Here is a 144,179-nt window from a genome sequence, read left to right as displayed (position 1 = left end):
CGGAACCAATCTCTGAAAGTGGCTAAACTACATTTAAGTTCACTCCAAAGCTGCTCATCAACACTAATTTCTCCATTGAAGTACTTACCTAAGATCATTTCACACACTTTCAGCCACTGAAACCCTTAAGCAACAAAAATTGCCATGATATATTTTTGAAAGGAAGTCTGGCAATAATTTCTTGAGTTAGATTTGGCTCTTATTGTATTCACTGCCCTGTCGCTACTGCTGCCTCATAGTGAACACCTGAGATGTCTGTGAGTTCTGTGAGATCTAGATGTCTCTGAGCTGCCCAAATGAATTAATCTGGTTTGCCATTGTTCCAGTGTTACCTAAAGGCCCAGGAATATCTACCTCCCAGCAGCCACGCTAACTGCATCTGCAATACGGACAACAAGAGAACTATGGTACACTGATCTAGACACTCAATTCCCTGACAATTCCTGAGATAGTTCTTTCATTCAGACATGATTCCATTTGTGATGGTCCCTTGATTAAGGGTACATTTTGTCACAATAAACATCTCACAACCAATTCTGATGCACTCCACACCAGATTAGTTGTCGACATTGCTGGTGAAAGTCTGTCCACCAAGCTATCCAATATGGCAGAAAAAGAGTCCAAACCACATTCTAAATGCTCAAAGGCTAACCCACCCTCTCCAGACTCGCCGATAAACAAATCAGATATTAATAGAAGAATGGCCATGATTCTGAAAAAACTAGCAGAGATCCATGATCTGGCTAAATCCACCAAACAAATATGGACTCTATGCAATTAGAAATGGCAGTGATAAGGGCAGACGTCAACACTATAAACAAAAAGATAATAGATGCAGAACAGAGAATCAGGGATTTGGAAAACATGAACAACTGAGCATCCAAAGATCTACAAACTCTCCAGACCGCTATGAGATTGATGAAAAAAGATATTTCAGAAATTAAAGACTGTAATAGATAAGGGAACCTGAGAATTGTCGGTATTCCAGAGGGCTCTGAGGACTCATGAACCTCCTGCCTCTCTTACTTCGAAATCTGGCTCCTACATCACTGGACTCAAATTCGACAAGGGCTTTGAATTGTAGAGGGCCCATCGAGATCTTCATGCAAACCACTAGACAGGAACTTAATGAGGCCAATTGTCTGCAAGCAACTACGATGCCAAAACGCTTAAGCAATACTGTTATTTATTCGCAAGAACAACCAGATCAACTGGAACGGCTGCAAGATTCACATTGTGCAAGACTACTCCATAACAATAGTTGAAATCAGGAAGGGATTCTTAGATTTATGAGACAGGTTGAAAGAGATGAGGCTTCTGTTCTCTTTTGCAGGTCTGGCAAGATTGAAATCATGGTGAAAGGCAAGATCCACACTTTTAAAGATCCCAAAGACTTGTCAATCTATTTGGATGAGATCTAAGATCATGAAATGGAATTTTCTAAATTGGCCTCCAACAAAAGAAAATTATGACATGCCTCTGGCCTACTGGATGACTTTGATGCCTTTCTGCCCTTGAACGTTCTCTGTCACACCAAGTACATATCCTGGATGAGTATCTTCCAAATTCACTGTTCTGTATTTGTTTAGGCACATAACTTTGCCTGATAGTATTGTATAATTGTTTCACCTGATTAAATTAAAAAAAATACTAGACTTTGTCTAAATCTCACTGCTATTACTGAAAGGTATATTACTGACAAAAAACTAAAGATCCATTTCATTAACACATTGGGACTGTAAGCTCTATGCGAAAATACTTGCTAGGCATCTAAATGTTTATTCATCATGACTGATTAGAAATACAAAAGTAGGATTCCTAAAAACACAGAATGTCTAATGATAATACCCGCCTCTTATACCATGTCCTAGAAAGGGCGAAAAAATCCACTTTGGCTTCCATGGCGGTAGCACTAGACTTAAGAAAGCATTTGATAGGGTTTCATGGACCTTTCTTGAAGCATCGCTGAGAGCCTTCAATCTTGGAGAGGGATTTATACAATGATTATGTCCTTCTATTGTAACCCAAGGGCCCAAATCTCTACTAGTGGCTTCCTGTCCCAAAAAGTCAAACTAGAAAAAGGAACCAGACAGGGTTATCCACTTTCACCCTCCCTCTTCCTGCTAGCCCTTAAGCCTCTCCTCCTAGACATTGAAAGTATCTCTAATATAGCGGGTATCATTGCAAGGGAACATAGTGAAATTATCTGTCTATGCACATGACATCCTAATTGTTACGGACAATCCCAACCCACCTATACAAGCTCTCTTGGAAACAATTGAGCAGTATTTTAGGGTCTCGGGCTGCAAAGTAAATAGTGACAATTCACAAATTAAATCCCTTAACTCACAAGGAAAAAAGGACCTGCTAGGTGATGCAAGCCTAACTTGGCAACCTAATTACATCATGTACTTGGGCATTGAAACTGACTCTGATCTAATTGATGCTTTAAAACACAATGAGCAAATAACTTTTTTAAAGATCAAAGAACTACTAGTCAGTTGGGCACCACAATTAATCACCTGGTGGGGCAGCATTGCAACCATAAACATTACGGCCACCCTGATAAATAATAACTTAATTAATATGCTCCCACTACTGCTATCCAAATACTTCCACCGGAAGTTAGATGAACTGATCACAAGCTTTATCTTACAAGGTAAAAGGGCTAGAATAGCCCTAATGAAACGATGCCTCTCTAACTCACTAGGAAGAGTTAATCTTGCCAATTTCAGAAATTACCTGGCAGCTTTCTTGGCCAAACAGGGCACCAATTGGTTCGTTACACCTGAAAATTACCCTCCCATGTTCCAGAAATTTGAAAGGTTCCTCCGGGATGACCTTGACCCTGCAACCCTACTCACTATCTCCTCCAAATATCTTACCAGGTCTAAATATATATTTAAGAATACCAGAAATGCTTTCAAAGATGAGGTTCTGCCATCTAGCCTCTCTTTGGCACAATCCATACATTACATATTGAGTTCAGACCGTCTATTGGAGCCCATGGATCAAAAAAGGGGTATACTTCCCAAGAAGCTAGGTTTCAAATCCTCCCCCTAACCTTCTCGAACCTTCAGACATAATATCATTTAGATGATCAAGAATTTTACAATTTCCTCAAAATCAAAACATTCATCTCTAGGTCCAAGATGCACCACAGATACCCATCCTTCCCAACTTTATTTACGAAACGCAATAAAATAGATTAACAGGTCTCCAAGCTTACCAATTGCTCCAACCTAAGCATGTCGAAAGCAAAAAAGAAAATAATGGAAAACTGGGACACCTACTCCTCCACCCCCACATCATCATCCAAGTGGAATGCCTTTGGAAATTGATTACCTTACATAAAGTAAAGCATGTTCTTGCCTAAACAAAATATTGGCTAAGACAAAAAGTCTATTGGACTCCTTCCTGCCTACACGCCCTGAAATTCTAGAATGCTCCTTTCTTCTCAAATCTTTCCTTGACCCTAAAATAAAATTCCCAGTTCATCGTCTACTACTTGTTCTCTTTTTATGGCTGCAATTAAGTTGCTTACCTCTAATTGGAAAGCCACTCATAAAAGGCCACATGTATCACCATTGGTTTTGCGATTTTTTGTGACTCCCTAAACGGAATGTACTAATGTGCCTTAGACACATTTAGCGATTCCCTATGGGTTAGGAAATTACCTATCTCATCAATATTCATGAGGCAGGTGGCAATTTGCGACCCATTGGAAATGGGCAAGAACACATGGATGGTGGCCTGCTGGCAACTTTTTATTTTAAATGCAGCACATTTTCCTTAAAGCAAAACAGGATGTGTTTAAAAGAAAATAATGAAAATGTTTCTTTTCATTATCTAAGGGCAGGCAGTGGCCCATGGGACCACTGCCAGCTCTTAAAAAATATTGTCACATACATTGGGACCCCTTCCCGTTTGCGACTGACTTATCAACTACTTGAAGTAGGTGGTAACTGCGATTGTTTTGCAATCACATTTGCAGTCGCAAAACAATTTTCCATAGCAGTGCGACTGACTATTAGGAAGGGATGCACTTGGCATGCCCCTTCCTATATAGCTACTCGCAAACCCTATTTTGCAAGCCAATAATAGGTTACCTATTTGCAAAATAGGGTTTGTACATACTACAACCCTTTTTAGTGATCACAAATTGTCCGGCTTTCCATTTGCAACCGCTAAAAACAGTTGTTCATCTGGCCCAATGCCTCTTTTGCATCTGGTTAAACTTGGTTTCACACATCAGAGGGGCTGGGTAACATTGCTCTACAACACTTGTCCTGGAAATCACAAATGTATCCCATTTGGAAATCCTTAGATGACTTATTTGCAGTCACCAAACCCCCTTGAACTGATGCTCCTTACTATAACTTAGGATCTGACATGACTGAATTTATTACCGTTAGAAACATGAATACCACGTGCAGTTTGTGTGAGAAGCTCTGCTCATTTGCCTTTAATGCTTAATAACACTGCACTTTTTCCTCCCAATGACTTGTTTTTTGCTTACCTACTATGACAAGTATAAATTCTCTCTTCATTTTCGTACAACTCAATAAAGATTATTTTGAACAAGAAAAAAAGCTTTGAAAGCTATTCTATACTTAAAGAAATTAGACAGAAATATTATTACATTAATAATAACATATGATAGTTAAATGACTAAAATTCATCAAATAAACAGAAAAATGATATTGTGTACAAATATAGTATAGAAAACAATATCATATACAAATATGTGTTTTAAAAAAACCTAATTAAAACCCCAAAAATATGTTTCATTTTTATTCTGGGCATGTAGTTTTACATTTTAAATGTGCTGGTAGTGAAAAACTCCTACCTTTGTTTTTCACTACTGACAGGCCAACCCCTGCCATAGGATAACTTTGGGTATTTCTTGATATTATATTTATATTTAATACACTGTAATTTTCAATGAGAAGCAGGTAGCTATGTCATGTTTGATATCTTTGGAATTGTACAGATAAATCCTCGTTAATGATAAAGTCAGATTTTACATTACAATTTTGAAAACATAACTTTTAGTAAGCTAGCATTTCCTGCCCTTAGCTCTTTTGTGACCACAGCCTGTCCTGGGTCACAGGACTGGGTGTAGCTGACAGTTAGACTTTGTAAAAATCCTCCTAGACAGTCACACAATAGGGGGAGTAGTTGTGCTTCAATGTGCCATCTGCTGTTAGGATGGGGGACAGAGCTGAGCACAGCTCCACTTTCAACTGAATAGGGTATGCTATGCCTACACACAAAGGATGCAACACTTCGACTTTGTTACTGCAGCCAGCTTGGAGCCAGAGCAGGAGAGGCACAAAATTCTATACATTTCAATGAGCATTTCTAGAACCTTCTCCCGCTTTCCAGACTAAGAGCATCAGGGTATAAAAGAAGACCTTTAGACCCACTGTTCAGTTCACTCCTGGACCCGCAGAAGGACTCTCAGAGGACTGCTTGCTGCTGAAACCTGCTGTGTACTGTGCAGGACTGCTTAGCTGTACCTGCAAGGACTGTTTTGATGTTTGGAGCCTGCCTTGAATCCTCCGGGGCCAGCCCTGCTGTTGAGCCCTATATCCTCACCTGAACCCAGGACTACCAGAGTGACTCCAAGGGCTAGTTTGCTGGCCTCTTGTTCAGAGTCACAGAGACACAAAAGGCTCCCAGTATCTTAAAACCACCAATGGACCCAGCCTGAGTGAGTACTGAACCCCCAAGAGGTGTCCAACAAGTCCTGGACCCTTGGTAGTGGTGTTAACTATACCCAGATGGTCAAATCCCAAAACGGAGGACTTAAAAACATTCGGGCCAAAAGCTGATCTGAGAACCAGGAGGAGACCGGAACCAATCTGCTCGTACATCTGCCTGAGGTGCATCGCCAAACAGATTGATTTTGCTGCTTCTCCCACTATGTTCTCCACCGCAGCAAATCCTGTTCAGCAGTCTTTTGCTAAAGGGGTATCTGGCTTTAAGAAACTGTCTTCAGCTATAGCCCCTCTGCCTCATCCCATTGGAGATTTCTGACTTCCATTTCAGATACTTAGGGGCTTACTACGAGTTTGGCGTCCCCGTGGAATGCCATGTAGGTGGTGGTAGTCCGACCTTGGTGAGCTCGGCGGTCGGACCAGCGTATTGCGAGTTGGGCAGATTGGCTTTCCGAAGACCTCTGCTTAACCACTGACATCGCCAGCCAACTCTGAGTGCGGCGGCCGCGGTGCAGGCCTATGAAGATGTGGGAGACTCGGATCATCTGTGAAACTGCCCACACAATTGCAAGTTGATTTACAGCGGGTGTGCCCATGGCGGTCCAAGCACCACATCTGAAACGGTGGAAAGGGAGGGATATAATGCCAACACTCACCTCTATTTACCTCTACTCTTCTTCTATTATCATGGAGCCCATCATGCACATCCTGACACTGCTCTACCTCCTCTACCACCTTCAAAAACCAGTCCATTGCGGTCAAACTTTGCTCTAAGTCGTACAACTACCTGTTGCCATGGACTCCTCTGCAAAATAATGCACTGCCATGGACCAGGCAAGGGAGGTGGGGTCCTCAAATAATTGACACATATTCAGGGACCCTGTCTGGGATTGTTTCTTATGTTCATCAAAAATACATATGTGGGATGCCATCCTAGGCCAAAACACTGGTACTGCATAGGCTCACTGTACACAAATGGACATGAATTTGTAAATTATATACACTGATAGCGATGTGTGCATTATTTTGTGTTCCACAACACCACCTCCTCAACAATATCACACCTATTAATCTATGTGACACGTAACCTTTGCCCTTTCTCACTTGTCTGGTATGTTTCTACTGATCTTTACTAGTCACACAGCCTACTATTTCTCAACTGTTGCTAAAGTGACTACAAATTAACCCTGGGCGTAGTTCGCGAAGTAGCACTACGCGAGCTACGCGTGGCACTTCGTGAACTGCGTAGTACCCTGTTCCCACTGTGCAAGATGCCGTTTTCAATGATTGCACAGTGCGGACAAGCATCCGGCACTGTGCAATCATTGAAAACGGCATCTTGCACAGTGCGAGCTGTAGTTTTCTGCCGCTCGAGTAGATTTTTACTCGAGCGGCAGCTTTCCCAACGCGGACTGGTAGTTTCTCATAGCGAGCGGTCGCAAGCATACGTGACCACTCGCAATGAGAAACCTGACCTCCTCGCGTTGAGAATCTCGCCGGGATGATTATTTTCAACTTGATGTTGCTGATCGCGAACAAGGTAAAAGTCTCGCCGGGATGTCATTTTGCTTGCTCGCGGTTGCCATCTTGATATTGAGGACCGCGAGCAAGCAAAAAATTACCGCTGCACTACGCAACGCTACGCTACGCATGTTTGCACTGTGCTACGTGCAATTCGCGTAGTGCGAAGTAGCGCAAACTTTGCAAACTACGCGAGCGTAGCGTAGTGCTTTGCCCAGGGTTACTACAAATACCATGAGGCCTTGTGACTGCAACTCTAATCAAGATGCTACACTTCTTTAGCCTCTTTTCACATGTCTCCCATATCACTACTAATCTTCACTTATATTGCAGGTTACCAGTTACCATTTTTCAAGTGCTGCTAAATTTACATTGAAATGCTTGCAAAAATCACGAGGCCTTGTCATTGTTAACTCTAACCAAGATACTACACTTCTTTTGCCTCTTCTCGCTTGTCTCCCATGTCACTACTGATTTTTACTTTTCATGCAGGTTACATTTTTCAAGTGTTGCTAAATTGACAATGAAGTGACTACAACTACCATAAGACCTTGTCATTGTAACTTCAACCAAGATGCTATAGTGACTGTTATTGCACACATCCCAGATTATGTTTTGATATTAAAGAAACGTCTTAATGGATGTGTCAGTAAAGTCACACACACCTTCTCTGCTGCAACTCTGTATTAGACTGTCACACATCACACACATGAAAAGGCAATGTCAATCAATGGGAGTACTTAGAATCAGCGTTAAGGGCACAATGGAAACACTCTCTGGAGGATATCTATGCCTCTATGAGTAGGAACCCTGAAGGCTGGGGCCCTGGGGCACAGTACATTTTGCACATGCCTGACAAACTCCATGTGCACTGGACCTACGAACTGAAGTATATCAGGGCCAACAACATCAGAACCAAGTGCCATGCATGTGTAGGCAATGGGTAAGTACAATTTAGGAAAGCAAGCATAGAACTAACAACATGTGGAATGCATCTAGAGAACTAAAGGAAGAAGCATTAAGGTAGACACTGAAAAAATGGACACATGTCCATGCAGAACTACACAAAGGTGGGAAGCGTTGATACCCTCAATGTGTGGATTCACAAATATCTAACTTTAACACATCAAGCAGATACCCAACCTACATCATAGGGAGAAGTGCAACCTAAATGATGTTGACAGTGGCCAGGCCAAGCTGAAATACTTACCACATAACATTACACCTGATGTAATGTCTGCCCTTTTTGGATGTCATCCCACATAGACATTCATCCAACATTTCCCCTTGTATTATCTAACTCCAGCAATCACTCCAAGGGCATATCATACTAACTATAACAACTCGATCAGCAATCTGGGATTAATCAAAGACATCTGTAGTTACACATCTCTAACTATACAATAACATCAGATAGAAAAGTAATGGCAGGATCAATATCTTCTGAGAGAAGATAAGTTTTATTCAAACTCAAACAGACCATCAAGGGAATTAAAGGCCAATGGCCAGTCCATATAATCAAAATACGCCACATTGGGCACAGCAGGCACCTCAAAAATGCTACTTGGGAAGGGGGCAGAGATTTAGAAGGGTGGTCATGTTTTAGAAGGTTAAGGGTAAGGACAAACAAGAGAGATTCACTGAGAAAATGGATAGGGTGTTCTGGATGACCTTTGGACTGGGAGGAAGAGGGAGTGGAAGTTTGTGGTATATCTGCTGTGTGCACTGCGTGTTGTGATGGTCGCTGTTGTGTGGGTGACAGTGAGCATATATGTTTTTTGTTGGGAGTGTTGTGGATGTGCTGGGTGTTGGGGAGGGGTCTGTGGCAGTTACCGTGATGTATGTGGGTATGGCTGTGTCTGTGGAGGGGCATGTGACTATTGTTGTAATATTTGTGGCTATGGTTGTGTCTGTGGAGGGGTTAAAATGTGTTGCTGTAATGTCTGAGGGTACTGGTATGTCTGTGGGAGGGGTCTGTGGCTGTTGTGATATCTGTGGGTATGGTTGTGGCTGTGGAGTGGTCAGTGTGTTGGTGTGGTACCTGCAGGTATATATGCATCCTTGGAGGGGCCATTGTGTGTTGGTGTGGTGCCTGCTGGCATGGGTGTGTCACTGGAGGTATCAGTGTGTGTTGGTGTGGTGTCTGGTTGTATACTGGGGTGGTGAGGGAGGTGAGTGTCAGCTGTGTGCAAGCATGTCTGAGTTTCTTGGATGTCTTGGGTTTGTGTGTAGTGCTTGGGTTTGTTGATGTATGTGCATGCTTAGGTGTGTGTGTGCTTGGGGTAGAATTTGGAATAGGGAATGTGAATGGTGAAGGGGCAGGAGGTGTAGAAGGTTGAGCTAGGGTGACGTCTGCCATGAGGTAGGAGGTCAGAGCCTGAAAAGATCTCTGTAGGCCAGACATGTAAATGCCTTCCAGGAAGAAAACCATCTGGGTCATCTTGGTGATTAACCCCTGGGTGGCCTTCAGCACTGCAGTCTAACACATAGAGTTGCTCCTCAGGAGGTCAATAGCCTCCTCACTCAGGGCAGCATGGCTAATAGGGGCAGTGGCTGAGATGCCTGAAGCAAAGGATAGCATTCTCCTCTTAGGGGAGCAGCAACGGGCTACTTGTGGAGGGACAACCGAGAGGGTGGGGATGGAACTGGGAGTGTCGGACAAGGGTAAAGGTGGAACTGCTTCTGTTGGGTCCGCCACCACTTCAGAGTGTCCATTGGAGGATGACTCAGATGATGATAAGATGTGAATATTGTCCTCCTGGGCATTTCTCACACCCTCCTGGTCACTGGGTTCCTCTGTGTCTGACGACTGACATCCAGAACCGCTGTGACCAGCTGTGTCTTCACTAACATTGATCCCTTCTCCTCCTTTTGCCCTGGATGTATCTGAAATTACATGTAGCAAGGGTTTATTGCAACTGGAGTTCCACAATTGACCATCACAAGTCCACAGAAAACACTGACGAAGTCATCATATCACACCAGCTTCATGGTTCACTCCATAGCCTTCCAAGTTAGCATGAGCACGTGCATGCATGCTACATAACCTGCAAAAAGTTGGGTCCACTCATATCAGAACCCCAGACTGGCAAAAATGCATTGATGGAATTCTCTACACCTCATCCTCCTGTCCATACTCAGATAGTTGACTAACTTGCAAACATTGGCATTTGTTGTACACCATTGTAAAAAGATGCAACCAGATAGGATGGATACAATTTTGAGATTTTCACACTGCTCACATAAGGCCCAGAGTCCTACAGATCACCCTATCTCTCAAAACACATCTTGATGTCACATAGGTCAAGTTGAACACCAATGTGCCATCAATTACTGTTGTGTCAGACACATGTCACACCGATGACACTTTGAACTCCAAATTAAATCATTTTACCACTACCTGAAAAATCTATGGAAATGTTAACACATGTCGTTAAGCTATGTAACACATCAAACAGGTAAAGTTTCCAGAAAACAATGAGGTGCTAACATTTGGGAGATAGATACTCTGAATTCATGCAGTATAAAACTTCATATAGCCATGTGAGCATCTCCAATCCTACTTGGCACACCTGATGACCCAGTCAGAGATAGTCTATCCACAAGCCAATACATCTGTGAAGGTTTTGGGTGTCGCTGAACATCTATGATATGAAGATGTGGGATTGGTAGAGTCACAATGGGCAGGCCCATCGCTCCACTCGGTATTGCAAATTCAGATTACCTTGTGAGGATCAGTGTAGACACTCATATAGGATCCCCACAGTTCTAGATCTCACTCAATCATGCATGTCACTGGTCAGTGAATGAATATTTAGGAACGCTATTGCAGACGAACCATCAACAGCCAAATGCACACTGGCCAACATGTAGGCACTAATGATGATGGCATTAGTGATATCTGCACTCCCATTTCACTGTATAACCAGTACTTACCAATGGGAGCTGTTGCACAGTCACTGCATGTACTGTGAACTCCATGTCATGTCACATTCAATAGGGCCACCATCAAATGAGAGACAGTAGTAAGGAAATATCAATACTCACACAAACAAGACCAGTTTTCTGTGTGGTACAATTGTCACCCAGATTTACTGAGAACATGAGATGATTACTCTCTTAACTCAGCCAGGTGTCTGGTCAAAAGGAGAGGACTGGATGTGTACAGGACTCTGCTGTCTTACAGGTCAGTAAGACATGATCCACAGCACAGAAGCATGAACGTAATACCACACTTACAGTAACAATAACTCAACTTGTGTATGGCATATGGACAACCACTAAACCAAGTTTGGGCATGCCTGCCTGTAACACACACATTTGGGAGAGTAACATGTATGACAGTGCCCATGACTCACCCCTTTGTCACTGCTGTTGGGCCCTCAACTTCCCATCAAGGTCCAGGTAGGCCATGTCAGTATGCTGGCTATCGGGGGTAAGGGTCCGGCGTGCACCCCTTCCATGTTGGGAGAACTTCCTCAGCTGGGTCTCTGTAATCTTGCGGGTCCAGCGCTGCGATACTCCCACCTCTTCCTGCAGTGGGCACTACGCCAGTTGCAGACCCCCAGGGTCCACAACTTCGGGTGATGGCTTTCCAAATGGCCTTCTTCTGATGGGAGTTGACCTGTATGGATGCAATAGATCTGGAAACATATTGTAACTGGAAGTTTGAGGAGAGCTGTCAGCTCGATACACAACACGTTGACATGTAGCACAAGCTTTCAGTAATAGTGAACATATTACATGTGTCCATGTAACATGCTAAGCACAATCAAAGCATGGATACCCACTTTTGTGTTCATTTGATGACTAACCTTAACCCTGGTCATGACCTACACTGACTAAGCCACCACACAAACATCATGTAGGCCAGGCCCATCCTACATGGAAAGAGATGTGCGGTACCATGACACACAACACACCATTTGGACCTTCTGAAGGGTAAACTACCTGTGCATGACTGTCTAGACACCTTTCCTGCCAGGCCCATTTCATTGATGCATATGATCCTTAGAGGCAAGATCATAATTTACCCAACAGCCTAAGACTAAGTGGAGAAGTGTGGCTCACTGGTTAGAGTAGGCAGACCTGGAAGCAGAGGTCAGCCTGGGACCAGGGTTCAATTCCCGGCTCGGCTGGGTCTTGAGTCCATAAATTGTCCATGGACTCGATAATTCTCGCTCCAGTGCATACTCGATTCATGGGTTCACACTCTGCGACTCTGGGCAATAGCTTGCTTAATCTCCACAACGGCCCCTCGCGGCGGGATGCCTGGCTTTCACCTTGTGGATGCCCTGCTGGGTTATCTCACAGGGGAATACCAGGACGGGTTCCCTAAGCAAGCGCTTAGAGACCGGTTGGTGATTTGCGCTATATAAATATCTGCACATTCACATTCACATTCACATTCACATTCACTAAGGTCATAAGGTAAGGGCTAGTATATGTGACACTGAGAGCTACCTCTCTTGGGGCTTTGTGGACATATGGACTACTTATTTGACATTCATAGTAAGTAAACATATGTTTGTGTGGTATGCACTGCCATCGCAGGACACCCCTTTTGCTAAATGAGACACTGTAACAGTGACGAAAATGAACATATAATTGTACGTGTTGTGTTTTAGGGAATATTGTAGCCAAGCAGATGGATCACATTTTTAAATCTCTTCAAAAGTAACCCACTATTTACACTTTCCATATCTCAGATGTGCAATAGGCAAGTACAGCGGTAGTAACACTATTGGAAAAGTGTCAATATACCTGTGTTAGTGAAGGGGCAGTCATTATTGACAGACACACATTGACACTGTGTTTAAATGGAAAAAAGTATCAGGTCAGGGGATCACCTCAGTCACCATGCCTCATAATATCCACATAACAACTATCAGGGTGGCTAGTGGGACAGGTCACTCTTTCTGGGAACATCCATGGATCAGCATGTCTACGGGGACATTACTCTGTGTATCAGTTCTCCTGCCACAGTAACTCTGTCTCAGGCTGGGCCATGGCCCAGACTGTCTGCATATCAATGTCAGGTCTTGCCCTCTGCAGACTGAGGCACCTCATCCCATAAGAATCTCACATTTCTTTCCAATTCAGTACAGGAAAGTCAAACATCTGTCCATTCCATATGTGAACATATGGATGTTTGGTTCTCTGAAAGGGTTTGTCAGGTATAGCTACGTCCCAGTCAACTGTTTGACAAAGTCCGGTATGGACTGAGTGAAAGTGGGACCGCAAACTTGGTCAAAATCATCCACAAGTGTTTTTAACACGGACATGGCTCATGATGTGAACCCATACATAACAATTCACATACATCATGATGTTACTTCAGAACTCATTGTAGCTACTGTACTCAGAGCCACATTGTAGCCTGGGGGCACACACAGATATTGGTCCGCAACCATCACTATCCCCAACATTAGCCTATGGCTATGACTGCTGTGTATGCCACCACCCACCGCACTATTGACAACCACAAGCAGCCAACGTTTGACATGTCTTATTTGCGAGGTCAAGCAGCTGTCATGTTAGTGGTTGGGAAAACTGTACATAGACCACATGTACACTGCGCACTGTACACTGCGCTTGGCAGTATTTTCATATTACATGCTCCGCTACCCTCACTATAGTGGACATTTTCAAATTTTCTGATTTGATGATGTGCACAGTTCTGTTAAATACCAGTGAAGAACACCTCGGGATGACAGGTGAATGTTCAAGTTTTGACAATGATAATGTAAAATGTGTACTGCCTCATGAATCATTAATGTTCAGACACATGACTTTTGCCTTACTTTTCACATATGTTATTCTGCACACTGTGACCAAAATCCATTTTTGTGTTACTCCTTACACAGGTACCCTGGGACAGGGAGGAGATGCCAGCCACCTGTGCACCGCCCATTTCTAGACCTACACACCATGGAAGAACAACACATCATTACATAGTTCCGCTTAAATAGGCAAACAATCATGACCTATGTCATCAGTTGGAGCCTGACCTCTTACCTCGCCTAAAAAATCCGCCATCAAAACCACCACTAGTGAAACCCATGTCAGTTTTGCATTTTTGGGCCACAGGCTCATTTCAACTCACTGTTTCTATTTCTGGTGGAATGTCACTACTGATGTTCAATTGGGTCCCCACAGAGGTGCTTACAGCAATGTTGAGACATGTGGACAGGTACATCCAGTTCCCCAGATGTGAGGATTTAGCCACAGTGAAGGTACATTTCTATGGATTTGGACACATCCCACATGTGATTGAATCTATTAATGGCACCCACATTGACTTAGAACAACCACACGACAGGGAGCAAATCTACCAGAACAGGAAGCACTACCATTCTATCAATGTGTGAGTTTTATTCCTAGCGGGTTTGTACATCTCAAACATCTGTACCCTGTCCCCAGGATCTTCCCATGATGCCTACGTACTGCAGAACAGCACCATGCCCCTGCTGATGTCACAACTTCTACCGGAGAGGGCCTGGCTTGTAGGTAAGTGTGATCCATCCTAACTTTGTGTGGGAAGTGTCAGTTAGTATGATCTGAAAGTGTATATCTAAATGTCACCCATCTGTCTATCTGCCATCTAAGAGACTCCGCGTATCCCAACCAGCCATGGTTGGTATCACCGCTGAGGAATTCCAACTATGCCAGGAAGAATCCGGCGTCAGTGGTGCAGGCTTTTGGGCTCCTGCAAGCCAGATTCAGATGTCTGGACCAGACTGGGAGAGTCCTCCTCTACTCACATGAGAAGGTGTGTAAGATCAATGTGGTCTGCTGCATACTCCACAACATTATCCTACAACGGAACATCCATTACATCACAGAGGATGCAGACCATGAAGACCCAGTGGGTGGGGAGCCTGGAATATCAAATGAAGATGAAGATAGTGGTGAAGAGGATGGCGCTGGTTTGCATCAGGACCTTATCCACAACTACTTCTCTTGAGTTTAAGAATGGTGTGAGATGTGATGACTGACTATTCTAGCAACTATTGTAGTTATGTTGTGAGAAGGATGTAAATGCTACATACTAGGAATATCTGGGCCTGATAATAGCTTGTGAAAGGTGTTTGTTTCATAGGTTTAGGTTTGTTCAGCTGTAAATGCTAACTTGGACTGAGGTCTCTGGAAGTTGACAATGTGATGTATGTCATATGTATGTTTTCTTAGCTAATCCCTCTAAGTTGGTCTTTTTTAGGTACCTTCACCATGTCCTCTTCATTTGGACATTTCTAGGTTGTGACATTAGCAATTATATGATGCTGTTCAGACATACAAAGTGGTCATGGATTGGTCCCAGTTATATCTGTCACAGAGTTTGGGTGTACAAATCAGGTACCAAGACAGCTTGCATATTTATAGAATGGAAGTTATGTGACTTCCAGTGGACTTGTTCCTTGTGGTGCATTGGTCCTAATGCAATATGTCTGCACTCGTGATTCCACACAATGTTGTGCTGTGCCCAATTCATGCTATCCTGCTTTCACCTTGACTAATTCCTCATTGTCTGTGAACTGGATGTAGCTGTTTATTTGCCTCCTTATCGTAGGTCGAAGTGCTTTTAGCACATCACTGGCATTTGTTTGTGACATTCCACCAGATGCAAGCAACACTAGATTGAAATGACCTGTCGTCAGAAACTGTCATGTTTTTCTTTATTTGATGTAGGATTCCTTTTGTGAGGTAGGCAATGTGGCTTCAGCTGATGATGTAGACCTAATTGATTGTTGCCTATTGTGTAGTATATAGTGTTAGATATATCCCCTCCTTCCATGTTGTGAAAGTCTGTAAGTGATGATGTGATCACTGACCTAGAATAACTGAGTCATGTGTTATTTTCCATGTTTCTGACATATGTCAGCCTATGAAAAAACAATAGAATAAAGATGTGCTCAACCCAGACATTTGTATATATGTGGTTTCGGGAACTGGTAGTGATCCTGAGTTGAATATTATTTACATACAACATATCCATGCTTCCAGAAGTTACTAGCTTTGACATTGCAAAGTTCACCTAGTAGTACATTCCCATTGTTATAAGTGAGAATTACAACAGGAGATGCTTTGGTGACGTGTGTTTTTAATGAAGTAAACAAGGCCAAATAACCAAGATGACGAGTGAAGTCTTCAGGCATGGTGGATCACACCATTTTAGTAGAGTCTAAATGGTCATGAGTCCAAAGTCCAACATACTCCTCCCATCAAATATGGAAAAGTGGGCAGGAATAGCCCTACAAAGTGAATGTGTAGCACACACAGGAGGACATTAGGATTGAGGTTTCTTACTGGCGGTGGTGGGTTTCTTGCCATTCAGAGCTTCTTGGTTTTTGGATGGACGTCGCCTCTTCTTTTTGCTAGGTGGGGATCTGGAGCTGCTGAGACAGTTCATCCCAAACTGCCACGCCATGTCCTACCTGAACCAGAAACAAGCATCCTGGGACCGGTTCCAGGGTTTTATTCCTCATCAGCAAGGCTAGCTTGTATTCAGTGGCACAGCGAGCAAGGGACCCACGTCTCGGTTTGGACCCAGACATATGCAAATCAGTCTTGAACCGGTTCCTCATGGGAATAGTCCAGCCCGACTGTGAGCTAAAGAATGTTGATGGATTCAACCCAAATCTGTGACTAGGGGTGAGTGTCTGAAAAGTTTCATCACTCCGTCCATCATCTCCTTATGTTTGTTTTGTTCGCCCTAATTTGGCAGGGTATGCCCAGACATGGGTCCCTAGCTCACTTTGCCACTGGATTCAAGCTAGCCTGGCTGATGAGGGGGTTACCCTGAAACCGGTCCCAGGATGCTTATTTCTGGTCCAGGGAAGACCTGGCTTGGCAGTTTGGACTGGAGTGTTCGCATGAGGTTGAACTGGGGCTGCGAAGTGAGCAAAAGAACGATTATGAATTCAACCCATATCTGTGACTGGGGGTGAGTTTCTGAAAAGTTTCAACGCTCCGCCCATCATCTCCTTGTGTAGATTTCATCAGCTCATTAGCTGTGCAGAAATGTGGCATTCTGGCTTTAGGGATAGACATGACATCTCCAAAACTCTGCTACAAACACAAAATGGTTCTAACGTATATTTGTCCATTCCAAGGACTAGTTGTGTCAGTCAAAAAGTCTTTACAAGGAAACACCAAGCTTGGTTATGTATTTAGCATTGTTCATCATGCGAGAAGGGCAGATTCAGGGGCCACCTGGCACTGCTAATCAGCTGAGTTTGCTTCATGACTCACATATATTAGGGGTACACTACAGCTATGGTGTCACTGATGCAATCATTAGTTTGAGTTGATGGGTCCAGGACACCTTCAAGCCAAATATTCATACATATTTATGAGTGGAGCATTGTCTGTACCTTGGATAGTCCATAATGAGTGGAGATCAGTTGCAATATGGGAGACAAGTGAAAAGGGGCAAAAGGAGTGTAGCAGCTTGGTTAGAGTTGGAGTGACATGACCTCATGGTAGTTTTAGTCACTTCAGTCTCACTTTAGCAACACTTGACAAATTGTAACCTGAATGATAAGTTAACATCAGGTGTAACATGCGAGACAAGTGAGAAGGAGCAAAAGTAGTGCAGCATCTTGGTTAGAGTTCTAGTCACAGGGCCTCATGGTAGTAATGGTAGCTTCTCAATGTCACTTTAGCAACACTTGACAAATGGTAAACTGCACAAGTAGAGAACTTCAATAGTGGCATGGGAGACAAGTGAGAATGAGCAATAGGAGTATAGCATCTTGGTTAGATTTGAAGTGTGCAGGCCTCATGGTAGTTGTAGTCACTTCAATGTGACTTCAGCAACACTTGACAAATGGTAACCTGCATGAGTGGGAAGCTTCATGAGTGACATGGGAGACAAGTGAAAAGGGCCATTAAGAATGTAGCATAGTGGTTAGAGTTGGAGTGACAAGGTCTCATGGCAGTTGTAGTCACTTCAATGTCTCTTTAGAAACACTTGACAAATGATCAGTATACCATAGCTGTTGGCAACATGCATTTGGGATGGACCTTACATTTATATTTTAACAACAATCATGGATCCTGGATAGATATTTTGATGGAAATGCACCTACAGGCAGCATTGCAAATATGGCATGTCCTGGAGTTGGATACATGCGCTCTTATATGCAACAACACACATTGCCACAGACAAACCAACATCTCAGATACTTTGAGTATTGCATGTTAGTACAGTAGACAGAGAACAGAATAGGAAAAGCAGAGTTGAGAGCAAACAGGATATTGTGATATTGTGACAGTTATTGAAGTATAACTTACCAGACTCCACTCACCCCTCTATTCCTGAAAGCCCTCAGTATGCAGGATGGCAAAGACCTTCTCCTCCCTGGGTAAGAGCTGTAATGGTACACTGGGAGGGCCAATGCCAGTCCTCTAAGCCTCCAGGTAGTGGCTGTTGTACTTGGTACAGACCCTCACCTGAGATCGTTCCAACTCTACCTAAGATCTCCTTCTATAAGCGCATGGTGTTACCAACAGCATTCACTCAGTTGGCTATCCTGTCCTACATTTCTATTTTCATACTGAGTGGAGTATGCTGGACTTGGGACCCAAAAATGTGCGGCTCTACTCTAATAATTTCATCCACCATGACTGTCAACTCTTGCTCAGTGAAGCTAGGTTTTTTTTCGCAGGCATGATGAAAAACAAAAATGTGAGTGAGTATGTGAATGAAGAAGCACAAGTGATAGAGGTAAAAAGGTGCAAAAATATTACAGATTGTAAAGATTGCTAAATGGGAAGATGAAAAAGGGGTGCCTTATCTAAAAAGTGGAGTAAATGGCTGTCTGTCTTACTGTGCTGCAGTTTGGATTCAAAGGATGCTGGTCAGGGTTGAGGTGTGTTTTATAGTGTGATTTGCAGGCATGTTTACTTGCCAAAGCACATCAGGAGTGTCATTTTTAAATCCATTCAATGGCCACAGTTGTAGTTTTTTGGGTGTGTACTGCGGCGGTCTACCACTGGTGGGTAACTGCCATTTGTTGAGCACCGCTGTGAGACCACGAGTCCAACTGTGTAATCATAATACACTTGACAGGTGGACCGCAGACCTGGCAGCGTCATTGGACGCACTGCTGACATTTCAGAGTGCAGTCGGCATTTCAGATAGCAGAAATCGTAATTTGGCGGTCAGTAGATCCCCGGCGCAGTAGTTCAGTGAACAACGCAAAACTCGTAATAAGCCCCTTATTCTGAATGTAGAAATCTTTACAGTGGCTTTGACCTAAGGCTGTGTGACAATGACACTCCTTCCTCGGACACTTCCTGCAGCCGGGCCCCACTGAACTTTACCTCATCAGACATTTTTCCTCAGGTCTTGTCTTAAGTCCAAAGATAGGTGTTGTCTGTGTCCAATTTTCTTATAGGAATAAACCCGGGCGCCATTGTTTTCAGCCATATTTTTCGACTTTTACCCAGTCTCACGTGACTAGATGGCCTTGATTGTCACTTTGGTCTTTTAGGCGCTAGTTTTCACGAAATACGTTAAAGATTCATAAGGTGGTTCTATTGATTCGATTTTTGTTGTTTTGGTGTCAAATAAATTATAAAAATGTACTCTTTTTTAAATTGGTTTGGCATTTTTTTTGTATTGTGTTTTCACTTTATTATTTGTGTGCTGCATAAATATTTTGCACATTGCCTCAAGTTAAGCCAGACTGCTTTTTGTACCAAGCTACCCCGGGTAAAGTACAGGTTAATTTAGTGACTTTTTGTGGTTCACCCAGCAAGGGATTGTGGCTATTGCTTGACGAGGGCTCACACCAAAGTCAACCATCAACACAATTTCTCACACTATTGGACTGAGAATGTTTTATAACACTAATAGACTCATGACTCTTTTTGTTCTTCTATTGCTTTTATATCATTTGAAAATACCACATTCTTTTTTCAATCATTTGATGTATAGAAATGGTTATTTATGAACGTCATTGAGGGGCAAATACTAAGCTATAAGTGTAATCTGAATTCTCCTTTTGCTATCCAGGCTGTAAGGCTTGAGTTTGGATTGAATAGGACTTTTGTGCTGGGATTAGCAGCAGTTTTACGAAGGGCTATCGGCTCTTACATAGCAAAGAGAATCCCCTAGGGAACGAATGCACTTAGAAATATGTGAATAAAATAGAGTTGATAATATCTTTCATAGAAATATTTACGCTCTGAATGTATATAAGGTCATACAAAATGACTTTGAAGCTATGTAAATGTTGCACTTGAAATTTCTGCTAAAACACTCTTCTTGTAACAGATGCAGATTTTTGCTCTAAAAAGGGAAAATATACATCAATTCTGTCTTCCTGTGTTATGAAAAAAAACCCTAGCCATATTTAACATGTAACTTAGATCATGTATTACACAATTTGTAATCTTATTAAGAATTAGCATCTTACCTTTAAAGAATGCGACAAACGTTCAGCACATAGACCACCTAAGGATAGAAAATGTGATGTATGTGAAAACGAAGTCAAAGACCCAGATAACGTAATTTGTGTATGTCCCCCACTGCACTTTATGCCTCATTGAAATAATGTCTTTGTTTAATAAGATCTAATGTTGGTTCTGTTGATAACACCAGCCATCGTATACTATTTCCCAAAAATGAACTGACATGTTTTAATTTGAGAACGTTTTTGTATCTGTATTAAAATGAAATTAATGGTTTATATCTGTTTGTGGACTTCCTTGGAGATCCACATGTTCTAATAATATCTATATTCAATTGGGCAGTAGGGGTGGGACCCAAGTGTTGTTTTCTTTTATTTTAGGCAACTGCTGTTCCCATGATCAGGACACAAAACAATTCTCAGTTAATTGCCGCCAATCTATTGCTTTGAGGTTCTGAATCATGTACCTGCACCCTGGGAGAGAGATTGTATACTGTCTTTCCATTTGTAAGTCCATGCAATTTGCAATGACCTGGAGCCCTCAATTTCCTCTGGATTTAGGAGAGCTTTGAAGGAGTGTTTGAATACTTGGAGGTCGGGTACACAGTTCTGGTTGTTATTCTGTCTCTATGTAGCCCCAGAAGTTAAATGGTGCATCTTAGGTTTGGTTGTAGTTAGAAATCTACTTTAGCTCGTTGACTACATGTCCCTCTGCCCACCCCACTCATCGTAAGTCAAGTGTATATGTCAGGCTGCAAATTCATATTCACTTCATGAACTTGAATGTTTCATTTGTGTCCACGTTCTGTGCATTCAACCAAGTTCAGCAGGTAAGCATGTAGCCTGAGAGATGTGATACCTAAAGAAAGGACTGTGGACAAGATATGGCTACACTGATACACAATCGGTAGCGTACTATCCTGAGGTAGGCTAAAGTCCACTAAACACCCCTGATTCCAATGGCCTTGTTCCATTTCACAGCACTGTTGACATTATAGCGGGAATTATCGGACCGGCTGTTCATGGAGGAGGCTTATCACGGCCTTAGCTAAATTGAATATTATTCTGGCTAGAATTGCCTGGAGAGCCAGAAGAGGTTGACCGAATAATTAAAGATTAATATATATAACTAGATGTTTTTATGAGGTATCCTCAATCTGAATACATCTTACGCACTCTAATAGGAGTGAACCAAACCAAGGAGTGATCCAGTACTCAAGGATCACATTCAAATTCCTTATGTCAATCTGTGCCTACTTTGCATATTAATACCAGCTCAAATATTACATAAGCCTTGATAAAGTTACTCACAGTAACGAAACACGTGTCGGCTGTTTTGGGAGAAAAAACAACTTCATTATTTGGATTTCTACATCTGACTATGAGTTTGCCTCAGCAGGAACAGAGAATAGACAATGTTTATTAGATTCTGAAATGCTTTGTATGGACTTGGTTTGTAATCTTATCCTTTGTACTTTTAAGCATATTACACTAAATTCTCATGGCACATATGAGATTAAATTTAGCAAAAAATAATTGCTGTATGATGTTCTTTCTTCTGAAGAATATTTAATATGCTGTGGCTCTATTTTGGTGAGATAAGAATAACAATCATCGTCATAGTGTGCCTATGTAGCAACTGTTGAATGATTCTAGACAAATCTGTAACATACTTTTTCCACTGTCATCATAACTTTAGAGTGCCGGGGTATACCTATATGCTTTAACGTGTTAGAACAGACTTTCTCCTTGCAGGAGAAATCTCTGTTCATTTGACATCCTTGGTAGTGGGATGTTTGTTTACCCTGAGAGGCACCACAAACTAATATAATATTGTACGTTACCTATTATCGGATTTGGATGTGCGACTGTTAAAACCATCACTACCATTTCAGAGTCTTAACATTATAGGATGCCCGCCATCACCAAGGAAACCAAAATGGCAGTGCACCTTTGGGTAGCTCGTTGGCATGGACAATAAAATAGCTGCACGAGGTAGTTATAATTACTGGCTCCATCTAATTTATGTGGCCAGTTGGAGCGAACACCACTGCTACCATTTTGAGACAGGAGCCAGATCAGAAGCTATATTTTTACTTCAATAATCTCTTTGTACCTGTACAGAGGAAGCTCTACTGCCCTTTACTGTATACACTGAAAGAGTAAGACAAATACTCTCAGTCTTAAGAAAAGTCAATGGGCTTCTGTGAGTTCAAGAACGATGGGTGTAGATTTACTAACATGCTGAAAATGTGTCTTACTTACATTCAAGAGCTTCATGTCCAGCTACTGCATTTTCTTTTTTGCCGAATATATATAAATAAACTGCCCACATTTAAAATGTTGGAACTTTTACTTTAAAAGCATAATCTCATGTACTGTCTGTAAGTATGCATTCAAATTCAAATTGATTCAACACTAACTCAATATAAAAATAAGTATACTAAAAACAAATGAAAGCTTTGCACAACCAAAGTCGTATGCTTGAGAGTTTTTCCAAGTAGGCTTCCCTTCAAAAACTGTCCTTTGATCTTGTCAGAATAATATATCATGATGATGCATTAGGTGGGTTACATGGGATCATACTTGTATGCACCCTGCCTCAGAAATTCCAATCACATTTAATCACAATCGCATTCATACAACTCACAATCAACTTTTGTGCGTGCATGCACTTTAGGTTAAAGAGCCTATATAATAACAAATAGCTACTTTGCGCCGGATTACAGTTATCCAGTACATGGTCCTTGTCTGCTGCAGATGCACCCAATAAGGGTACAGCATACCAGGACTGTGTGTTAGATTGCAGTATAATGTGCAGTGTCCAGCAAAACCCTAAGCTCCTGAATTTTCAACTGTGCAGGGAGAGCACTGTCATTAAAGAAGGAATTGTGGTTCAAACTGTTAGTCCATCTTCCACTGCTGGCGGACTGTTTTGAAGTTGCAAAGCAGGGCACAGATCCCTCTTGGGAGAAATTAGGTTGTTGGTTGAGTGGGGCTACTCATGTTCAAGCAACAGCCACAATCCATGTCAGGGTGAACCACAACAGACACTAAATTAACCTATTCCTAACCCTCTGGTAGCTTGGAACAAAATCAGTCAGGCTTAATTTAGAAGCAATGTCTAAAGTATTTATGCAGCACACAAACAGTAATAAAATGAAAACACAAAACAAGCAAAAACACACACCAATTTAGAAAAATAGGGTACATTTTAATAAATGTTGTGAGCCTAAAACGATAAAAATCCAATCAACTCGTTTTATGAATTTTTAAAATTTAAGTTACAACTTTGTGCCTGAAAGATGAAAGCGCCAGCAGTGGGCATCTAGTAGCACAAGACTGTGTCAAAGTCAAAAAATATGGCTCACCATGATGGAGCATGGTTCAGATACACAGAGAGAACTGGGACTGGTTGGCACTTACCTTCTGGATTAGAAGAAATTTTAAGAAAATGTTCTCAGAAGGAAAAGTTCAGCGGGTCAAGGATGCAGGCAGTGTCCGAGGAGGGAGTGCCATCATCACGGAACTGTTGGATGAAGTCAAGGTTGACAATTTCTTCATTCAGACTTTGGGACTGATGGATCTTGGCGGATCTGGACCCATCACTGCTTTTTTTATGGCTTCTCAGCCTGCCTATTTGGCGGTCCACCCACTGTAATTCGATGTTGACTGGTCTATGGATGATAGACTGCTCGAGTCCTGCTGACTTCGCCAAGATTGTTCACCTGCATCGACTGCATCATAGGCAAAAGTGGCTGTCAGAGGGAGTTCACTCAGGATTACTGCCAAGCTAATTACGATGTGCCTTTCCGGCGAAGCAACTGTGGGGAGAACATCTCCTACCTTGAGTTGGCAGAATGAGGTACAAACTTATCTTTTTTACTGGTTCCCACTTCCGTTTACATCTCAAACATCATTCTCCATGTCCCTTCTTGGCTGCCACAACTTCAACTAAAATGTCAAACACCTCAGTTGTGGGTCAGCTAGCTCACATCTAAATACGGCAGGCAGAACTCAGTCAGTTCGACGGAGTACATGAAACCACAGCCACAAAAGGGACTGTGGTAGTCCCTCCAAGATCAAAATCAGGCCCTCTGTCTCTTTTGGGAAGTTGAAACTATCCAGTGGAAGGAGGCTGGAGACTGCAGCTGACATCAGTTTCCAGAGGTCACATATCCCTTTGTCGAAAAACCGCTGAACAGGATTTACTGCTGCAGTGAAGAACATAGCAGGAGATGCCATGATGTCAGACCGACTGGCGATGCACCTTGGGTGGGTAGACAAGCAGGTTGGTCCCTGTCTTCTCACTGTTCTTTAGCAGTTTTTAGTCAAAATTCTTAAAGTCCCAAGTTTATAATGTTGGGTCTCTGTGCACCTTTCACACCACAGCCAAGGGTCTAGGACTGGAGGGGCACCACTTGGGGGTTAGGACTCACTTATGCTTGGTGCAGGTGTGGGTTCAAGATTGTTGGAGCCTTTTCTGTTCCAGAGGCTTTGATCTGGAAGCCAGCAAACTAGCCCTTGGAGTCACTCCGGTAGTCCTGGGTTTGAGTGATGACTCAGGACTCAGGTGGCAGGGTAGGACTGTGAGGGCTCAAGACAGTCTCCAGGCAGCAAGGCAGTCCTTGCAGGTGTAGTAAAGCTATCTTGTAGAGTATGCAGCAGGCCACAGCAGCAGGCGGTCCTCTGAGAGTCCTTCTGCAGGTCCAGAAAGTGAACTGAAGAGTCTAAGGGTTCTATTTGTATACGTGGTGCCTCCTTTGGCGTAGGAGAGGTTTCTTGAAGTTTCTGTTTGAAGTGCTTGAAGTTTCCTGCTTTCCCTGTCCTGGCTGCATGCTGGCTGCATGAACAATACAGGGATGACAAGTCCTTTGTGTGATTTCAGAGCACAGTCTATTCAGTTGCAAATGGGACTATGTATGCCCAGCTCCACCCCTCATCCTGCCAGTTGAGGACCCATCCAGGCACATTTAGTCCCTCTATTGTGGGGCTGTCTCAAAGAAATAAACAAAGTCCAACTGCCAACTACACCCTGTTATGTGATCTAGGACAGGCTGTAGTCAGTAAATAGCTAGGGCATAAAAATGCTAACTTTATAAAAGTACCATTTTCAAATTGACTTTACCATTAAACAGGATTTTTAATTACCCTTTCTCAGACACCAAACAGGAGACCATCAGCTATATTGGCTCCCAATCAAAAGTTAGCACCTATTAAATGTAATGAGGCAACCCAATGTTATCTTATGGAAGAAGTAGGCCTCATGCTGGTGAAAAATGAATTTAGGAGTCTTTCGCTACCAGGACATGAAAAACTTAAAGGTACATGTCCAACCTTTAAATTAGAATGATTCCTGCACTATGGTTACCTAGGGCCTACCTTTGGGTTGACATATATGCAATAAAAGGGTAGTTTAAGGATGGGCGAGGGGTTTGTATTGGCCAGTCGAATTGGCAGTTTAAAACTGCATTCAGGTTGCAAAAGCAGGCATGGGACATGTTTTAAAGGGCTACTCAAGTGGATGGCACAATTGTGCTGCAGGCCCACCAGCTCCATATAATTTACAAACCCTGGCTATATGGTATACCACCTTACAAGGGACTTATAAATAAATTAAGGGAGTGAGCACAAGCAATGCAGCACTGGTTAGAAGTGCTAAAGTGCAGAGTAGTAAAGTGCAGAGTCCCAAGGCCAACAAAAACAAATTTCAGAAAAATGTGGAGAGCAAAAGCAAAATGTTTGGGGGAAGGCCACCGAAAGGTTGACAGGTCCAACACCTACTCAAGTGGTTCAGTTGTGTAAAGACACCTGTCTTTGGGGAGATACCACGGAGGTTGTTGTGATGCCTGTGCCTTTCCGAAGAAGGCACTGGTGGCAGGGGGGCACATTAACTAAGTTACTCTGCCTTAAGAGAGTTCAACCTTTCCAGTCCTCAAATCATGATACATCTTGGAAAAAGTGCAAAGTTGTTCCTTCTTTTGTTTTGCAACATGCCAAACCATCAGGACAACAAGAGAAAGCCACCGTGATATCTTTCAGACACAAAACATGCACTCACTAATTTGGTGTTATAGAAGGGGCTGCGGAAATGCCTGGATCATCTTCTGTTTTATGAAAGTGCCCTGCAAGACACTACATGATTTTAGAGAGTGTAATTTGTTATTTAGGGCCTCGTTTACGAGGCCCTAGCAGCACTTCTGCACCGATTTACAAGGCCATGCAAAGCCACTTTACATTACTTTTCATGGCCTTGTAAATATTTGAAAGTAGCGTTCCATTGGTGTTGCTGTGGGTGTTCCAACGCAACACCCGTGGGAACACAAGCATTCCCATATTTACAGGAATCCTGAACCTGGGAATGCATCAGAATCCTACGCCTCCCCAAGAGAGTCGTAGGAGTAGTCAATGAGGTGAAATAATTGCATTTCTCCTAGTTTTTTCCTCTTTCAATCGGCAGCACGCATAGAAAGAGGAAAATGACATCAATTATTTTTTTGGTGCATGAAGGTATCCCTTCCTGCACAAAAGCAATCATCCCTGCAATGCATCCACCCTTGCAACATGATGCAAGGGTGTCTGAATTGGGGGCGCGGCTGCTGTTTGTGCGCAGGAAAGAAGGACAGGAATGTGCCATATCTTGTAGATACGGTGCATTTCTGCTCTTTTCTTTTGATGTACGGCAGCGCAGCAGGAAGGACTGCTGCGCTGCCATGCGTCAAACGTTTGTAAATGAGGCCCTTCGTGTGGATTCTTTATGCCTAAACCTCTCAGTCGAATCTATCATACATTCTTTTGGTACAACTGCTGAGATCATAAAAATAAATCAGTCCGGGTGTACTGGATTATCAGTATGTAGATATTTGGTTAAATGTGTAAAAAAAAAAAAGCAGGAAAGAACAAAAGAATGGAAGAAAGAAAGACAGGAAGAAAGAAAAAGGAGGAAAGGAAGGAAGACCAGAAGAAAGAAAGAAAGAAAGAAAGAAAGAAAGAAAGAAAGAAAGAAAGAAAGAAAGAAAGAAAGAAAGAAAGAAAGAAACACAGTCAAAACAATACCTGCATAAGATTAAGAAAGAAAGGGAATTTGTGTATTTGTTTGACAAACGCCATATCCAGTATGCCTGTCAATCACTCATTAAAAGCAATCAACAGAATAAGGCACAGGTATTTCTTGAAATAGTTCCTCCTATAATGCATGTAATACAAGGTTTCAATGTTATGCCTGCTTGTGTAAATCAAGAAGGGACTTGATTGTGCCAGGCTTTAATTCAAAAGGAGACACAGAGAGAGTAACATTACACGTACCCAATGTCAGACAGGTCAAGCTGGCAGAGGCAGAGTAATTGAAAGCATCTCATAATAATGCCACTTTGTTGCAGTGAATTCAAATGGTGTTTGCCATCAGGAGCCTAAGAGTTTTTCCTTTTAAATGTTATAATTAGTTGTGAAACAAGAACATGTCCGCTTCATCTGGTCTTCTTTTATCTTGTCTGGTATCTGTTGCAGGGTGTTAAGAACAGGTCCGGCATTTTGTAATCAATATGCTGGTGTTAATGTCCATATCATGTGGCACTGTAAATATGTCCCCAGCACACACGATAAGCACTTGAAACCCAAACCCACACTGTATTATCTGGATTACCTCTTTCTAATACTTTGTAAACTGGAAAATGCTAAATGGCTTTTTTTAATTCGCTGTGTTTATTTTGTTGTCGAAACACCACCTGCTAAATAATTTCTTATGAATGGGAAACGAGCATCAGATGAAATAGACTTTAGCTGGAATTACTTCAGTTTAAAATGTTAAGCCTGATTTGTTTATGCAGAATTATTCTAGAAGGGTTATCGAGGCCTCGTGTGGCTAAACAAGGTAAACACACTGCAAACTTTGCGTTCTTTCACGGGGTGGCTCCATTAGACCTGTGGGCCTACAACATGGATGGTTTCATGGTATATACATTAATAGTTCCAGAGTTCCAAAGTCTATAAACAGCACAGACATTTCCAATCGGATTCTCAATGAACATTAAGAAAGCATATGTTTGATTTCCATTCAGTACTTATGCAGTTATGCCTATGAACAGTGAGTTTTACAGCTCAGCAGTTTAAATAACACTATGTTTCTTTACCAGATATTCAAGTACCAATATTCAGTAGTCTAAATTAGTCATAATATTGGTATATTGTTCCACACGTTTGAATGTTTGAAAAAAGGTTCACAGGGGGACATAGCAGCAAATCATCATGGTCAGGGTATATATGCATTAAATGCAGTGACCGTTCTTTCCGAATCGCACAAGAAGTTTGGGAGTGTAAGACACCTTTGCCTCATTATGTATGCTCATGGTCTTGACATATGTTTTTTTTTCACTGTGCATGATTATGCTGGCATCACATTTAATGTTTACCTGAAACAATGCCTTTATGGGAATGAAAGAGCATAAACATTAATCTTTGAGCATACCGCCCTTATGCAAAATAGTCAATTGTTCTCAGCTGTGTCAGTTTAGGTGTACAGTCATTTTGGATAGAAGGAAGGATAATTCCACACCAACATTGCAGCATAGAGCACATTTTAAGATACTTCAAGTATTTTTTCAATTTTTCTATGGTCTGTTGAATTGTACAGTATGGTAGAGTGGTCAGCCCAACAGTTATGTGTGACCTAAAGGGCTAGTTTTATAAAGGGACACCCGTTACCCAAAATGTTTGCCCTTGTACTGAACAGAAGAGATGAGGGAAAAAACCTACATGCGTGGGGTAAACAGTCAAGCCTTAACCTGTTTGTGAAAACTAAGGGGCATATTATCAAGAAACGACGTTACAATTATCGCCGCTTTAGCGGCAGAAAACTGCCGCTAAAGCGGCGGTAATGGGCTTGATAATATGTCACAGAGAATTCCCATAGAAGCCCATGTTCTGGTGTCAAGATGGTCTTCTATTCGAATTCTCCAGGGCATATTATCAAGCCCATTATCGCCACTTTAGCGGCAGTTTTCTGCCGCTAAAGCGGCGATAATTGTAACACAGTGCTTGATAATATGCCCCTTAGAAAGTCTTCATTTGCGAAGAGCAAAAGGTAAGGAATTCATATGCTTAGACGGTAGAAAGGAAAAAGATAGACGCCTAGTCGAACTGTCGGACTTTTGCAACTAACAAAAGAGAGTGAGAGGATGAGCACAGAGAACAGAAATGGCTTCAAGAGATTTATCTACTTAAAACAATTCAGTCACTTACTGAAAACAGTTTAAAATATAAGAGACAGTGTTTGAAAGATTTTTTTTTAGCAAGAACAAACCAATGTAGCTTGCCAAGATAGTCAAATTTGGAAGAACAACTCTAGATGCACAAAGTTAAACTGGCTGCAAGGTTTTCAATTACCTGTAGTCTAGTCAAAAGAAACTAAAATCCCAGAGGGAAGTGAAGACATTTTAAGAAGAGCTGGCACAATAACTTGGTGAATCACAGGTGTGAAAATGCCAATGCTAATGTTGCAAGAAGATGGCCGAGAGCCGGGTCTCAGATTCGCAGACCATCTTAGGATGTCTAACAGGTCTGCAGTGAAGATGAAAACAGATTTCAAAACCAAAACGATGGTAAGAACCACTGACATACTGTGCATATTATGAGCATTAAGATGTACAGAAGGTCCGGAGGAAGGCCACGAGCTGCCTGCAAGTGGACAAACCTGACATGTCAGCATTAGTCACAGCTGTTAAAGGTAAAGGAAGGTACTGAAGGGATAAAAGGACAGAACGTAGCCGACAATTATGATTAGCATATTCATTTACAATGCTAAAGATTTCTTATTTTCTCAGTGTTTATTGGGTGATTTGTAATACTAACAATGGGCAAGTCGAGTCACCATTTTGAAAGATGCACACAACGTGACATAATTGCTTGTAAGAGAGAGGTAATACATTTTTCATTAAAGTTTCTGTATTTATGCAGTTAGACTTCAAAATGGCGAGATCGGAATACAGCCAATGGTGATCAAGAGTAACATTTAAAAAGATAGCTTTGAGTGAAGAGTTTTTTAGGGGCAACAACATTCCAGGACGATTAGCATTATAGCAATATAAAAGATTGTCCAATGTAGAAGGCAAGAAGGATTAAGGTGTAAGAGAGAAATGATCACCATTGACGTTCAATCAAGTTCTACTCATCACTTGGCAAGAAGAAGGCAAAGATAGATAACTTGGGAGGGGAGTGGCAAATGACATGAGATGGGTAAGCATGACTGGTCATCAAACCAGATAAATCAAGAATGGAAATGTTAGCCAAGTGATATTAGGTCTCAGAGAGCTCAGCTTGGTATATACGGTTTTTATATTTATTTAGAATAAACATGCTAGCATTTTTAGAATACATTGGGAGCATATTTTTCAGAAAGAGTTTAGCAAACATGGAAGCCAAACCTTGATAATGCTTAACAAATATACTAGCACTTATACAGATGGTACAATGAACGATGTTGACATCAAAAAAATGTCGGATAGGTAGCCAAATAAATGGCCTGCAGAGAATTTAAGCCAGGGTAGGGTCTTGACCTACAAATGTTGCCAGTGGTTCTTCCAAGTCAAATTAACACATTTTATTTTCGTACAAAAGTAGACAGTCTCAGACTAGATCTATGTAAAATTTGGCAGCAGACCAGTAATAGAACAGAAAACAAAAACACCTCTATTCACAAAAGATAAATTGATGATACAAATGGCGAACTGGGTCTAAAATGATCCTCTTTTACATGCAGCGAATTGCACCCGTCTTTAAATGATTAGAGGGTGTCTTTCTTGATCAAATGAAAGTAAAAGTGCTACACTACACTTGTGGTTGCATAGGAAGTGATAACCAAGTGGAGGGAAAATCTAAAGCAAAATCTCTGCATAAACTGAAATATATCAGAGGCCCCTATAGTCTACTTATAGCTCTTCAAGCAAGCACAAGCGATGACACCAACCACAGCTTATAAATATTTAAAAATTAAAGAGAACATTACGTTTGAAGAAGGGTTTGACAATATTTCACATCTAACACTCAGCCCAAAAGTAAAATAAAGATGAAGGATTGTGTAGTGAGGTAAGGTAGCCTTTAGTTGGAGTGTGATGGCCTGTCAAAATATCACATTAAGGTCCTGGTGATAGTGACCCTTTAAACTGTGACCCTTTATGAAGAGAGTGAGGGTTACATTCTAAAGTACAAAACAGATGTGGAGATGGCATAATTATGACTTTGATAATGGGACCATTACGGACTCATGGGGTTCCCCAATAAACGTCAAAGGACCTGGGTATAGTGCAATAAGAACAACAAGTGGTCCCAATGTTCTTTGGCCCGGCCAAAGTGGTTGTGACTCTTCTAATTTAAATTGCTAAGTCACTCAAAACCCTTAATTTGCTAATTCACTCAAAACAGTTCCTGTCAGACGCCGACAGGAGAGGAGTGTTTGTTGCAACAGAGCCACACTTGTAAGATTTCCCTAATGATTTTGTCCCTTTTCAAAATCAACTTCCCTATTTGATGGATGCCACAGTGAGTGTCTAACCCTCTCCTCTCCAGATGGAGTCCTCTATCCAACGCACATAATCGCATTGGTAACCTCAGGCGATTTGGCCACCTGTGATGGCACCATACTGATTTAGATTCCCATTTGAATAACGCACTCCGCATTACTGTAGGGACTGCAGAGCCACGGGAGCTGTGACCTGGCCTGCCATAAATAGGCACCAGTTACCGGTTGTGTCTTTCGTACCTCTTTGTTCTGATGAAGACCCACAAGCAGAGGTTGTGAGTCAACCTCTACGCGTGCAGTCGGGTCGAAACATCAACACCCTTTAATTCAGGGCTTGTACTACGGTGAACCACCCCTCTCCAATATTGGATGATGCATTTTTTTAAATGCCGGCACCATCCTGTAAAATTGACACTAAAGAATGAAGAACTAAATTTGTCTTGTAGACAGACCCACCCACACTGGTGTACTTAACTCAGCATCATCTCAGCCAGTGTTGTGAGAAGCTGGCTTTCTGTTGCAGTACTCCCCCACACTTTTTGCCAGATTACTGATGCACTTTGACTAGATGTGCCCTGGATCCCTGCCAATCAGGTTCCCAGGGCCTGTGTTCTTTCCCCAAAACTAACCCAAACCCAATTGACATCTCAGGCCACAGGTCAGCCCCTGGTAAATGGAACCACAGGTACCCAGGGCACTGTGGCCAGGGAAGGCCTCTAAGGGTTGCAGCACTTATTGTGCACCCCGTGTGTGCCATGCCTACAACCCACTGCCCTGGCATAGATCAGTCACCCTTCTATCTGGGTTCACTATACCAGTGGTGAAGGTACAGGTGCATGAGCCCTGTACCCCTACAGTGTCTCAGACCATCCTTAGACATTGTAAGTGCAGTGCTGCAATTAAGAGTATATGGTGCTGGGAGCTAGTAATTAGGAATACCACAGCACCATAATGGCTACACTGAAAACTGAGAAGTTTGGTATCAAACTTCTCTGCACATTAAACCCACACCGATGCCAGTGTGGGATTTAATGAAAAATGCACACAGAGGGCAACTTAGAGATGCCCCCTGAAAAACGACCCACCACTAGTGACCAGGCTGAGAGACTGCTTTCAGCTGCCACCAACAAACATGTTTCTGGACCCCTGGGTCGAGAGCCTGACGCTCTCGGGGGCCTGAACCAATGCACATCCTGGGATGAGGTGCCAAGTCTCCTCCCCCAGGATGGGCAGGGTCCACGAAGGGGAAGCTTCAAAGGCTTACTGCCTTTGTGAGCTTCCCCAGGCAACTTGCTGCTTTCACCAACTGGTCCCCACTGGTTCTGACCTCCACTTTGGGTGGGTTAACCAGTGGGAAAAACAAGTGAGGAAGAGAGTATGACCACCTCTGCCAACTCCACCGCTCAGGTAGGGGAGGCGAGGTGAAGCACAACTCTCAGTCCCCACCAACTTGCAGATAGGGGGGCCCAGCCAATCAGGGAAAGCCGTATGCCTCCTCCCACTGGAGGGTGGCCTAATAGGGGCTGTACCCTCCCCATGGAAGGGACCCATGGGTCCCAACCTTTTTACCTACCTGTAACACCCCATAATCTAGAATTTAGGGGCACCCCAGAACCTTGCTTCCTCAGACAAGAACCTGCACGAAGAAAAAGAAGAAGGACGAAATAGCCGTGCCAAAGCTAACAAGAGGAGGACGCCCACTGACTTGGCTCCAGCTCTACCGGCCTGTCCCCACCTTGAACCTGCTCCAGCAAAATCCTGGTGTGTCCTGCAGCCAGCAACCTCAAGAAACCCAGAGGACCTGCCTGCCTTCAATTCCAAAGATTCTGTCTCCTGTGAACACCTGATTTGTTCAAACAACAGACTCCAGCTCCGCAAGGATCTGCGAGCTTGCACCACTCTGCACCCGACGCCCACGGCCCGAGCTCGAGTGGCTCACCACCAAGAGGAGGTCTCCCCAGAAATCCTGACCTGAGATCCGGCAACCCCTGACCTGCCTCAAGTCTCTAGCCGACACCTGCAGCCTCAAACCGGAAGGTCTCCCCAACCGTGACCAGTAGCTGGTAAGAAGATACGACCCTAAAAGGCACCCCTGCACCCAACACCCCACAGCCTTGGGTGGCCCAACCGATGGCGAATAACCAACCCACAAGATCCCAACTTACCTCTCCAAGTGGTGGTTGCACCCAGAAGACCTTCGTCCCCGAGCCTGCAGTGCATTTGCAAACCGGAGACTCCCCATTGAAAGCTACAGGGCTTCCGACGCCAAAAGAGCACTGTTAGACCTGGCACATTGGCGTGGGTCTCCCTTCCATTTTTCGCTGTGGCCTCATATATTTTTGCTGGTGTTAGTTGCTCAGGGCACTCTGCCACTGCTGTCCAGGGCCACAGTGCAAGTGCTCCCTATTGTAAATTAATGTATAATTTGTGATTCCATGATTGGTTGGTATGGTTTACTTGTCAAACCCTAGTACAGTGCACCAGGAGTGCCCAGGGCTTGTAATCCAAATACTGCTGGTGAGCTTGCAGCAGTGGTTGTGCCACCCACAGAAGCAGAGAGTAAACATGTGTCTAAGGTCTGCCATTGCAGAGCCTGCCTGCAGTCTGGTACTGTCATGCTGACTGGGCAAGTGCACCCACTTGCCAGTCCCTAAACCTTCCCTTTTCTTCATATCAGACACCCCTATGTTAGGCCCAAGGGCAGGGTGCATTTTAAGGATAAGGTAGAACATGCCCTGGTGTGTGTGGCATGTTCTAATACTGAATTACAGCCATTTTCGTTTTTCACTATTGCAAGGCTACCTGTTCTCCATAGGCCAGAATGGGCAGTTTGATTATTACATCTTATAATCCTAACTGACTCAGGGAACATGGTAGAAATTCAAATTTAGAATGCCTGAACTCAGAATGATAAAATACATCTTTTAGTGAAGTTGGTTTTAACATTCTGTGTTTGAAAATGCCACTTTTAGAAAGTAGGCATTTTCTTGTCTAACCATGCAAACCTGCCTCTGCTAGGCTGTGTATTCCTTTGTCTGGAGTTTGAGTGACAGGGCTGGGGAATTCCAGGAGACAGGGTGAGGTGCCCCAGTGATGAATAGAGAGATCTGCATCTAGATGGGTGGGAGGAGTTGCACCTGGGACCTGAATAGGACTGTGCCTGCCTTCCACAATGCTGGCTCCACCTCCTGGGGAGCGGCTGATGTCTCTGCCCTGCACAGTGAATGAAGAGAAGGAATCCTGTCAACAAAGTGCTCCAGGGCTGTACTTGCCTTCCACAATACTGGCTCCACCTCCTGTGGGGCGTCTAATGTTTCTGCCCTACACTGTGAAAGGAAAGGAGAAGTCTGATGAACAGAGTGCTCAGGAACTGGTTTGGACTTGGCAAAGGCCCCTCTGCCTTCAGAGGACAAAGGATTTCTGGGTATAAATATTGGGACCCTGATCCCAAGAATTTAGATCGCTTTGGGAAAAGAAGAAGAACCTCTGCTGAGGGAGGAGCCAGAAGAAGCTGAGGAGGAAACTGTCCCTGAACCTGGGGGATTGGCCTGCAGTGGTTGCCTCACTGCCAAAGAGAGGAGAAAGGAACTTTGTGTGTACTTTTGCTCAACTTGTGAAGGATCTCCAAGGGCTTGGAAAAGAGCTTGCCTCCTGCTGAAGTCTCAGGAACAACAGACTTCACCCCCCCAGCTCCCCAGAGTTCTTTGGAAGTGCCTGCTGCTGTTGTTGGGCCTTCTGAGGGACTGCGTGTCGCAAGGAGCTGGAAGTGCGACTCAAGAAGGAGAAGCGTGCCGCCGTCGGAGCTGTTGTCGTCGTATCTCGTAAAGTGAGTCGCCGCTGCAGCATCGCATCGAGCGGAAGCGTCTTGCATCATCCAGGAAGTGTCTCGCAACGCCGAAGAAACGTGTCGCCATCGCAGCCATCGTAGCTGACGCATTGCACAGCATCAAGAGAAGAGTCTCGCATTGAGGAAGAAGCATGTCACCATCGCAGCCATCATAGTTGCCGCATTGCACCGCATCAAGAAAAGCGCCTCGCATCTACGAAGAAGCGTGCCGCCGTTGGAGCTGCTGTCGTCACATTGCGTAAAGGGGTGTCGCCGCTGCAACATCGCATCGAGCGGAAGCATCTCGCAAACATCGGAGAAGAGTGCCGCTGCCAAGGCCGCTGTTGTCGCATCACATAAAGTGTGTTGCCACTGCAGCTGAAGCATCGAGTTGAGACTTCTCGCAACATCAAAGAAGCGTGCCGCATCTGGAAGATCTTCACGTCTTTATTTTTTTGCACCAAAATCTCCATCGCATCAACATCGTTGCGACACTTTCGTTGCCCTGCGTGTCGCATCTAAAAGGTACATTGACTTAAAGTGTCGCATTTAAGAACTAAAGAGAACTAAGCAAAATTCTACCATATAAAGTAACAGTATTGTGTAATTTTGTCGTTTAATGGTCTTGTGGTAAATCTATATAAAGAATACTTATTTTTGACATAAAACCTGTGTGGTGTCCATCTGTAGTGTTGTCACTTGGTTACTGTATGTGTTCACAAATGCTTTACACACTGCATCTGAGATAAGCCTGTCTGCTCGTGCCAAGCTACCAAAGGGGTGAGCAGGGGTTATTTTAGGACTGTACCCCCTTACCCTGACTAGAGGCGAGGGTCCCTATTTGTCACAAGTGCATACCTGTGCCAACTAGAGACCCCCAAGTCTAACATTGGTGGTCAGCGGTGAGGATTCTGGACTTGCATTTGTGACTCATGTACAGTGATTGGTGAACACTACTTAGTGAGTGCAGACCATAACGCAACCAATACTTGTTGGTAGATTTCTTTTTGGGACTTTCTATTTTTGAGTACTGCCAAGCTTAACCATGGTGGAGAAAGCTGCATCCATAGTCTCTGTTGATAATGAATGGGAATGGGAAGAAGAGAAACTGGAAAGCTACAAAGTACAACAGCTGAAATTCTTTTGCAAAAAAATTCATGTTTGTACTACTGGATACAAAAACAAGGCAGAGTTCTACAAGGCGCTGAGGGTCTGGGTAGAAGCAAGGAATGCCACTGATGATGATAATGCAGAGGAGCAGCTGGATGGGCCAGTGGGTCCAAGAGGAAGGAGAACCCCTTCCCCTGCCGGTAGCAGTGTTTCTGGTAAAAGTCTATCTCCAGAGGAGTTGACAGATAGGAAAGAGTGTAGGATGCATGAAATTGAGCTGACCAAGCTCAAGTTAAGTGGGCAGTTAGAATTTGAAATGCAAAGTAGAAAGTTAGCCCTAGAAGAAAAGAAGCTACAGTTTGAACATGAACAGATTTTGAGGGAGTTGGAGTTGAAAGCCCAGAACTTAGGGAGTACTCCCTTTGGTGGCAGCACACCGTTAATGCCTGTGGAATCTAGAGTATACATCCCTAAAGATGTAGTGAAGGAATTTTAAAAAAAATGATGATATTGGGCAGTGGTTCAAGGCCTATGAGGTAGCCATGTCTTCCCACCGGGTCCCTGAGAAGGATTGGGGAGAGGGGTTGTGGGGGCAGTTCCTTAGTGAGGGGCGGGACACACTGCTGCACTTGCCTTCTCATGTCTATAATTCCTATCCCCACATGAAAGATGCATTGATGTCTAGCTATGGTTTGACCCCTGAGATGTACAGACAGAGGTTCAGGGGTTGCACAAAGATAGCAAACAGCACCTATGTTGAATATGTCACTTTTTTCTGCAGAGCATTGGATGGTTGGGTGAAGGGTAGCAAAGTCAATGATTTTCAGGGACTGCTTGATTTGATTACATGGGAGCACTTGTCAAGTAACTGTTTTCCTGAGCTACGCCAGCACCTGATTGATAGTAGGCTGACTAATCCTAGTAAGCTTGCTGAGGAGGCGGACCGCTGGGTCAGTACCAGGGTCCACAAGGGTCATGTGGGAGACTCAGCCAAGAGTGGGCAGGGTCCCCAGCAGAAGAGTGGGGGGGACAAGGGTAAACAGAGGGAGTTCCATAAGAGTCCCCAAAGTAATCCCCAAGGGAACCAAGGGAAAGGTTCTCAGCCTCCCCCCAGAAACCGTCAGGGGCCCCGACAGGTTCACCTGTTCAAAGAGGGCCCCTGAGATGCTACAAATGTGGAGAACCGGGTCATTTTGCCAATGATCCCAAGTGTCGCCTGTTTGGAAAACCAGCACCCACTGGTGCAGCCCCCCAACAGATGGCTAGTGTAGCCCTGGGTGAGGAGATGGGTGCCAAAGGTGGGTGGGGTCCCGCAGAGATGTCCCTTGTCTCATTAGGAGACTGTGAGGTGGTCCCCAGGACCCAGCTGCCTGATAACACTAAAAAATACAGGCAGTGGGTGACCATCAATGGCCATAGAGTGGAGGCTCTGAGAAACACAGGGGCCAGTGTGACAGCTGTCAAGTGTCACCTTGTGTCTCAAGAGCAAGTTGTCCCTGGTGCATTCTACCCAGTTGTTGCCGCTGACAACACAGAGAGTCACTGCAAGGGGGCTCAGGTTCCATTTGAGTGGGGGGGTCTCTGGCACTCTTCAGGTAGCTGTGAGGCTCGCCATGCCTGTTGACTGTTTGTTAGGGAATGACTTGGAGAGCTCACCTTGGGTGAAGGTGGAGCGGAATGCACATTTAGAAATGTTGGGTATGCCTGACTGGGCGTGTGTGACCACCCGTTCAATGTCAGCGAGTAAAGGTGCTCAAGAGGACCTGGAGCCTGAGAGGGAGGCCCAGGTACCTGCCGTCAAGAGTAGAGGCAGGGGGCACCATAAACCGGCACCGGAAATTCCCATGGTCCAGGAGGGAGCAGACCCTGAGGGGGATGCCCTGGAGCCTACAGGGGAACAGGTAGCCGAACTGGGGGACCTTCCTGAGCTGACTCATTGGCAGTAAGAAGGAGGCCCCTCCAGGGAGGAATTCTGCAAGGAGCAGAAAGAATGCCCTTCTCTTGTGGGTCTGTGGCAACAGACTGCAGACCAGGCAGCAGGTGATCAGTCTGGATCACATTGGATCTACTGGGAGAATGACCTCCTTTATACAGAGCCGAAGGTTGCTGAGCCTGGGTCAGCCCATTTGCTGGTGGTACCCCAGCGCTTCAGAGCCTTCCTACTGGGACTGGCTCATGATGTTCCATTGGCAGGACATTTGGGTCAGGACAAGACCTTTGAAAGGCTTGTCACCCATTTTTATTGGCCCCAAATGCGCAGGAGTTCAGACACTCACTGCAGGACATGTCAGACTTGCCAGGCAAATGGTAAGAGTGGGATGAAGCGCAAGGCTCCTCTCAAGCCCTTCCCTGTAGTCAGCACCCCCTTTGAACGGGTGGGTATTGACATTGTGGGGCCACTGGACCCCAAGACAGCCATGGGCAACAGGTTCATCCTGGTCTTGGTGGACCATACCACCCGGTACCCGGAAGCCATACCTCTGAGAACAGTGACGGCCCCCGGGTGGGACAAGCACTGATGGGAATTTTCTCCTGAGTGGGATTCCCTCGCGAGGTAGTGTCTGACCGGGGTACCAACTTCATATCCAAGTATATGAAGTCCCTGTGGCAGGAGTGTGGTGTAACCTATAAGTTCACCACTCCTTACCACCCCCAAGGAAACGGGTTGTTTGAGAGATTCAACCGAACCCTTAAAGGCATGGAACCTATGAGGCGTAAGTGGGACGTCCTCTTACCATGCCTGCTCTTTGCTTACCATGAGGTGCCACAGAAATCTCTAGGGTTCAGTCCTTTTGAGCTTCTCTATGGACACCCCGTAAGAGGACCTCTAAGTCTGGTCAAAAAAGGCTGGGAGCAATCTCCCAGGAAACCTCCCCAGGATGTATATAGCTACATGCTGGCCTTTAGGAACCAGACTAGGCGTTTCAGACAACTCGCTGAGGCAAATCTGGAAGCCAGCCAGGAGGAGATGAAGCGGTGGTACGACCAGAATGCCACTCTGGTTGAGCTTCAGCCTGGACAGAAGGTGTGGGTCATGGCCCCAGTGGAGCCCTGTGCGCTCCAGGATAAGTGGACCGGCCCCTTTGAGGTTGTGGAGTGCAAAAGTCCGGTTACCTACTAGGCGGACTTGCGGTCTCCCAGGAACCCCTTGAGGGTCCTGCATGTCAACCGCCTGAAGCCCCACTTGGAGAGGTCCCAAGTGGGCATGCTCTTGGCAACAGATGCTGGGATGGAGGAGGAGTCCGAGCCTCTTCCTGACCTCCTGTCAGCCCGAGAGCAAGATGGGTCAGTGGATGGTGTCAACCTCTCTTCCACCCTGACCCCTGAGCAACAGAATGACTGTCACCAGCTGCTGGGATAGTTTCCTGATCTGTTCTCCCTGGTTCCTGGTGTCACTGATTGGTGCGTCCATGAGGTGGACACGGAGGATAGTACCCCTGTGAAGCACAAGGACTACAGAGTGACTGACAGGGTGAGAGCTTGCATCAAGGAGGAGGTCTCCAAGATGCTTGCATTAGGCGTAATTGAGTCCTCTAGCAGTCCTTGGGCCAGCCCATTGGTCTTGGTCCCAAAGGCTGCCGCGCCGGGGGCCACACCCGAACTCCGGTTCTGTGTGGACTACTGAGGGCTCAATGCAGTCACTAGGACTGATGCACACCCCATCCCCAGAGCTGATGAGCTCATAGATTGGCTAGGGGCTGCACGGCACCTCAGCACGTTTGACTTAACGTCTGGGTACTGGCAGATTGCCTTGACTAATGGGGCAAAGGAGAGGTAAGCATTCTCCACACCAGATGGGCACTACCAGTTCCGGGTGATGCCCTTTGGGATGAAGAATGCCCCTGCCACCTTTCAGAGGTTGGTCAACCAGGTGTTGGCTGGACTGGACTTGTTCAGTGCCGCCTACCTGGATGACATCGCAGTGTTCAGCGCCAGTTGGGAAGAACATCTGCACCACCTCTGGGAATTGTTGATGGCGCTGCGGAGGGCAGGCCTCACGATCAAGGCGAGTAAGTGGCAGTTTTCTTTCTCTCTGGTGCGTACTGAAGAGTATTTATTTCTCTCCTGTGCAACATTTACGAAATGTATTTATTATTATTCATTTTTTTGTGTGACCTAGAAAATTAAATTAGAAGAGTCACAACCTCTTTGGCCGGTCCGAGGAGGAACGTTGGGACCACATGTTCTCATTTGATGATGGGACAGCAAGTGCTATCATTTTCTGCACACGAGTTCAACAGACATAGCACTAGGTAGGATTTAGAGGTGTTAGTGGTATGAATATCAATTGTAATATTTTAATAATAACATTTTCACCACTACCTTAGGGTTTGTCTCAATCGAGATGATATAAGAGTTAGATAGGCAAATATACTAGGATTGTAATGTACAGTTTGATACAGCACACCATGCTGTCATTTGGTAAGACTGTTCGCACCAAATGAGTACAAGAAATCATAGAATTTCTTTGTATTTAAAACAAAAAAATACTTTTTTCTGTTTAACAATTTTATTGCTATTTATAGAGAATAAATAAGACATAACATGAAGAGAAATGAGGAAGAGCTAAAATCACAAACATATGCACTGAATCATAAAAGGAAATCTCCATCCAGATGCAGATTTCCACTAGCGCCTGGACATATATCTCAATTTGGATGGTGTTCACCATTGCCAGGTGGGAATATTTATCCAGTAATAGAAATTATGAGCCTGCATCCCCTTACAAGAGGGCGTGGAGTCTTTCTATGCTGAAATTATGATCATAAAGTTACTTGTAGTACTTTTATGGCTGGCTTTCAGATGTTCATCTATACCTGGAGATCTTCACAGCAAAGGCAGAGATTTGTGCTGCTGTTATTGAGAACTCAAAATTGATAGCGTAGACAAGCAGCCAGCACATTAATACAACCTAAACCTTACAGTCTGCCCTTTTTCCCTTGGACTGTGTACCTTTGATCACTGCCAAAGACCTGCTAATGAACACATGATGCAGCCTACACCTCTCAACAGGATGGACTTTACTGAGGAGGAGAGACGGCACCTGTGAGAAGCTGGCCTGGTATATGCTGTCCACTAGTTAAAGTGGGCACCTTGCACCAGTCCAAACAACCCTTATGGTGATTTAAGAGGTCAAAGATAACCTGAGAAAGCTATCCAAGTGGTAGCTGTGGAGAGAAGCCTTCAGGCTTAGTCTTGAAGGAATGTTAAGCAGCTTGTTTAACCAGACTGCAACCTTATTGTATTGATTACATGAAAGGAGAACCACACCGTAGTTATAAAATATGTATTTATTATTATAACACACTATAAATACTCCACAATATCTCCTACACACTGATAAACACAAAGCACACAATATGGTAGCACAGAAACAATCGTAAGTAGCACCAATACACAGTGGGCTCCAGGGGGAGACCAAACCATATACTAAAATAGTGGTATAAGAACCACAACTCGAGTCAAGGCAGTGTCTAGAGGATGTAGAATCGCTGGGACCCCAAGGAACCACCCAAGGTGAGTAAGGAGGGACTCCACGGGGGACAGGTGCAGTGTGGGAACATGACCGCATGCGCCGTACAGTTCTATGGGAGAGTCGCGGTTGCAGTTTTAAAGTTTAAGGACCAATCTGAGTGGACTTTGAGGAAACCCCTTGGAACTTGGGAGGTTGGAGAGCCACCGCACCCGTGGATACCGTAGTACGAGAGTTACCTATTCCAGGGAAGCCGGGTGCATAGGTCTGAAGTGGCATCGGAAACCGCTGTCGATCTCTATGGAGGACTTTGAAGAAGAGCCACTGCTAGGAATAAGAAAAGTCTCAGTCGAAACCAAAGCTGGATTTCTGTTGCAGAGTACCTGAAAGCGGATGGGACAGAGTCTGGGTCAGTCAGGAGTGACCAGGGGCTCGGTAGATGAATTCCCACCGATGTCAGGTGTTTCTGGTGCAGTGAGGAGGTTCTTGACTTTGCAGCCACCGGGACTAGGAGATGTTGAGGACAACCAGGAGCTGGATTCAAGCTGTCCCACAAAGGATGTCAAGTGCTGAGGGGTCAGTGTCAGGCGGGAGTACCAATAAGCCTTGGCAGCAGCAACCCATGAAGATGAAATAGAAAGGTTATGGTTCAGACCAGCAAGGTCCAGGAGACTCACCAAACACAGGGGAGTCTGGACATGCCTGGAGCAACCAGGGGAGCCCAAGAAAAGCAGTGGTGACCCTCAAGAGGACCCACAGGCCGGAGGCACAGGAGTCGCGAGGGGACCTCAAGCAGAATTACAAAGCAACTGCCCCCAGAGCACTCAGTGTGAGGATGCCAAAGTTCTTTGGTGGAAATGGTGCCAGAGTTTGGGGCTACAAAGAGCCCAATGCAATTGTTTTGGGAATGCCAAAAAGTATATGCACTTGCAAAACTTGGCGGTGCACAGGAGTATGGGTTTTGCTGCCCCACAAGGGATCCTAGCCTCAAACTTGGTGAGAGGGCAGCTTGGACCTTGAGGGACTTAGAAACTCACCTCCTGGGTTGATGGAGCCTTCTGAGTCTGTAGGAGCTCAGGAGCAGCAGACCAGTCAATCACAATGTGGTGCCTGCAGTTGCAGGGGAGTGACTCCTTCACTCCAAGGGAGATATCTTTGGTTGTCCTTGATGCACCACAGGTCCTACATGGAGCCTGTATGGTGCACGGGCACAGAGGATGCTTTGGATGGAGAAGGAGGCTGCAGTTGTGCCTAAATGAAGTCCAGCAAAGTACAGAGTGTCCAGACGGTCAAAGTTCAGTGGTTTCTTGATCAGAATCTTATCCACATCGCATCTAGGGTCCTACAGCCAGGTAAGCCCTGTTTTACCCACGGAGAGGGTTGGACAGATTCAGGAGACCCCCCCAGGGGAGGGTCAGGACAGTGGGGAGGTTACTCCCATGCCCTTTGTCCAGTTTTGCCCAGAGCAGGGCTCCCAGGAATGGTTTGAACTGGACTATGCACAGGGACACCAAATGTGCCCCTCCTGCAGATTTCGGTTGATGGCAAGCGCGCAAACCCAGGCCTAATACAGTGAATCCTGTTTGGGAGGTGGTCCCACCTCCCTGTGACAGGATGCCTATTGATGTGCCTTCCCCTGCTCAAGCTTAGCTCAGCAGCAGGAGGGCAGAAATGTGTCTCTGGTCGGCAGCAACCATTTTGGGCAGCCCAGGACTAGAAGTCTGGTACCAGGAACACCAGGGACCTCACAAAACTCATTTCTGAGGGGTGGAATCATACCTCCCACACTGATTACCAGTGTGGGGGTATGATTCCACAATGTTTGATGCCAAACACGATAGGGTTACTTTCAGCCATTTTAGAGTTGGTCATCACGCGGTCGCAAAATGCCACTCTATATGTCGGAAATGGCTGCAACACTTACAACCAGGGAGAATGGACACTGTAAGCTGCAGGGGTGTCCTGCTCATGTAGTGGCACCCTCTCACTTAGAACCAAACACCCTGCCTTCAGGATTCTCAAGGCCTGCTATAGGGGTGATCTATAGGTTTTAAGTGTAGTGGCCCTCAGATATAGTAAACCTATATCTTAAGTAAGTGGTGCATGCACTAACTTACACAGGCTGCAATGGCAGGCCTGTAGAACCATGTTGCATAGCCTCTCATGGGTGGCATAACACATGTTTTGGCCCATGGGAGACCTCTGGGGTGCCTATGTCCTGGGTACATGGGTACCATATACTAGGGACTGACAAGAGTACCCCAGTATTAAATCTGGAGTGTACCAAAGTACATAACACAACCAATTTTGGGAGACAGCAGATCGACGGGGGTCCTGATTAGCAGGATCTCAGTCAGACTAGTCAAAAACCAGCAAAATACCAGGGAAAACGTGGGGATAACCTTGCAGTCAGATCCTACCTTCCTACAGCCCCACACTGTTCAATCTCTACATGGCACCTCCCGCCAAAATCATCCATGCTCACAGTATGAGCAGCACCTCATATGACATCCAGATCATCCTCTCCAATGACTCCCACAACACCTGGATAAATCATCACTTGTATGTCACCATCTAGATGAAGATCAAATGTTTAAAGCTCAACTCTTAAAGTGGTCCTCTTCAGCACTTCAACGTGGACCCCCAATGTGGTGGCCAGCTGAACTTGGGCCAACACGCAACAATTCTAACCTAGCCAAGAACCTCATCATAATGGTGGACAACCAACTCTCAAGCCGATTATATCAAGACAATTGCCTTCTCCTGTTTCCACTAGAGGTGCTTGGAAAATGTCATTCCACTCATGGAATTGGCAGAACTTTTGTCACTTTGTGTTATTCTTTAACATGGAGTTCCAGCCATATTCTGTCAATAGTCGTGTGTTGGAATTTTGTTCTCATTCGAGCAACGGGATGGCAATGGGAATAACGCAATGCTCCAGCAAGCGAACTGATGAGTGCAAGTGAGCACAAATGCCGGTCACTAGGAAGCTTGCGCCGCCATGTGTAGAGTGTTGTCATTTGCCCATGGAGATATATATATATATATATATTCACTGAAAAAACAAAAGGTTTTACAGATGTTATAGTTAGAAATTAGCATTTAAAAAAACCTTAGAAATTCATTGAAAAAACCATAGGTTTCAGGGACGTTATAGTTAGTTGGACATTTGACTCAAATAAAACCAGAGAAATTTGCCTGTTATAGTTAGTTGAGCTAACTATAACTCGCGCGCCCACAATGCACTGCTGATGATGACATCTCAAACGACATCACTCATGACATCACTCATGACATCATCCAGTGACTGTGTGTTTCTATAAAATGTAAATATGTTTTATATATATATGAAAAGGTGTATTGAAGAATAAATAGATTTACAAGCACCTCAAGGAATTATTTCGTATGTGTGTGACTGACTGTATAAGTGAGTGATTGAACGTGTCTTACTGAATGCATGGGTTAGTGACTAAACTGTGTAAAAGTCTGTATTACTCTCCATTGGTGTGTAAGCAACTGCATGGGTTGCTGAATACCTACATGAGTGTCTATATAGGTTATTGATTTGTTGTCTGAGTATCTGTATGGGTCTCTGAGTGTCTGTGTGGGTGGGTTGGTGTATGAGTCTGTGCATAGATGTCTGAGTGGGTGATTCAGTGGTTGTATGGATTAAAAAGTGCATCTGGAAAGGGCTGGATGGGTGAGTTAGTGTGTCTATGGGTGTGTTGGTGAGTGAATAAATGTCTCAGTGGTATATCTGTGACTAACTACATATGTTTTAAGCCACTATATGTGAGTGTTGGAGTATATAAATGAGTATACGTGAGACTAAGTTATTTCAAGAGTGGGTGTATAAATAAGTGTCTGCTTCTATCAGTGATTGTATAAGACAGTAAATATGTGTTAGTATCTGTATAAATAAGTGATGTGGTATGTCTAAAAATAATGAAGTTAGTGTGTATAACTGTATACATGATTAAATGGGTATATGATTCATTCTTTGCATTACTGACTAGGTGTGTGAGTAACTCTATGGATGGGTGGCAGCGTGTGACTGCATGTATAGATGTATGAGTGCATATTATAGTCCTCTATTGATGAGTAACTACATGTATACGTGACTGGATGTGTGTGTACACCTAGGAAATAATGAGTGCTATATAGAATATGGCATCTTTTGTGTATGGTTTCAAAAATAGTAGTCAGCATTTTACAATGGGTGAATCAAAGTTTATATTAGAGCATCAGTATATGCATCAGATTGTCACGTGGATGATGTCATGAGTGATGTCATCAGTTATGTCATTTGAGATGTCATCAGTGATGCCATCAGTGATGTCACTGACCATGTCATGAGTGATGTAATATGTGACATCATCAGCAGTGCATTGCGGGCGCGCGAGTTATAGTTAGCTCAACTAACTATAACAGGTGAATTTCTCTGGTTTTATATGAGTCAAATGTCCAACTAACTATAACGTCCCTGAAACCTATGGTTTTTTCAGTGAATTTCTAAGGTTTTTTAAATGCTAATTCCTAACTATAACGTCTGTAAAACGTATGGTTTTTTCAGTGAATTTCTAAGGTTTTTTAAATGCTAATTCCTAACTATAACGTCTGTAAAACCTATGGTTTTTTCAGTGAATTTCAAAGGTTTTTTAAATATCGAACTATTATTGTGTATTTGTCATTAATACTATTTTTTCTAACTTTTCAATTACACAAAATAAACTGCAAAAGTACTATGTATTATAATACATTTCACAAATTACAATGTATTTTTAAATAATACAAAACAATTTAACATTCAGATATCAATTTTTCTCCCTTTTTTTGCTGTCATCAGCTACTACTTAACTTCACTATTCACAGTGATGCCAGTGTAGTTTCATCATAAACAGCAGGGAAAAAACAACAATGAACTACATTGGGTAAAAAAACAAAAAACGAATTCTCTCAAATATAATACAAATACAACACAAATAACACATCCAATAGTACTTCAAATGTTCAAAGCTTAACTTTACTTCACAGATTGTCTGCAAATTTACCCAATACTCCAGATAATGTATCAAAAATTTCGCTTTGAAAGCATCCAGTATGAATTCCTTTTAGATCTTACGTAGTTTCTCTGCACATTTTCCCAATACGCCAGATAATATATCAAAAATTTCGCTTTGAAAGCATCCAGTATGAATTCCTTAAAGATCTTACGTAGTTTCTCTGCACAATTTTCCCAATACACCAGATGATGTATCAAAACTTTCACTTTGAAAGCATCCAGTATGAATTCCTTAAAGATCTTAGGTAGTCTCTCTGCACATTTTCCCAATACGCCAGATAATGTATCAAAAATGTTGCTTTGAAAGCATCCAGTATGAATTCCTTAAAGATCTATACACCTTCCCATTAAAGCAGAATAGTGTATCTAAAATCTTTGTTTCAGAAAAATGAAGTATGAGTTGCGTAATTCATAAGGCAATCTCGGTTTCATTTCCAAGTGTCTATCATTACAGTGACTCCAACCATTATTACACTTTAAATAAACTGTATAATGTCCACTTGTAGTAGTACTTCCAGCATGGAAAACAATAGCAACTGTTGCAAAAGTTCTTCCAGAAATAGATACTTGATTAGCAACAAAAAAAATAATTTTGGTTTCCACTTTTCTTCCATTTGGTCGACAGCGTTGCAGCATTATAATCAAATATTTTCCATATATTTGTAGGCATAATGCAGATAGCATTCTTGATTTACAACGAGAACACATCAACTCATGATCAGCTTCTTTTACTAATTTGGAAAATGGTACAGATTTGCAGTCAGGTATTGTTAAATATAAAAATCGTTCTCTGTCAACTATTGTCCTTGAAGATAATAAACACTCTTCACATTTATGTTCCCATTTGTAACTGAGTCCAAATAAACTCTCAATCTGAATTCCTTCATCTTCTAGTACTCCAAGCATAACCATCAGAAATTCTTGTGCATCTTGCTGTATATTAGCACCGAACGTTAAAGATTCCAGTACATGTATTTAACAGTTGGCGAATACCAGAAACAGAATGAATATTACTTCTATCAGTTCTAGAAATAAAGTGTAGAGTGCAGAACATAAAGTTTTTTCCTGACTTTCCATAATTTCACCACAAACATCTTAAAGATAAAATATAACATTTAGAATGACATTACCATAGCAGTTGACACCAGAAGCATTTTCTAATTGGTATCCAACAACATCATCACCAACCATAGTTAACTCTTCAACATATTTGCATTTTGAACACACAACACGTTTCTCATAAATAGGAAATTCACCTAAATGGAGAGCATAAAACCTTCTCAAACGATTATATTCTCTTACAAAATTAAATTCAGCACTAACCTTGTCCTCATTAAAATCAATTAAATACAAACCAGACAATGTTCTAACTCGAGATAATGCAACATATATCATTCCCTCATTAAACACAGTTTTTCCAACATTTACCAAAGCATTATCGACACTTAAACCCTGTGATTTGTGAATAGTTATTGCATATGCTAAACAGAAGGGACACTGTTTTCTACGAACATACAAGACTTTTACAAGCAAGAAACGTGCAACAGAATGTGCAATCTGTCTTACCTCTGCAATCTGATCAAATGTAACTTTCAAAAATTCAATTTGATTTCTATTTTGATATTTCACAAAATCAACAACTTTCCCCATTGCTCCATTCACTAAACCTTCTTCTACATTCAGATTATGCTTCAAAATTACCCGACAGTTTAATCATACATCTAAATTGTTTTCTAAGCCAGAAGTTTTTGATACAGACTTTTCCAAAGAATCCAATTCAGTCTTTAGCTTTTCTGAAAGAACAATTGTTATTCCTTGAGGCTCTATTTTATCAATAGCTTCAATGTGAACTATTTCTTGATTTTTCAATTTCATAAACTCTCTATTAAATGTATAACACTCTTCCACTGTAGGCATTAAGCAAACTATAGACTTTTTTCTTTCATTTTCTTGTACATTACTTCTGCTGGTGTGTTTTCATTTGTAAACAAGTTCTTTAGTAGACGACTTTGAAAAGCTTGTTTACCATGTTTGCTTAGAACACCAATTCTTACATCTTTTAGAACATTTGCATAATCTTCATCTCTTGCTTGTTGCATATTCTGAGTGCGTTCTTTATATTCAAAATGTAACCACAGATTCACATTTCCAATACTTCCCAAAGATTTCTTAGTGTCTTCATGTAGAAGAGTTTTAAACACTGGTTCTCCTTTTACAGAGGTTAGTTGTAGCAGATTTCCAAACACAATTAAATGTTTTCCCCCAAAGAGAACGTCGTAATCTGTTTTTAATACCTGTAGCATTCTTAAGTGTACAAAAGCAAGCATTAAGTTTGAGACCATGCTCACCTCATCAATAATTAAAAGTTTCATTTTCTTCAGCACTCTTGACACCTCATAAGAAGCTTCTCCAGACAACTTCTGATATTCTAATTTATTATCATGCTCCACTGGTAGCATCAATAATCTATGCAAAGTAACTCCTTTAACATTGTGTGCAGCTAATCCAGTTGGAGCTGTTACCGCACAACATAAATGTGAACCAGTAGTTTTTTTAAGATAACTGGTCAAAACTTTAATTAAAAAACTTTTACCGGTCCCAGCTTGACCACTGATGTACATCAGAAGAGGTTTAAAAGATGAACACAGACATTCTTTTTTTTCATGCAACAAACCATGTTCTATCCGTTCTCTCACTTGCACATTTATTTCTTGCTGTTAAACTTTTACTTGTTCTTCTAACTTTTCCAATGTTATATTCTCCTCGTGTGCTTGTTGGATTGCAATTTCGACTTCATGCACAGCAATCGCTGCTTCATTTTCAAGGATTGGTTTTCCAAGAGGATCTTGACTACATGGACCACTACTTTGACTATCTTGAGAACTTTCATGAGCGATTTCAGCTATAATAGTCTTTTTCTGTTCAACTTCATCAGTCAACATTTTTAAATATGTAGGAAAAATTGGACATCGAATGCTATCTTTACAAGCATTAAAAGAATCTTCGTAGCAGTTAAACTCTACAAGAAATTCACCTTCGCTACTCCATGGTTTAAACAGCTGCAGAAGTACTAAATAGTAAAATTCTCGCTTATCTGGAGTTTCACAACTAAGTTTCTTCTGGTTTATAAGATTACCCTTTGCATGTTTTACTAAACAACCATGACATCCAACTACTGCAAACTTTCCTTCTTTTAAATTCTCTTTAACATTTCTTTTGAAGCTGTAATGTTGAAGTACTTCATACAAAATGGTAATTTTAACTAGGTTACATCGGCCAATTATAGATAGTTTTTAGTTGTCCCATCGGCACATATAATTTTTTATTTTTCCAATTATAGGGGTAAGATTTATATCGATAATGTTGTCAACCTTTGCTTTTATACGTATCCCTAAATATGTGGCCTCATCAACCAGCCTACTATCAACAATAGTGGTATATCTATTGGCCAAGATCTGAGTCTTGGCTCTATTCAGCCGATAGCCTGAGAGTGAACCAAAACAGTCAGCCAATAGTTCAACTTCAGCCATAGTTCTATCGGGTTCTGATGTAATTATTGCTACATCGTCGGCATATGCCATTATTTTAAACTCCCAGCCATGCAGCGTGATTGGGGAGATATTACGAGAAGACTGCAGACAGCGCAAAAAAGGATCTATATATAACGCGAACAGCAAGGGGGAAGGACAACCCTGCCTTGTTCCTCTTTCTATTAAGAATGATTCAGACTCCCCTCCCATCATTTGTAAAGGAGCAGTAGGTTTTGCATATAATACCTGAATGGCTGCAATAAACTCTGACCTCAACCCATTGGCTTCCAAACACTTCCAAAGAAATTTCCATGACACGCGGTCGAAAGTCTTCTCGGCATCTAAAAAGGCAGCAGCCATAGGTTTCCTTAAAACATCTGTTGCATCAAATAAAGCAATGAGGCGCCTTATATGATCGTCCGTCCCTCTCCCTTGAATGAAGCCATGTTGCCAAGCTGTCACTAGTTGTGGCATGATCTTGTTAAGACGGGATGCGAATATTTTATAATATTACTTTGTGTCACTATTTAAAAGTGCGATAGGTCGATAAGAACCCAAATTCAAAGGAACCTTCCCCTTCTTTACAAAAATAATAATATTAGCGGTCCCCCAAGATGCTGGTGGTGCTGCCCCATTCCTAACTTCCTTAAATAACCCCAATACCTCAAGCCCCACCTCACTAAAAATGGTCTTATAGAATTCTAGTAGTAAACCATCCGTGCCAGTAGCCTTGCCTGATGGAAGATCTTGTACAGCTAAATCGAGCTCCTCCTGCGAGATTTCAGTGACCAAAAAAAGAGCTTCCTCCTGAGATATTTTTGTTTTAGGTAAAAATTCATATTCATATGACCTCCCTATTTCCTCTGGCGTATCAGTAACAGTATATAACTCCTCATAATACTTTTTGAAAGCTTGCCTAATTTCTATAGGGTCCGTAACTACATCTCCCAGAAGATTCCTGATCCATATGTCCTACAGCTGTTTGTTGTCTCACCTTAACAGCTAATATGCAACCAACTGTCTCGCTATATTCATAGCATTGCTGCTTTTTCACGAGGTACTTACCAGCTGTTTTATCCGAATAAAAATCATTCAGAGCAGCTTTGGTCACCATTATCAGATCAGTGACTGCGATGTGATCTCCACCTTTATTAACAGTCTCAATCAATTCTATCTCTAAAAAAGCTATTTTCTGATAATAGCCTTTAATTTGCTCTGAGCTCTGTTTTTGCTTAATCAAACTGTATCGCAACGTCTCCCCTCTCACAGAAGATTTACAAGCATCCCAGATCATTCCTGGGGCTGTGCAATCTTTATTAAAATTAAAAAACTCAACAATCCAGTGTTTCATATGACTCACATAATCTTGGTCAGTGAGTAATACTCTCTCAGAGGTCCACTTGTTCTGTCCTACTCTCGCTCCTAACACAGGAAATAAAAAAAACCAAAGGATTATGATCCGAAATTATCCTTGGAAATATTTCAATCCTAGCATCCTTCATGAGAGAGGGAGACACCAAAAAGTAGTCTAGTCTAGCAAATTTAAGATGAGGCGCAGAGAAGTAAGTGTATCCAGACTTCGAATTTCTCAAACTAGGCCACACATCCACTAGGCCTATGTCTTTGATAACATTTTTAAGTGCCTTAGATGATTGAGGTTTGCGATTCCTATTTACTCCCACTGCATGATCGATCATATATTTGGTTCCATTAATATTAAGATCACCACAAATTATATAAGGTTCAGGCAAGGACGGAAGCTCCATAGCTAGAAAATTTAACACCAAAGGGTCATCTAAAACAGGGGCATAGATTGAACACAAAGTAAACAAGCCAGTACCACTTCTAACTTCCGTAATTATCCGTCAGCCATGTTTATCCACAATTTTTCTTGCACCTGTAATATTTTTATTTTTTATCAAAATTGCCACCCCTTTAGTCCTAGCGTCTTGTGTTGTGTAAGCCATTAACTTAAAACCTAAATTATCTAATATTTTATAAACATTACAGGCTATATGAGTCTCTTGGAGACAGATCAAGTCTGCATGTAAAACTTTAAGATCTTCTTGGATTCTTCTTCTCTTGGCCCCATCATTGAGACCACAAATATTTACAGTTGCAATGCGCAATTCAGCCATAAATCATTAACGCACAGCTCCCCAAAATGATCATACAGTTCATATGCAAATTATTAGCCTCAATCAAAAATATGTATATAAACTCATCGTCAAGATTATATATCTTTTTCCCTTTTTCCCACTTAGTGCCTTTCAATTTTTTTTCAGATTGCTTTCTAGTAGCATGAACATACAAAAAAAACACATCAATTTGTTTATCTGTGGTTTGCTTTCAACACCAAAAGAAAAACCCAACCCCTCCCAACCACCCCTACTCCCCCTCCCTTGAGCCCTACAACCCTCCCCCCACCCCCTCCATGTGAGAGCAGCCAGACCTCACCGGTCTGTGTGATAGGGCGAACGCTGAGCGCTATGGAGCCCCCAGCTCCCCCCCACTTTGTTTTTTCTCTTTTTTCTTTTTCTTCCTTTTCCTCTAGCCAGACATACTACTCCCTGTGCTGCTCAGAGTCACCTATATCTATAAAACAAGAAAAATATTCCTCCTAAGTCTTTCTCTTCTCCCCCTGAGCTTGTCCAAATACTCTATAGCCTGGATTGCTGACGTAAAAAATCTAACAGCCCCTTTAACAATTGTTTTTAGCCTTGCTGGGGCCAACCAGAAAGCTTCAAACCCAGAATCTTGAAATGGCTTGATTAGTTGCCTTAAGCGCCATATACGCTCCACAGTTATGTGGCAGAAATCAGGACGTACGAAGAAGGAGGCCCCTTTAAACTGTTGTCTAGCCTCCGGACGGGCTTTCTCAAAGATGGCCTGTCTCAAAGAGAAGTTACCAAAAAATACCAAGATTGCCCTCGGTTGGCCGGAGTCTCTATTAGGTAAGTTATGGCGGACAAAGGGGAACCTATTTACTTTCTGGATCTCATGATCCCAATCCCAATCCCAGCCGATGAGCTCTGGGAAGGACTCCTTGAAGAGACCTAACATAAACCCCCGAATATCTTCCCCCTCCATGCCTTCCTTAATCCCCAGGACTCGAAGGTTGTTTTTATGCTGGCGGTTTTCTAAGTCCTCCAGTTTCCACATTACATCAGACAGTTGAGCTTCATGGGTCTTTGTTTGCTCTCTCACAGCAATCAGATATTTCTCAACAGCGATAGTTCTTAATTCTATAGAATCCAACCTTTCGCAGATTTCGCCACATGTACGTCATACTTTTCGGATTGCCCCTTCCAGTTTTTTTGTGCCTGTCTTGTCTTTTTCCCATCTGCTCTAGTCTCTGCCTGATGATCTTTGATAGTCTCTAAAATCAGGCTCGCTATTGATTTCCCCATTGTTACGGGTTCCCCTAGATGTTCAGAAAAAGAAGGAGTATCACCCAAGCCTGAAGCTTGTTCGAGAGGGCCGATAATCCCAGTGTCTGAATAATCCCATTTTAGGCCTGGAAGCACCATCCTTTTTCTTTTTTCGAGTCTCCTTAAGGCCCTTAGCCCCTTTTGTAGACCTCCGTGATTTTTTATGGCGTTTACGAGTCGTCTCGGGTGCTTCAACTGTACTAGACCCTGAGGTAGTGTCGATATGGTCTGAATCGCTGTATGCTACTTCTGATTCAGAGGTCCCTGATCGTGAATCCTCCATCACAAAATAAAATTAATCCATTCCATCTGAAGCAACCTCAGATATAGTATCAGTTACAATTGGCTTGTCAGGCACGATGCCGCTGCCCGAGTCTTCATGTGGAGTACCCCCAACCCTGTAGCCTTGAGCATGGGGGTCTTTTGCCACAACAGGTAGAGATGCCTGTATCGAAGCTGGAGTATTAAGTTCTACATCCTGGGTCTCCGTCCTCTGATCGCGGGGTGTATCTTTACTAAAATAATTAGCTACCAGTGACTCTCGTGACCCTGCTGCAGCAGAAGTATGATCAATACCCACTATGCTGTTATCATTATTTTCTGGATTCAAATTAGGTAACAGATTGCCCAAGTTCAAGTCTGTGCTTATCGCTCCATCCCAGGTTTTAAAAAATGCTGTTATAGCCAGTTGAGGTGTTGTTGGAGTATTGTTTTCAGTATTACTTTCCTGTGTCCCCTTTCCTTCTTCTGCAGCCATTAACATGCCACTTTTTTTGCCTGCAACTTGATTTCTATCATGGAGAGCCCTCCGCTTAGCAGCCCCCAAGTCTTGTTTTTTAACAGTTCGATTCTTCTGGGGCTTACCTGCTGGTGCTTCCATGTTTGCGGGGGACAACAGAGCAGGATTAATCCCAGCAATCTCTTTCTGCTCACGTAATTGCCGCGTCGATTTAGGTGGCATTACACAAAAAGTTGTGACTGAAAACCAACTTGTGAAAGCTCTCTGCGCTTTCAGAATAATTTTACTGCTCACCGCCACCAGGAGCTCATCCCAAACTCTAACGGAGCATCGTAGGGATCCCGCCAGCTGTGTGGGCGTACCCTCTAGTGCTCCGCGTCGCGTTGCTCGCGACTACGCCTCCGCGTAGCAGCCAGCCGCTCCGCTCCGTGAGGAAAGCGCGTCCAAAGCACTGAACCCAGAGACTCCACAGCTCGAGCGGGAACCGCAACGCTACAAGTAATCTTTCCCGAAGTCAGCAGCATTAGGTAAGTCCAACTAATCCATAGAGAAGATCTCCGTTTTTAGCCAGTGTGGGAGGGCAAGGCAGAGGCTCCTCAGCGAAGCTCTACGCCGCCGCCATCTTGCTCACCGCCGATGACAAACTATCTATAATTGGCCAGTGTAACCTAGTTAAAATGACCATTTTGCCAAAATTATTATATATTTTTCGTACAATCCCACTCGAAATATCCAACGATTGGTTTAAATTAATTGAGCGGGAGGTTTCTAGGTTTATATGGTCATATAAACGCACACGGAGATCGAATATTTACTTATCCCTTCCTAGAGATAGGGGAGGTCTTGGTTTCCCTAATTTTAAATTTTACTATTTAGCACCTGCTTTACAGTATTAATGGCCACTTTTTGGTGCAAAAAAAAAGGAAGTAGTAACAGATTCTAATTCTGTACCATCAGTCTTTCAATACTTAATTGCTTCATGCGCTAATGGTTGCCTTTTAAAAATCTATGAACCTAGCTATTACAAGAAGGCCCGTTTTAAGACTTTGCTAGTGGCATTCTGAAATTGGACTGGTATTAGGAAGAAAATGGGGATTGGCAGATATAGTAGATACACACCATTGATTGAAAATGAGCAGATACCTGAGGCCTTGTCAGATTGGCATTTGCAGAGATGGAATAAATTAGGGGTTCATAGGACAGGCGATCTTTTAAAAGGAGAACATATTGTATCCTTTGAGGAATTGAGGATTAAATTCAATATAGATCATCGATATTTTTTTAAGTTCTTACAAATAAGAGACTTTCTTCTTTATAAAGCTGGCGGTGCGATGGGATTTTCAGCTATACCACTGATGGAAGTCCTAAGTCATACATCTAAACTCTCAATTTCTTCTCTTTATAGTGTAATACTTGGAAATGCTACGGATGATCTTGAAAAGCATGCATTGAAATGGCAGGTTAGGATTGACGTCGTAGATTCATGCTTTTTAAAAAAGTCTTTAGAAATGGGCAATTTGGCTTTACGGTCTGCCAATCTGTGAGCACAACATTTTAAGACTTTGTTTGATTTGTACATTACGCCTGCGAAAATGGCTAAATGGGGTGCACAGAAGGAACCCACTGCTTTAGGTGTAAGGTTTATGATGCAGATATAACCCATATTTTTGCAACATGTCCCATTTTGGATTTATTAAGAAGAGAAATTTCAACTTTTTTGCTAATTGTGTTGAAAAAAGATACTCTGCTTTCCCCTCAGTTAATGATGCTTGGGGTAATGATACAAGATAGCCATAATAATGAGTTTTTATTTATAGCTATGGCAGTGTTTAGACTATGTATCGCTTCAGCTTGGCTTGATCCTTCCCACCAACTTTTTCGCAATGGAAAACATGGCTGGTTCATATATTTAATCTTGAAAGAGCACTTTACGTACAAAAGGGCAAAAAGAGTAGAGAATTAGGAATGAAGATTTGGAATCCATTAAAAGACTGGGTGGATGGACTAACCCAGGAATCTGGCTAGAGTATATTTTTAGGCATATTATAACCTGTTTTCTGCTCTTTTTTTCATTTTTTTCTTTTCTTGCCACTGATGTTGATATTTTCTTTCTTTTGATGATGATTATTGTTCAGACCAAAAATGTGGATGGAAAATATGTGTTTTGCTTTCTGTACATTTGAAAAATAAATAATTAAATTAAAAAAAACAAATGAAGTACTTCATATAGACGTAGCTGTTCCAGATGTTGATTCCTTTTCGGATAGTATGTGTCCAACATATTAGTTTTAAGAATGTCTGTACTATCTGGCTCATTTGCTGCTAATTGTTCAATTTCTTCCAGTGATTTCAACACTCTATTTCGTTTGCAGGCAAGACCAAAACTTACCCAAATGATTCCTGGTGACTTTGAATATAAACTTGAAGAAAACAAGCGGTCTGAACATTCATACAATCCAATTTTTCAGTGGGAAAGCATTTTCAAACTAAAGCTGCACAATATTTTGCTAAGACTATTCTCTTGTGCAATTTCTTCCCACATTTGTTTCTTCTCTGTTTTTTCAGATTTTGTCATGTACGATGTAACATAACGTGCAGCAGCAATTGAGTTATCCGCAACATACTGGATGTCCATGTTCGCTTTCCACATTTTTTAAATGACTGGATTGTAGTCATTGATATACTTTGACACTTCTGTTCTTTTTAAGTTGTAGGTATTCTTTGGAGATTTCCGAGTTATTGTGTGCCTCACAGAAGAAAAAAAAGAACTTACTCTTCCTTTACAAAAGACTGGACGGGGAAAACCAAACCGACATTTGGTGTAAAATGTTCCTTTAGATTTGTATTTTCTTCTGCAATACTTTCCACAACGGTGACTTTGGAAACGTAAAACTTGCTGTCTCAAGCTTCTATCTCCTCCTTCTCTTTGAATCTCACATGTCACATACTGTTCGATGAAAGACAATACTGTTTCATCAGAATCATTTCCAAATTTAGGTGCATCCTTGATCCATACTAGCATATGTATGTGAGGTGCACCTCTTGCTTGATACTCCTTTCTCCAAAAGAAATCGGTAACTTCTCCAAGAGGTGGATTCTTTTTATTACAGATAAAAGACATCATAGCTTGAAACTTATGATTAAAATATCTGCACACATTTACAGGATCCAATGAACACAGTTCACCAGGAGTCTTTATTTCAACATTTTTTATATTAGAATTTGCTTCTCTTAAAAACTCAAGCAAATCTTCCCATGCATACCCTGCACAGCTAAGTGTGACAGACCATGTTGGTGTACCTAAGTTCCGTAACATACACTTAAGTTCTCCATGACAATGATACCAATACTCATTTGTGCAACGTTGACATGCCATCAAATTGATTAACTCTGCTTCTAAATTTTCATCTGTTTCATGAACTTTCTCCATAAATTCTTTCGCAGAAATAAGTGATTCATGAACTCCAGTTTTAAGAATATGCTATTCACTGCATATGAGAGAGAAGACAGATCACTTTCAAACAAAAGGTGAAATATGTATGGAATGCACTGTCGAAATCTAGGATCTTCAGAAGATAATCTTGTTGACCGATATTCTGAAGCTGGAATCCGTACAGGTCGGTCATCATATTGTCCACCTTCTCCAGTAGGAAACAATTGTGGAAAACAACGAGCTTCCAAGCTTTTCTCCCATACACTCATTGGAGTTACCTGTGCTTTTTTCATTTGAAATAACTCAATGCTACTTCCCATCACTTCTTTTGAATGCAAAGGACATATTGTATAATGTTTGTAAATCTCTTCAGTCCTTGACTTGTCCACTTTCTCTATTTGACCACTTGAAATTTCAAAATCATCTTCTAAACGTATTACCTGTTCATCCACATTTCCATTTTTGTAATAAATATTGTTCTCTATAAGATATAAGGTAGCCTTTTCAACTTAACATCCACAAATTCTTGCCATATTTTCCGACTCTTTGTGGGTACACCATTTACTAAACTAACTACTGCCTCATCTTCCTCTTTCTCTCCAGCAATAGTTTCAATGTTTTTCTTAAAATCCAAAGGTAAGTACACCACTCTATCTTTCAGCGCTCTTTGCAAGTCTATTGGTGGCAGTTTACCTGTTTCAGGCTCCATCCGAATTATAGTTTGAAAAGGATGAACAGATTGAATTAGAACCGACTCATATGTATTCAATTTGGCCAGCTCCTGCGGAATAGCTACTAACTCCAACTTATGATGGACTGCTCTAGCAGGCATTTTGTTCTCTTCTAATTTGTTGTAACAATATTTACATATACGTTGATCACTACCTAACTCAAATCGACCTTCAACTAACAAGTAAGTTGCAAATTCTTCCCACTTACCATTGTTCTCCTTTTCACTTTTCAAATACAAATCAACATTCCTACTTTGACTTTTATAATGAGTACGTCGACAATAAACACAAACATAGTTTGCTATTTCAGAGCACACTACATTAAACTTTCCAATTTCTTCTTCAATCAGTGCTAATCACTTTCTCATCTCCTCCAACATCTGAAATTGTCAGACTTTCACTTGCTATGAACTGCTCTTCTGAACCAAAATATCGCATTTCAATATCATCACACTTTTTTTGAACATCTGATAAAGAACCATATAAAAGACTTCCATTCAGTTCACTTAAACTTAATGCAGGACTTTTTACATAGTACAGTTTCTTTACAAAGTTCCGCATTTCTGAATGGTGTACTGCTAACATCCTCAAATGATCAAAAACACTTTTACAAACTTTTCTTGAAAGACAAGCCAGAGAATGCCCATACTTCTCAGTATATTTTCTTACATTACATGAATCTAGTCCTTGTAACAACTTAATCTTCTGTTCTATACTTTTCTGAGTATATTCTCGTAGCAAATTTCGCATTATATCAATGGATTCCTGTTGAATACTACAAATGTTACTACAACTCCACTTATACACAGGAGCTCGTGGACGTTTCCCTTGCACTTCTTCAGCTAGTAACTCTTCTGCACTTTCCAGTATCAACTGCAAATGATAAACTATTTTCCTGAAAGTAACTTTCCTCATTAAAAAAAGGCTCAGTACTAGGAGTATGTCTCCAATGTCCACTAAAGATTTTACAAAAGTTGGTTCTGTTCACAAATCTTTTTTTCTACTTTTGTCTTTCAATACTTTGACTATTTTATCCAATATTTTCCTTCTCTTTAAAATAAAAATGAACAACTTCTGTTTCAAATTGAAAGCAGTATCCACTATACTTTCAACACGCTGCTTCTCTTTGAATTGGAACATCCTTCTTTTATATTTGCAGCATGTTTTCAATAAATTCTGAATTACTCTAGATCGAAAAAGTCTCTGACGAATTTCTTGAAATTGGTTTTGTCTCCAAGTACCAGATACTATTTCTTTATCATCTTTCCTTTTCCTCGAATTTGAAATTGAACTCTGCTTCACCTTACTTGAAACATTCTTATTTTTCCTTTGTGTGATGTTTTTCTCATTAAATGTTCGTAATTTGTTTTTCAAAAATTGTCTTTTGCTTTTACTTGAACAAACAGTTTTTCTACTACTTGCATTTTTTTCTACTTCAAGATCTTTCCTTTTCGTGAAATATATATTTTTCTTCTCTTTTCTTTTTTTTCACTTCTTCTAGGCATTTCCAAATTTCAATCCAAACGAAATAATTTTCTGAAAAACAAAAAATAGATTCAATTATTTTTCACATTTCTTCACTGTGTTAAAATAATAACATACAATTTCAAAACTCCCACTAACAACTTCCAGACTCAGTGCTGCAATGTGATGGAGCATGACAGATGACCACTAGGATGACAAATAGTGCCATAGAACATACAGCAAGCATTTATTTAATTATTTACATACTCCTTTACAATTTATATATAACTGCACTACCTCATACTTTTCACCTCTCCGCCACACCCCACCACCCCACACCACTTTCTCTGCAACCCACCGCAAACAACTTTATAAATAGTATTTTTTTAAATTTTAATCTATGTACTTAGAATGATATTATCAACCAAACAGCACACATACACATTTCCATTATTACCGAACAATTTTATCAACAACTTCGAAACATAAGACTGCACCCACTGCTTTAACTGGAGGGGGTGTCTGTGGGGATGTGACCACCAGCACTTTATTTTTGGGAGCCTCGAAATGGGTCTTTATAGGGCTCTATTTTCCGACCTCACAAACGTAATCCGTTTTTTTTTCTTTATTGCACTGCAGTGACACTGATAGAGCATGCACATTGCTCACTACTTAGAAGTGCAGACATCATGCCAAATGACTCGCATTGTAGGAGAAGGGAAATCCTTTAAAGTGAGCCATTTTCTCTCAGTATTTCCCTTCTCTTTTTGCAACGCGCCAGCAACATCATCGTGGGGTGTAATCAGTAGAATAACAAAATGACGGCCAGCACTTCCTCCTTCCATGAGACTCTAGACAATACCTCACATATTTTCCGTACCCAGGACTTTCACACCACTACGGGTCAGTAGTTCATCCTAGTAGGTATAAACACATGCTGACACTACTTCCACAACTGTACTGTAGCGGCCCGGGCACATGACTTCACAGCATAAGACACACAGTGTGGGCTCACGCTTTAATCCTCAGGTCGCGCACAGGCTCACCTTAGAAACATCACACACTAGCCAATACCTCACTTAATTTTCATAGCCTAGAACTTTCACACCGGTAGGTGTGATTAGTTCACTTCGCACCCCCTCTATAGCACACCCTAAACACCCCACAAAGGTTACAGTGCTCCTACCCTCCTCTTTCCTACATTTTTCGCCCTTTTTCCCCCTTACTCGCTTCAACTGAATCACAAAATGGTGGCCAACACATCCTAGTTGCAGCGCTCGCAGCCAATCAGCAGCAAGATCGTGCTCGTAACGCCTCAGCCAATCAGATGGCAGAATTCCCAAATATCGATATCTGTAAATTTCGATACTTCTCAAAAACTACTGAACGGATTTACACCAAATAAACAAAATGGAAATTAACATTGAAAAAACACGTTTTGGGACCCCACGTTTTTCTCGGCCCTCCTTGACAAATCACCCCCAAACTTTCAACATAGGAGCTGATCTCAACAAAGAATTAGTTTTCAAAATTTCACGAAGATTCATCAATCGGCGCCAAAGTTATTGCGAATAGAATGTTGCCATTTTCCTATAGTAACTAGGTCCTAACTATAAATACCTACTGACGACCGCCAGTAGGTAATATATATATATATATATATATATGTCACACCAAGGATTACACCACACTCCAGGACACAACGGGTTTAGTGAGTCTTATTTATTTAAGCATTTAATCGCTACCAAACACCACCACCAACGTTTCGAGCAAGAAATGCTCTTTATCACGGTTTTGTGAGTCCCTTTTCTATTTCACCCTTAAATAGTGTTCATTGCCTAACCAGGCATTGTGGGATTTGTAGTTTTCGAAATCAAGGTTTCTTTTGTTTCAGTTCAAAGATTTTTTGAGAATTTTTTGCGCAATTCTGAATGGCATTGTTCACGTCTCTAGTCTTCAATTTATATACTTTTTGGTGGAGTAGTTGGGAATTTTTATAGGTATAGTACCAATATTCATTGAAATATGGAGACAGATAGATGAATGATTTCTTGGGTATAGTACCCAGTGTTTTTCATGCCGTTCGAATTAGAGATGTACATGCAATTCTTCATCCCCATTAAGACCAAATGGGGTCTTCGTTCTGAAGCGAATGATGAGGCGCAATTCTAGTTGTCTAAATTTCAGTGTACGATTTCCTCCTCTTTCATTCACAGGCACTGTAGCAATACCAAAATACCGGATATTTTCCCAATTGGTTTTGTGTTGTATATGGAGATGTTTCGAGATTCCATATGCCAGGTCTTTATTATGGATAGCTCTTAAATGCTCCAATATTCTTTTTTTTAATGGACATATCGTGCTTCCAATGTATCTCATTCCACATATGCACTCGATCATGTATACCACATATGTAGTTTCACATGTGATTCTGTCCGTAATGTCAAACATCTTTCCCCTGAAGTATTCAATACTGGAAATTGATTTACCAATTTTACACGCCTTGCATTTACCACAGTGGATAAATCCCTTTTGTTTTGCGGCCAGCCATGTAGTATGCTTGGTAGTTGTGAAGTGGCTATTTACCAGTTTGTCCTTCAGAGATGTGGCTTTGCGAAAGGTTATGTTTGGTCCATCTCCAATTGAATTGCCAATATCCAGATCTTTTTGTAAAATATTCCAGTATTTTTGTAGAATTTTTCTGATCTTGAAGCTTTCTCTACTGTATGTTGTAATGAGTCTGATGGAATCGTCTGTTTGTTCTTTGTTTTTATTGATTAAAGTTTCTTCTCGAGAAGTATTTCTGACTTTATTCAGACCTTGTATCACTTCTCTATGTTTGTATCCTCTGTGCATGAATCGTTCATAACTGTCTTGATAATTGTTTTCAACAGTTTCGTTGGTAGAGCAATTTCTCCTTATTCTAATGAATTCACCATATGGAATACTTTTGATTAAGCTTGATGGATGAAAGCGTTTACCATGAAGGATGCTATTAGTGGCGGTTGATTTGCGATGAATTGTGGTTTGTATTTGTTCTTCTTTGATGAAAACTTGAACATCTAGATATTGGATTGATTTAGGGCTGATGTTATGCGTACATTTTAATCCAATTTCATTAGAGTTTAGAATGTCGATGTATCTTTCGAAATCCTTTTGACTTCCATTCCAGATTAGAAAGAGGTCGTCGATGTATCTCAACCATAATACAATTTTAGTTGTATATTCCTCATTTGTTTCGTTCCAAGCTATACATTTTTCCCACCAACCCATTGTCAGATTGGCGTAGCTGGGTGAAAAAGATATTCCCATGGCAGTACCACGTTTTTGATTGTAAATGTTATGGTTGAAAAGAAAAACATTGTTAGTTAAGCATAGTTCTACCATTTCTAAGAGCATTTCAGTGTGTTTCTTTTCTTGGATGTTTCTTTGTTTTAGAAAGTATTCCACTGCTGTCAGTCCAATTTTATGATCGATTGATGTGTAGAGAGATACTACGTCTATGGTTACCAATTGGAAACCTTTTTGCCATCCCATATGTGATAATATTCGTAGAAAGTCACCCGTATCCTTGATATAGGAACTTAGATTTGTGACTATTGGTGCTAAGTATTTGTCTACGTATATAGAGATGTTTTCATATAAGGATTGGCAGCTAGATACAATTGGTCTGCCTGGCGGATTAACAAGTGTTTTGTGTATTTTTGGGAGAAAGTATATTGTGAGTGTCACAGGGTTCTCATTGTATAGAAACTTTGCCTCTTCATCATTTAGGAGACCATTAGTTTGCCATGTATGAATTCTTTTTTCTAGATCTAAGGTTAGATCATTGATGGGATTTGATGTTAGATGGTAATAATTTGCTTCTTCTTCCAACTGTTTCATGGCTTCTTTGATGTAATTGGTTGTGTTGAGAATCACCACATTTCCCCCTTATCCGCCAATGCCTTGGGGCAACTCTGAGAAGTGGATTTTAGCGGTCTATTTCGAACTGCTCCCACGAGGGAAAGGTCATTTTGCTAACACTGAACTACGGGTCCCAGCATGCCTGAAACGATGGCTCACCTGTGAGGCCCATGTGGGTAGTTTCAGCATGCAGCAAAACGGCACCCGAGCGAGCTTGCCAGTTTGTACAGTGTCATCCTCTGCTGAAGGAGCCTCCGGCTCTGAAACGCGTAAGGACTTTGCATTGAGCAGAAAATACTGATTCTGTTAAATAAAGGCTTTTGTATGGAAGCACTCAGTAGCGTGGGAGTCCTTGCTTCAGGGCAACTTTTGGATGTATTTAACTCGGCAGCCTGGCCGAGGAGGATGCCCCACCATCAACCTTGCTACGGGGCCAAAGGGGTTTGGAATCTGCGGCCCTCGAGGCGCAGCTGAGGACAGTAAGCGGTATCTGGTGTTTTCAGTTCAGCCCACTTGGGCAGGTATTTTGTAAAATAAATAGACACTTTATTTTGAACTGCTCCAACGAGGGAAAAATTATTTCGCTAACACTAAACTACGGGTCCCAGCATGCCTAAACGATGACTCACCTGTGAGGCCCATGTGGGTAGTATTTCAGCATGCAGCAAAACGGCACCCGAGCGAGCTTGCCAGTTTGTACAGTGTCATCCTCTGATGAAGGAGCCTCCCGGCTCTGAAACGCGTAAGGACTTTGCATTCAGCAGAAAATACAGATTCTGTTAAAAAAAGGCTTTTGTATGGAAGCACTCAGCGTGGGCATCCTTGCTTCAGGGGAACTTTTGGATATATATATATATATATATATATTTTACCTACTGGGGGTCGCCAGTAGGTAGTTATAGTTAGGACCTATTATCCATAGGAAATCCCCAATATTCTATTTGGAATAACTTTGGCGCCGGTTGATGAATCTTCGCGAAATTTTTAAAACTGGTGGAGCGCTCCGGTCTGCTCCGATCCTGAAAGTCTCGGGTTGATTTGTCAAGCTGGGGCCGAGAACAAAGGGGGGTCCCAAAACATGTTTTCCCCATGCAATTTTCCATAGGAACCGTTAATCGCAGCTGCAGCCTGAACTGCTGAACAGAATTACACGAAATTTGGCAAAGAGGTAGCCCTTGGTTCACACTCGTGCCTTTTGGTTAAATGGTGTAAATCCGTTCAGTAGTTGCTGAGAAAATCAAAAGTAAACTCATAGATATATCTGGGTGGAGCCTAACTACACATCTCATCGTGAGATCTGATTGGCTGTCAGCACTTCATCCAAGAAGTGTTGGCAGCCATCTTGGGACCAATATACATGATAGCACCTCATTAAAAAGCATGGCAGTTAATAGACGGTTTTAAGACTTTAGTTACATTATAAATAATTTTTGATGGTACCATACTCATTTTAGGAATTGTGGTGTGTTCTAAGGTGATTTCACCATGTGAAAAGCCTTCTGCTGAGATATCATGAATCATGTTTGAGAGAAAACTATTTTCTCATGCTTTTCCCACAGAGGTTTGGAAGGTGATTTATAAGCTAAACTGAGAGCATATTTTCTGTAAATTCACATTATCTTTCTCAGTCATGTGAGAATGAAGTCTGACATTCTCAGTAAAACATGTACATTCAACAAGGGCAGAGACTGTCACTTGATTCCTTTGTATTCTACTGCAGCTTCCCAGAGTGTTCTAAAGAACAACTAGAGCGCTAACAGTCCAACTTATGACAAACGTATGGCACACCTGAAGCAATTTTGATTGGAATAAAGTGGTAACTCTTAAAACATTTAAGTTAAAAAGGAACAAAATGAGGGGGTTCATTTTGCCATAGAAAGAATGATTAGTGCTGCAGAAAGAAAAATGTGGGCACATTTTGAGTGATTTCTCAAATCCTCTTCTATTTCATTAAAAGATTAGGACATGCAGACTGAAACATGCACTTTGAATATCAGCAGCAGACTTCCCTGGTGAGCAGTAGCGTTACTACAGTGATCTAATGAGCAACGAGAGTGCTAACATTCAGAATTTAAGGCAAATGTGTGACACATCTGAATGCCTTCTTGATGGAACCAAAGTAAACAAGCATTGAAAATGTAATAGGGCTCGCCCTCGTTTAAGTTAAAGCAAAACTGTTTGTAATTAGGTGGCTTTTTAGCTTTGCTTGTATTAGTGTTTTTCAAACGTTCATGTACATAACATGCATATGTATGCATATATATATATGTATGCATGCATTTATATTTGTATTTATATAGATATGCAGATTATATATATGTGTATATATGTATGTATATATATATTCACTGAAAAAAACATAGGTTTCAGAGACGTTATAGTTAGAAATTAGCATTTAAAAAACCTTAGAAATTCACAGAAAAAAACATAGGTTTCATGGGTGTTATACTTAGCTGTCCATTTCACTCTTACAAAACCATAGAAATTCCTCCGTTATAGTTAGTTTTGCTAACTATAACTTGCGCGCCCGCAATGCACTACTGATGATGTCACATATTGCATCATTCATGACATGGTCAGTGACATCACTGATGACATCACTGATGACATCTCAAATGACATCACTGATGACATCATCCAGTGAATGTGGTTTAGTTTGAAATCTAAATATGTATTATATATATACCAATCTGTTTTGAAGATTGAGTGGATATATAACTGTCTGGATGGAGGATTTAGAAGCTGTCTGACTGTCTGTTTAAGTGAGTAATTAAAAGTGTCTCACTTAATACATGGATTAGTAACTGAAATATGTGACTGTGTGCATCACTGTCTCTGTTGTTGTATAACATGCTGCATCAGTTGGTCACTAACTACTTGAGTTTGTACATTAGTTATTGATTAGTTGGGTGAGTATTTGTATGGGACACTGAGTTTGTGTGTGGTTTGATGCGGTGTGTGCAACTCTGTGCATAGATGTGTGAATGGTTGATTGACTAGGTGTATAGGTTTAAGAGTGCATGTGGAAACCGTTGTTTGGTTGACTGAGTGTATTTATTTGTGTGTTGGTGAGCGAATATATGTTTTAGTTGTACATCTTCAACAAAGTAAAAACATAAAAGGCATTGTATGTGAGAGTTGGTGTATATAAATAAGTATGTGTAAGAGTCAGTGATTGTGAGAGTAACTATATGAATGAGTGTATAATTGTAATGGTGATTTTTTTAAATATTGACTATGAGTTACTATGTGTTTGAATAAATGAGGTGTTGTTGGATAATTGTGTAAGTGAGTAAATGTAAGTGTGATTCATTTTTTTCATGAGTGAGTAGGATGACTGCATAACCGACTAAGATGACTGCTGATGTGTCAATGTCTATATATGGCATTTGATAGTGTTCAATTAGTGACTGCATGTATAAGTTGTGTGTGTAGACTTTGGAATCAGTGAGTGGGTATGTAGTAACTGGTATTGGTGTGTCAATGGTTTCAAATATGGTACTCTGTATTTTACAGTGAGCAATGAAAGGTTATACTAGTGTATCATGAGGTGTATTAGATTGTCACGTGGATGATGTCATCAGTGATGTCATTTGAGATGTCATCAGTGATGTCACTGACCATGTCATGAATGATGCAATATGTGATATGTATATATTTTTCTAAAAATTGCAAAAAAAATGTTAAAAAAAATTTCACTGAAATATTGATTATTTTTCTTGTTTTCATTATTTATTTTAATATATTTATATTATTTTCTTTTAAATAATCCAATTTTTGAGTTGTGAACTCAAAGTGTACACATAATGGTGGGTGCGCACATTCTAGCCGCCATTTTAGAAAAGTCGTGAAGGATCCGCGTACGGTGTGCGACGGCGGCGTGTTTTTCAGTTACATCATATACATATAATATTATGTGATGTGCACGATTGGTATGCGACCAGTCCGCGACTCCTGCTCCTGCGCATTCGCGACACATGCACATTACGGTACGAGATGCTTGTGTGGTTGCGGGTCCCGCGTGATGTCATATACGTGCTGGGACGCGCTGGGTGCGCGACTCCCGCAAAAAAACTATGTTCAAAATGATATGTATGTGTCTTTAATATACATATTAGGGCAAGAGATTATCTAAGATATTCATGAAAATAATATATTTGTACTTATAATAAACTTATATTCTTTTTTGATATATTTTCGCGAAGTCGGGTGCGTGTATGGTGAGTGCAGAGAACCGGGTCAGCAGAGCTGCTGTAAAGCCAGAGAAACCAGGTCAGCAGAGACATTGTAGAGCCAGAGAACCAGGTCAGCAGAGCTGCTCTAGAGCCGAAGAAGAAGGTCAGCAGAGCTGGTCTAGAACCAGAGACCCAGATCAGCACAGCTGCTCTAGAGCCAGAGACCCAGGTCAGCAGAGCTGCTTTAGAGCCATAGAACCAGGTCAGCAGAGCTGCTCTAGAGGCAGGGAACCAGGTCAGCAGAACTGCTTTAGAGGGAGAGAACCAGGTCAGCAGAGCTCTTTAGAGGGAGAGAACCAGGTCAGCAGAGCTGCTTTAGAGCCAGAGAACCAGGTCAGCAGAGCTGCTCTAGAGCCAGAGAACCAGGTCAGCAGAGCTGCTTTAGAGCCATAGAACCAGGTCAGCAGAGTTGCTTTAGAGCCAGAGAACCAGGTCAGCAGAGCTGCTCTAGAGGCAGAGAACCAGGTCAGCAGAGCTGCTTTGGAGGGAGAAAACCAGGTCAGCAGAGCTGATTTAGAGCCATAGAACCAGGTCAGCAGAGCTGCTCTAGAGCCAGAGAAACCAGGTCAGCAGAGCTGCTTTAGAGGGAGAGAACCAGGTCAGCAGAGCTGCTTTAGAGCCAGAGAACCAGGTCAGCAGAGCTGCTCTAGAGTCAGAGAACCAGGTCAGCAGAGCTTCTTTAGAGCCATAGAACCAGGTCAGCAGAGCTGCTCTAGAGGCAGAGAACCAGGTCAGTAGAGCTGATTTAGAGGGAGAGAACCAGGTCAGCAGAGCTGCTTTAGAACCAGAGAATCAGGTCAGCAGAGCTGCTCTAGAGCCAGAAAAACAGGTCAGCAGAGCTGCTTTAAAACCATAGAACCAGGTCAGCAGAGCTGCTTTAGAGCCAGAGAACCAGGTCAGCAGAGCTGCTCTAGAGCCAGAGAACCAGGTCAGAAGAGCTGCTTTAGAGCGAGAGAACCAGGTCAGCAGAGCTGCTTTAGAGGGAGAGAACCAGGTCAGCAGAGCTGCTTTAGAGCCAAGTGACCAGGTCAGCAGAGCTGCTCTAGAGCCAGAGAACCAGGTCAGCAGAACTGCTTTAGAGCCATAGAACCGGGTCAGCAGAGCTGCTTTAGAGCTAGAGAACCAGGTCAGCAGAGCTGTTATAGAGCCAGAGAACCAGGTCAGCAGAGCTGCTTTAGAGGGAGAGAACCAGGTCAGCAGAGCTGCTTTAGAGGGAGAGAACCAGGTCAGCAGAGCTGCTTTAGAGCCAGAGAACCAGGCCAGCAGAGCTGCTTTAGAGCCAGAGAACCAGGTCAGCAGAGCTGCTCTAGAGACAGAGAACCAAGTCAGCAGAGCTGCTTTAGAGCCATAGAACCAGGTCAGCAGAGCTGCTTTAGAGCCAGAGAACCAGGTCAGCAGAGCTGTTGTAGAGCCAGAGAACCAGATCAGCAGAGCTGCTCTGTAGCCTAAGAACTAGGTCAGCAGAGCTGCTCTAGAGCCAGAGAACCAGGTCAGCAGACCTGCTGAAGAACCAGAGAAACCAGGTCAGCAGAGCTGCTTTAGAGCCAGAGATATAGGTCAGCAGAGCTGCTTTAGAGCCAGAGAACCAGGTCAGCAGAGCTGCTGTAGCTGACACTGACTGACTGACACTGACTGATTGACACTGACTGACACTGATTGACTGACACTGCCACTGACTGACACTGACTGACACTGATTGACTGAAACTGACTGACTGACAATGACTGACACTGATTGACTGACACTTACTGACTGACACTGACACTTACTGACTGTCACTGACTGACACTGACACTGATTGACTGACACTAGCAAAAAAGATTGTTTTTTCAAAAGCAACTGTTGGTGTTCTGGGTTTTGCAAGAAAGCTAGGTGCTAGACCAATGAGGGCCCTTATTCAAGTTTATCAAGCCAAGTGTCTCTCCTTGGCATTGTATGGAGCTGAGATTTGGGGCATCAAAAATGCTAAAAGCATCCAGATTGTGGAGGATAGGTTCTTAAAAAACCTCCTTTCAGTCCCGATCTCAACTGCTAACTATAATGTACATCAGGAACTTGGAATTGGTTTTTTAGAAGATAGTATCGCCCTGGCCCCATTATTGAAATGGATTAGCATTTGGCTTAACCCGCATCTACAGCTGAATCACACAATTCTGAATGATTGTATATTGCTAGATTATGGGTTGCGGATACCCTGGCTGAAATATATTCAGAACCTGGCTATTAAGCTAGGCAGACCTGAATTATATCAGTCTCCAGAGGCCCTGGTAAAAGGTGACATCAAATGGTGCAAAGAAACATTTATGCACATATCTACCATGGATAGGGAAGGGAATGAGCTGGTTACGGGCACCGTTAGGGCACACCAGCTCTGTAAAACAACATCGTCCATGGAACCATACTTAGGGTTTGTCACAAATGCAAATCACCGTTTCCTCCTGACTAGATTTAGATTAAATCAACTACATCTCCTGTTTGGAGATAAGAAAGGTTGGAAAAAGGCTGCGGATCTTGGCCCCTGTTCCTGTGATAATTTCTCCCTACAGGATATGACTCATTTTTTCTTCTTCTGTGAGCACTTTATTGATATTAGGAAACGCTTCTTATTCCCTATATTAAGAAACAAAGGCTTTGTTCAGGTGAGACCTGCCTTTCTATACCTTCAGATGTTAAATGATGTCTGGGAAACTTCTAATATTGCGAATTTTCTATCTGCGGTAATTCGTACCTTGAGGAAATGAACTGTACCCTTTTTTAATGTCTTAAATTGGATACGTTGCCCTGTTTAATCAATTTGTGTCAATGTGTTTTTTAGCTGTAGTGATTATTTATATTGAAACTTGTATTTTTAAGTCTATTTATTGTAGTATGCTTTTATGGTTTGCACTTAAACCGAATAAAGACTTTTGACTGACTGACTGACTGACACTGACTGACACTGATTGACTGACACTGACTGACACTGATTGACTGACACTGACACTGACTGACTGACACTGACTGACTACTCTCTACTACTCTACTACTCACTCACTACTATTCTCTCTCTACTACTCTCTCTCTACTACACTCTACTACTCACTCTCTACTACTCTACTACTCTCTACTACTCACTCTCTACTACTCACTGTCTACTACACTCTACTACTCACTCTCTACTAATCACTCTTTACTACTCACTCTCTACTACTCTCTACTATTCACTCTCTACTACTCACTCTCTACTACTCATTCTACTACTCTCTACTACTCTCTACCACTCAATCTCTACTACTCTGCTACTCACTCTCTACTACTCTACTACTCTGTACTACTCACTCTCTACTACTCACTCTCTACTACTCACTCTCTACTACTATCTCTCTACTACTCTCTACTACTCACTCTCTACTACTCTCTACTACTCTCTCTCTACTACTCTCTACTACTACTCTCTACTATTCACTCTCTACTACTCACTCTCTACTACTCTCTACTACTCACTCTACTACTCTCTACTACTCTCCATCACTCACTCTCTACTACTCTACTACTCACTCTCTACTACTCTCTCTCTACTACTCACTCTCTACTACTCTCTCTACTACTCACTCTCTACTATTCATTCTCTACTACTCACTCTCAACTACTCGCTCTCTACTACTCTCTACTACTCACTCTTTACTACTCACTCTCTACTGCTCTACTACTCTCTACTACTCTCTCTACTACTCACTCTCTACTACTCACTCTCTACTACTCTACTCTATATACTACTCACTCTCTATTCTCTACTACTCACTCTACTACTCTCTACTACTCCCTACCACTCACTCTCTACTACTCTACTACTCACTCTCTACTACTCTCTCTCTACTACTCACTCTCTACTACGCACTCTACTACTCTCTACTACTCTCTCTCTACTACTCTCTCTCTACTACTCACTCTCTACTACTCTCTACTACTCACTCTCTACTACTCTCTCTCTACTACTCACTCTACTACTCTCTACTACACTCTCTCTACTACTCTCTCTCTACTACTCACTCTACTACTCTCTACTACTCTCTCTCTACTACTCTCTCTCTACTACTCGCTCTCTACTAATCTCTAGTACTCACTCTACTACTCACTCTCTAGTACTCTTTACTACTCACTCTACTACTCACTGTCTACTACTTTCTACTACTCACTCTCTACTACTCCACTACTCTCTACTACTCACTCTCTCCAACTCTACTACTCTCTACTACTCTCTCTCTACTACTCACTCTCTACTACTCACTCTCTACTACTCTCTACTACTCTCTCTCTACTACTCACTCTCTACTACTCTCTCTCTACTACACTCTACTACTCACTCTCTACTACTCTACTACTCTCTACTACTCACTCTCTACTACTCACTGTCTACTACTCTCTACTACTCACTCTCTACTAATCACTCTTTACTACTCACTCTCTACTACTCTCTACTATTCACTCTCTACTACTCACTCTCTACTACTCTCTACTACTCATTCTACTACTCTCTACTACTCTCTACCACTCAATCTCTACTACTCTACTACTCACTCTCTACTACTCTACTACTCTGTACTACTCACTCTCTACTACTCACTCTCTACTACTCTCTCTCTACTACTCTCTACTACTCACTCTCTACTACTCTCTACTACTCATTCTACTACTCTCTACTACTCTCTACCACTCAATCTCTACTACTCTACTACTCACTCTCTACTACTCTACTACTCTGTACTACTCACTCTCTACTACTCACTCTCTACTACTCACTCTCTACTACTATCTCTCTACTACTCTCTACTACTCACTCTCTACTACTCTCTACTACTCTCTCTCTACTACTCTCTACTACTACTCTCTACTATTCACTCTCTACTACTCACTCTCTACTACTCTCTACTACTCACTCTACTACTCTCTACTACTCTCCATCACTCACTCTCTACTACTCTACTACTCACTCTCTACTACTCTCTCTCTACTACTCACTCTCTACTACTCTCTCTACTACTCACTCTCTACTATTCATTCTCTACTACTCACTCTCAACTACTCGCTCTCTACTACTCTCTACTACTCACTCTCTACTGCTCTACTACTCTCTACTACCCTCTCTACTACTCACTCTCTACTACTCACTCTCTACTACTCTACTCTATCTACTACTCACTCTCTATTCTCTACTACTCACTCTACTACTCTCTACTACTCCCTACCACTCACTCTCTACTACTCTACTACTCACTCTCTACTACTCTCTCTCTACTACTCACTCTCTACTACGCACTCTACTACTCTCTACTACTCTCTCTCTACTACTCTCTCTCTACTACTCACTCTCTACTACTCTCTACTACTCACTCTCTACTACTCTCTCTCTACTACTCACTCTACTACTCTCTACTACACTCTCTCTACTACTCTCTCTCTACTACTCACTCTACTACTCTCTACTACTCTCTCTCTACTACTCTCTCTCTACTACTCGCTCTCTACTAATCTCTAGTACTCACTCTACTACTCACTCTCTAGTACTCTTTACTACTCACTCTACTACTCACTCTCTACTACTTTCTACTACTCACTCTCTACTACTCCACTACTCTCTACTACTCACTCTCTCCTACCCTACTACTCTCTACTACTCTCTCTCTACTACTCACTCTCTACTACTCACTCTCTACTACTCTCTACTACTCTCTCTCTACTACTCACTCTCTACTACTCTCTCTCTACTACACTCTACTACTCACTCTCTACTACTCTACTACTCTCTACTACTCACTCTCTACTACTCACTGTCTACTACTCTCTACTACTCACTCTCTACTAATCACTCTTTACTACTCACTCTCTACTACTCTCTACTATTCACTCTCTACTACTCACTCTCTACTACTCTCTACTACTCATTCTACTACTCTCTACTACTCTCTACCACTCCATCTCTACTACTCTACTACTCACTCTCTACTACTCTACTACTCTGTACTACTCACTCTGTACTACTCACTCTCTACTACTCTCTCTCTACTACTCTCTACTACTCACTCTCTACTACTCTCTACTACACTCTCTCTACTACTCTCTACTACTACTCTCTACTATTCACTCTCTACTACTCACTCTCTACTACTCTCTACTACTCACTCTACTACTCTCTACTACTCTCTACCACTCACTCTCTACTACTCTACTACTCACTGTCTACTACTCTCTCTCTACTACTCACTCTCTACTACTCTCTCTATTACTCACTCTCTACTATTCATTCTCTACTACTCACTCTCTACTACTCACTCTCTACTACTCACTCTCTACTGCTCTACTACTCTCTACTACTCTCTCTACTACTCACTCTCTACTACTCACTCTCTACTACTCTACTCTATCTACTACTCACTCTCTATTTTCTACTACTAACTCTACTACTCTCAACTACTCTCTACCACTCACTCTCTACTACTCTACTACTCACTCTCTACTACTCTCTCTCTACTACTCACTCTCTACTACTCACTCTACTACTCTCTACTACTTTCTCTCTACTACTCTCTCTCTACTACTCACTCTCTACTACTCTCTACTACTCTCTACTACTCACTCTCTAGTACTCACTCTCTAATACTCACTCTCTACTACTCTCTACTACTCACTCCCTACTACTCACTCTACTACTTTCTACTACTCACTCTCTTCTACTCTCTCTACTACTCTCTACTACTCACTCTCTACTCTCTATTACTCACTCTCTACTCTCTACCTCTCTACCTCTCTATACCTCTCTCTCTACTACTCTCTACCTCTCTACCTCTAACTCTCTACCTCTACACCTCTACCTCTCTACCTCTCTACCTCTCTCTACACGCACACATATGCACATATATATATATATATATGCATATGCATTTATATATATGTATGTGTATGTATATATACATATATAAACATATATATAATCTGCATATCTATATAAATACAAATATGAATGCATGCATACATATACATATACATATATGCATACATATGAATGTTATGTACATGAAAGTTTGTAAAACACTAATCCAAGCAAAGCTAAAAAGCCACCTAATTACAAACAGAATTGCTTTAACTTAAACAAGGGCGAGACCTATTGCATTTTCAATGCATGTTTACTTTGGTTCCATCAAGAAGGCATTCAGATGTGTCACACATTTGCCATAAATTCTGAATGTTAGCACTCTAGTTGCTCGTTAGATCTCTGTAGTAAAGCTACTGCTCACCAGGGAAGTCTGCTGCTGGTATTCAAAGTGCATGTTTCAGTCTGCATGTCAGAATTTTTTAATGAAATAGAAGAGGATTTGAGAAGTCTAAATGTGCCCTCATTTTTTTTTCTGCAGCACTAATCATAATTTCTATGGCAAAATGAACCCCCTCATTTTGTTCCTTTGCAAATTAAATGAATGTTTTAAGTGTTACTACTTTATGCCAATCAAGATTGCTTCAGGTGTGACATACTTTTGTCATAAGTAAGACAGTTAGCGCTCTAGTTGTTCTTTAGAACACTCTGGGACATTCTGTCATTGGGCTATACTTGGGCTACATCTGGGTGATGTTTGTGTTACATTTGGGCTCTTTTGTCTCTGATGGACATTTTGGGAGACTTATTTGTTATGAAGTTTCCTAATTTCCTCATTTTCTACAGTCTCCTCAGTAGGAAATACTTTCAGGATTTTTACTTTGATTCCATCAAGAAGGCTTTCAGATGTGTCACACATTTGCCATAAATTCAGAATGTTAGCACTCTAGTTGCTTATTAGATCACTGTAGTAAAGCTACTACTCACCAGGGAAGTCTGCTGCTGGTATTAAAAGTGCATGTTTCAGTCTGCATGTCAGCATTTTTTATTGAAATCGAAGAGGATTTGAGAAGTCACTCAAAATATGCCCTAATTTGTCTTTCTGCATCACTAATCATACTTTCGATGGCAAAATGAACCCCCTCATTTTGTTCCTTTTTAAATTAAATGTTTTAAGAGTTACCACTTTATTCCAATCAAGATGGCTTCAGGTGGGCCATAAGTTTATCATCAGTAGGAATCAACTAACAGTCTCTGCCCTTGTTAGATGTACATGTTTTACTGAGAATGTCAGACTTCATTCTCACATGACTGAGAAAGATAATGTGAATTTACAGAAAATATGGTCTCAGTTTAGCTTATAGATCACCTTCCAAACCTCTGTGGGAAAAGCATGAGAAAAAAGTTTTCTCTAAAACACGATTCATTATATCCCAGCAGAAGGCTTTTTCACATGGTAAAATCACCTCAGAACATACCACAATTCCTAAAATGAGTATGGTACCATCAACAAATGCTTTATAATGTAACTAAAGTCTTAAAACCTTCTATTAACTGCAATGCTTTTTAATGAGGTGCTTTCATGTATATTGGTCCCAAGATGGCTGCCAACACTTCTTGGATGAAGTGCTGACAGCCAATCAGATCTCACGATGAGATGTGTGGTTAGGCTCCGCCCAGATCTATATATGATTTTACTTTTGATTTTCTCAGGAACTACTGAACGGATTTACACCATTTAAGCAAAAGGCATGACTCTGAACCAAGGTCTACCTTTCTGCCAAATTTGGTGTAATTCCGTTCAGCAGTTCGGGCTGTAGCTGCGATTAAAGGTCCCTATGGAAAATTGCATGGGGAAAACATGTTTTGGGACCCCCCTTTTTTCTCGCCCCGCTTGACGAATCACCCCGAGACTTTCAGGATAGGAGCGGACCGGAGCAGGCCACGAGTTTTGACAATTTCGCAAAGATTTGTCAATCGGCGCCAAAGTTATTCTAAATAGAATGTTGCAGATTTCCTATGAATAACAGGTCCTAACTATAACTACCTACTGGCGACCGCCAGTAGGTAATACACATACATATATATAAATGCATATGCATATATATGCATATATATATGTGCATATGTGTGCGTGTAGAGAGAGATAGAGTGAGGTAGAGGTGTAGAGGTAGAGGTGTAGAGGTAGAGAGGTAGAGAGGTAGAGAGGTAAAGAGTAGTAGAGAGAGAGGTAGAGAGGGGTAGAGAGTAGAGAGTGAGTAGTAGAGAGTAGTATAGAGTAGTAGAGAGAGTAGCAGAGAGTGAGTAGTAGAGTAGTAGAGTGAGTAGTAGAGAGTGAGTAGTAGAGAATGAGTAGTAGAGAGTAGTAGAGTGAGTAGTAGAGAGTGAGTAGTAGAGAGTAGTAGAGAGTGATTAGAAGAGAGTAGTAGAGAGTGAGTAGTAGACAGTGAGTGGTAGAGAGTGAGTAGCAGGGAGAGAGTAGTAGAGAGTAATGGAGAGTGAGTAGTAGAGTGAGTAGTAGAGAGTAGTAGAGAGTGAGTACTAGAGAGTGAGTAGTAGAGTGAGTAGTAGAGAGTAGTAGAGAGTGAGTAGTAGAGAGTTGTAGAGAGTGAGTTGTAGAGAGTGAGTAGTAGAGAGTGAGTAGTAGAGAGAGATTAGTAGAGAGTGAGTAGTAGAGAGTAGTAGAGTGAGTAGTTGAGAGTAGTAGAGAGAGAGTAGTAGAGAGTAGTAGAGTAGTAGAGAGTGAGGAGTAGAGAGCAGTGGAGTAGTAGAGAGTGAGCAGTAGAGAGTAGTAGAGAGTGAGTAGTAGAGTGAGTAGTAGAGAGTAGTAGAGAGTGAGTAGTAGAGTGAGTAGTAGAGAGCGAGTAGTAGAGAGCAAGTAGTAAAGAGTGTGTAGTAGAGAGTGAGTAGTAGAGAGTAAGTAGTAGAAAGAGTAGTAGAGAGTGAGAAGTAGAGAGAGTAGTAGAGTAATAGAGAGTGAGTTGTAGAGTGAGTAGAATAGAGTAGTTGAGAGCGAGTAGTAGAGAGCGAGTAGTAGAGAGTGAGTAGTAGAGAGTGAGTAGTAGAGAGTGAGTAGTAGAGAGTAGTAGAGAGAGAGTAGTAGAGAGAGAGTAGTAGAGAGTAGTAGAGTGAGTAGTAGAGAGTGAGTAGTAGAGAGAGAGTATTAGAGAGTGAGTAGTAGAGTAGTAGAGAGTGAGTGGTAGAGAGAAGTAGAGAGTAGTAGAGTGAGTAGTAGAGAGTAGTAGAGAGTGAGTAGTAGAGAGAGTAGTAGAGAGTAGTAGAGTGGTAGAGAGTGATTAGTAGAGAGTGAGTTGTAGAGAGAGTAGTAGAGAGCAGTAGAGAGTGAGTAGTAGAGAGTAGTAGAGAGCGAGTAGTAGAGAGAGAGTAGTAGAGAGTGAGAAGTAGAGAGTGAATAGTAGAGAGTGAGTAGTAGAGAGAGTAGTAGAGAATGAGCAGTAGAGAGAGAGTAGTAGAGAGAGAGTAGTAGAGAGTAGTAGAGAGTGAGTAGTAGAGTAGTAAAGAGTGAGTGGTAGAGAGTAGTAGAGAGTAGTAGAGTGAGTAGTAGAGAGTGAGTAGTAGAGAGTGAGTAGTAGAGAGTAGTAGTAGAGAGTAGGAGAGAGTAGTAGAGAGTGGGTAATAGAGAGTGAGTAGTAGAGAGTAGTAGCAAGTGAGTAGTAGAGAGTGAGTAGTAGAGAGAGAGTAGTAGAGAGTGAGCAGTAGAGAGTGAATAGTAGAGAGTAGTAGAGAGTGAGTAGTAGAGAGTGAGTAGTAGAGAGTAGTAGAGAGTGAGCAGTAGAGAGTGAATAGTAGAGAGTAGTAGAGAGTGAGTAGTAGAGAGTGAGTAGTAGAGAGTAGTAGAGAGTGAGTAGTAGTGAGTAGTAGAGAGTGAGTAGTAGAGAGAGTAGTAGAGAGTAGTAGAGGGTGAGTAGTAGAGTAGTAGAGAATAGCCAGTCAGTGTCAGTCTGTGTCAGTCAGTGTCAGTCAGTCAGTCAGTGTCAGTGTCAGTCAGTCAGTGTCAGTGTCAGTGTCAGTCAATCAGTGTCAGTCAGTGTCAGTCAGTCAGTGTCAGTCAGTGTCAGTCAGTGTCAGTCAGTCAGTGTCAGTCAATCAGTGTCAGTCAGTGTCAGTCAATCAGTGTCAGTCAGAGTCAGTCAGTGTCAGTCAATCACTCTCAGTCAGTGTCAGTGTCAATCAGTCAGTGTCAGTCAGTCAGTGTCAGTCAGTCAGTGTCAGCTAGAGCAACTCTGCTGACCTGGTTCTCTGCCTCTAAAGCAGCTCTGCTGACCTGGTTCTCTCCCTCTAAAGCAGCTCTGCTGACCTGGTTTCTCTGGCTCTACAGCAGGTCTACTGACCTGGTTCTCTGGCTCTAGATCTGCTCTGCTGACCTAGTTCTTAGGCTACAGAGCAGCTCTACTGATCTGGTTCTCTGGCTCTACAACAGCTCTGCTGACCTGGTTCTCTGGCTCTAAAGCAGCTCTGCTGACCCGGTTCTATGGCTCTAAAGCAGTTCTGCTTACATGGTTCTCGGGCTCTAGAGCAGCTCTGCTGACCTGGTTCTCTCCCTCTAGAGCAGCTCTGCTGACCTGGTTCTCTCCCTCGAAAGCAGCTCTGCTGACCTGGTCCTTAGGCTCCAGAGCAATTCTGCTGACCTGGTTCTCTGGCTCTAACGCAGCTCTGCTGACCTGGTTCTATGGTTCTAAAGCAGCTCTGCTGACTTGGTTCTCTGGCTCTAGAGCAGCTCTGCTGACCTGGTTCTCTGGCTCTAAAGCAGCTCTGCTGACCTGGTTCTCTGGCTCTAAAGCAGCTCTGCTGGCATGGTTCTCTGGCTCTAAAGCAACTCTGCTGACCTGGTTCTCTCCCTCTAAAGCAGCTCTGCTGACCTAGTTCTTAGGCTCTAGTGCAGCTCTGCTGACCTGGTTCTCTGGCTCTACAACAGCTCTGCTGACCTGGTTCTCTGGCTCTAAAGCAGCTCTGCTGACCTGGTTCTCTTCCTCTAAAGCAGCTCTGCTGACCTGGGTCTCTCGCTCTAATGCAGCTCTACTAGCCTGGTTTCTGTGGCTCTATAGCAGCTCTGCTGACCTGGTTCTCTGGCTCTAGAGCAGAACTGCTGACCTGGTTCTTAGGCTCTAGAGCAGCTCTACTGACCTGGTTCTCTGGCTCTAAAGCAGCTCTGCTGACCTGGTTCTCTCCCTCTAAAGCAGCTCTGCTGACCTGGTTCTCTGGCTCTAAAGCAGTTCTGCTGACCTGGTTCTCTCCCTCTAAAGCAACTCTGCTGACCTGGTTTCTCTGGCTCTACAGCAGCTCTGGTGACCTGGTTCTCGGCCTCTACAGCAGCTCTGCTGACCTGGGTCTCTGGCTCTAGAGCAGCTCTGCTAACCTGGGTCTCTGGTTCTAGAGCAGCTCTGCTGACCTGCGTCTTAGGCTCTAGAGCAGCTCTGCTGACCTGGTTCTCTGGCTATACAGCAGCTCTGCTGACCTGGTTCTCTGCACTCACGATGCACGCACCCGACTTTGTGAAAATATATTTAAAAATAATATGTTTATTATAAGTACAAATATATTATTTTTATGAATATCTTAGATAATCTCTTGCCCTAATATTTATATTACAGACACATACATATCATTTTGGAACATAGCACTTTTTTGAGGGAGTCGCACACCCAGCACGCCCCAGCATGTATATGACATGAAGCTGGCCCCGCCTCTGTGCAAGCATCTCGTACCGTAATGTGCATGTGTCACGAATGCGCAGGAGCAGGAGTCGTGGACTGCTCGCATACCAATCGCGCACTTCACGTAATATTAAATGTATATGATGTAATTGAAAAACACGCAGCCATCGCTCACCGTACGCGGATCCTTCACAACTTTTCTAAAATGGCAGCTAGAATCCGCACACCCACCGTGATGTGTACGCTTTGAGTGCGCGACTCCGAAAAAAATTGTGAATTTTGTTTTTTTAAAAGAAAATTATATAAATATATTAAAACAAAAATATTAATCAGTATTTCAGTTTAAATGATTTTAAAACATTTTTTTTGCAATTTTCAGAAAAATATATAATGTTATTTAATGAATAAAATATTTATAAATAAACAGTTAAAAAACTGTAGAAAATCAGTACAAAAAATAGGTATAACTACTATCACACTTAAAAATTAGCATTTAAAAAACCTTTGAAATTCACTGAAAAAACCATAGGTTTCAGAGACGTTAAAGTTAGAAATTAGTATTTAAAAAGCTTTGAAATTCATTGAAAAAACATAGGTTTCAGAGACGTTATAGTTAGAAATTAGCATTTAAAAAACCTTAGAAATTCCCAGATAAAAACATAGGTTTCAGGGGTGTTATAGTTAGCTGGCCATTTCACTCGTACAAAACCATAGAAATGTCTCTGTTATATTTAGTTCTGCTAACTATAACTCGCGCGCCCGCAATGCACTGCTGATGATGTCACATATTGCATCATTCATGACATGGTCAGTGACATCACTGATGATATCCCTGATGACATCTCAAATGACATCACTGATGACATCACTGATGACATCATTCACGTGACAATCTGATACACCTCATCTTACACTAGTATAACCTTTCATCACTCACTGTAAAATACAGAGTACCATATTTGAAACCATTGACACACCAATGCCAGTTACTACATACCCACTCACTGATTCCTAAGTCTGCACACGCAACTCCCTATTCAACAACAGAATCATTTATACATGCAGTCACTAATTAATAGAACACTATCAAATGCACTTATACACATATATAGACATTGGCACATCAGCAGTCATCATAGTCGGTTATGCAGTCATCCTACTCACTCATGAAAAAAATTAATCACACTTACATTTACTCACTTACACAATTATCCAACAACACCTCATTTATTCAAACACATAGTAACTCATAGTTAATATTTAAAAAAATCACCATTACAATTATACACTCATTCATATAGTTACTCTCACAATCACTGACTCTTACACATACTTATTTATATACACGAACTCTCACATACAATGCCTTTTATTTTTTTACTTTGTTGTTGATGTGCAACTAAAACATATATTCGCTCACCAACACACAAATAAATACACTCAGTCACCCAAACAACTGTTTCCACATGCACTCTTAAACCTATACACCTAGTCAATCAACCATTCACACATCTATGCATAGAGTTACACACACCCAATCCAACCACACACAAACTCAGTGTCCCATACAAATACTCCCCCAACTAGTCAATAACTAATATACAAACTCATGTAGTTAGTGACCAACTGATGCAGCATGTTATACAACAACAGAGACGGTGATGCACACATTCACATAGTTTAGTTACTAATCCATGTATTAAGTGAGACACTTTTAATTACTCACTCAAACAGACAGTCAGACAGCTACTAAATCCTCCATCCAGACAGTTATATATCCACTCAATCTTCAATACAGATTGGTATATATATATTACATATTTAAATTTCAAACTAAACCACATTCACTGGATGATATCATCAGTGATGTCATCAGTGATGTCATTGGAGATGTCATCAGTGATGTCATCAGTGATTTCACTGACCATGTCATGAATGATGCAATATGTGACATCATCAGCAGTGCATTGCGGGCGCGCGAGTTATAGTTAGCAGAACTAACTATAACGGAGGAATTTCTATGGTTTTGTACGAGTGAAATGGCCAGCTAACTATAACATCCCTGAAATCTATGTTTTTTCTGTGAATATATATATATATATATATTCACTGAAAAACCATAGGTTTCACACATGTTATAGTTAGCTGGACATTTTACTGATAAAAAACCAATGAAATTCCCCCGTTATAGTTAGTGCAGGCAACTATAACTCACGCGACCGCAATCCTCTGCTGATGACATATGTGTCTTTATGAAAAAAAAATATTTGTAATATATGTATAGCTAAAATTTAATGGAAGAAGACATGGGCAAATAAGTGTCTAAATACAGTATTAGCATCAGCAGAGGATTGCGCTGTATGGGCCATGTACGCACGATGCGCTTCGCGCACCGTGCGCACATGGAGGACATATTATGCGCTTCGTTGTGAAAGTTAATGTTTGATTTTTTATTTTGTTTAAATATGCCTTGCACAAATGTTGCCCTTCGGGCACCATTTGTACACGGGGTGTGGAGAGTGTGGATATTTTTTTTTTTTTAATATTTTTTTACCGTACGCGTACGGTAAGCGTAATCGGCGATTTTTCAAAATAAATTAAAATTGAATTTTTTGCCTTGGGGGTTCTTAGGGGACACCTTCATCAGGGCTAGGTGGTTGGGAGCAGTCTAAACAGCCCCTTTACATGTTTTTTGCCTTTGTTTTTCATCTTCCGCCTCAGAGTGCGAGATAGAAAATGGCGGCCGCCGCTTCCTGGTTTCGACCGATTCGAATGTTTACTAAGATGTAACAGCCAATCAGAATCGCGCTCGCGCACGTCACCGTACGCGTACGATAAGCTTACCGTAAGCGCACGGTAAGCGCACCGTAAGCTGCCACAGATATATATATTGATTTAAAGGCTATTTTCTCAGGATCTACTGAACAGATTTACACCAAACCTACAAAAGGCACTTCCTTGACCTGTAGACTACCTCTCGGCCAAATTTCAAGTAACTCTGTTCAGCCGTTCGGTCTGTAGCTGTGTCTAAAGGTCCTATGGAAAAATGCATGGGAAAAACTCGTTTTGGGACCCCTGTTTTTTCTCAGCCCCCGCTTGACGAATCCCCCCGAGACTTTCAGGGTAGGAGCGGAGCATAGCGCCCCACCTATTTTGAAAATTTCGCGAGTATTCGTCGACCGGCGCCAAAGTTATTCCAAATAGAATGTTGCGGATTTCCTATGGAAACGTGGTCCTAACTATAACTATCTAGATGATATATATATATATATATATATATATATATATATATATATGCCAGCCACAGTTCAAAGATTGCTGCGCACTCCAACCAGTATTCTTAGTTATTCAAATTTTTATTTGTTTGCAAACACGACAAAGTTACTGACAAACGCGTTTCAGCCTCCTGGCCTTCGTCAATATATATATATATATTGGTTTTTTTTCTTTTCTTTTTTTTTTCTTCCAGGGTCATATTGACAAATAAGAAACTATGGGACATACATGTGGATTGGCATAATACGGTGGAGGACCAAGATCCCCTCAGAATTTTTGACCATCACCATTTCTGGTGGGTTTTTTCTAATAGATATTTCTGTAGCATTAGGTATGATTATTAATTATTTTAATTCTAAGGAGTGATGAATGTGAGTCTAATTTATAGCTACTAGCATGTTATTAGGGCAGTATTTGGCTGTAAGAATGTTGCAAATTGGTTTTCATCGTCACCAAACTTTGTTTATGAACCAAAGCATAAGCAAATAAAACATATGGATGTTTTTTATTATGTGAACCGATTCACTTAAATAAAAATAAAAATATCTTTGGCATGACTATATGACTGAATTTCCACACATAAAAACCTATGCAAATGACATGTTTGTTAAATATGAATCCTTTATAATTGGTTTGTATGATGTTTTTATAGATGAAGTATTGGGAGACAGCAAGTATTTTTGCCTGAAGAAGGTGGTTGGAACAGTTGATACTACCGAAACGTGTCACACTGCACTTTAAAGCACTAAATTGAACGGGTTTGTTCACTGAGCTATGTCTTGAATATAATGATGTGCTGACCATGACATCACTGCTTGATTAGTGCGCCTAATGACAAAATTCTTTTTATGTCTAGTACAATCTCCCATTTTGAAATGTAGGAGTTTTATTTGGTATATGTAATGATATTACATTTGTTTCTTGATTTTTAATGTTTTTACTGCATTTCTGTTTCAGAAGATTTTATAATCATTAATGAATCTGGGATTCATTTAATAAAATATTTTGTATGTCGCTTTGGTAATTTTGTAATACTTATTGTGGAATATTGCATGGTTTTGATGTGAATGAATAATAGTATGCTCCTTAAAAACATTTCAAAGGGAAATTGTTGTTTTGACTTGTAGTCATCTTGGTGTCCTGTCCCTTTGGTATAGGGGGACCCCTCTCTCTTTTTTGGTAAGTGAGCACATCTGCCTAAATGAAAAGTGCTGTAATGTTTCCATGATCCCTGAAGGATCAAGGGTTGTCATGTTTGATAGTTGCCAGAAACTTTTTTGCTTATTGGTAATGTTAGGGGGCTTATGGTGGCACTGTGAGCTAGCTGGTCTAAAGGCTAACATACCCTTTGGGGGTGTCTGGAATCAGTCTGGACACCAATCCCTTACTTTATGTTGTCTAAACGTGCAGATCCTATATAGATTAGTAGTTACTACACGATACCTAACCCGAGAGACAAGAGAAAAAGAAAGTTCCTGAAAGCCTTAGACTTGTGGAAAGTGATAGTGATGAGGATGAGCCAGGGATTGTCAGTACAGAGGGCAGCTCAGAGGATGCTGAGATGACCCTTCCTATTCAACTTGCTCGGAAGGATGTTTTTCCACTACCACCAGCTTCCATATATGTAAGACCCTCGTCGAGACATGCATCCACCACTGTCATAGCTGAAGTGACTAATACAAAGATGCAAACAACACAGATACCTACTTCCATTTCTTCAGGCATTGGAGGTGTCACTTTATAAAAGTTTTCCTTCCCATTTTGGGACTTCTTTATGATTAGCAAGCAGGAAGATAACATTATAATATTCTCTATTTGCCATGTGAGTGTTCATTAAGGTAAGCCAGGTTTGTACTACTGTACTGGAGGCCAAATGTCCCAAGTGAGAACATAGAACATAACCCGGTGGGAGGAGCACCTTAAAAAGATAGTTGCTGGTGGAGGTGGTGATGTGAAAGGGGAAGCAGCTGGTGAACAGAGATAGTAGAAGAAGATGGTCATGAGGAAAAAGATTATGACAGCATTACATTAAACAGCCCTGTTCTTTGTAGTGTGCCACCATCACCTTCATCAGCATCCTCCAAATGGCACAAGACTCAGATGCGGACACCTCTTTCTCGTATAGTGATTCCCCCAAGACACACATTTAGTCTACCACCTCCTAATTTCTTCAAGAAGCCGCCTGTGTCTGGGGCACTAAAAAAGAAAAATATTCAAGCTACAATTATGGGTATGGCTAGGCGGGAGGGGCCCTATGAACGCAACCACCCAACGGCACGTTTGTACAATTGGAAGCGGGCTAAAATGTTATCACTGCACCTCCTCCTTTTTTCTTTTACATAATGATTGGGATTTTTAGAAATTGTGGCGGCCATCTGCCCTAAAGGGAAGACTTCCAGCAGGACTTATTTTGCCAGAGTTGCTGTTCCAGTGCTTCATCAAGATGTGCTGCAATTGGTTGCCCAAGCTATGCAGCAGAATGGTGTTCACACTATCCACCTGACGATAGACATGTGGAACATTTGCCAAGCAACTGATTATATGTGAATCACTACACAATAGTTCTCTTTTGTGGGGGTTAGGAAAAATCTATCTGCAGGTCTCAGCACTGAAGAAACGTTTAAGGGAGTTCAGTGGCATGCAACAGTAGCAATGTTCACCTTGGAGAATTCTCATACAGCTGCAACCATCTTGGAAGACTTTAACAGCAAGGCGTTTGAATGGCTGCCATCACTTTTACTTATGTTTAGTTCTCTAGATAGTTTGAATGGTAAAATATAAGTTCACCTTATGAATGGCATTTTATATAGATGTGGCATAATGAAGCCGAATTAAAGTGGTGCTGTATGTTCTGATAATTAGGTTAAGAACACATATGTTTTGAAAAGTCAAAACATTTGTGCGTACATTTACGATTGAATCCATAGTTCTGAATCCTTGGGATGAAATGAAATGATTGAGTCACTGCTGTATGTAGCTATGTACATATTTAATTTACAATATAGACAACATCAGTAAAACCATCCCTAACTCATTAAACAGGTACAGACTCGACACCACCTGTGCAAACTGTCTTCACAGACAGGCAAGGAGAAGCAAGAGTAGCAGCACTGCAAGGTTCCATCAAACATAAAAAACCCAAGAAGCAAAAGTTAAACACTTCCTCACACCTGGCTCGGGCATACCGAGTCTCAATCTCTCTCTCTCTCTCTCTCTCACACACACACACTCACACACATGGAATAGAAAGCAATAAATACAGTTTCAATAACTCACTCACAGAAAGGGATATTTTTATATAGGAAAGTGTCTTGTTCTAAATCTAAGTGTTGGCATCGGTATCCTAACAACACAAATCTTTTTATTCAAAATGCTAACAAAAAGGATTTATTTCACTTTGGGAATTTGTTTCTGAAAAACAAAAAAGTTTAACATTTAGTGAACAACTATCAAAACCGATTCCAGTTGTCTTGTACTAGAAAGACAGCAGTTCCCTTCAATGTACAGAGATGACTGCTGGGCTGGTTTATCCCTAAATTTCACAGAAGGTTGCTGGTCAGGATAGCAGAGTTACCCTGATGGATAGAGTACTGTTCTTCAAGCAATAAATCCGGCCCATACTGTCCTGGTTCATTGTATTTCTTGACAGCCCTACCACCAAGTCAAAGTAGATTTCCTCCTCTTCAGCGTTAGTGCTATTTCCTGTGGAGTACCCCATCTATCTGCCCTCCCACTTAGCCTATTCAATGTCTACTTGATATCAATTATTTCATATTGCAAGAAGTATTGGATATTAGCTGGTATGCAGGTAACCGACAGAATCACATTAAATAGAACAGAAATCTCAGATTCATAAGTAGCCAAGCTCGTGAAGCAAGTTCAATCCCAGATGCAGCAATATTTTTTCTATGTCAAGTGGCCTAAAAATATGATTATTTTTCTGAAGGTCCAAAACACTGGCCTATCTATCCCCCCTTCAATTGCCCATATCCGAGGGACTTATGAACTTACATTTTTGCAATGTTCTAGTATTTGATAATGATTTATCTTTCATGAAGTAAGTGATTATCGCCTTTGAGCACTTCTTCCATAACCTACATGTTCTTAGAAATGTACTCCCTCTCTTGCTTCTCCTCGCAAAACTGACTTTTATTAATGTGGTGTTGCTGTCCTTGCATTTCTTAACAGTCTGTCCATTTGTCTCCTTATGAACACCCTGGTCAAACTACAAGGAGCTCAAAACTGTACAATCTCACTGACATTCACACTAAAACAATATGATTACATCATGCTCACCCTTAACACAAGGAGAGATCACAATTTAAACCTCTGGAGATCACACTTAAAACCCTTTAAATTACACACAGAGGTCTCCATGGCTTCAGCTCAGACTTTCTCATCAATGTCTTTGGTGCATAGGGGCCATACAGGTTTTCTCCATGAACCTGTAGTCTCACATCCATGCAAATACAAATGTTTGGGTGAAAAAGCATCATACACAAGTCCTAAATCTCTGAAATTCCAGGAATTACATACATCCTTTCTTAACACTTGAAGAAAACTTCTTAAGTTTAAAAACTCTATTCTTCTGCTGAGTGGGTGATACTAAATATCTGAAGTAAACATCAAAGGCTGGCTTTCTACTTCCTCTTAATCAAAGATCTTGTTTCTACTGATTAATCACCTGAGATAACTTAACCAATAGTGCCCCAAAGCGTTTTCATTTAGTCTAACACAGAAAAACTGCATTCCTCCTATGACCTTCCCACACCATGGCTGCCATCTGATCAATTATACAATCTCCAATCATTATCTGTGCATTGATAGGCTATTTTGTCATCAGCAGTTGCACTATGCCTTGTTTTCCTCGTTTCTCACCAGGCTATCTGAGGTGACAATCATGAAGTAAGTGGTGTTTGCAAAGTACTAACCATAAGTAAGACATGCCGATCACTCTTCTGTTTGCATCTCCTCAAGCGTTGCAATAGGTCTGCTGAACATTGCTTCCAAGTAAGTATATCTTAATAAACATAGAAAATTCACAAGAAATTTAAGTGGCAATATGCATGAAGGGTCGGACTGACCTATTGGGCCAAACAGGGGGCAGCACAGACCACAGACTAGCTTGTTGGTGTGAAAAAGGCCGCTTTATTGGAAACAGGTGCACCTTACAAACAACATCCCTTGGCCAGTGCCGTACAAAACTAATCCTCACTAAATATAGCCTTCCTATTTTACCCCCCACCCCCTCCCCTAAACATGTTTCCCCCTGCAACAAACATAACACAACTTACAATTCCTAGCTTTCCTACCTTACCTAACTAGGTAACTTCTTATGTTCTATCCCACTGTAACCATACCTCATTATCTCCTCAATGACCTAGGGAAAAACGCCCCCCAAAGCATAGAGCACCACACCAGCACCTGTTCCAACGACAACCCCGAACACGTCGTACCCCCGATGCACCTGTCCCCAAGAAAACCACCCACTGGCTGATAAGCTAAAAGCGGGAGCCCACCCACAAAGGGGGTGCCCAACACCTCTTAGGGAGGGTGGGCGGGAAAAGGCACGAGACCAGTGCCCCAAGCCGGCTGTTGTGTCACGATCACCAAAATGGTGGATCGCCACACAAAATGTCTGGCTAAATAGCCCACCAGCCCAAAAGCAGCCCAACCATAGCCCAACCAGCCCAATGAAGCCCAACTAGCCCAACCAGCCCCTGTGTTCCAGCTGTCCCCGGCCCAAAACCCCCCGGGGGGCAAAGCCTCCCGTTGGTCGGCCGCCCCCCAAAGCCCTATTGGGCCAAACAGGGGGCAGCACAGACCACAGACTAGCTTGTTGGTGTGAAAAAGGCCGCTTTATTGGAAACAGGTGCACCTTACAAACAATATCTCTTGGCCTGTGCCGTACAAAACGAATCCTCACTAAATATAGCCTTCCTATCTTACCCCCCACCCCCTCCCCTAAACATGTTTCCCCCATGCAACAATCATAACACAACTTACAATTCCTAACTTTCCTACCTTACCTAACTAGGTAACTTCTTATGTTCTATCCCACTGTAACCATACCTCATTATCTCCCCAATGACCTAGGGAAAAACGCCACTCGAAAGTCGGCTCTGCCGGCTTTCATCCCCCCCTTTGGCCTCCTGACGCTTTGGGTATCTGCACACACCCACGGCCCTGTCCAAAGCCTCCTTCAGCTGAATTATGTATAATTCCATGCCATACCGAGATAAATGGACCCCGTCTTCTCTAAAGAAATACACCGCCGCATAGCGCAATTCCAGGTGTTCCATCCTACCTATCCCTTCCCTGTCACAAAAAACCCTCATGTCTCTATTGATCTTCCTGTGTGCCCTATCTATGGCCGCCGGCCGCTCAGCCCCTCTCCAAATTCTCCTTGGAATGAACTCCGACCATATGACGTAGCAACCGGACCACTGTGTCCGAATCTCCAGCAAATCCCGCTTCATTTGCTTCAACAACGCCAGGCCCTTGCATTGCACCAAATCATTTTCCCCTAAATGTATGACCAAAACATTGGGACACACCACCCCCTGACTACCCTGTTCAGCGCCAGAAAAAGCTCATGCCACCTCATACCCCCGTCCCTGCCACTGACATCGAAAAAGCCTAGGATCCAATTCTAAGTTAAGATTCCTGCTCTTGTCCCATTCATAACGCTCTGCTCGCTTCACGAAAGAGTGGCCTGTGATGAGGGTGGACAAACCGGCCATGTCTGGCCCCGCCACCGCACCTGGAAAGAGACACATGTCAGAACAACGGAAATACACTGCCTACTTCCTCCTCCCTCCCGCAACCCTGCAACCGGACGTACGTCTTGTAACAACCCGACTTCCACCTCCCCAAGCGCATAAGGTCCTCCCTCCCCCACCCCTGTCTGGCTGCATCCGTCGCCACACCTATGTGAAAAGAATGCGTCCCGAAAAATGTTGGGTCCTCACCCATGACGTGCAGGGCGTGCCGAAGAACCCACAGCAGCTGGGCCGCTGTCACTCGTTCCCCCTTGACCCGATGAAAAACCTCCCCCTTCACCGCTATTAACCTGGACACCAAAAGCCCTCTCCACGGGGCATACCGCCCGCTCCGATGCAGTCCCCAGAAACACCCATGTCCCGCGCCCCGCTGATCAGTCTTCGAGCGCTGCAACCGAACCGCCACCTCCATGGTCCACAGCTCCACATCCCCCATCGTACCCCTGACTTTCCCCTCTGTCCCACCAGCTCAGACACCCTGAAGGCCCCAAAATACACCCACAACATAAGAGTGGAAACCAAAATGGTCTCTCCCGGTTGCGGCAAAAACTGGGCAATCGCTGTATCAAACCGCGCAGGATATGCACTGTGATGGGACGACGCTGACGGGCCGTGGCACCTCGTTCTCGCACCCAACCCTCCAGTAAACGTGCACCCAATTCCCCTGCTGAATGCACATAGCCCCACCACAACTTCCCCATGAACGCTATGGCCGACAACTTGCCCGCGATCGTCGCCTTCGACATCCCCTTGTCCATCATCACCAAAATAAGCTGCACTACCTGCTCACTCTTCACCCTCGATCGTCGTGTCGCCCGCCCCACTGTCCAAAAACTCCCGCCAAGCCTGCTCGTATGCTTTCCACGTGGACCCTGCCACTGACCCTCTTACCAGTTGTATGACCCTTTCTCTCCTACCGACCACAGCCCCGCTGGCACTGGCATCTTGTGTTCGTCCGCCGCCGTGGCTAGCCCATGGAACCTTTGCCACTGTGAATGAGACAAAGCATCCGCAATGTAATTGTCCACCCCCGGCACATGCCGTGCTTGAAACAAGATGTCATGCTCCAGACAGCGCAGCACAAACACCCTCAACAACTTGAGCACCTGTGGGTCCCTAGCTGACTGCCGATTGATGACATGGACCACTGACATGTTGTCCACCTTGAAAATCGCCCGTCTGTGCGCCAGTGCCCGCACCCACACTGTCACTGCCACCACCAACGGGAACAGTTCCAAAAAAGCGATGCTCCTCACCCCGCCCTGCCAGTGTGGCGGCCAGTCTTCCGCGCACCACCTCCCCTTCCAGTACAAACCAAAACCGCCCTTCCCAGCCGCATTCGAGGAGATGGTCACATCCCACTCCCAGTCTTTAGGGGGAGCCATCGGGATACCATTAAAGCGTGATAAAAAAGCCCACCACATGCGCAGATCCGCCTTTGTGCCCGCCGACAAATGCATATGATGGTGCGGTAGTGTCCCCCCCGCCAGGGCCTGACTCAGCCGTCTGCAAAACGTGCGCCTCGCCTGCACCACCCGCACCGTCACTTTCCGTTTTCCCAGCATGTCATTCACCAAGCCCAGCATGTGCACCTTTTTATCCCCTGGCAAACGAGCCTCCATGGCCACCGAGTCTAGCTCAATGCCCAAAAATGACAGCACCGTGCTGGGACCTTGTGTCTTCTCTGGCGCCAGGGGCACACCCAGGTAGCCCATGAGCTCTGTAAAACTGTCCAGCTGCTGCTGGCAGTCCTCCGAATGGGGCAGTCCCACCAGGAAAAAGTCATCCAGGTAGTGTGTCACAGTCTCTTTACCCGTGCGCCAGGAAAACGCCCACTGCAAGAAGGTACTGAAGTGCCCAAACAAAGCGCATGAGATTGAACACGCCATGGGCAACGCTTTGTCCACAAAAATGGCACCGTCAAACTGTATACCCAACAGTTGGTAATCTTCCGGGTGCACTGGTAACAACCGGAACGCCGACTTGATGTCACACTTCACCATGAGCGCGCCCGTCCCCACTGCCGTCACCAACCGCCACGCCACATCCACTGAGAAGTAAGATACCGACGCCAACTCCGCCGCTATGTAATCATTGACTGACGCCCCCTCTGGCCAGGACAGATGCTGAATCAGGCGAAACTGTCCTGGCTCCTTCTTCGGCACTACTCCGATGGGTGAGATTATCAGATCCCGAATCGGTGCTGCTCCAAAAGGACCCGCCATCCGCCCCTCCCGTACCTCTCTGTCCAATTTTTCCCGGACCACCGTCTTATGCGCAGCGACCTATTTCAGGTTTTCGGCCCACCTGGCGATTCACGGACCCTCGTATCCCAGCCGGAAGCCCTCCCAAAAACCCCGCCGTAGCAGCCCCTCGTCTTCGGTCCGTGGATAAGACGCCAAGATGGGTGCCAGACGATCCTGCTTAACTGGCGTACGAGCCCTTGCCCAAATTCCCTTGTCCCCCTCTGGCTTCCTGACTGCTGCCCCCCAGGTGCAGACTGTTGACCTTGGTTGACTCCTGTCCGCCAGCATTGCACCACCGGGTGACGTTTTCCGCATTTGGAGCATTCATGCCGGAATTTGCAGTATTGTCGAGCACAAAGGCCTTTGTTGAAATCCCAACACGCTCCCACCGGGGACCTGCTGGTATTGTCTCCCTGCCCCACCCCCCCACAGGTGGGGCAGCTAGGAAAGGGGCGGGCGCGAGTGGCAGCCCGCTGGCTGTATAGATTGTTTTGCCAAACTTTCCCCTCCCATGGTCTCCTGGTACAAGTCCGAATCGATCTCCCCCCATTTCGCCTCCGGATCCCAGGCCAATCGCGCTCGAAACCCCCATAGGTGACCTGCACCTTCCGGACCACGTCCATGTATTTAAAAAGGGCGACGGACCTCTCCGGGTACTTTTCGCAGTATACACTGGCGACCAATTCTCTATATTCAGGGGCACTCTCAGTTGCTTGGCCACCTCCTGTTCCTCCTCCTTCGACCCTTCCTTAGTTGTCAGCTCCTGGTGCAGGAGCTTCAGAATATCCACGTAATCCCCTTTCCAAATCTTTTCCTTGGTGGCCAATGACAAATGCGCCCCCAACGGTTTTGTAATGCCCATATATGGTGCACCGGTAGATCATAACTCTCCTTCCCCTCCTTGCCGCCCTTTTCCTTCCCCCAGCCCCATCTGTGTCCGCGGATTCGACCCCCACCTCGCCCGGCCGTCCGGTCCCACCCCCGTGTCTCGCAGATACATGCCCTTATCCAAACGCTCCCCCATCCACTCCCCCCGCATCCGTGCCGACCGAAACTGTAACCCGCGGATCCCCACCGACCCCCTCCCTGCCCCATTCTGTGCCTTACCTGGCGTCAAGGTCGGCGTCCGCACTGGATCCCGCCGCCTCACCAGTGGAATGGGGGGGGGGGCGTCCCTCTCGCTGCCTTGTGTCGTTGGTGCGCCTCCTGAAAGGTACTAGCAGAAGCACTACTCCGATCCCCCCAACCCGCTCCTCCCCCCGCCCTGTATTTCCCCTTCCTCTACGCTCTCCTCATCATAGTCCAATTGCACTCCCCCGGCCTCATAGTCTACACCTGTGTGGTCCTGCCATAGGCTGCCCTCCGCGGGCTCCAGCCTGCTCAGCCCAGCTCGCTCCCTACAAGTGTGCAACAGTTCGCCTAGATCCACACTCTCTCTCCTCCGCTTGGTGTGTCGCTGTTCTGGGTACCGATCGTAGCTGACAGACCTCTGCCCCCATCCCCCGGTGGCTGCATCGACCCATCTGGGTGGGGCTGGCGGGGACTTACCGCCCCGACTTCCATATGATGCCGCTGTCAGGTCCCTCGCTGGAGCGCGACCGCCCACATAAGGCAGAGCTGGCCCATCCCCTCGGTGGATTGGAGCGGCATGCTGCTCTCCCGAGCACCTCGCCAGACTGTCCTGCCGAAACAAATAGGTGGAGTCCAACATGCCGGGGTTAAAGTCACCCGCCGCCTCACCCCAGCCTCCAGCGTCCCCCCGGGGTCCCCCCTCCCGATCCAGGATGAATGACCCACACACCGCGAAGGAGTCGACCACCATGCCCCGGCATCCCACCCCCTGCCCTGGGCACCCCATCCCCCTGCCCCCACCCCTCCGCCCCCTCCTCCCTGTCACTCCACACTAGGGAGTCCAATTACCGGCATACTGCCCCACCCCCCCAGGCCTCCCCAGCCCCCCACACCGCCTCTGGCACCCGAAGTCCCCGCTGGTGCCCCCAGGCCTCCCTGCCTGGCCCTCACCCATGCGCGCCCTCCTGCCCCCGCCGTGCCCCTCCCCTTCCGCCAACGCCATACCTGACCCCCAGCGCGGTACTCCAATTCAGCAACCCCCCACCCCCCCAACCCCTCCCCCCTCTGCCACTGCCATGCACCCCCTGTCACCCAACCGCCCTGCCTCTCCCCCAGCACCGGGCTCTGCGACCGGGCCCCAACCCCCGCACCCTCCACCCTTCCGCAAGGTCCCCCCACACCCCCACCCGCCCCCCCTTCCCCCTCCTCAGAACATTCAATCAACAGGGGCGAAGACCCACCCTCACTGCCCACTGCCTGCGCGTCCCCCTCCTCGCCCTGCCGCATGACTGTGCCCTGCTCACCCCCCGCTGTACCTGCAGTGCCTCTCCTCCCCCTACTTCCATTGCCTGCCTTCCTCTCACTTGGGTGGCCCCCTGCGCCTTCCACAAACTGCAACCCGGGCCTCGGGGTATCACCCACCTCCCCCCTCGCCGCCGATGTGCATGCGCTGCCGCTGTCACTATGCGGCCGTGCCCCCCCGCTGCCACCCGTTTCCCAGCACGCATCGGCTCGCAAGCGAGGATCGCTGCAGCAACACCACTCGCCACGCGCCGCTGGGGTCTTACCTTAGCAGCGGGCCGCAACAAGTCAGTGCGGCCCACTTCTTCTAAGAGGCAGAGGGCCTCCAGCACTTGCGGATCGTCAGAACGCGCTGTCTGCCACCACCGCGTCCGTCAAAACTCCCGCTGTCCACTGATGCGCCGCAAAACACTACACACCCACCACAAAACTCCTGCAGTGAACCCACCAGCCCTCTAAGGATATCCCACAGACAACTCACGAGACCAGTGCCCCAAGCTGGCTGTTGTGTCAAGATCACCAAAATGGTGGATCGTCAGACAAAATGTCCGGCTAAATAGCCCACCAGCCCAAAAGCAGCCCAACCACAGTCAAACCAGCCCAATGAAGCCCAACTAGCCCAACCAGCCCCGTGTTCCGGCTGCCCCCCCAAAACCCCCAGGGGGGCGAGCCTCCCGTTGGTCGGCACTCCCCCCCATAGCCCTATAGTTCAAACTGGCAGAGCCCAAAGGGGTGGTCTCACAGGTCAGTGTGATCGTCCCTATTTTGGCTGTTTGTGGACTTATTTCATGGTCTGGTGGGCTGCGTTTTACTGATTCCCCTAAAATTACTGCAAGCATTTCCTACAGTAATCACAAACGCATGCAGTCCTCTATACTTTGCAAAACACTTATTCAGTGTGTCTTTACACATTTAAAACTGCCCTGATATGCAAATATGGGCCACATTTTTAGCTGTCTGATTCGGTAATGTGGCCCATTTTTATTATTCCTGACCAGGTCTTTTTTCTGTCTCATTCTGGCCCTGCCCTTGTGGGAAGAAAACTATATTAATACTCGCATAAGTATCCAATATATGCGGATTTATTTCCGCAAATAAATTCTAGTCAAAAACATTTATATCCTGCACCACGTGACATAAGTACACCTGCAACTTTACATAGTGGAAGCTGTTGTGGACTCATTTACAAGTTTGTTTCCATGTGTGAATGACCGGTCTGCACTGTTTGTAAATGCAATATGCATCCTGTTACGCCAGCTTGGCATTAGCACTTTAATTGCATGATTATCATCCGAGCATTTTTTAGTACTGGCAGGGCAGTCATCTCTAAGTAGTGTGCTCCCCTGACACGTTCTCCCTCAAACCTACATGTAAGGGGCATGTGGTTTATTCTGTATTCATTCTGCAGTCATCTCTTCGGACGCAAATACAAAGAGACGCACAGTAGACTAAACCTTGGTGCACACATTTCAACGTCTATTCAGGGGTACTAAGCGCTATATAAATGCAACTTAAACACATTTTGATGAACACCACCCCCATTTAAACGGATTGAGCAGCGTGTTCCAATAAACTAGAGAAACAGCACAATTTGTGTCTCAAAAATAACTTTGCCCGCTCTCAATATGTTTACGTTTCTGCTGCTTGTAGAACACTCCAGTCCAGCAGGCCACTTTTGTGCCTGACTTCATTATGAAGCAGTCCTGCAAATACCTTTCAACAGAACCAGCCTCGATGGACTCCACAATGTAGCATTTTAACGTAGTCTTCTCCACTTACAGCTTACCATTGAACATCAGTGCTCCCCCTCCGCGCCTTTAGTTCCCTGTGGACGCTACTCACCCAATGCATCTTACTACCTTTCCAGGCCTAGGTGTTCTCCCTCTCTCTTATTGTGTAATAGGCTCTTCCTTGTCTGCTGGTCATCTCCCCTCAAGGCCTGCTACATAATTTGTCACACGCCTCAGGCATTCCTTTTCAACTTTCCAGGTCATTCCCTCCCAAGAGACAGTCCTCCTGTGTTCCAACAGTAACGCTGTTGGCAAGGGTCCTTCTAAGCTCCTGGCCGCCGATGTGGACGATGCTCGGTGAATAACCTCCGAATCACTTAAGTTCAGCAAACGTTCCCAGATGAAACACCACACCCTGTCACGACCACCCATTCATTTTTGCCTTGTTTCAAAAAACAGTTTTGTGATATGCTGCTGAGCTGCCAACAAATCAAAATATCAATGCCAAACAGAAAATACTGCATATTGTTTCCAAATGAGGCTCATGCACACACCCATGATTCACATAAGCTTGAATATCTATCTATCTATTTATCTATCTATCTATCTATCTATCTATCTATCTATCTATCTATCTATCTATCTATCTATCTATCTATCTATCTATCTATCTATCTATCTATCTATCTATCTATCTATCTATCTATCTATCTATCTGTCTGTCTGTCTGTCTGTCTGTCTGTCTGTCTGTCTGTCTGTCTGTCTGTCTGTCTACCTGTATGTCTGTCTATCAACCTACCAACCAGTCAGATAATCCATCATTCCAATTCATATTTGGTGCGCATGGTTAAACATCTCCTGGTGTGAATATGATAGCTGATCCAGATTGTGAAATTAATTAATTAATGTAGTGTCATACATTCAAAATATCCCAGTGAATGCAAGCCCTCCCATTAAAAAATAACTAATGCCGTACACTCTAAAGCTGAAAGTAATACAGAACAAATATGGTGTCACAGATGCCTTATATTCTGAACTACCCACATAATTGAAAGTGTTTTCTGAAGTTTCCAGAAAAGTTAAAGGCAAAGGCAGTGTACAATTTTCTGAATTTTCAGTCATGTTTCTTCCACTATTAGGCTTTGGAGGGATGTGAGACGTTAGGTTACTACCAGATCAGTACTCTAGCTTAGAACTTCTTCTGAACAGCTTCGGGATGTAGGACGTGGTCATTGCTCCAATATACTGAAGCCAGTCATAGCGGTAAGCATCCCCCCACTCAGGCCTACATTCAAACTATACGGCACATAGATTACACATAGGCAGATCCTAGTAGCATAGATACTACAGGGGCGAAAGGGGTGACGATCGGGGAGTGTATGGATGGTTAGTGGAACATGAATTCACACAACGAAGGTGTCAGGATTGCACTCTAATAGACAACAGTAAAGTTTATGATGCCTAAATATCGAACATTAAATATTGTGCTGCAAAAATATCAATATCGACTACAAAAATATCGTGAAGGTAAGGATTTGTAAAGTGATGAAGAATGTCAGTGGTTCACAAGGACTCTGACACTTTCACCTATCGTTTCAGCTGCCCCTGTAGAAGAATGAGAGACACCTAAGTGATGAGCATCTATCTGCCAAGACCCAGGTCCCAAGGTTGCTGTGAGACAACAAGTAAAGTTGCACTTAACTGGTGGGACCCGGCAAGGCAAAATAACATATGTGATGGCTTATGTTCCCTGTCAGAGTGGACATGGTCTGGTAGGTTCAGGTGACTGTTCCATATGAGGCAAGGCAGTAACTGATGTGCACAGGACTTGTTCTTTCCTCTAATGACAGCAATGATGGAATGCAACACAGCCTCAGCCATTAGTCATTGTTAAAGTTGATACAATATTTGCATCCATTCATTTTCTGCTGTCTACATCAGTCCATCTAACTGGTCCACGAATGTCCAGACCTGGGTCCTAAGCTCACTGTGCCATAGGATCTTGATCTGTCCTTCACTAATGAGATCCAGAAAAAATGAAATCTCCATTCCTACTCCTTTACCCTGTGTTTTCTTGGGTCACTACTGTTTCAAAAAGCTTGTAGTAGATTTCAGAAAACAAAAAGCCATGATCAGAAGTTATTCTCCCATTAAAAATGTAATTAATGGGACCATTCTCAAAATAGCAGAAGATTTTAACTGCCTGGGAATCAGGATAAGTACAAATTGATCCTGCGGGGCAAAGTGACTAATAGTTTAAAACTGCATTAGCAGTCAGCTGATTCGCAAATTGTTTGGTTTTCAGTTTCCACTACCTTAGATAGATAGTACTCCTTTTAAAGAAATTGTATTCTAACACTGAATCATGCAAATAAATGTGATCAGTGAAAGTCATAGTGACTGGCCCCAGAGAACAGTTCAAGATGCAAGTCAAAATTATTTGTCTCTTTTTTGGTTAAATTCAAAAACTGAAAATAATTAATAGAGTGCATTGATACCGAACACAGGGCTTCCTGGCACTACATAATGCAAGAACAGAGCATCACCATGTTAGTCTGAAAAAAGCCATGTTTTGAGCTATTTCCAGAAGGAACGCAGATTGGAGTCATGGCAAATCTTAATAGCTAAATAATGACAGCGTTTCTCTGAGAAGTACGAGAAGGATCGGCCTCCTAAACGAGTCGATTGACGAGTCGAGGGTTCTGGGAGGGATGTGGGGCCACCTTATATCGAATAAATAAAGGAACATTTATATTTATGGCCCTTGACAAATAAAATGGACCTTAAACAAGGAGTGCTTGTCTACTGGGAGCCAATGCAAAGTTGAGGATAACAATTCACTGGTGATTGATGAGAAAATCCTAGGATAAGTCTAGCTAAGGTACCATCTGTAGAGGATGAATGTGAAAAGTAGGCAGTACTTTATATAAAATATTGCCATAAGCATGGCAAGCCATATTAATCACCTCCCACAGCATGTGGAGAATAAAAGGAAGCAAGAGACTACCCTGTTGATCTGTTGAGAAAAAGGATATAATATAGTGAAAGAGGAAGCTGAACTCATGCAAGGCTTCCACACGGATTGTGGCAGTGCCAAGCTCAAGAAAGAGGAGTTTAGTTTTGTCAAAGTTCAGCATGAGACTGTTAGATTTCATCAAGGCAGTGGCAGCCAGCATGTAAGAGAGGAAAGTGGATGGAGTTGAGTCAGAATCAACATAGAAGGAGACAATGATCTTTGTGTTGTTTTCAATCATTGGGATACAAAATCATAATACACATGTGCAGAGATTTGTTTTATGAAGCGTTATGAAAAAATTATAATCTCAAGCTTTGTTTGCTAATATTTGGTTAATGAAATGCTTGGAAATCCGTGTTCTTTAAACAGGATAATTTTATGATTAAAAGCTTAGAATGTTATCGTTGCATTTTTATTGAAAGCCTATGCTAACATTACTTTTGAATTTGAAACAAAAACCTTTCACTCTTATCACAAATGTAACTCACAATAACATTAGGCTTTCCAGGAACAAATAACATGTCACTCAAAAATAATGCAGATTGCAGCATTTAATAAAGGCAAATGCAGTTTTATAACCAGTTCACACATTGTATGCTAGGGAACTTTCCATCAATTTTAATTTGTCTGCACAATTACAGTAAGGGACAATCTATTAGGTTTTGCATCAGTGGTGCTGCCCAGTGGGCTCGTGAGGTAAATCAGTATGTTATGGTTGTTCCCAAATGGGCTACTTGCATAACGTCCAGGGAAATTAACATACCTTCTTGCTATGCTTGTCGAAGTAAACATCCACCTGCATAGCATAAGGTTTAAATGTGCGTTCCCATGTTAGCCTTTCTTGAAGGAGAAAAAAGCACAAAAAACTGTAATCCCTATACTGGAGGGGGAAGCTGCCACAGAGTCAGAACCTCTCACACCAGTGTGTACTACTGTCCCCCACCCCCACGCTAGTGCCTACAAACATTGGCTAGCCCTTTGTGACCTGTCCCTCTGTCCACCAAGCACACCTGAAGACTTCCTGCAGAAGGCATTCCTGTTTGCCCCCTTAGGCACTCCATCTTCCCCATATTGCTCCCAACCCCCGAGATACTCCATCCTGGCCTGAACCTTCTTTTATTCAGAAGCACGATCCATGCTGGTATATTTAACAATGTCCTAGAATACAAATGGGCTTTTGGCTAAAAGCCTGGGACCACCGAATGTGTCACACCTGCCAATGTGCCCCATAGCAGTTTATGTCATGGTTTTGAAACTGATGTGTAATAAAAAGAAGGCAGACAGCCAATCACACAGATAAGGGCTTCTGTTTTGCTATGCGATTGTTTTTTATGGTGAAATGTGAGATATGTCACTAACACAATGACTCTGGCACCTCTGAAGCAGACACAGGAGGGGAGAGTCATAATCTCAGGAGACTTCAAACTGAGAATGTCTGGCTTAGTAGGAACATTGGCTCAAATAGATAACATTAAGTCTGCTTGAGACATTTTTCAAGGACTATTGAGGACATAAGTTCATCGGCAGATCATCAATTGTTCATGGAGAAAGGCTATTTTCTGGGTGACAGTCTAACTAAAGTAACTAGGATTGGGCTCAAATGTCCACCATTAAGTGATTATCCTGATATGGCATGCTGATTATTTTCTGATAGGTCCCTGTTAGACCTGACAGCCTTAGTGTGGTCTTCCTGCCAACGTTTTGCCTACCTCCTCCACTTTTCTGACCTTGTTTTTGCTGTTTTTAGGACTCCGTGCACTTTACAACTGCTAACAATGGCTAAAGTGCTCAAACTCTTTCCCCTAAACAAGGCAATTTCGGCTCATCCCCAACTGGCATATTATATTACTTATAAAACCCTGGTACAGTGCACTACATGCGCCCAGGGCCTGTAAAATAAATGCTACTGGTGGGCCTGCAGCACTTATTGTGCCACTCACTTAAGTAGCCATCAAACCATGGCTAAGACCTGCCATCGCAGAGCCTGTATGTGCAGTTTACACTGCCATTTGAACCTGGCAACTCTTGCCAGGCCGCAACCTTTTCTTCTTGTACATATAAGTCACCTCTGAATTAGGTCCTGGACAACCCACTCGGCAGGGTGCAATGTATTTGAATTAAAGGTTTTGCACTTTTACGGTTTACATGTCATGGTAGTGAAAACCCCTCAAATATGTTTTTCTCTACTATAAGGCCTAAGTCTCCCATAGGATAATATTGGGATTAACTTATTGCATTTATTAAGTGTAATTCTCAAATACAAAGTGTTCTGTACCCACACAAAGGGCTGCATTACCTCCTGTACTGAGTCTGGAGCTGGGGCAGGAAGGGAGGACCTCTGTGTACTTCAAAGACCTGTCTTTGAAGTCTCCCCCACTTCATAAGTACAACTTGACCTCAGACACCATCACTTCAGTACACTTCTGGACCTGTGAAGACTCTGTCAGGAAGAAGGACTGTTGAACTGCTGAAGGACTGCCACTCTGCTGGACAGCTACTTTGCTGGACTCCTGCCTTGCTCTGCTGCCCTGATCCCTCTTGTGCCCCTGCCTGGGTGAGAAGGATGGACCTGCATCCCTTGTACCAAGAGTGACTCCAATGGTTAGCTGGCTTGCCTCCTGATCTGAAGTCTCAAGATCACAAAAGACTTCCAACTTACCTCCTTATGTACCTGTATTCTGCCATCTGTATCTGTGCTGCCAAGTGAGGCCTTAGGTGCTTCCTTCAGCAAAATCCATGCAAATTTTCTTTGACCGGCGCATCAGTGCTGTGGCATGTTTTGGAACTGGCACACCCCTCCTGTTGTGTGATCAGAACCGGTGCATTGCCTCAGTTGCCTCAGTCTTGGAAAGAGAAGAGGGGGAACAGACTGAAGAATAAAATAACCCTACAGGCACATTATGCCTAGGTTAAAGATGTCATGGGTCATAGGTCAACATGTTTCGCGCCTCTATCACCAGAATGTCCGGTGGTGCTTCGTCAGGACCAAAGTAATATTGAAAACAGTGCACGTGAAACCAACTGTGAAGTTAAAATACCCTCTAAATCAGGGTGAAGCAGAAACCTGTATAGCCTCAAACAGGCTACCGCTAGGGTTATTTTATTATTCAGTACTTGTCTGTCAAGGGTACATCTCTCTATATTTTTGCTGCATGATGAGCCTTCATCTTTTTATCTCCTTTGCACGCACCCCCTTTTTACCCCTGTTTTTAGGACTCACATACCCCACACATCCACATGCACCATCCGGCAGTCCTTGAAAATACCTCCGATAAAGTGACCCTTCAGGGGGCCCGTAGGGAATTGCAGCGCCGGCCCTACGAGGAGCAAACTCCTGATGATGAAGCATGACACCCCACGGGGTGTGTGAGGGCATCAGTGGACAAAGAGTGATTTTCCCTCTCACTTGTGGGGGTTCCAGTTACCTAGGATTACCCCCTTTTTTCTTGACCTTCTCTGTTTTTCTTTGAATGCATGGGTGACATTTTGCACCCTGCTATAGGAACAGTGTCCTCTTGTTGATTCATACATAGTTATATGGAGCGTGGACACTGGACCTGAATTAGCTCCTGGTTCCCCCTCTTCTCTTGTGATATTTATTGCAAAATACCGCCATTAGAGTCATCTACCAGTTCCAATCAATCAATCAATCAGACCATTTGTAGAGCGCACTACTCACCCGTGAGGGTCTCAAGGCGCTGGGGGGGAAGGGTGCTGCTACTGCTCGAACAGCCAGGTCTTGAGAAGTCTCCTGAAGGTCAGCAGGTCCTGGGTCTGTCGTAGGCGGAGGGGGAGGGTGTTCCATGTCTTTCTGGCGAGGTGGGAGAAGGATCTGCCGCCAGCGGTCGCTCTTCGGATACGGGGGACGGTGGCGAGGGCGAGGTCAGCGGAGCGAAGCTGGCGGTTCAGGGTGTAGAAGGTGAGTCGTTCGTTGAGGTACGCTGGTCCGGCGTCGTGAATTGCTTTGTGAGTGTGGGTGAGGAGCTTGAAGGTGATCCTCTTGTTGACGGGGAGCCAGTGCAGGCCTTTCAGGTGGGCTGTGATGTGGCTGTGGCGGGGGATGTCGAGGATGAGGCGTGCAGAGGCGTTCTGTATGCGTTTTAGTCGTTTCTGGAGTTTGGCTGAGGTTCCCGCTTAGAGGGCGTTGCCGTAGTCCAGCCTGCTGCTGACGAGGGCCTGGGTGACCGTCCTTCTCGTTTCGGTGGGGATCCATCTGTAGGTCGTGCGGAGCATGCAGAGGGTGTTGAAGCAGGAGGGGGAGACGGCATTGACTTGCTGGGTTATAGACAGCGAAGAGTCCAGGATGATCCCCAGGATGCGTGCGTGGTCGGTGGGTATCGGTGCAGCTCCCAGTGCGGCCGGCCACCATGAGTTGTCCCAGGTGGAGGGGATAGATCAGATAATGAGGACCTCCGTCTTGTCCGAGTACAGTTTCAGGTGGCTGTTCTTCATCCATTCGGCGATGGCCTTAATACCTTTGTGGAGGTTGGGTTTGGCAGTGGTGGGGGCCTTGGTGAGGGAGAGGATGAGCTGGCTGTTGTCGTCGTATGAGATGATGTTGAGGTCGTGCGATCAGAGAATCTTGGCGAGCGGTGCCATGTAGATGTTGAAGAGTGTCAGGCTGAGGGACGATCCTTGGGGTACGCCGCAGATGATCTTGGTGTCTTTAGATCAGAATGGAGGGAGGTGGACATTCTGGGTTCTGCCAGTGAGGAAGTAGGAGGTCCAGTTCAGGGCTTTGTCGTGGATCCCTGCATTGTGGAGGTGAGTGTGTAGGGTGTGGTGGCAGACGGTGTCGAAGGCGGCCAAAAGGTCCAGGAGGATGAGGGCCACGGTTTCTCCATTGTCCAGCAGGGCTCTGATGTCGTCGCTGGAGGCGATGTGGGCTGTTTTGGTGCTGTGGTTGCAGTGGAATCCAGATGGGGACGGGTCCAGGATGTTGTTCTCTTCGAGGAAGGAGGTCATTTGCCTGTTGACAATCTTCTCGATTACTTTCGCCGGAAACTGGAGTAGGGAGATGGGCTGGAAGTTCTTGAGGTCCTTGGGGTCCGTCTTGGGTTTCTTGAGTAGGGCGTTGATCTCGGCGTGCTTCCAGCTCTCTGAGAAGGGGGCGGTCTTGAAGGAGTTGTTGATGATCTTGTGGAGATGGGGTGCGATGGTGGAGCTTGCTTTGTTGAAGATGTGGTGCGGGCAGGGGTCTGATGGTGAGCCGGAGTGGATGGTGTTCATGATTTTGATGGTGTCTTCGTTGTTGAGGTGGGCCCAGGAAAGCAGGGGGTCGGTGTGGCTGGGGGTCGGTGAGTCTGAGGTGTCGGTATATGTCGGGTGGGTCTGGTTGTTGAAGCTGTCGTGGATGTCTGCAATCTTGCGATGGAAGAAGGTGGCTAGGGATTCGCAGAGGTCTTGCGATGGCAGGATGTCGTTGGAGTTGGCACTGGGGTTGGAGAATTCCTTCATGATGTTGAAGAGCTCTTTGCTGTTGTGTGCGTTGTTGTCGATGCGTTCTTTGAAGTCGGTCCTTTTGGTGTTTCGGATGAGTTGGTGGTGTCTGCGGATGGCACTCTTGTAGGCTGCGTTTCTGTCCGGAGACTGTGCATGGTGCCACTTCTTCTCGAGCCTGCGGCAGGCCTGCTTGGAAGCCTGGAGGTCGGCGCTGAACCAGGTGGCCTTTCTGTTGGTGCGTCTGTTAGAGGGTTTCTTGATTGGGGCAAGAGTGTTGGAGCAGTCGTCGATCCATTGCCTGAGGTTGTGGGCGGCCGTGTCGGTGGTGTCAGTAGGTGGGTTTTGGGCGAGGGTGGTGTTTAGATGGTCTTCAGTGACTTTGCTCCAGCAGCGACGGAGCGCCCGCTGAGTGTGGTGGTCCTCCATGAACCTCCCAATGTTTTACAATCAGCCTCCAGCTACTTTATCGACTTTAATGACTTCTCTTCAGATTCATGAGACCCAGATTCAACTTCACAAAGGGGACAGTGTGAATTGTACACATTGCTCAAAAAGATTTAATTTAACCCTCCATGGATATACATTTGGATAACAATTTTGTTACTTTTCCTCTACCTTGAATTGGTTTTGTGACAATCTTTTACTTGCTTTTGAATGGATACTATCTCCCAGAGCGCTCTGCTGTTGAACTGGTAAATGAGGTTTTGAAACCCCACTCTTCATCACATAAAGTGCGAAGACACCTATTCCAGGTGAACATTTCAGCTGTTCCAGTGCCCAATGGAATTGTTTGGGTTACGGTAGCTTATGATATATTCGGACTGACTGAAACTTTACAATACCTTATGTATTTTGTATTTTTTTAAATGATGTTATTACTCCTAGAACTATCTCTGATGAATGGGAAATTTATACAGTACATGAAATGATTCCAAATTTAGAACTTTGTACTGTTTTAATAGTGAATAAATGTATGATGCTACATCTAATAATGATGAAATGTTCTGTTTTCAGCATTATGGTCACCATTATTTACATAAAGCAAGTACTCCTCATGCAGTATGTAACTACACACAATGGGAACACTGCCCTACGCTACCACAGGATAGCTCAAAACCATTTGCATATTTTTTCTGATCATGATCCAGCAGACCCAGAGTCTTATTATTATTAACTCACACCATCACCAGCAAAGAAAATTATGCTAACTGATACAATGTTGATTTATTCCGCATCTTTTATTTACCAGTTCTCGACACAAGTGTTTAACTTTTGGAGAGACACTATTGCTTTAATATCTATAGGGGGATAAAAGATTGATATGTTCAAGGGAATGAGGCTTTATTTACAGCATGTCTTATACCACACAAACTGATTTTCCTGAATAAAACTTTGCAGCAGATGTCCTGTCTCGGCTTGGCCAAAATAAAGGATCTAAATACACCAAAATTGACCACTTTTTTTCACTTTGCGAATTGGCAGCAGTTCACAAATTGTACGGAGGACGCGTTTGACAACATGGTTAGAAATGCGACATACACTTCTTCACATCCCAGTCCGAAGGGCTGATTAGTGTGGCTGTTAGATACTAACAGATGTCAGGCATGTTTTCACGACAACAAGAAGGGGTTTAGGATTATTAGGCCAGACCTTCGTTACAGGCAGACACAACATGCAGGATTGGTAACAACATACAGAGATGGAAAGTAGTGCCTAGAGTGGCTAAAACATTCAAAGTTGTCTGAGGTGAAACAGTACTTTTCCTTTCTTCCTAATGACATAGGTCTACAGGATTTTTTATTAGGTCCTCGAAACCCACGTCAAAAGCGCATTCTGTTTGAACTGTTTATTGAGATTTTATGCATCAACATTACAGTATCAGGACACAGTACATCACAGAATAATCGTGATCCAGTTGCTGAATGGAATTGGGCAGTGCTGTACTACAGTGTGACATAGTTATTAGTGCACGTCTCACTGACATCTGAGTTTGTCAAACGACAGCGGTTCTGCATTTGAATTGCAATGATACATCCAATTTATTCACTTGGTACGTTACGATCTTGGCCGAAGCATTGCATGGTAATAATGGCATCAAACTTATTCATGACATTTCAACCTACAGTAACCATCGACCACAGAGTAATAAGAAAAAAACAGAAAAGGAAGAGAAGAAAGAAAAAAAGGATGTGCCGCAGCTTCAAACAGTCCCAGTTTGCCCCTGATGATCCTCTGTTGTTACAAAAAATGGCAGGCAATTCAGTATACAGTTTTCACTATATAGAATTACAGTGTGGTTCTCAGCTTCAGGCGATGTGTGCATGCACATATTCAGATGTAAGCAGTGGGTCAACTGGTTCACATGTCTCTGCATCAACCCACAAGGAAGCCTGGAGGTCAGTCAAGAAGACACTCCAGTTAGAGGAAATGAGGTATTTTCAGGAGACCTAGCTTATCAAGCCTTAACCAATGATGGACGATGAGACTTCCAACACCTGGTGATTAGGCACTTGGCCAACAGTAAGCATAGTTCCAGAAAACGTGGGGTGGCTTTGTGCATCTTGTCTGTAGAATAAAAGCCCACCAGTCAAACCTCCCATGTACATGTGAGTTGTCTACCTGTGCATGTGAATAAATGGTGCATCATCTCACACCAGTAATGATGAAGTGTGGGACATGATCACAACGTGTGTAGAATGTCAGAGTCTAGCTGATAGCAACGGGGGTAAGCTGCAACCATTCTATGGAAATAACAGTTGATTTTTTCAGGAGTGAGGAAGCCCCATGTATGATGTAAAGTTGTATCAGTCTAAACCTGCCATTTCGGTGAATGTAGGTAGGGCTTGATTGAATCATGTTCCACTCCTTTGTAGTGCAGGGCCGATCTAAATAATTCTCCCAACGCTGTCGCAATAATGTCAGTGGTATAGCAGCCTGCACCCGAAGCGAGTTGGCAAATCAACAGGTGAGATTTCACCCCATACCCATGATATGAAGATATTGAATTGTATGATGTAATTGCAGCTCATGTGAGATGTCTCCCCAATGATGTCACAGTGTATCGACCCATGAATTGTGACTAATAAAGTGCCTCTTCCTCCATTAGTGTCTCGTATGGGAGGAGTGCGCCTTGATGGTATAAATCACCAAGTGTGTGGAGACCTGCCGTTTGTCAAGCTGTCAATTCTGCCATCAGGGTAATCCTGTGGCCCCTGGGCATGCCAAGCATTGGGATGGCAGGGGCATAGGGCGTTACATGTTTAGTAACATATAGGCTGTGGCGAAAGCATTAGTACACCACCTGTAGCAATAGGGGGAGGAGGCAGAAGAATCTTAGTACATGGGTGGAACAGATGGAGGAGGGTTTGCAAACTCCAAGCAGGGGTGTCTGTTACCGTGTCAGTAAGGTGTAAGCCTGCCAGCCAGTGAGTCACCCACTGAAGCAAGGATGCTAGGTAACAGTGTTCGTAATTAAGCACAGCCATTCCTCCCTGGTCAGTTGGTAAACATAATTTTGAGAGTGACAACCTGCATCAGGACTTATTTCATATTAAGTCAAGGATCAAACTTTTAAGGGGGTTGAAAAACAAAATGTTTGAAAGAGCGAGGTGCCCAGCCACCGATAATGGCAGCATCTTCCAAAAAGAGATCTGGCACGTCAAGGAAATATTCGTCCATGTTAGGTTACCATCAAACAGGTCTTGGTCTGCATGATAAATCCTGATGCCTAAATAGTGGAATATGGTCAGTTGCCAGGTCACAGACATTCCACCAATAATGAGACTAGGTCAGACAGAGTAGGAACAAATGGGAATAAACAAGATTTTCCCCAGTTCATGTATAATCCAGACAGGTGTGCGAATTTGTCAAAAGGCGAGGCACCTCATCTGGAACAGAATATACATCCCTGATATATAATAACAGATCAACTGAGTACAGCAATATAGTGTGTATACCATCACTCGCCAATATACTCCAGGTCCCTGCCAATGGGAGCATAGCTCTGGCCAGTGGCTCTATTGCCAGAGAGAAAAGTAAGGGGGAGAGGGGACAGCCCTGTCTGGTGCCCCCTACATATTTGTATTGGCTCAGATATAAGGCTCCCCATTTAAACCCTTAAGGTCGGTCTTTCATAAAGGAATCTCACCAAGAGGAGGTATCGAGGCCCAATATTGTAACGTGGGAGGACTTCAAATAAATAGGCCCATTCAAGACTGTTGGGAGATCTAGTACCAGGCATCCCAAACGTGGTCTGGAGTGGGGGCTTAGCGTAAGAGTTGAAAAAGACATTGTATATTAAATGAGGTGGTACAGGCTGGGGCACACCTGTTTTTGTCTGCATGTATCAGAGAGGGCACAATGCCAAAATCTTAGCCAGTATCTTAGAATCAGTATTTAACAATGTCAACGGTCGATAGGAGTCTAGCAGCATGGGATCCTGGTTGTGCTTTTGAAGGGATACAAGAATTGTCTCATAAAAAGAATCAGGAAGGTGGGAGGACAAGAGTACCTCATCGTATACACGTGTAAGGTGAGAGACCCAAGGTTCCAATTAGGCCTTATAGAGTTTGACTGGTAGGCCGCCTGGGCCCCGTAATTTTCTGGTAGTATAGGTCCCTATTGAATCTCGAACTTCTGTTGGGGCAATGGGACCATCTAGGTCCAACCGTTGGTCCTGGGTCAATCTAGGGAAGGGCAGCATGGACAGAAAGGAGCCAATGTCCAATGTGAATGCAGACAGCCTCAACTGATATAGGAAGGTGTAGTGGTGGAACATGTCAGCGCGAATTTCACGCTGTGTGTTGAGTATAGTACCTCCAGTAGACCTCAATGCAACCGTCGGTTGTATTGGTTGCTCCTGCCTGTTCAGCCATGCAAGAAGAGGTCGAGGCCGGTCAGCAGTCACATGTACTCTGGACGAATGAGCCTCGTAATTCAGGCATGGTAAATGCTCCAGCTGGACTGCATATTCATTCCTCGCCTTCTCAAGGTCAGGCGCACACAATGGCTCAGTGACGGTGCAGGTCTCTAGCATCAGGAGATCTTGTTCTATCTGAGATAGCTTGCCCTCTATCTGCTTCCGCATTCTGCATCCCAGGCCCAGACAGCAACCCCTCAGTGTCACCTTCAGAGCATCTGTTGGACTTGGCCCTTTTTGCAGGGTTGTCCCTAAACTTGTTGTGTTTCTCCTAGCTTTTTTTCTGACATGGTGTTGGTGGTTTTAGGACTCTGGGCACTTTAGCACTGCTGTCCATTGTAAAGTGAGTATGCTCTCTGTCATAAACATGGTAAGATTGGTCTACACCTGTTTGGCCTATTTAATTTACCTGTCAGTCCCTTGTAAAGTGGTATCTCATATACCCAGGGTGGGTGAATTAAATGCTACTGGTGGGCTTGCAGCGCTGATTGCGCCACCCACCAAAGTAGCCTTTCAAACCTATCCCAGGCCTCTGCCATTGCAGGGTCTGTGCGCGCAGTGTTACTGTCGCTGTGACGTGGCACCTAAAGCGTGCGCCATGTCTGTGACCCCCCTGTGTCTGCCTCAGTCAATGCTGGCTCCGCCCCCCTGTGGTGTGTCTGATGGCAGAGCCCCCATCTCCCAAAGAAGGGTGTGAGCACTGTAAACAGAGTGCTCCAGAACCAGTTGGAACTGGTTCCCCCAAGCACTGTGCCCTGAGTAGCGGGAGCCTACCCCTCATTTGTGCGTGCCTGGCGGAGACCACCCCGCATTGCCGCTTTTGTGGCGGGTGCCCACCCCGCTTGTGTGCCAATTTGAATAGCGGTAGCCCACCCCACATTGCGGCTCACTTAGCAAGTGCCCACCCCGCTGTAGTGGTTTATGGTACGGCGGGAGCCCACCCAGCACTTTGCCACAAGGAGATCACAGCTGCGGCTCAAGAAGAAAGAGAAAGCCGCCACCTCCCCAAGCGACCCAGAAGTCAGGCGGCCTTGCCTGGTTTTGGGCGGGGCTGAAGAGGAGGCAGCGCGACGTAGGCAGAGTTGTGCCTACAGGAGGGCGGGAGCACACTCCGCCTCTATGACCGGGAGAGAGAGGAAGACGGCCCTTGCCTGAGCAGGGCTCCCATGTGCCGGTGGGAGCCCAGCGTGTTACCAAGAAGTCTGCCGGAGTCCCAGGAAACCAGCGGAGTCCCAGAGCAGCCCAGTGAATGCGGGCGGGACCTGTGGAGTAACCGTAACTGCCAAGGAGACCGGAGGAGGCAGAGAGCCGCGACGGAGAGTCCCAGTGAATGGGGCTCAGAGGGGACCGTATCCGTGTCTTCTTCCTGCCAGTGGGGGATGAGTCTGGAGTGTTTTTCTTGTGCTCCCCAGGCACAGCTGGTGCCACGGCCCATTTTCTCAGCTGCACCGCGAGAGCACGGGCAGCTGCACCGAGAGGGTAAATTGGTTGCAGAGTCTCAGTGGGGGACGGAGGAGGCACAGTGTTGCAAGGGCTAATTTTTACTCAGCTGCACCGCGAGAACGCGGGCAGCTGCAATGTTTGGGGGCATTTATTTTGGTGACAAGGAGGGGGTGAGAAGCACCCCATGCACCAGAGCAGTGCGCACTTTATGTGGGCTGCAGAGTGGCAAAACGGACAGTGGAAGGCCCCAATACAAGCCCTGACATTTTTTGACATAGGGCATTGGGCCCCAGAGAAAGGCCAGTTGGCCTGGGGACAGTTTGGCGACATTGGTAGAGTGCCAGGCTCTACAGAACTGCATAATGTGTTTATGCCTACTATGATGGTTGCCAAATATGATTTATGCCCATAGTATTTACGCTAATGTGATTATGCTTATGAGGTGATTTCATAATGTGTTTATGCTGGTGAGGCCTAATGCAGAATGTGTTTATGCTAAGGAGGTTTGGGCCTAATGTGTTTATGCCTAAAGTCATGCTATGATATTTTAGGATGGGGTCTAATGCTAATATGATAATGCTTATGTCATTATGGTACCAGTAGTTACTGGTTATGTTTTGTATTTACTTGCCTGTTCTGATGGTTATGACAGTGGCCCGATTGGCCCTGTCTTGTATATAATCCCCTGTGAATATTGCCTAGTGCCAGTGAGCACAGTGTAAATGTGTGATTATGATTTCTAATGTGTTTTGGATAATACAAAGGCTATTTTTATATAACCTTGTGTGGAGTTTCTTTTGTAGTGTGCCTAGTGTGTTGCTGCTGTGTGAGTGTGTTGCGCAAATGCGTTACACATTGCCTCTGGGATAAGCCTGCCTGCTCATGCCAAGCTACCAAGGGGGTGAGCAGGGGTTATCTTCAGCGTGTAACTCCCTTGCTCTTACTAGTGTGGTGGTTTCTGCCTGGCTTAGGCGCAAGCCATAGCCAACCAGAAATCCCATTTCTAACAGCATCCCATTCTAATAAACTCAAAGAGGCAGTGCCTGTGTTCAGATCAAAATATTCTTCTATAGCAGTAGTGAGGGAGGCTCCAAAAGGAGGGTCTTCTAGCAAGCAGGTTGTAGGCACCAGGTAGGGATGGGAGAAGGTCCAGTGTTCCATGTGAGGGGTAAGTATTGTGCGTTATGATCGGAATGGGTGTGTCCTAAGTAATCCGTGTGTGTAATAGAGGGTAATAAATTAAGCGTGCATAATATCCGATCTGTTCTAAGATTCAGTTTGTGTGGATGGGAATGGAAGGAATATACTTGGGTGACGGGGTTGCGTGACCTCCAGACATCAGCAAGCCACCAGTGATGCAGCCATTCCTGTAGTGTTAATGTGTTGGTGGAGGCTACCATACATTACAGGGGAGGGAAAGTACGGTCCAGACTAGTGTTTAAGCCGCTGTTGAAGTCGCTCCCTATTAGCTATGGTAGACCACACCATTTGGAGAGTTTTTGTGAAATCGACCATAGGAGCCCTGGCCAATATTGGGTATGAAAATGTTACTTAACAGAAGAAGGTGCCCGTCCAACTTGCCCTTGATAAAGCTATAGCAAACTTCATAATCTATCGCAACCTCCTCTAACTGAAAAGGAGTTCCCAGTTGAACACAAGTCAATACCCCCCCAGGCATAGGAGGAGTAACTCGCAGTGGAAATCCGCCCACTTCACCTACATTGCCGCTTAGTTGCTTCAGATAGTGTTAAATTTGATTCTTGTATTAGTGCTATATTTGCAGCACAATGTTTGAGAAATGAATATACTGTGTATTGGCAAGATGGAGTGTGCACAACCCGCACATTCCATGTAATAATGTTAAAGTGTGTCATAATGTATTTATAATAATTTGATCTAGGAAAGCACGCAAGTCCATGCGTGGGGGCCCTCTGAAGGCATGCGTTGTAAAGGGAGGAAGTGTACGCCAACTAACACCGCCAAACCAAGCCCCAATAGATCATATAGAAGCCAGTAACATGGAGTTTCCATAAAAGATTAAATGAGTGAGAATTCCCAATGGGAATGACATGAATACACAATTGAACACATATTCGCAACAGTGAAAGACATCATTAAGACATACTTAGGGGGAAGGTCATATGAAGTTGTCTGACATCTGCGGGGTAATAACGGGTAGACGTATTGAATTAGTGTCGGATTGGACACGCTGTAGGGGATTCCTCATCTCCTTAGGATCGCAAAGATATCGACTCCTGGTCAGATCCCACTGCTGCATCACTGATCCATGCCACCTCCTGGACAGCCCATCGTCACTCTGAGATGATATGCTCTAGGTGTTAACTGCCTCGGGGCCAAGGGGGCAGTGCGTCCTATGCCAGCAAAGCGGTCTTACCAAGTTTTTTGTGGCACAGCATTACCACCCTTTGCTGAGGGCCAAAAGTTGGGCCAGAGGCCTCAAGCTAGTCCCAGGTATTCTGTGGTGAGTCAAAGAATCTTGCCTTATCAGCAGTCACCACACAAAGTCTCATGGGAAAACGCAGGGAGTACTTCATGCCTAGTTCCAAAAGGCAATGCTTCATGGCAAGGTAAGAGCTGCATTGTCGCTGCACACCCAAAGTACAGTCTGGGATGAACATGACTCAGCAAATCTCCACCGTAATCTCCGACAGTTTCCGGGTCTCACACAGTATTGAGTCCCTATTGCGAGAGTGTAGCAACTTAAATATGAATGGTCTGGGACTTTCTGTGATGGCAGGACAAGGGGTAGATCACCCAGCAACAGGAGCTGCACCTATTACTCCCAGGTTTGCCAGTGTGCGACCGTCTGAGCCATCACGACCAGGGACAGTAGCCCCACCCATTATGTTAATCCCAAAGGGACACTGCATGTTAGTATAAAGTTATACGACACTTTAAACCCAGTATTCTAGGACATGGAATTATGTGAACACACATCTTCACCAGCCCTATATGAGTAGATAAGGAATTCATGGTCCTGACGAAATGCCAAGATCGTTCGGACTACAAAAGGCATGAAACATGTTGACCCATTATTTTCACACACACTAATTTAAGCTTGAGCGGTCCATTATCACTTACTCTTGCCTTGACTTTCCAGTCTTTTAAATATAACATAGGGACCCAGCCATTAAAGAATCCTCTGGGATTCCTGTAGTTATTTTTATTTTTTCACACACTTACCCCCACTACTCATACCTTCTTCAAACACACTTCCGTCCACACCATTCAAGAGACATCGGCTAAAAGAAAAGACCTCTGGCAAAGAGCCCCCCTGTGGGCCCGATGGACATTGCAGTGCTGGTCCAAATAGGAGCTGCCCGATGATGAAGCATGACACCTTCCTGGGGTATGTGAGGGCCCTTGCTCCTAAAGAAGCGACCCCCCCACTTCTCTTCTGGAGACACCTGGACCCCGTTCTTTCCCCTGTAATGAATCCGCCCGCCCCCTTTTAGGAACTGCATACTCTGTTTCTACTGCTCTGGAATGCGGTGTGCACTCTCTATGGTGAAGCAGTGTGGGAGGGAGGATTCCGATAGTAGTTCCTAGAGCCATAGCTCAATGAATGAAACAGTGTCCTGTCCTGCTGCTCCTTCCGGGAGGCTAATGAGGTGAACATTATTTTGCTGTGAGCGTCCCTCCGCATCTTACACCCTCGACTCCAGGGTCTGGAATCTAGTGCCATACTCTTGCAACTGCTGCACCAATTGCTCGGCGGTTGGGTTGATCGCCAAGAGAGATTACTCCATAGCTATTACGTGGTTGACTAGTTTCCGATGATCTGCATGCAGCAGGGTGAGGTTCGCTACTACATTGTCAATCTTGGACTCCACTGAGACACAGGACTTCTCAATGGCTGCCAATACCGTGTCAAATCTGTCTCCAGGAGGGGGAGGATGCTTGGGAAAGTCTGATGATTCGGCACCCCCAGCTGAGGAGGAGCGCAAGGAGGACCTGGAGTTGGCATTTTATAGGCGACCCATCTCAGCAGCAGAGGAAACTTTATTACTTGCACGTGAAAATTACTTAGAGGTGGGGTGTAACAGTACGCCACAACCGCGTCCCCAGCAGTGAAAACCCGATCTGTCCACGATTGCATGTATCACTATCTTGGGAAGTTAATCCCAGTGGGTCTGCCTGGGCCTCAATGAGTATAATCCACCTTTATCCAGTGAGTCAATAGGGTTTGGAGGGTGAGAAGTCTCTGTTCTGTCCCCAAGTCACTACGAGCAGTTTCATAAAACACTGCCAGTAGAGAGACACAATTCACAAAATCCCATCCACTGCAGCCATTGGCAAAGGAGGGGGGCTCCCCAGTGGTGTCAGGAGAGTTATGTGTCTATGGTAGGGGGAGAACGGAGTATACTACATGGGGACTAATGAACAGATTGGTCCCACGTGCACCTCACCCCTCAAGATTGCGCTGTATTCAATGGATGACAACCAGGCAGTAATATCACAACCCAGAGTTCAGTGGCCCCACAATTGGAGCTCCAGCAGGCCAGCTGTCAGTGAATAAGTAATGTGCCTGTGTGCCCTTGGCGTGGAGGGGGACTCAAAATGGCCATGCAGATGGGAGGCCTCTCAGGGCCCAAGTCAAGGCCGATCTGCCCAGTCCCAGGCTCCCTCGGCCAGTCGTGCAGCTGCGTTCCGAACCCCGGCAGTAAGCTCCAGCCACTGTCGGCATCCGTAGCAGTCACTACAGACCGGTTAGATGCAGCTGGGGGGACGTTCAGCTGGTTGGCAATGGGGCACCCAGAATGCCTCAATACGAGTGGGGCAACAGGGGGTAGAGGGGAGGGGCGGCAGCACTGTCACAGGAGGTCCTGCTGGCCTCATCTTAAAGACACGAGAGGCCACAGCCTCACACAGATACAGTTTCATAGCCCTACTTCTGGAGCTCGTGGCTAAGGTCCCTCATCGTCTCACAGGGAACGCCGGGCCATTTCCAATGTCACTTGGCCTCCTCCAATTCCACGGGCACCAGGCATCTTCTCAGGCATACGTCATCCTGCTCCCACACACGGCAGCCATTGCTTCCTCTCCTGTCTTCCTCCAGGGCACATGTCTGCAATGGCAGTTCACAGGTCACCCTCGGACCTAGGACCACAGGATCTGAGAGAGAGCCATTGAGACAGCACAGCAGGACCCCTCAAAGCCATAAATGTTGCCCCTGGGGTCTGATAAGTGTAGGATAAAGGGGAGTCAAACGCGCTTTCTGTATACAATATACATTGAAGTGTGGAAGGTTTCACAGCAGGATTCTGCTGAGGGACTATGTAAGATTGACAAAGCGAATTTAGATAGGCTCTAGCAGAAGCAAACAATGGTAAAAACCACTTTATCCACTAGTATATAATTCTCTGGGTAATATTGTGTCATCTGCTATCAACATTGTACAGAGTGACATGTCCTCTTTGCAACATTGGCAATCACAACGCAAGTCTATTATGCTATAAAGTTGGACTCTACAGACACTACAAATTTGTCGCGTCCCATGAAAACACCTAAATGCCAGTAGATTGTTTTTACCATAAAATCTAACTACAGAACAAACCACTATGGTTAGGAAAGATGTGACATACACTATGTTACACATAGAAAAGATTAAAAAATTATCATTCACTGATGCAGAAATTCCATTAGCAGATTGCTTAATACATGGGTTTATTTCTTTGCCAATATCAAGAATTCCAATTAAATACAACTTAAACCACCATAAAGAGGGCAGATATGAAGCACTAGGAGAGGGGTTTGTATAGGAGTCATGGAACTTACCTTTCACATACTGGTGTAGGAATGGTGACACTGAGATTTTTCTTAGCGGTACAGACTGTGAGAATACTCTAGGCCATTTGTGAGAATACTCTAGGCCATTCTCTAGTTAGGATTATAGGTTATACTCCATGGCGCATGTAATGCATTCAAGGGGTACTTGTCGTGTTATCAGAAGGATTCTCCAGCTGCTGTGGCTCGTCCAGCATTTAGATTGCTTTCTAATGGTAGCTATTTGATTCTGAACGATCAAGGCTGCTGTGGGATGAAACAGAAAATTGACTATCTGGTAACAGTTTCTGCGGTCAAGACTTGCTGTGCAGAAGTACTGTTTGAACCTGCTCATACAGTTAGGGATGTGACCGTTCGGCCTTCAATTAAGGTTTGTGATGTGAACCTTGATGATTTAAGCAGACTCAAACCTCTTTGTTTTAAAAAGATGTAGCCTTAACATCTGCAAGAAAGATGTTTTATCTTCAAGTTGCAAGATCTTCCTCTGAGATACAGTCATAACTACTCACCAATTTACGATTTTGGGGAACCAGTGCACCGCATTGTTAACATTTCCAATACTGCAAGGGTAGTGCACATTTTTAAGTCAACTGGCTCTGGGTTTGTTAGCACCTAGCAGAGAGTGTTCGGAGTTATTCCATATTTTATACACTCAGTGCTTAGAAGCATTTTTGTTCCTGCTTGTCAGGACTCTGATTTTATTTTATCTGCTCCAGCATGGATCGTTTGTTATGCAGCCAAATGGGGATGGCGCTGCAACATGTGCTCCTATGTCATAAGGGAATGTGTCAAGACTTTGGCCACTACTACAGCCAATGCGAGAGGCAACTCACGGACAAAGCAAATTAAGCATCCATGTAGGAAACAAAAGTGTGTGACGCCCAAAATCCTGTTGAGACAATGCTTAACTATGATAAGAAACTCAGGTGAGGAAAATGGCCGCGCAAATGGGTGCAAATCTGAAGCAGGTCAGCGGTCTAGTGTTTCCCCTCACGCGACAATTAGAGAGCTCAAGGTGCGCGTTCCACAGGAGAACTGCGCACTTCAACTGTAGTTTTCTGGAAGAGAGTAGTGTCATTGTGAGGCGCAGAACTTGTTTGGTATTTACCTCAGGAAATATCGTAAACTCAATTCTTTGGTTCTATAACGCATGCGCAACGTGGGATTCGACTATCCTGACAAGAATTTACCGAAGGAAGAGAATTTCTAGCAACGCTTCAGCCTACATGTTCCAGTTGCGGTATTTGTTTCAACCTTCCTAGCATTTCTAAGGTAACACCTTTGTAACGCTTATGTTCCCGAGGACAGTGTGGTAAAATTTCATCCTGAGAGAACTAAAGTGCTATTTGACATTATAAAAAACTTTCTAGCCTGAAGCACATGAAACCGAGACTGTAAAAAGACATGGGGTTCCCAGTTACTGGTGTATAGAGGGAACCTCAGAGAGTTTAACATCTTTCAGAATTAATTACGGACTCATAAAACCAAAGAGCTACTACTCGTAGCTAAGGTGAATAGTAGAGCGCTAACTAAGAGTACTTTCAGAGTGTTTAGTTTTTTTTTTGGGAAAAAACAGAAACGTTTTACAAGTGTGGTCTTCTTCCTTTACATTCAGATGCAGAAAATTAACCCAATTATAAAACATCACAGAGAGAAGCAAAAGCCTGGGGTCGACAGGGTAAATTTAGTGTTGTAGCGTTACATCTAGCATTAAACATGTATAGGCAGTTTTTACATGTATGTCTTTAAATCCAGGTGCAGTAAGAAGATTCACCCAGACGATCGAGTGAAGTACCACCAACTTACCAGGCAGTCTCTCTTGTTTTTCATCCACTTCCCCTTTCCCCCCTGCTTTAGTCGCTACCTCGAGTTGATCTTGGGTGGCGCCTGAGGTGGAGGGGCGTTGGGACCATCATCGGCTCCTGTGGAGATTTGGTACTTTGACAGATTGAAGTGCCCGCTAATCCACCTGAGTCGATATGGCTGAGGGTTTCGATTTAAAGGCTTTGGCTGGAGTGCTTGAAGGTTTACAAAACCAATTGACTCAATCAGCCGATGAAAATCGAAATCTTAGGGATGAGATTAGGAGGTCTCAACAGGAGACTCATCAAATTAAATTGAAAATGGAAGAGTTCCTTGCGGGAACCACTCCATTGGAGACAACCCGTGGGTCAGCGGCAGAGGTAGCTACACAAGTTATTCATTCAGTTGCCCCAATAGTACCTTTAGCTAATCCAGAAAGATTCAATGGGGACCCTCACAAGGCACAGATATTTCTAACACAGTGTTCCTTACACTTTTTGTGTAGATCTGTAGTGTTTAAGGAAGAGCAGGTTAAGGTTGCATTCGTACTGTCCTACTTGAGTGGTGATGCTGCCGCCTGGTCAATGCCTTTGATCTCTCGAAATGACCCAGCCCTGTACGACTATGAGCTATTTAAGAAGGAATTTCTGAGAATTTTTGATCGGAGAACCGCCAACCAAGCCACAGACAATGAACTGCTGGATCTGAAACAAGGGAGTCGTGATTTGGTAGCGTATATCGCACAGTTTAACAAACTGATTGTGGAGACCAACTGGCCAGAGGATAAGCGTTCAGCCTTATTCTATCGAGGTCTAAAGGACGACTTAAAAGACGCTCTAGCCCAAATTCCCAAGAGACCTCAAGAAATTTCAGAGTTGATTGACCTAGTCCTTCAAATCGATCATCGATTATATGAAAGACGTTCAGAGAAGAAGAAAGAGTTCCGGTCTTTCGTGCCCCGTTGGGACCGTGTCAAGACAGACAGTAGCAAAACCGATGCAGCTAGTGGAGAAGAACCTATGCAGATAGGATCCATTAGAGGCCCTCTTACCAAAGAAGAGCGAGAGAAAAGACGAACAAAAAATCTATGCATGTATTGTGGAGATTCTGGACATTTTGTCAAAGACTGTCACAAAAAACCCAAGACCAACTCGGGGTTAAAAGACAGATCCCATCAGTAGAGGGAGTTGCCCTGGTGGGAAACAAGGATCAGTCGACTCCAGAACACCAACAATTGGTTAATACACTACAATCGTCAGCTCCGCATTTGATTGTGTCATTTACCATCAAGTTTGGGCACAAGGAGGTTCCAGGGGTGTCAGTCATGATCGATTCTGGAGCCACAGGGAATTTTTGTGACCTGAGCTACGCAAAAGAAATAGGAGTAAGAGCAATCAGAAAGAAGAATTTAGAAGTCGTCAAGTCAGTAGATGGCTCAAACCTCACGTCAGGACCCATTACAGATGAAACTGAGACTTTAGAGTTAGTTGGATTACAGAGTCACCGAGAGTACATAAGATTCAATCTCATTGATGCTCCACAGTTCCAACTGATTCTTGGTTTACCCTGGTTGACTGAGCACAACCCCACAATTGATTGGGAAAGAAGAACAGTCAAAATGAACTCTGCGCATTGTATCCAGAATTGTTTTGCAGGAACAAAAACCAGGTCAGAAGGAACTCCAGCTACAGAATTGGCTCAACTCACCAATTGCATATGTACCTTAAGAACACAAGAAATTCCAGTGGAATATCAAGATTTGGCAAGCGTATTCGACAAAAGAAATGCAGAGAGACTTCCGCCACATCGAGAATACGATTGCAAGATCGAATTAGAACCCGGAGCCACCTTGCCATGTAGTCGTATCTACGCCTTGACTGAAGCTGAAAATGTCTATCTCAAGGAATACATAGACGAATACTTGAAGATTGGCTTCATTCGACCTTCCCAATCGCCAGTGTCATCGCCGCTATTTTTTCGACCAAAAAAGGACGGAACTCTTCGCACCTGTATTGATTACAGAGCATTGAATCAGGTAACTGTGAAGAACCGATACCCGTTACCTCTTATTTCACCTCTATTGGATCAGGTCAAAAGAGCTAAAGTTTTTACTAAACTGGATTTACGCGGCGCTTATCATTTGGTGAGAGTGGCTGAAGGTGATGAGTGGAAAACAGCCTTCAGGACAAAATATGGCCTTTTCGAGTATCAGGTGATGCCATATGGATTAAGCAATGCTCCTGCGGCATTCCAGCATCTTGTAAATGATGTGCTTCGGGAATATCTGGATCGAGTAGCCGTGGTTTATATCGATGACATTCTAATTTTTTCAAACAGCCTGGAAGATCATGTGAAACATGTGAGAGCAATCTTACAAACATTATTAGAAAATCATCTATTCGTCAAATTGGAAAAGTGCTCTTTTCATGTGGAGCGTGTGGAGTTCCTCGGTTTCATAATTTCCGCTGAAGGAGTTGCTATGGATCCCGCAAAAGTGCAAGTCATTCAAGACTGGTCTTCACCAAAAAATGTGAAGGAAATACAAAGTTTTCTTGGCTTTGCCAATTTTTATCGAAGATTTATTCCAGATTTTTCGGCCAAGGTGTCCCCTATTACCCAACTCCTGAAGAAAGGGAAAAAATTTGAGTGGTCCAACGAAGCTGAAGAAGCATTTCAATTCCTTAAGAAAACCTTCATCACAGCCCCAATCTTGATGCACCCAGACCCGGAGCAGGCCTTCTTTGTGGAAACCGATGCGTCAGACTTCGCTACAGGAGGGATTCTGTCACAAAGGGACAAACTGACGGGGCAGCTTCATCCAGTGGCATATAGATCAAGAAAGTTATCAGAACCGGAAATTAACTATTCAATTGCAGACAAAGAACTGTTGGCGGTAAAAGAAGCCTTCCAGGATTGGCGACACTATTTATTGGGAGCCAAGCATTGCGTGACAGTATTCACAGATCATCGTAACTTGCAGTTTCTGAAATCAGCTAAAACACTCACTCCACGGCAATTAAGATGGTCTTTGTACTTTTCAGACTTTAACTTCGTGATCACCTATAAACCTGGAATAAAAAACGGAAAAGCGGATGCCCTGTCCAGAATGAATGCACCAGAAGAATTGAGAGCCCCTAAGGTGGAACCAATCATTCCGTTGGATAAAATTGTAGGAGCTGTCCATCTGGAAGAACTTACTCAGGAAATCCGAGAAAACTGCTCAGACCGAGTTTGGGAAGAATGGGTCGGAGAGGACAACAAGAAATCTATATCAGAAGGTCTTCCGTACTACGAGGGGAAATTGTATCTACCCACTGAAGACTTACAGATCAAGGCTCTGAAAGGTTGTCATGATGATCGGTTGGCGGGCCACAAAGGCGTAAAGAAAACTTTAGAGTTGATCGAAAGGAACTTTTGGTGGCCTGGCATGGCAGCTCAGGTGGGTCAGTACGTTTCAACGTGTGAGACTTGCATAAAAGGGAAGCCCAGTAGACAGGCTCCACAGGGGCTATTGCAGCCCCTGCCTAATGCACCATACCCATGGCACACTGTGTCTCTAGATTTGATAGTAGATCTACCAGATAGTCAGGGTCATACAGTCATAGTGGTGTTAGTGGATTCATTTTCCAAAATGAGCCATTTCATTCCGTTAAAGAGATTACCAACAGCTCCCCAACTAGTTCAGATATTTAATCAACACATAGTTCGAGCACATGGAATTCCACAAATAATCATTTCTGACAGAGGAACCCAATTCATTTCCAAATTTTGGAAAACCTTCATGCGCAGCTTAGGGATTGACACACGATATTCTACCAGTTATCATCCTGAAACCGATGGTCAGACTGAGAGGGTCAATCAGGAGCTGGAGCAATATCTGAGACTTTATTTGTTGGAGCAGGATGGAAACTGGTCGGATCTTTTGTGGACAGCGGAGTTTGCTTACAACAACGCTGTGCATAGTTCAACGGGGTATTCCCCGTTCTATCTGAACTCTGGAAGACACCCAGATTTAATGATGGGAAAATTAAACGAAACAGTGCCAGCAGTCACAGTAATGGTGAGGGAGTTGAAGAACTCATACAAAAGGGCACAAGCAAACTTACTCAAGGCAAAAGAGTCCTACAAAAGACAGGCTGATAAGAAGCGAAGGGTGGGCACCCAGTTTGTGGTGGGAGATCAAGTCTGGTTGTCCACCAAACATCTGCGACTAAAAGGGAATAGGAAGTTTCAGCCGAGATTCCTCGGTCCTTTCAAGGTCCTTAAGATCATTAATCCAGTAGTAGTGAGGTTACAACTGCCTAAACAGTTAAAGATCCATCCAGCTTTTCACATATCACTGCTAAAAAAGAGTCCTCCTAATGCAAGGCTGAAACCAGACCCCCCCGCAGTTAGAGTGGAGTCCAGAGATGAATTCGAAGTGAGCAGAATTTTAGACTCAAAAATCTCCAGGAATACATTGCATTACTTAGTTGATTGGAAAGGGTTTGGGCCTGAGGAAAGATCGTGGGAGCCTTATTCTAATGTGCATGCCCCCAAGTTAATAAGAGAATTCCATAAGATCAATCCCATGAAACCAAAATTGGGGGAGCCCCTTTTGGAGGGAGGTACTGTCAAGACTTTGGCCACTACTACAGCCAATGCGAGAGGCAACTCACGGACAAAGCAAATTAAGCATCCATGTAGGAAACAAAAGTGTGTGACGCCCAAAATCCTGTTGAGACAATGCTTAACTATGATAAGAAACTCAGGTGAGGAAAATGGCCGCGCAAATGGGTGCAAATCTGAAGCAGGTCAGCGGTCTAGTGTTTCCCCTCACGCGACAATTAGAGAGCTCAAGGTGCGCGTTCCACAGGAGAACTGCGCACTTCAACTGTAGTTTTCTGGAAGAGAGTAGTGTCATTGTGAGGCGCAGAACTTGTTTGGTATTTACCTCAGGAAATATCGTAAACTCAATTCTTTGGTTCTATAACGCATGCGCAACGTGGGATTCGACTATCCTGACAAGAATTTACCGAAGGAAGAGAATTTCTAGCAACGCTTCAGCCTACATGTTCCAGTTGCGGTATTTGTTTCAACCTTCCTAGCATTTCTAAGGTAACACCTTTGTAACGCTTATGTTCCCGAGGACAGTGTGGTAAAATTTCATCCTGAGAGAACTAAAGTGCTATTTGACATTATAAAAAACTTTCTAGCCTGAAGCACATGAAACCGAGACTGTAAAAAGACATGGGGTTCCCAGTTACTGGTGTATAGAGGGAACCTCAGAGAGTTTAACATCTTTCAGAATTAATTACGGACTCATAAAACCAAAGAGCTACTACTCGTAGCTAAGGTGAATAGTAGAGCGCTAACTAAGAGTACTTTCAGAGTGTTTAGTTTTTTTTTTGGGAAAAAACAGAAACGTTTTACAAGTGTGGTCTTCTTCCTTTACATTCAGATGCAGAAAATTAACCCAATTATAAAACATCACAGAGAGAAGCAAAAGCCTGGGGTCGACAGGGTAAATTTAGTGTTGTAGCGTTACATCTAGCATTAAACATGTATAGGCAGTTTTTACATGTATGTCTTTAAATCCAGGTGCAGTAAGAAGATTCACCCAGACGATCGAGTGAAGTACCACCAACTTACCAGGCAGTCTCTCTTGTTTTTCATCCACTTCCCCTTTCCCCCCTGCTTTAGTCGCTACCTCGAGTTGATCTTGGGTGGCGCCTGAGGTGGAGGGGCGTTGGGACCATCATCGGCTCCTGTGGAGATTTGGTACTTTGACAGAATGATACAATCCTTTGGCATACCCTTGCTTCAAGAACTAAACTACTGATTCTTTTCCTAACAGCCTGTCTGGCTACACTGCGTGCAGCCCATTTTCCGCTGTCTATTGTGCAATTTCAAGTGTACTCTGGGCATATGCTTGGGAAGGCAACCTGTTCAATCTACGAAAATAGAACTACTGGTGGGTCCCCTAAAGGTCCACTTGTATTGATGCTCTTTGTGATTTCAGTTGCTTCAACATGCATGAGCCTTCCTGGGATACTTCAGCTCCTGGTGATTTGGATCCTGGCTCATCCTCTGCAGGGTTATTGCTGCCCATTCTTCATTTGGCGGTTGCTGAAAGGGTTGGATTTGAACATGTTTCTCTATGCAGTTGGTGCAATGGGTACTATGGGAAACATCATTTGCAGTGCTGGAAATAGCAATGTTATGTCTGCTCCTATGAGCATTTAAACAATCTGGTAGTTTCAAGCATTGCAGATTTTTTATTCAGCCTTGTTTTTCATCATTCTGAATTGCTTTAAGTTGTCTCTTTTTATTCACTTTTTATATTGATTCTCCTGCGATTTAGCTTTCTGTAGGCTTTTAGTATTACAAAGCACAATGCTTTTTAGGATTTTAGATTTTCATGACCCTATTTTTTTAGCATGCATTTTAGGAAGCTTTCTTGTTATGTTATGTCCTAGGAGTGGGTGGCATGCGGACACATTTAGGCCCAAGTAGGTATACAACCATTTTGCATGCTTACTTTTCAAAGGTTCCATATTTTCTTAAATGCTGACATTTGACACACATTTGCTTGCATGCCTGTACAGGATAATATTCTCTGAAATAGCTTTGCTTACATTTACACTACTTAGTAGGCATATTATAGAGTGCATGAACATTCTGTACAAGAGCTAAGTTGACTATGCAGAATGCTGTTGTTTGCTATTGTCCGCTCAGCGTTTGAACTATCATGAAAGAGTCAACAATAGTGGCCTGACTGGGGCTCCTGCATGATTGCATGAGTGCAGTTTATTACATAAACAACATCACTTCTTTGTTAAGACAGAGGAGCATTTTGCTGACATTGCTGAAGTTGCCCCTAGCCGGAATTCCAGCCCAGCTGATTCCCGCTTGCATCCTACAAGGGATGATGCCCAGCTCTCCACCAAGATTGGCGCCCCAATTACACTTACCCACAAGTAATGGGCAAGTTACATCACCCTACAGGGATTCTGGCAGATTCACCCACCATAGGCACACTAAGACAGGTAGCGCTACGTAGGAGCACAAAATATAACAGTATTTAAGTGCAAGCATATATCCTCTGTAACAGCACAATGACTGAATTGTTTATTTTCTTTACCATTCTCATAATGCTGCTTACAAAGTTCAGTTTCATTCTATTGATTATTTCAGTGCACATACTTTTCAAAACAATCATAATGCTTCAATACATTTTGAAATGCTATGTTGTGCATTTCTTACCTTTCTCTGTGGGTAAACATGAGTTTCCAAATGAAAGGGTTCAATATCTGTTTCCACAATTTCCTTAGGGAGTGAGAGTTGTAATGTTCTGAGGTTGCACAATCCATCTGTTACCTTGCCAGCTTAGGGTTGCAGATGGTGCACTGTGAGCTAGCAGGAGTTAAGCCATCATATCCTGATGGTGTGTGTGTAGAATCAGTCTTGCACGGTTTTCACACTTATGTTGTCCAACAAATGCATAGTTTTACTGAGAAAGTATGAAGCATACAACAACAGGACGGACACTGTCAAATCCCTCAGTACCTATGATTAGATATCAGAGTACTGTCAGATCTCTCTGACTGAGGGGGCCAAAGAGAGGTCAGCATTTTCAACCCTAGAGGTCCACTTCCAGTTTCAGGTGATGCTTTTTGGCCTGAAACATGCCCCTGCGACCTTCCTAAGGTAAGGAGGCCTTTTATGTCACATTCTTAGACGGCACTGCTATCAACAGTTCCAGCTGGGAGTGGCACCTATCTCACGTTCACAAGGTGCCTCAGTCCCTGCAACAGGCAGGCATGACCATCAAGGTCAGCAAGTGCCAGATTGGGCAGGGTTCCATGGTGTACCTGGGACACCTGGTAAGTGGGAGCTAGCTGAAGTCCCTCCAAGCCAAGATAGGAATCATCATGGCCTGGCAACCAGCTAAAACTCAGACAGGGGTGAGGGCCTTCTTAGGCCTCACCATCTACTACAGAACATTGGTTAAGGGTTATGGCACCAATATTGCCCCCTTAACTGAGTTGACTTCTAAAAAGCAGCCTGGATTGATGATATGGACAGAGGCTTGCCAGAATGTTTTTGACATCCTCAAGGAAAACATGGGTACAGTACCTGCACTCAAGGAACAAGATTTCTCCAATCAATTGGACACTTCACAGCATGGCATAGGTGCAGTCTTAGCACTGGTAAAAGAAGAGGGCCTACACCAACCAGTAGCCTTCATTAGTAAGAAATTACTTCCCCAGGAACAGATGTGAGTGCTATTGAAAGAGAGGTTTTTGCTATGACTTGGGCACTGAAGAAGTTGAGACCTTACCTGTTTGGGACTCTCTTCCTGTTTCAGACAGGCCACAGGCCCATCAGATGGCTCATGCAGAGAGAGGGGTGAAAATCCGCAACTGTTGAGGAGGGCCATCTCCATACAGGGAATGGACTTTAGGGTGGTACACTATCTGGGGTCAAATGATGCCAATGCTGATGGTCTCCCTAGGTTTTTCCACCTTTGTGAAGAGAATGCCCAAGGGGTTGGGTAGCTCTCCACTCTTTCAGCTGAGGAGGGGACATGTGCTAGACTGGACAGCCTTATGGTGGTCTTCCCCCAAATGTTTTGCCTACCTCTTCTATTTTGACCTTGTTTTTCTAGCTATAGAGCTTGAGCACTTTGCTAACCAGTGCTAAAGTGTTTGTGCTCTCTCTCTCCCCTAAACATGGTAATATTGGTTCATCCCTATTGGGCATATTTAATGCACTTATAAGTCCCTAGTAAAGCTCACTACATTTTGCCCAGGGCCTTTAAATTAAATACTACTAGTGGGCTTACAACACTTATTGTGCCACCCACTTAAGTAGCTCTCTAACTATGACTCCAGACTGCGTTTGCAGAGCGAGTGTGTGCAGTTAACAGTGCCATTTCGATCTGGCAAGAGAAACCGCTTGTCAGGTCAAAACCTTCCCTTTTTGTACATATAAGCCAGCCCTAAAATAGGCACTGGACAACCTACCGGGCAAGGTGCACTGTTTTTTAAAGGCAGGACATGTACGTATACGTTTTACATGTCCTGGTAATGAAAAACCCTCAAATTGTTTTTCACCACTGCAATGCCTTTGTCGCCCATAGGATAGCATTTGGATTACCTTATAAAAAAATTAATTGTAATTCTCAAATGCGAAGAGATAGACTTTTCAAGTTTGGGGTCTCTGGATTAACAATTTAAAATTCAAATTCATGGGGATGTCGGATTTTGAATTGCAATTCTGAAAATACCACTTTTAGAAAGTTGGTATTGTCTTACTTTAGACATTTTTTGACTGCTGCCTGTCTCTGACACACGTCTGGGGAGGGTGACAGATGGGCTTTGTGTATTCCCTCTAGACACCCACTCACAAAGGGAGCTTAGATGTGACTTGATGTGCCATCCTGGGAGGATGTGAGTTAAAAGCTGGACCTAGGTTCACTTAGACCTGAATCAGCTGTGTCTTGTCCCCATACAAACAGCTGCATACCCCTCATGTAGTGAGTCTGAAGCCAGGGCAGGAAGTGAGGACCTTTGTGCACTTAAAAGACCTGTCCTTGAAGTCTCCTCATTTCAAATACACCACCTCTTCAGTACACTTCTGGACCTTTGAAGACTCTGCGAGGAAGAAGGACTGCTGTGCTGCAGAAGGACTGCCACTCTGCTGGACTGTTGCTTTGCTGGGCTCCTGCTTTGCTGTGCTGCCCTGCTGCCTGCTGTTCCCCTGACTGGATAAGAAGTACTGGATTTGCATCACTTGAACCGAGAGTGACCCCAAGGGCTAGCTAGATTGCCTCCTGATATAAAGTCTAAGGGATATAAAAGACTTCCAACTTACCTGCTTCTGCACCTAGACTCTGCCATCTGTGAGTCTGTCTTGTCAAGTGGTGTCACCCCAGTCTTGGACCCTTGGAAGTGAGGCCTCAAGTGCTTGCTTCAGCAAAATCCATCCATCATTTAACGGGTCGGTGCATCGGTGCCGTTGCATGAATCGGAGCCGACACATTGCTCCTGTTGCATGATCAGAACCAGGATCAACCCTGACCCGTCGCTGTTGGAACCACCACTGCGTGACGCTCTTCTCAGCTCTATGTCTTTGCATCTCCATCTATGACAACCTTGACGATGAGGTCAACTATTACGCATCACAGGCCTGTGCTCTTTGTTGGAGCCGATGCATCGCCACTGATGCGCGGATCAGGACCAGAGAATCGCTGACGCTGCGACAAACACTGTCGCATCACTTTGACATCGACGCATCACTTCGACTGTATCGTGCATCCTAAACGTCGACAGGATCTTCGACATTGACACAACCTGGACTTTGACTTAGCAGGCCCAACTTGGACACTGTAGCTGGCCCGAGCTCCATTGCAGTCAGCCTAAACTGTTGACGTTGTCCTGATCTAGCATGACCATATAGCCCTTGTTGGAGCTTAGTGCTTTTTGGCATGGTTTTCACTTAATTCAATATTTCTGTTTCTACTTTCTGGTTGTTTGCAATTTTTGTCTTGATTTATTTATTAAATTACGTTATATTATTCTAACCTGGTGTGGAAGCTTTTGTGTGGTGTTTTCACTGTTTTACTGCTTGAAGTGTTGCACAAATGCTTTACACATTGCCTCTAAGTTCAGCCTGACAGAAGGTGAGCACAGGTTAATGTAGGGTTTGCCAGCTTCTTACCCTGACTAGAATTGTGGTTGCTGTCTTACTTGGACTCATCCTTTAGTCAACTAACAACCCAAGTTCTAACAGTCCCCAGTTGGTGCGTGACCATCGGCAACAACTATTGCTGATAGTATAGGGAGTGACTAAGGTGTGGTCCTGTTTGACCAAAGGTATTCCAGTGGGACAAAGCAAGAAAATCAGTTGAGAGAGTGGGGGCTGATTTGAATCTCCATAAAGTAATGCATAAATAATTGTTTTTTAATTGTTATGGGGTATGTGTTTCAGAACATCCAGAGACCTTCAGATAATGCAAGGTTTTACATGTATAATTGAACTCTGTTCATAATATTGGTAGGATGAAAAGGAAAGGGTTAAGGCTACCAATAAAAAGGGAGCCACATTTCGATCCAAATTGCTCTGTTTTACAAAAAATAAAAAATGTGTTTTTAAACAGTAAGTTTCACAAGCATGCCACATCAGTGCATCAGATGATAAAGCTTAGAGTATTAGGGAAACAAAGGTAGAATAGAAGAAATTAACATACAAGAAGAAAGTGGAATGTCACAGAATTATATGGGAAGAAACGCACTTGTTCATGGCTGAAAATTATAGTAAGAGATATTGGCAGTTGGCTGTGAAGAGGTTTGGTAAAAAGGTTGATGATCTGTCAGACTATCTTGAGCCAGCCACAGTGCTAGAGCTGGGTTTCTAGTTACTAAGAACATGTTCTAAAGAAATTTAAGAGGGGGAAGGCTAAATGATCTGATACGGTGCCTAACAAGGTTTATGTGGTGGACCTGGAATGGTGAAGCGATATATCAACCACAGTGTTCATCACAATATTTATGACTCAGGTTCTGCCAAATGATGCAGAGGATGAGAGCATGTTGCCCTATAATTAAGAAGGAAGCAAGGGAGAACCCAGTAAGCAGCCACCTGGTAACTTAACTTACTTCAGATGGAAAGATTCTGGCAAAACCAATTTTCTCTAGAATAGAAATACGAATCGATAAGGCAGGTATCTTCCATAATAAGTCTGTCATTTATTCTCCATTTTCTTAGTGACATTTGTTGCATGAACAGGACGATTGATTCATTAGCCCTGAAGAAGCAACTGCTGTCACAAAACATGCGTTGTATGCTTTTTTTTCACAATTTCTTTTTTGAATTTGTGAAAAGGATCAAGATTTATGGACATTCATGAATAAAAAGGACTTTTTCTTTTTTATAAAGTTAACACGAATCACAATTGTATTGTTTACTCCCCTTGGAGAACAAATGATGAGCTGATTTACTTAATCTGTTAAAAAATTGCTGGACAGGTAACCAGCATACCTAAGAGGATCAGCAACGGTCAATAATCTTCTTATCTGGTTGGTGTTTGTCCTCCATAATAACCCAACCGATATGTGCTTTCAATGCTGACATCAAGTTATTGCTTCATACCTTCTTGGTCTGTATTAAAATATATCAAAGAATGTAAGGGCTGCCTTTTTGATATAATGAAAATCTCAAAGTCTGCATTCAGTCTTCTCAATAGAGTACTGTTATAAAAAAAAGCTAAAAATGTAGGACACGAGCTGCAAAGTTCTGGATTTTGTAATGTCCAAAATACTGACAATGATACGTAGTGGATCTTAATACAGATGCAGCAAAGGTAAAAATATTAAGGGTCTTGAAACAAAGTTCTCTATTGATTCCCACACTTTTTAAATTGTTTGAAACTAATATGGCTTGGTGCCTAGAAATTACAGAGGTGAACCCGCCAAAATTGGGTTTGATAAATATTGATATACTCCAGTAAGTCGATGATGCTCTTCTGCTTCACAGAACTGAGAAGGAATTGTAGCACCAATTTAACATATTATAGTAGATATTAGCCTTAATAATTTGGCCATAAACACCCAAAAAAACAAGATGATTCAATTCAGTGTAAAAAAGATATGATTATCCTGGATAATGGGTGCATCCAAAATATAAGGGATATCTGCATTTGATTGTCTTGGAGTAATAGTGTCAGTTAATGAACTGTGGAATAAACACCGTAAGTAAATTGAAATAAAAGAAAGCTACACTAATGGTATAAAAAGATAAAATAATATCTTTGTGGGTTCCTCAATAAAGTCTAAGTTGAGACATATAAGCCAACGTTGCCTTAATTTTGATACATGGCTGCTGAAGTTTAAAAAAATAAATAAAATGTAAGTCCGTTTTTATATAGCGCAGCTACTCACCCTTACGGGTCTCAAGGCGCTGGGGGCCGTCGTGGAAATAAAGGGGCACATGCATCAACAATGCCATTTGCGATTCCTCATTAGCGAAAAATAAGGAATCGCTAATAAGGAATAGCAAAAGGCTATGCATGTAGGAATCGCTATTCAAATAGCGATTCCTTAACTTTCCTTAATTGCTACTAGCAAATTGCGAGTAGCAATTAAGGAATGCCGTCCCAATCATTCCTATGGGCCTCCAGGCCCATAGGAATGAATTGGAGATTGCATGAGCAAATTGCGAGTACCAGTAGGTTCTCGCAAATTGCTCATGCAATTTCAAGGGTGCAAGGGTGTCAAAATGACACTCTATTGCACCCCTGAAATTGATATGTGCACATATGTTGCACACACACATGCTCTAAGGGCATGTGTGTGCGCAACATGAAACTTTGAAAAATGCACAAAAGTGCATTTTTCAAACTTTTAGCAAATTACCATGCAGTTCATCTTCATGGTAATTTGCTCCCCCTATTAGCGAAATCGCTAATTTTTTAACTTTGATGCATTGCATTTAAGGAATCTCAATTTGGGAATCCTTAAATGCTATCGCTATTTAAGGAATCGCTATTTAAGGATTCCTTAAATAGCGATTTTTGCTTTTGGGTTGATGCATTGGGATTGGGTATTTTTAACTCAATACCGGAAGCTATTAGCGAATCGGTATTTTACCGACTGGATTTTGGCTTGATGCATGAGGCTGTAAGTGAGCTATTGCCCAGAGTCACACGGTGCTGAGCTGAGCTGCCGCCGGAGCCGGGGATTGAACCGTGAACCCTCTGCTCTGAAGTCAGCTGCCCTGGCCGCTGCACCACACCTCTCCAAATTTAGAATTCAGAATTTAGAAATGCTCCAAATCCTCTCACTGATGGATGATAAGTTTTAGCATGATTTATTGAGACTACTGCCAAGAACCCCTGTCCTCTGGCATATATATAGTGAGCTAGGTGTGCTCCCTATTTGGTATAAAGCAGAAGCCCATTATATGAAATTCTCAGTAAAAGAGTGAAAGGGATCTCACAATGTAGTTGCAGTATGTGCAGCAAATGAGCAGGCACATGCTGAATGGAAACTGAAAGTGAGAGTAGCATCATCCTCTAGCAAGTTTTATAGATATAATATAGCGATTCCCTTATTAGGTGCAACACAGAAAAAGATAAACTAAAGAACAAATGAGCATGCAGAAAGAATACATTTACCAAACTCCTAAATCGACGATGCATTCAAATGTATGTTGTTTTAAATCTTATTGGTTATTATGGTGGAGCTCAAATATTATCTTGATAATACTATCTTTCCTGAGGTTTATGCAAAAATGTTTGCTATATAACTGGGCTACATTTAACTATTTTGGCAGTATGGGGTATGGTAGAGAGTTGACTGAAAAAAGATAAATGTGATGTGGCATAAGATATCAAATGGATTTACCATACAAATTGTTTATTGCAAGTTTACGGATGTCCATTCAAGAAGGATTAAACATCTGGTGCATAAGCATGAGATTCATATAGGGGCATATTCTCAAGGACTCATCGCCGAGATAGCGGCACTTTATCGCATTCAAAGTAGCGATAGATTTATCGCCCTATTCACAAGCTGGTGCTAACAGCCGATATCGCCAGATTTCCTGCGATAGCAGCCGCAAAAAACATAGCCACGGATGACACCGGCAACTATCGCTAATGAGATGCAGAGTAGGCGTTCCCATGCAAAAAGCTGCGACAACACCACTTCGCAACATTCTCAACGACCAGCCAGATCGGCGATAAGATCACAAAACATTTGATAAGGCGCGTTAGCAGCAAGGAATTAACACCTGTTCTTTCCTGGTATTAAGTCGGACGATAACCTGCACCAAAAATGGGAGCCCAGACCACAGCCACACCTGAAGAACAATAGATGCCATGGAGATACTGATCATGCAGCTCGGACACCCAAAAGAGCCACAACACCCACCGCCACCACCCCCAGGACCCACCCCCCTGACAAAGATATCTCACATCAACTTTACAAAATCATGAACAAAACAATTCGCCTGATGTCGCACAATTACAACAATTAAAATTCATGTGTGGTCAGAAAAAGGAGAACCATTCATTCATCTTTGAATTTCCAAACCAATTATTTTGTTCAAATTTAACTCAAAACAACTATTTGGAAGAGTCATTGCGGGTCTTCTCTGGACAATCTGTAATTCACAGCCTGCAAGACAAAATTCAAGATAAGAAGGTGTGTCATGCCCTCATCAAAGGACAGAGAAAGAGAGAAAGAGATAGAGAGAGAGAAAGGGAGAGAGAGAGAGAAAGAGAGGGAGAGAGAGAAGGAGAGAGAAAGGGGGAGAGATGGAGAAGGAGAGAGAGAAACAGAGGAAGAGAAAGAGACAGTGAAGAGAGGGAGAGAGAGAGAGAGAACGAGAGAGAGAGAGAGAGAAAGAGAGAGAGAAAGAGAGAGAGAAAGAGAGAGAAAGAGGGAGAAAGAGAGGGAGAGAGAGAGAGAGAGACAGTGAAAGGAAGAGAGGGAGAGGGAGAGAGAGTGCCGACACTGCGGACCCAGGCATCACTGCTCACCTGCTGCCACCGGTGTGTCTCCAACCACGTGCCGGTATACACTGCAGTCCACCAGGTCCCTTGCCTGAAACATAGTCCAGATTTATGAATGGCAGAGTTCATATCATTGCACACACCATCACCGCTTGCCCGCCCCTGCGCACACAGGCTGCTGCACCCCAGCCCCTCCCGTTACCCAGCAGTGATTGCCCGCCCCTGCGCACCCAAGCCTCACAGCTCGCCTTCCGCCACCGGTGTGTCTCCAAGAGGGCCCACCACGTGCTGGTGCAAGCTCCAAGCCCGGGGCCCGAGACCTTGGCAGCCTCCACATCATGCAGCCCGCACCGCGGGCCACCAGGTCATACACGTGATTCTGGGTCTTGATTTCGCAATGCCAGAGATCACATCAGTGCACACGGCATCATCGCAGGCTGCACACCTGCTCAGCATTATAGGTGCCACTAACTCTGTGAACCGTGAGGCAATGTCACGTGGCAGTAGGCCCGTGCTGCCCGCTGGCTCAGGCCTACACTGAGGTCCAGCAGAGCTCACACAAATCCTCACCAGTCCGGACCGCCAGGATGGCGCATCATCGCAGGCTGCACACCCGCTCAGCACTTAAGGTGCTCCTACCTCAGTGCACCGAAAGTCACCATCCTATGGTGGAAGGTTCATGCCGGCCGCAACTCTGTGCAACGCAAGTCACGGACCCTTTATGATTGAGTCTCGTGATATGCCAGGTGGACGCAGTCATGTCACCTCCAGCAGTGGGGAAGAACTGATACACATACCGTTGTCGTTGTCCCCTTTATACGTAAGCCGAGTGGGCTGGGTAGGCGTACGCCAGGCCAGCATAGGGGTGTGAATAATTATCCCTGGGGTCTGGGCGTGGTTCATTTCTGGGCTGGACAGGAAACCAACTGATGCATGTGTCTCTGTTGCAGAGTCAGCGCCACACGGCCCGCAATCGACAATGTTGCAATGTTGCATGCACCCGGAGGCCGGCCGCGCACAAAGGGAGTGTACAAGGAGCGCAAGGCCGCTTGGGCTTTTGGCTCATACATGCCAACTGTTGTGTGTGTATCCCTATTGGTGCACCATAAGCCTAAGGCCTAGCCTCAATTGCAGCACGAAAGCCACATCACAGTCCCAGAATGCAAGCAGTAGTCAGACTAATATTGGGGATGAAAGCTCCTTTGTCTCAATACAAAGGCGGAAGGACATCTGCACCTCTGACTTAGGTCTTGCATGCGGCTGGCACCCCCTGAGAGAGATACCATAGCAGATGATGACAACTCCAACACTACGCACAGCGCTAATGAAAGACCAACGTATCCACACCCTACACACTGAAGTCCTTGCTCGAGGTACTCTTGCATGGAATGCCCTTGACACTTACGTACACAACAACCCATACGTCCAAACGTTGCTCACACATATGACTCATTGCTCCGAGCTGCGGCATATCATCCACATAACTGCCGCAGGTCAGAAGAGTGCTGGTTCTACGAGAGCCATTAACGCAATGGCAGAACATCTCAGGCACATGCACAACGCCTGACAAGTGGAACTGTACCGTGCCCGAATGCTGCCTGTTAGTGTCTGATGCATTGGTCTGCATGTTGTTGCCCATGTCTTGCCCGTACTGACATGCGCATTCTAATTAAGTCTACGCAACTTCACTAGTGTTCAACTGTAATGAGGGCTGATTAGAATGACAAATTGTGTGCCTCAATGAGCATTGTCCGTACACAGTGAGGGACTGACTGACGCATTTCACTTAGGGGTGAGTCCCTAATGCCAGCTCCACCTCTGTGAGCCAGACATTGTGATTGGGATAGTTGCTGATAGACCTGTTTTCTTACGTGTCTTCAGCAATGTGAGTATGGTGTCCAACTTCTTGCCATATGGATCAATGTGATCCATCACTGCAGGCTGTGTCCACCCAGTTGAGTGTGAGTAGGTATGCAAAGAGATGTTCTGTTGTCAAATGTGATGGTGGACACTACTTTAGGCCTGCCAACAACTTTGACATTTCATACACAGCCCTATTTCTAACATTGCGTGGGGCAAAGTTGTGAAATTGCGCGATTGTTGTTTCAAAACAATGAGGCCACAGCTAGTGCACACATTCCCAGTCATCTCACTGCCTATGTGTGTCACGGTCAAACATGCGCATTGCTTTAACTTCCCAGGGTGTACCTTTTTGTGCAATCAATGTCCTTACATTTATCCATGCTTTCATACTTGATCGATTATGGACATGACACAACTGTGTGAATTTTAATGTTTTATTCACATTCGAGGGAGTGTCGGAGCTGGAGGAGTACATGGCCATGCAAACCCCACATTACATTGTAGCCCAGTGGAGGGCCAGCCAAAGTCATTTAGGGATTGACAAGTACATTGGAAGAGGAAGAGTACATTCCGCAGTCTGATTGCTGTGTCATTGGTAAGCAAACTAAATATGGCAGCCTATGTCGAGGCACAAGGTGAGTGTCGCAGAGTGTTTCGGGGGACAGTGGGAGGTGTTGTTACAGGGCATGTTGCAGAGGGCAGAACCAAGCTGAAACTTGTCATATGGCGGAGAAGTTTGCTACGGCTCCTTCTTAATAGAAAGGTGGAATCACCCGCATCTTTGTCCTCTATGTCATCTGTCCGACATGTGGGGGCTGATGTTTTGCCTGCAGCACTGTGTGCCACTGACACACCAGGGGCCGGAGATGTGTGTGTAGAAGTACCAGCAGCTTTCATCAGCGACTGCCTTAGTGGCAGCAATGCGATGATGAGGATCTGCAGGGCATGGAAGATACCAACAACTTTTCGCTGGTGTGCATCCGTGGCAGCCATTCTTTCTGCATGCATCCTCTCCAACTGTGCCAACTCTCGGCTGACATCGTTAAGGCCACTCTAACTAGACATTTGTTCTCCTCTCAGAGTCATGACTCCAGCGATGTCGGGCATGGATTGTTGGACATCATGGAGTGAACTGTGGGTGTCCATTAGGGAGTGTAAGTGGTCCGTGATGGGACTTAGACACCCACATATGGCATCTAGTTTGGCTGCCATGAGTTCGAACCCCACCCGCACCTGTTTAGCCACCTCCTTCTGGCAGTCTAACACCTAGCCTTGGAATGCGAGTTGTTCTTCGGTGAGGTTCTGGGAGCAGACGTGGTTGGGGGTGCTTCCTGCTGTGTGGTCTGTGCAGGGGGTGGGGTCTCCTCGATGTAGCTTGGCTGCCCTGGTCATGGAGGTGGGTTGACGTAGCTGTCAATGAGCTGTTGTAGGGTGTCGGTGTCGACGGTGTGGAGGTCCTCTTCATCATCACTGATGAGTTGTCTGGTCTGCTCTGCAGGAGGTGTTGATTGTCCCTCTGCAATGTGAAGGGGAGATGCATTTTAACATTGTGTTGACATGTATGTTGATGCATTGTTCAAGTTTATATACAGACTGCATGACAATGTACATTGTGACTGTTCGGGAGGAGCTGACTATTTGATGTGGGACAGTGGACATTTGAACTACATCACGGATGTGAGGTTGTAAACATACATTATCATCTCACAGTTTCCTGCTATGCCAGATGTGATTGGCCAGTTTCTATGCACAAGTGGAACTAGTTGTGTCCTCTGTTCTGTAGTGAAAGTGTTGCACTTTGTACCACATTGTCGTCAATGTTGATGTGCTGTTATTGCTATGTGTGTGTGCTGCATTGTGGGAGAGTAGCCCCTGCAGCTGTGATTTGGCTTCCCTTTTTCCCTTTGAGGCGGTGTGCCTTTGACTTCTGTGCTTCTACAGTGCTGAGATGTTACATACTTGGCTAATTTTGCCTCTTGTTCGGATTTTGGACTCTTGGGCATGGTTTATCTGCAGATGTGTTGTTGATGTCAGGGGTTGTTTGTGCACGTGGATGTTTCAGTGTGACCTGCTCCTTTCCGGATGTGTTCCACACTCAGCCACCTCAGTGTTGTGGCGTGCACCATGTCATGATAATCGGACTGCAGCCATGCTATTTGTCATGCAGTGTCACTTGCATTGTCAGTGTGGCCCACAGACACGCAACTTTGCTGGTTTTAACACGTGTGCATGGGTTGGTTGTGAGATTGGTGCTGTGTGGGGAGGGACCCTTTTGTGCTCATAGTGGACAGGGGCCTACTTACTGTTTGTATTTGTGCTGCAGTGTGCCAAGGAGATCAGGGACATGATCGAGAGTCATTGTGGGGGCGCAGTGTGCTCTACTTAATTGTGCATGTGTGCCATTGTGTCCATCTCCCCCTGTTCCCCAGTCCCTGTTCGGTACTCACCCTGATACTGTGTGTCAGGTCATGTCGAGCAGTGTACGGACCCTCAACTCCTGCCACCGTCTCCCCACTGATGACTGTGGACACCATTTCCTCCATCTCATCCACCTCCTGGTGTTCTGCTGGACTGCCACCTCCAGTCTACATTGCTGCCTGATGGTTGTCAGCGAGTTTCTTCTTGGTTTTGTGCTTTGCATCATTCCAGTGCCTCCTGACCTCTCCAATTGTCCTTCTCCTCACTCCGACTGCATTCACCTTGTCCAGGATGGACTACCATATTACATTTCTATTTGCCAATGACACGTTGGAGGTGACGAACAGTTGTTGGTGGTTTTCTATCACCTTCGTGATGATGATCCTGTTTTCTGCGGACTGAACCCCGTCTTCCTGGTTTTCTTCTCTTTGCCCTTCCATGACCCTTAGGTCCCAGGCGGTCGTCCTGGGGGCTTGTGGGGTTCTGGTCGTCCTCTGTACTTGCTCCGGCTTCCTCCATGGTGCTACGTAGTTTCAATTATTTTGTTTGTGTTTTTCGGTGCTTTTACTGAGCATTTTCCTGCATGACATGTGGGAATTGCAGGCCTGTCGCTGGTTATTGCTGATTTTTTTATTGTGGTTGGCCACATCGCATTCTTTTTCGCGTTTGTGTTTTGCGTTTTTTTTTCCGACACGTTAATTTTTACGCAGTCATTTGGCATGTTATCGTGAGGCTATCGCATGGTGCCGCCGGGTTGAGAATGCAACTTTAACATGGTGCTAATTTACCGCGATAGACTGCGATGTGCAAAGTTTCGTAAAGCTAATTTTGCGATAATTATCACACGTTCTTATGAATATCCCCCATAGTGCACTAAATTTGCTGAACTTGGACACTACCAAGGAATTCTGTAAGAAAATAATCTATTTCCTTGTTGAAAGGAAGCATACACTACTTCAAATAATCTTTAAAATTAATTCCATCTCTAATATCTCCCTTTAGAATTTTTGGTAGGAGACTGCTATTTTTTTAATTTGGGATTTTCATGTGGTTTCTCCTAAAGTCAAGGCTCCCAACTATTTGTTTAGGTTCTTTATAAGATGAATCTGGCGTCCCTGTTATTTGTTTCTTTCGGAGAATGATGGGTTTTTAATGTTTGTTAGTGATGTAAGTAAACTTTACAATCAATAAAGAAATATTTAAATTGACTCATTTGAAAACAAATGTTGATGCCAAAGTCTTTTTTCAGATGTTTTAATGCACCGCATGTTTCCGCTTTAAGGGGCATATTATCAAGCACGGTGTTAAAATTATCGCCGCTTTAGCGGCAGAAAACTGCCCCTAAAGCGGCGATAATGAGCTTGATAATATGCCCGTGAGAATTCCAATAGAAGCCGATGTTGACACCAGAACATGGGCTTCTATGGGAATTCTCAAGGGCATATTATCAAGCCCATTATCGCCGCTATAGCGGCAGTTTTCTGCCGCTAAAGCGGCGATAATTTTAACGCCGTTTCTTGATAATATGCCCCTTGGAACTTTGAGTGAAAAAGGGAGGATTAGAACTCAGTATTATGATAACCATGGGGCATATTATCAAGCCAGGCGATAAAATTATCGCCGCTTTAGCGGCAGAAAACTGCCGCTAAAACGCCAGTTTTCCATATTAGATGTGAAGGACATCTAACCTGAGCTTCAATTGGAATTCCATAGAGCATATTATCAAGCCCATTATCGCCGTTTTAGCGGCAGTTTTCTGCCGCTAAAGCGGCGATAATTTTAACTCCATGCTTGATAATATGCCCCTTAGTGTGCAAAGCCCTTCCCTTTTCTGCCTCGGGAAGCTCCGATGTGAGAGTGAGAGCGAATAGAGATGCTAAGTGATCAACAGCTCGAGCCGAAAATGATCCCTGCCGCCCCGGTGAAGTGAAGTGGGGCATCGCAGCTGGATCTCAACATTAATTCCTCAATAATTCATGGTTAATCCATTAATTGTTAATGGTGAGTTGATAAGTAATGGTCTGGCTGCCATGTTACTTGATTGTAAACATAGCAAGTTGGCTGGAAAGGCTTTTTCCTGCCCTTGGTGAGCAATGCACGTGTAACACTAGGAGAGGGAGGAAGAGAAAAGAGCTGGCGGATAACGATGCCTGCCCTGTGCACTTCACCCCGTTAGGTAATAGCAAAATACATGTACTTTTGTGCAGCAATAAACGTACTAATTGAAAAGGGATGACCTACATAATAAAAAGAAAGCTGTCTGGCGGAATTATTTTTTATTGAAATTATTCCCATTAGACGATGTCAGAAAATTATATGCAAACTGGAAATAAGTAAATGTTTTCTGACAAGCGAGTCTGATGTGTGGCAATGCTCAGAAATGCTCAGTTTTGCAGGAGGGTGCGAGTGGTCACAAAATGGGACATTTACATCCTCACCGTGATTAAATGACTTTCAAAGAAATGAAGGTGAATGATAGAAAAAAAAGTTGAATTTGAAGGACTTGTTCATGGTTAACGGCCACACGGAAACGCTTGATGTATCCCAGCACTTACAAAGGTAAACACTAACAGTCGTTACTATGTTTTATAGCAGGAATAACTAGCGAAAAAAGTGAATACATTCCTTTCAGGTTTCCTCATTGTGTTTCATAATTTATTTCAGCAGGAACAGGTAACCGAAGGAGAAGGAGGGGCAATTGAAATGCTACCAGTGGTAAAGAGTAACCACACACTTTAAGAAGTAAACACCAGCACCTTGTTAAGTGTGAAGCATAGGAGTATTTAATGAGGGCACCTCACCCATCACACACCATGCGCACTGCCACAAGCAACTCTCAGCTGGCTCCTGACAGCCTTGAACATTCGGTGTTCCACGCTCTACATTCCATCTCAATCCTGTACTTTAGCCACAGTTTAGTCACACACTGCACACTCTATTACATGTACACTATATAATATGCTTCTCTCCCTTTTTTAAACATAGTAAACATGAATACACAATTGTCACTTCCTAAAATATGATACCTGAGAAATAGAGATTAACAGAACTACACAAAATTGAAATCACTTCACTACAAATAAGATCATGTCTTATAGACTAAATATACAAAATGTAAAAAAACGTAGTGCTGTAACTGAAACGGTATGTATTTCTTTCAGAGTTATTAACAGATCATAGATTCACACTACACTAAAATAATCTTTAAGATGTGTAGGATATCTGTATTTACGACTGCTCATTCTCCTAAACTAAACATCTGTTTTGAACATTTCTCTCCCATCCTGAACAGAGCCCTCCTCTTGTGTCCATAGTGTCATTCTTCATTCTCTATACTTCATCACCTACTTTATTCTTTAACACTACCATATGACTTTTGTTCGATACCCTGCCATTGTCTGTTTTTATAGTATTTATATAGAATTTGACCACAAAAGTTGGTTCAGTGAACTTTGACCAAGGAAGTTGCCAACCGGTGCCTTTATCCTGACCCAGTATCTTACTATTACCACATTCTTCTTTACACATTTCTTGTTATCAAAATACACTTTTCTTTGGTAAGCTTAGTTCCTGATCGCTCCCTAACCCATTGTTTTTATCCCTGTGTCCCAAGACATCCATCCTGGGCACAAAACTGTGTTCGGAGCACTTCCTTTGATTAATTCAAAAGGGGCTTTTCCTGTTGAAGAATGTGGTGTCATATGTGGAAGACCTGGCTTGGCAGTTCGGGCTGGACTGTTCCAATGAGGAACAGGGTCAAGACTGATGTGCAGATGGCTGTGTCTGAACTGGGATGGCGAGGTGAGCTAAAGAACGATGTTGGATTCAACCAAGATCTGTGACTGTGGGTGAGTGTCTGAAAAGCTTCAGCGCTCCATTAATCATCTCCTTGAGTTTGCTTTGTTCACTCTAAGTTGGCAGGATAT

Source organism: Triturus cristatus, chromosome 5_1 (genome assembly GCF_964204655.1).
Source record: "Triturus cristatus chromosome 5_1, aTriCri1.1, whole genome shotgun sequence".
Lineage (NCBI taxonomy): Eukaryota > Metazoa > Chordata > Amphibia > Caudata > Salamandridae > Triturus > Triturus cristatus.
Note: the sequence above shows the minus strand (reverse complement) of the source record.